Raw genomic sequence first — 144179 nt, 5'->3', positions numbered from 1 at the left:
TCTGTATTTAAATCCACTATTCAATTACTTTTTCTACTTCCTTCTCAATCTTCTACAAGGGCTTCTCTTAGCTCTGCCTCACTCCTTCCCTATTATTCTTGCCATATCTTTCATTTTCTTTGTATAGTCTTCAAGTGTTTTCGCGGTCTTGCTCCTCTTTATCTTGCTTGCAGTATCTCACCTTATTCTCGCTCATGCTCCCTCTGCTCCCAACACCTTCATCTTCGTACCACGATTTGCTTATGGTTCCAACCACACAATTGTGAAGGTGTCTCCCTTCCCCAAGCGTTTCGTAGGCTATCTTTCAATAGTGTCAATATTGTCTGAATTTCTACCAAGGGATATATCTTCCGTCCTCTGCGCGTCTCATAAATTGTGCCAAAGGCTCTCTTTCTCTTCCCCTTGTCTTCTTTTGACTTAGGTCAGAGTATCTCTCTCTCTTTGTTAGTTCCTCTTCTGTCTTTTGCCAAAGCATATTTTTTCGCCCAATGGTCTTATGTTCTAATTATATGGTTCACAAACCCCCTTCTCATCTTTGTAATATCTCTTACTTAAACCCTGTTAACTACCCTGCCAGGCGTCATCTTGCATGTATAACTCTTATCTTCTCAGTATTCGGGTCCCATAGCTGTTTCTCAGCATAATAATGTCTTTTAATCAGAAACGGTTAATTATCCTGCCAGGCCCCTCTTCACGTCTCTCTGGGGTCTTCTCTGACCCAATATGTCCTTATTTGATCTCTCTGCCTGATCCCACTGGGACCAGGAAGATGGTTCTGTACCTCCTCCCAACCACAGCCTCTGGGGTCTCCCCGTGCCTTCCGGTCCCCCTGGATTACCTCCCAACTTGGTCCATAACGGTTCCAGTCCTCTGCAAAACCAGGAAGCTTCTCCGACTTCCCCTGGGCTCTAGCAGTCTGTTCTCGTCTCTGTGCATCTCTGCCACGCTGGTCTCTCCCTGCACATCAGGTCTCACCAGGACCACTCGGATGGCTGTCCTCCTGCCTCCGGACATCAGGGTTACCAGCCTTTGGGTAAGTTTTGGCTTGAGGAGGAGGCCTCTCTTACTCAGACGTTCTCAGTCTATGCCTCCCATCTCCATGTGTTCGGATCTGCAGCACATCCACTCTGCGCAAGTTCACTCCCCAGCTCAATTATCCTCTGGGACAGGACTGACATGGAGGAGAGACCTTCATCAGTTTTTATGACATTTTGACTCTCGAGTCTCGGATAGTTAGCATGTTTATCTTGGTTTCCGCGTAGGGCTCTTCTTTGCCATGCTCTTCCTTGTGTCAGCACTTTTGGATTCATCCATACTCACTCTTCCCTCACTCTTCCTTGTCACAATATTGTCTACCTGACAGACTAGGCTGCTATGTATTAGCTAACTAGCAGAACAAAGAGGAGGGATGGAGGGTGGAGGTGCTTGGGCCATGTCTGTGATGTTGGGCGTGCAGTGTCTGGTGGCATATTGGTTAAGTTATCACCTCTCCCCTCCCATTGGATCCACCCACTGAGTAATGACTGAGAAAAGCAAGCAGTTACCAACTTGTAATCTGCACTTTAAATACACATGTGAAAATAAGGTTTTGTATTTGTGACATATTACAAATTACAAAAGGGTGCATTCCTTATATGCATTGATACTCATTCAATGTAGATACATGTTTGGATGCAAGTGTAATGCTACACAGGTGTAACATCCCCATAATTCCTTGTGCATGTGAAAATAAGTTAAGCTCCACAGCCCCTCTAGTAGAATATTTCTTTCTTTAAGGGAAATAGACAAGTACACCATGACAGTGGTTATGACATATGGGAGGCATACATGCATGCACCATTTACATAACAGTAATATAAAAGTCTTTCTATCCTCTCCTATAATTTGTGTCAAAGGGAGAGTGGAGATCCATATGGCCTTCAAGGTGACTATGTATATATGGGAACAGAGGTGACTATGGAAAACTTGTATTAAAAACTCTTTCACCTAACACAACGGAACACTTAAAATGTGAGTGTGGAGATAAATGCACAATTGTCGTTCATAATTCCTGAAAGGAAAAGGATAGAAGAATCAAGCTGTTTTTCATCAGTCCAATGAGAAAAGTTAAATTGTCTCTGTACTAAAGCATCCATAATTCCTTCACTGCTGTCAGTGACAAAGTGGCAACACCAGCAGACACCAAACGAAGAAAGAAGAACTGATCCTGGTGACAAGAACTATCCTTAAGTCTTCGGAACTACTGAAAAGTAGAACACTGGACTGTGGGTAAAGGTTTTAGGTTCGATCTGTGAATTGAGCAGCGGTAACAACTTATTACCTGATCCACACACATTTTATTATTTTGCAAAGTCAAAGTCAGACATGGTTTGTCTGGCCTGCCTCACTCAAATCAGGACCTGTAATATGCAAAAAGCTGTCTTGGACAATCCTGAAATAGCAGTGTGGATTAGACAAAAAGGCGGTTGCCGATGTCTACAAGCTGCATTGGGAGGAGACATGTTTGACAAAATAATACCTCATTGCAAAATGGTTCTGGATCCCAGCCAGGTCAGAGTTTCCTTTGATGGTAAACTAGTTTGCAAAAGTTGCTCCTTTAAGACAACCATTCTGACAAGACTTTCTACATACATCTTTTCAAGCACAAGAAATCAGATGCATGAGAGGTATGAGTGAATGTACGATCTGGAATTCCACGTCCGTCTCCATCATGGCCCTGACAAATACATTAATGATATAATACTTGAGGAGCTTCAATCTGACACATCCAATATATCCATGGTTATCCCAGAAACGTTGCCGTCATATTAGCTTGTGCTGGCAATGATAATAATGAAGATGAATCAGGATCTGGTTTAGAAAGCCACCAGCAGGATATTGAAACATCATTTCAGAGGAGAGAGTCATCTATACCTCATATTGATGCTTAGGATCCACTAGAAGATTCAGAAGATGTAATATTTGTAGACATAAATGACAATGTAGCTAATGTGTCCCACAATGTTGATAGTATTTCACTGTATTCCTTGAAAGCTAGAGGTGGTAATAACATTATTTTTTGGGAAACAAGGGGAAAGCGCAGCTTAGAAGAAGACAATTGTCTACGGGATGATGTTAACATAATTGATGATGTTTGAATAATGTGACAGAGCAGAGAGCAAAGCTCCTGTGGAATTACACAATATAATGTGAAGCAACCACAAGTGATACAAAACAGTGAATACATGAGAATGTGAGACTGCATGTGAGATTGTTGATACACACACACACACACATTAAGTGGAGACTAGGTGTAGATGGATACTTATTATTTGGATCACTCTTCCATTCTATGGCACCTCAAGGGGAGATACAGGGGGAAGAGAGAGTCATAAACTACCCCTATTACACCGTTTAGGCTGCGGTAGGTTTTCAAAAGGCAGGAAGCTAGATTGTAAATACTAGCTATCAAAAGTCACAAAAAATGGGAGAGGATAGAAATTATTGTTTATTCAGACATACATATAGAATATAGAATTCATAGTAAAGAATACATAGTTTGAAACGAAAGATCACGTGGAAGCCTCGTTTGGCGTGTAACAAGAGAACACAAAAAATGAAAATGAACCCATCAATGATCAATTCTAAGTCTATGAACAGAAGCAGCAGGTAATCAGGAATGAGAAATAAGAAGCAGAATAGAAATCCGACTTTCCCTGTCCAAACAAGAGAGAAAAACGGATTTAAACCATGGCAATGCTAAAATGACACTCGAAAATGGATGGATAAACAATGAATATGTCTAAAACTCTTGAAACAAAAACAATTCTTTACTGGAGCAACACTGGAAAGATACTAGCAATCACAAGCAATGTATTGAGCGAAAGCATACAATTCAAAATTGAATGGAAGATTGAAAACCGTTTATAACCAAAATGACACGTTGTAAAATTACACACTTTTGGAAATCCCTCCTGAATTTACCGAAACGATTTTTAATAAAAATGGGTGAAATATCTGGATGTGGTTTTTGGGTTGGGGGTAGCTATGGATCATAGGTAAATATGAAAGTGAAATGAGGTCTCTAGCTGTTAAATTGAGTGAGTTATGCCAGATAGAATGAGGCACATTTTTGGAAAAATTAAGACACGAAAAAGGAACAGAAATCAATTTTGACAAGGACAGTTTTTCTCTACACTAGGGCATTCAGGCTAGGTGACCAGATTGAGACACAGAAAGCTCCGGAATTGATCCGTGGTATCAACCCTAGCACCTCCATGCCCGCCCTGGCGGATCCAGTCCGATCACCCGAGGGAGGATTAAGGGTTTAGGATTTCAGAAGACAAAATTATTAAAGAAGTTAGCACTAGCACAAGGAATCAAAGGCAGGGTTTCAAGAATGATTGTGGCAATATTACATTCATCAGGATAAGGATTGGATGACTTACAGATTGGGATGGAACAAAGCAAGGCAAGGTTTCTATGTTTCTATGATTGCCATTGATACTCACAGTCCACTTTTAGTTTGGATTTTGGATAGTCATCGGTTCTGGTCACCACACGGCTCTGGTCTAACACAGGGCAGCTGGACAAACTCAGCGGGACAGAGTCAGTTGGGCAGAGACTGGATACCAAAGGATAGTTCTTCTGGACTGGCAGTTCTGGTTACTGGATCCTATAGGCTATCAGGATAGCAGGATATCAGTAAGTGGCAGCAATCCAGGTAAATTCAGGATGCTTCCCCAAAACACCACAGCGCTTCCCTTGGTTATGGGGATTGTTTTAGAATTGAGGGCTAGCTGAAGCAGGATCAGCAATTGCGTGGCCTTGTGGTTCGGATCTGGAGTTTAGATGGATAGATGCAAGATGAAGACAGGAACAGACAGGAACAGGACGCTGGCATAGGAATCAGGAATCAGTGTGTGTCCTGAGTGCTAGTCAGGGGCCTTATTTTTAATGCCAAATGACATAATTACTGTATATGACAGGGGCAGGATTCACTACCCACGCCCCTAACAATGAGATTGGGCAAGGGCAAAGTCTCTGCCTTGCTCACAATTGGTTGGATATCAGAAAAGTGATATCATGTTTATGAAGTTATTTTTACTGTATCTAGAAACTCCCACATTTCCTTTACTGAAAATCCGATTTTGCCAAAAACAGATATTTATGCAGTTGCCACCACTTAGTAAATCAGATACACAGGTCACATATTTTGTGCAGCACAGTTTAGTCCAAACCTCCAGTCTGTGCGACCTTGTTTCCTCTTTATGACTTTTGGTAATTTTACACATTAAAGATTTGGCCCACAATTCCCCAATTTTATACATAGATGCGAATAGTCCCCAGTGATGTATGTACAAAATTTGACATTTGCAACATGGATGCTTTTCTGGTAATACAACATATATCACCGTTTCTGTTCAGTGTGTGCCACAACATTTTACCAAGTTTTGAAACACAGCCCACAATTCCACTTTTATGCTGTGAAAATTCCACATTTTTACCAATTTTGACAGCTGAGATATAAGTCTTTTTAAAGTTCTTTATAAAATAGTCTTAAGACAAATGGAAGTCGTTTGTCATTTTTTTCTTCCCAGCTAACACCAACTGGCAGTTTCTTCCAAGCAGGATGGGGGGCTTCTCTCTTAATTGAAGGTTGTATTGCCCTTCACACTTGACAGCTGATTGCCCCAGGATTGCTATTGTCCCAGCCTGGAGCAAAGACAAATGTCTGATGAGCATGTGTACTGTCATTGTCCTATCACATTCAAAGTTTTTCAAGCTGGTACTTCGCACCTAAGTGTCCTGGATTTAGGGTTTATCTCCCTTCCTAGGAGTAGTTTCATAGCTGGCAACTGGAATTACAGGTTTCTGAGAGCTTGCAACTCATTACGACCCTGGCGTTAAGGGTTTAAAGGCGCCGTAAAAGGTGTCGGCGCCGTTAAACCCTTAACGCCTGATTACGAGTTCCCTTTGCGGGACCCGACCTTAACGCCTGCTTTTAGCAGGCGTTTAAGTGGGGTGCCGCAAAGGGACCTTGGTGCTAAGTACGGTGCCGCAATTTGCAGCACCGTACTTAGCGCCTTCCCCATTCCCATTGAGCCCATGGGGCAAAAATGGGAATGGGGAAGGGCCCATGGTGAATGGGGAATTACCACCCGGCCAACCTTGGAATGGGGCGGTAATTCCGCCATTCACCATGGCGGACCCCGGCATGGACCATGGTGCTGGGGTCGTAATGAGGCCCTATGTGTTTTAAGCTGTTTAAGTTCTTACTTTAATTCAGTTTGGATCTCCTCAGATTGCCACTGTCTTGGCAGCTGTAGTCATTTTCCTTGCAGCAGGACTCTTATCTAAAGTATAGATACAGTTCTCCTTGACCTGGCTCAGAGGGTAAAAAGTCTCTTTGAACTGCTGCACCTGGATACATTTTGTCAAGAAATACATGCGTGTTTCGCGTGCAAGTGAAAATAAAGATGCTTTTGATTTCTCTGAGAGTTGGTTTTAACTGGGCCTTTTTACTCACAGTGGTTTCAGAATGACAGATGAAATTGGCATCAAAGCAGCATTTTGAAAGGGTGAAGGTTTAATTTTGAAGGGGATTTTGGCTTTTGCAGCAATGGCAGGCTTTCCTTTTTACTTGATTCCATATATGTTTCAGAACACACTGGCCTATTTTCAGTGTGTCCCCTTGTTCCATTTTGCCCGAAGTGTGTGAGGCAAAATGATGCAGCCATTTTTCTGTTTTTGCTGCCAAAAGCAATTTTGAGGTCCTGGTGCGCAGAGGAGCCAGTGCAGCCAGGTTACTGTTTTTTGCACACAGGCAGCTCAGTGATGTGAGGCAATGCCATTGAGTGGGTTAATATGTCCTACACATCCCCCCACCGACTTCTCCTGGGCTTTCCAAGTCGAGGGGGATTCGGGCAAGTGGGATTTCTCCTTGGGTCACAGCAGGTTCAGGCAGGTGTGAGTCCCTATTCCATCAGAGAATGGTTCGTCCTGCTCCTCTTGTTGTCTGTGGTTGGAACGTGGAACTACACCTCCTTGCTTTCCCTGGGATCTTCCTTTCATAGTGTGGAGCGACACTTCCGGATCTCGTTTGGTTTCTCCCTTCCAGGTTGCTGGAGCAGTCCTCCTTGTTTGTTAGGTAGGCGCAACCAGTATGAATCTATAAAAGAGAACACAAACCAGTTACGACAATTTCCCACTAATTGTCCTCCAATCGGGATGACAGCAGTGGGATATGCATGCATTCAGTGACAATTGAAATATTCCTATGCTTCAGATGTATCCCCCACTGGGTTTTCTATGGACTCCTCTATTTGTTGCACAGTGTGCCTGTGGTGGCAACTCTTTAGCTGATTGATGTGGTCCCACTTCTCTTCTGTCAAGTCACCTTTGGGGATGCAGATTCAGTAGGCGACTGGTGAGATTTTGTCTACAATTCAAAAGGTCCCCTCCAGGTAGGCAAAAATGTGCGCTCTTTGGTCTGGTTCCTTTTAAAATTGTTCAAGTAGACCATGTCTTCTACTTGGTATTCCTTTTTAGTTGTCTTTAGATGAGTCTTCATGCTGTCTGCAGATCTTTCTAGATTCCGATGAGAGTACACAAAAGCATGTTGGAGGTGTTTTCTCAGATTCACAACATACTCATGAGTTGTGGATGCATTTATCAGTGTCTGCTCTTGTGTTCTATAGAGCAGATGCTGAGGTAGCACCATCCTTCGTCCAGTCATCAACTCAAATGGAGACATCTTAGTTGCAGAAGAAGCGGTAATTGTATGTCCCAACTTGGCCCAGAATCTGCCACAAACTTTTTTTAAATGCCCACAATGGTTTTCATGTATGTCTCAACTCCACCAATAGAGGACAAGCGGTATGCAATGTGAAGTTTCCTTTTTATCCCAAGTATATCCCACATCTTTGTCATCACCTCGCTGGTGAAGTGACTACCTCGGTCTGACTCAATCCTTTGGGGTAGGCCAAAATGCGAGAAGATGTGATTGAACATCAGGGCAGCTGCTGTTTCTGCTTTGCAACTTGGGGCCGGGCAACATTCCACCCATTTGGTAGACAAGCATGTTATGGTTAACATGTACTTTTTCCTCCTAGAGTAGCGAATCACGGGCCCAATGAAATCTACTTGTAAATTTGACCAAGGCAGTGTCATCCCCCTCTTCTGGAGGGGAGCTTTTTGTGTGAGTGAAGTTGGCTGAAATTGTGCACACACAAGACACCCCTTCAAGTATTGCTCGAGGTCCTGCCCCATGTGCGGCCAGTATTCAACCTCTTGCAAGATTTCTAAAGTAGTGTGAAACCCCCGATGACCGGCTGTGCCGCATCATGGGCGTGACTTAGCATCCGGCTTCGGAATGAGGTAGGGACCACCCACTGGTCACAGCCAGATATGGATCTCCTTACCAAGAAACCATCTTGGATTTGGAACATTTTTGGACATTTCATCGTGAGGTCGTCTTTCCCAATGTAATCAGTAACCGTCAGGGGAAAGTTCTCAGGGTCCTCAATGTGTTGATAAAACATACCAATAATCGGATCCCCTTTTTGTGCTGTGATTAAATCAGCATTTGGGGTCTCCTTAAACCATTGGGAAGTTGAGAGTTCAGTTGAGAGTTCATTTTGTGCATTTGTCTGGGACCTAGTGTTAGCAGTGGATTCCCCCAACATGGACTCAATCTCAAGGAGATCCCCCAGGAAAGCTCCTGTTTTGGCCAGCTGATCAGCTAGATCATTTCCAGTTTTGTCTGGTCCCTCTATTCGGGAATGACACTTGACCTTCTTCGAATAGATGGTCATCCCGCCAGAGGTGACCAGATCATCAATATTTTGTATTAGCTTGCCATTTTTGAGTGGTTTATTATTAGCACATAGCATGCCTCTGGTTTTCCAATTAACCAGGTGTTCCACGAACGAACCCGTTCGGGACATGGAGTTGGTGTTGGACAGCAGTGAGGATGGCTTGATGAACTGCCACCAGCTCTGACACCTGACTACTACGGGGACCGATTTTGTACCCAGCGGAGGGTTGGGGGGCATCATTCACCCAGGCATCCCCAACACCGGCCACCAGTTCCATTTCCCCGTTGTTGTCAACATGGTAGGAGCAGCTGTCCACATAAACAGTGGGCATTCCCTCGCACTTGTTTTCTTCGTAGACTTTGTGCACAGAATTCAGGTACGCCTCCATGTTGTCCTGGGTTTTAAGACTTTCATCCTTGAGACCGTTTTCTCTGGCACAATCATGCAAGTCAGCCAGACATTGCGCGAGGGGACTCTTCTTGTTTTGGCCATATCTGACGTCCACAGCAAAGACTTGCATTGACAGAATCCAGGAAGTAATTCTGCAATTACTCACATTTCCAGCCCGGATTATGTCACTTTGGAGATATTGCAAAGGCTGGTGTGGAGTCTCCACTATGATGTGTTCCCCCTGGATGAAGGGGCGTTAATTTTTCAATGCCCACACTCTTGCCAGGAGTGTCTTCTCGCAATCATTGAATTTTTCCTCCACAGAGGATAAAGTTTTAATTGCATAGGAGATGACTTTATTGACCTTGTCATACTTTTGATATAATACTGCTGTCAAGCATGCATTCGAGAACCCTGTCTCCAAGAAGAACTTCTTGTTTTTGACAGGGGAAGCTAGACAAGGCGCTTGTGTGGGGCTTCTTTTGAGTTGCTTTACTGCCTCGGCTTTTTCTGAACCCCACTCCCAACTGACCCCCCCTTCAAGAGATGGACCAGGGGTTTTGTGATCTCTGCGTAATCTTCAATGAATTTCCTACTGTAATTAGTCAGTCCATGGATGTTCCTTTGCTCCTTAGCTCACGGAGAGTTGTGAGGTCTTTCAGTTTTAGCAGTGCTTCCACTTTCTTTTCCTGGGGACAGAGAAGATCAGGGGTTATCTCATGCCCCAGGAAGTTGACATAGGGTCTACACCACTGTGTCTTTTGAAAGGAGAGTTTTTCTCCAACAACCCTCAACTGTGTCTATGTATTTCCACTATGTGTTCCTCCACAGTTGAGCTTTTGTTCAGGACATCATCTGCATAGGCCAGGTTACCCCTTTCACTCAAGTCGGACATGGCCTTATGCAAGAAGATGTTAAATTCATTGCCAGAGTTGAGTTATCCGAAGGGAGTCTGGGTCCATGTATACTGCTGCCCCCCGAAGGTAAAGGCCAGCTTGTATTGGTCCTCCCTACTGACAGGCACGGTCCAGTACCCATAAGTCAGGTCAATGGCAGTATCCACCTTTAACCGCTGGATCTAGGCCAGCTCCTGGTCAATGTAGGGGAGAGGCCATCGGGACATGTGGACCCATTTGTTCATCTCCCTCAGGTCAGCACAGAGTCTTCACTGGCCTTTCGGTTTTAAAATCCCCAGCACTGGATTATTAAAGGTGCTGTGTACTGGACTGGACAAATTATCCCACGGGACTCAAGGTTTTTGATTATTTCACCTACAATAAGACCTCCAATATCAGAACTAACCGTTCAAGAAACAGAATATACGGCCAGTCTACTAAATATTGGAGAAACAGAAGAGACACACACCATAGAAACAGTAGTGTCAGATTTGAACATAGACACTGGATTAACAGAAACAACACAATTTAAACTGAAATCAATGTTTACACCACAAACCACAATGGAGAATACAATAGATATCTTTGTATAAGCCGTACAAAAAGATCTAAGAAGAAACTATACACAGAATAAACACAAAACATTGGACCAATGTAACCTTAATGAGAAAGAAAGAAAGAAAGAAAGAAAGAAAGAAAGAAAGAAAGAAAGAAAGAAAGAAAGGAAGAAAGGAAGGAAGGAAGGAAGGAAGGAAGGAAGGAAGGAAGGAAGGAAGGAAGGAAGGAAGGAAAGAAAGAAAGAAAGAAAGAAAGAAAGAAAGAAAGAAAGAAAGAAAGAAAGAAAGAAAGAAAGAAAGAAAGAAAGAAAGAAAGAAAGAAAGAAAGAAAGAAAGAAAGAAAGAAATTTTTGAACTAAGCAAAAATGATAAAATCACAGTTAAAGAGGCGGACAAGGGAGGCAAGGTAGTTCTGTTGAACACCACAGACTATATACAAATGGCAGACAATCATTTAAATGACCAGACATGTTATAAGAAACTGAAGGATAATCCCCTAACTTCAATAATGGAAGAATGGAATACAATGAGTGCTGATTGGTATGAAAATGGTCTGCTCACGGAAGATGAATACGACTACATAAAGACAAAAAATCTGGTACTTGCCACAATCTACTTTTTACCAAAAATTCATAAAAGGTACATAACAATACCATCCAGCTGACCCCAATGCATATTTTGTGAAAAAGATCCTGCTAATGAAAATGAATTGTATGATTTAATTGACACAAATACATTTAATTTGGAGTGCATCAGTGGAGTTCTTGTCTTTCTTTCTAATCTATTTCTGTGAGGGCTCCATGGATGCGAGAGGCAAGTGTTATTGCTTCACAAACACTGGAGTCATACCAAGGTCTGTGGGAATTGTTGCTGTGTGGATTTTGGTGCAACCACAGTCATATGAGTCCACTGCAAAGAAATCTTGAAAATCTAAGAAAACTTGTTTCAACTTCAAGGTTCACTCTCTCTTCAACCATTTGCCTGAAACCTGGAAAGACTTCCGGTTTTGCTATCTCAGCGGCCTCCTCCAGCTCGGTGGAGAGGTCCCTGGTTTAAGTAGTGACATGGGCAGAGTGTTTCAGGCAGGGGAGGCAGTCCTTGTGGACCTGGAAGATCACTTCATCCCGCCCCATGTCACAGGTCACCTCTTCCTCACGGTAAGGGCTGGAAGAGTACACCAGGAAATTCTTCCCTTGCTGGGTGAAGATCCTGTCTGGTGTTATGTCGTTGTCGCCATCACTGCCTAAACAATCATTGGGGATTGGTCCTACCAGTTCTTTACCTAGAGCCATGGAAAAATGTTGGTCATCAACCGCCATTCCAATAATGGTGCCTGCTCTCAGAGTGATACTCCTAAGGACGCTGTTATCCATCAATATTGGAATGGTGTTGTGTTCTACATTGACTAATGGTGTTGGGTTTAACCGCAAACCTAGCTGTTGAAAATGGGCTTTGAGGTGTACATATGCATCAGGATTTTGCATTTTCTGTCTTCTTTAAATTTTTAATTCAAGTGGGAATAGTCGTGTCTATCCTGGGATGGTGACCGCCTCTCCAATTTGAACTTCAACTGTATATGGCAGCAATTGAGCTGACCAAAATACTTTCTCTGCATCATCAATGTCCATGGGATTGCCCCGTATTCGGGACCAGGCTTTGTAATTGATCAGGTCCAAATTAATGGCAAACCGATTGAGAATGTCACTGCCAAAATAAAATGCAGCAGGGACATCTCGCACGACCCAACAATTATGCACTATGCTTTTGTTTCTGATAGAGAGTTTGAGCATACACCTGCTAGACAGGAGATGTTTGGAATGGTAAGTTTCCAGGCCCATTTCCCACTTATTGATCAATTTAAATGTGGGAATGGCTAGATCTTTTGGGAGCTGTCGGAACATGGCTTCGCTGATGAATCTCTTACCATTGTTCAAGCACACTCGAGCGAGAACAAATTCCTTCCCCTTATTTGACTGAATAGGGATGAATAACTGTTCTCTAATTTTCTGAATGTCAGCTAAACTTTGAGCTGGTTTCTCATCACTCTTGACTATAGAATTGGGATTTTCACATTGTGAATTGGTATTTCCTTTCAGTGTGGAATGCCACTTGAAACTGGAAGGAAGGTTGATTGTCAGAAATGTAGTGGCATTCCCATCACCAGTTTGTTGTCCTACAGCAATTACTGTCACGTCAGGTACTTGGTTGTTCTGAAAATAGAACTCAATATGATCTGTTTTCTGTTCAACCATGTGCATGTGCCATTTAAACTAACATGGTTGACACTATGTTTTAATTTTATCGGTCTGTTTGTCTGGGTCCAGAGGACCTTGTTCACACAGTCTATTAGGGGGGACAACCTACGCAGGATATCATTCCCCAGTAGACAGGGTGTGCCGTCTGGAGTCACAACTATGACCGGGTGTTTCACCTTGTGTCGCCCAATTTTTATTTCGAAATCTGCAGGAATTTCATTCCCATCGAAGTTCTGAAGTTGTCCAGGAAGAGGGGTGAGAGGGATCTGGTATCTCTTCAGCCTTCCTGAATTCAGCTGACCAAAGGCCCTCTTTGACAGAAGAATAGCTTGGGATCCAGTGTCTACCAGTGCAGGAATTGCACATTGCCATTGTACTTGGACGGATGCGTAGAATCTACCTTCTTTCTCCTCCAAGGGGCAAAGGTAATGGGTATTCTGGGTAAGCTGGGTGGTCAATTTCCTTATTTCTGACTCCGACACAGGGATAGTTTGGGCATAATTCTGTGTTCGAGTTGGGTAATCTGACAGAAAATGTTGACACACCGCTATTTGGGGAGTTGTGGGCTCCCCTTTTTCTGATTCTGGGCTGCCCCCCCTTTTTGGATGCAGTCAACGGAAGTGGCTGTTGATGTTTGGGGTTCCTCTTGTGGTGGTTCTGGGCTGCCCCCCCCTTCTAGGAAGCAGTCCCCAGAACCGAGTTGGGTAGTTTGGGATTCTGGAAGGAAAATCTTGCACAAAGGGATTTGAGGAGTCTAGGGCTCCTCCTTTTCTGATTCTGGGCTGCCCCCCTTTTTGGAGACAGTCACCAAAATGGCTTTGGAGAGCTGGGTAATCCCCATTTTCTGATTCTCGGCCACCCCCCTCTTTTTTGAGGCAGTCCTCAGACTTGGTTTGGACAGTGTGGTTTCCTTGATGCTCATTCTGGGGTTCAATGATGGGCGATTCTGACTCAGTCCCCACATTTGCCCAGTCTTCATTTGGATCTCTTGCGACCCATTTTTATTTTGGAGGAGTTCCCCGTCCCTGAAGGAGAAGATTTTTTCCAAGAATCCTCTGAGGATTCCTCTCCTTCAAATTGGAGGACACTCACCTCCACAAAATGGGTCTTTTTGGGTTCTTTATTTCTCCTACCCGCCCTCTGTTCCTTGGGTGGCAGGTTTTTGGGGGCAGGAGATTTTGGTTCCGGTTCCTGGGTGTTCAGAGGTTTTTCACGGGTAAGGAAGGAAGCTTCCTCTAGCTCCTTTCCCCCTGTGCCTCCTCCTCTGGAAACGGTGAGTTGTCGGGGTGCTCGCCTGTCATTGTTCTGGAGTACCGACCCTTCGTTTGTGGAGTTCTGAGCCGCCCTGTTCATCTGAGGTCTGTTGAGCCCTCAACATGCGACACAGCTCCTGGGATAGGTTGTGACATCCGTTCCTGCTGGTACGGGGGTCTCTGGTCAACCCTAGGTGAGTCACGGGAAGGGTAACTATCCCTTCTCCCATAGTATCCTGGGTATGGAGATTTTTGGTAACCCTCCACCCTTGGCCTACCCTCGCCCGGATTGGGCAGTGTGGGCTCCTGAAAGCGGGGAAAGAAAGAAGGGTTGTCTTGCAGGTTAGGGTGTCACACTCCAAAGTCCGTGGCGTAAGTGGGTTCAATGGCGCTTAAGCGGCCATTGAATCACCCCGCCACGTTTTTTCTCTCACTGCTATGCAGCGCTCTAGTCTTGGCGGCCCCGCCACCAATCGCCTTTTTTCTTCGCTTCCACCGGAAGCCTGCGCGTTGCAACCCTTCGCGCTAGGCTTTCGGGTGAAACGCTCCTCAGTTTTTCCTCCATTCTGTTTCCCTCGAGCTTTCTCTGCTTAGTTTCTCTCTCCCCTGGCCCTGCCGGCCATATATCTGCTTACCTGTCTCGCTCGCTCGTCTCCCCCTCGGCTTGCCAGCTTTCTGGCTCTTTCCCTGGGATTCTTATCTGTATCTGTGGCTTTCCCCCTGTGCTTACCACGTCGCAAGGCTCTCCTCCAGGCGGCATCTCCAGGCTCTCCTCCAGGCGGCATCTCTGGCCCTCCTCCAGGCTGGATTTCCAAGGCGCCCACACACTTCACTCAGAGGGTTTTTTTTATGCCGGAAGGCTTTTTGCCCTGATAGTTTGTTCCGGTAGAGGGGCCCCCCTTGACCTCTTTGATTTAGGTCAGGGTGGCTTCCTACCGAGGCAGACCCTATCCTCCTCAGAAGAAAAAGGTCCTGTGGAAGAAAAGACTCCAACAACCCACGGACACTGAGATACCAGGTGAGGAGTGGGCGGAAGGGCTGGATCAGGAAGGAGGGTCAAATCCTACTAGCGCTGACATAGGGTTTTGTGGGTACCGAGGAAAGAAACTCATCCTGGCATTTGGGGGATTACTGCCCTCCTGGGGAAAGTTAGGAGGGAAGTTTCCTGGCGTGGGGCGGTGCCTACCTGGTTGGATCCCCCCTTGGGCTGGGGGAGTCCATACATACCCCAGGATTGGTCTGTTACCCTTGTATCGGGAGCTGATGTAATCAGGGGAGTTAGCGGTCCCATTTGTGGTATTACCTCCCTGACTACCACCTGTCTGGGATTGGCCCGAGGGCCTTCTGGGTCTTTGATTGGGTTGATTTGGTACAGGTATATTTTTGGACCCCCCATCTTCAGATCTAAAATGAGGGCAACCTTCACCTCTACCACCTTAGCAGCAGCAGGGGTGTTGGCTGGTTTGGGTGTTTTGTTTGGATTTTTGTTATCTGCATGTATTTGGACCTCATAAATGCGGGTCGCCTGCTCTATGACCCAGTTCAGCGATATTTTCTCATGAAAGTCCCTCACCAGCTGGGTCATTATATATTTTGGGAGGGCATGAAAGAAGGTGGTAATGAACTCCCTACTATCTGTGTGTACCCTCCTGGTGGTCTGTGCAAAACGGCGCGTTTGAGCTCTTGCAAAAATTCTTGGGGGGCCTGATCTTCCCCGCACTCCAGATTGTAGGCTACCTTGCGTGCCTCTTGGGGGTTTCTGTGAGCAGAATTCTTTTTTTAAGATGGCCGCCCTGTAGGTGAACCATCTGGAGTGGTTCTGGTCCTCCAGTCCCGCAAAGAAACTGGAGAATTTGGGGGAGAAGGTCCATTTGACATATTCTATGCAATTCTGGCTGTCCTTCATATGAAAAATATCCATCATTTGCTCATATAGTTCTACGTGTTCCCAAACAGGATGCTTCGCATTTTTATGATATGGAGTTATGACACTCCTAAAGGCCTTAATCTGTCTAATGGAATATTTGTTCATAGGTCTCTTAAGTTTGTTTGCTTTCTTTGTTTTAGTCACCCGAGTCCACTCACCCTCAGACTCAGAGGCGCTGCTACTGGAGGCCCGTTCTTGATCCTCTAGGCACTCTGGATTCTGTGAGCTTGAGAAGGGCTTGTAGAATGTGGGGGCCTAGTTGATCTACTCCTGTGGGGCTTAGAAGAGTCTTCTGACTCTCCCCTGCTCCCAGGGTTGGTAGAGTATCCCCCCACTGCCCTAACTGGGTAGAGGTCTTTAGAATGCTCTTTCTGGGCCTTATTTCATTTACTCCCCTTCAAATTTAACCAACTCATCCCTTGGAAGGTGGTATTTCAGTTGATCTGATTCCCTGACCCTCCCCTCATAGGAGTCTTCCTTGTCAGAGATATCAGCCCTAACATTTAGGTATCTGTGCAGGGATGCCCGTCCATCAATTTTTGGGGGGCGTGGATCTGTCAGTCCCATCTTACCAAACCAATTGAATTCTGCCAGCTCCTTGGCTCCCGGCTCATGTGAGCCAGTAGACATGAAGTTAGCAGTGTTCATGGTATTGAATGGGTTTGAGTCCCTGAGTACAGAGGACCTGATACTATGATCAGGGGTTGCCCTGTCCCTCTCTACCTGTTCAGGGTCCCTCCAGTTAGGATTTACTCTAGCACCCTCTTTCTCTAACCTTGCTAACATTTCTTTTCCAACCCCTTTTTCTTGGTAATAGCAAATATCTGAGCCTTTTGTACATCTATCAAGGCCTTACTAGTCTCAATGATTCGCTCTTGCGCTGCCATCATTCTTTTCATAGAGAGCCTCATTGTCTCTCTGTGCTTCCTGATTGGTGTGGGAATACTGGGACAATTTCTGCTGCAGGAGACTCGCCTTCTGGGTTTTAGCATCTTTGGTCTGGGTGTTCTCTTCCAGAGCATCCAATACCCGTCTAGCGTGCCCCAGTAGCTTCACATACTCTGTCTTTAATTCATTGAGCTCCTGGAGGGCCAACTTTCTTCCCACTAACTCGGTTTTTAATTGGCTTACTTCCTGGCCTAAAGTGTCCCTCTCCTGATTTAGGGTGCCCCTCTGTTCAGCCAGGTCGTCCCTTTGTTTTTTGATGGCATTGGATTTCTGGCGCTCCTCATCAAATTCTGTTTGAGAGTGTAAGTCTCTCATAATTAACTGGTTATTTTCCTCTTCCAATTTCTGTATCTGATCTTGTAGAGTAACTGTCTGCTCTGCGCAGACCCTATTATATTTTATCTGTTGATTTAACTTCTGGTGACTCTCTTCCAGAGAGTGAACGTTTTCCCTACACTCCTCTTTCAATGCCTCTACTTGGGTCTCTTGATCTGCATTATCCTGCTGTTGGCGAGCCAATTTCTCTTTTAATTTTGTGACATAATCTCTAGATTCTGCCTCCGATTCCTGGCTCTTCTGTAGCCTTTGTTCTGCTGAATCTAGATCATTCTGGATTTTTTCTAATAATTCAATTTGATTCTGTGCCAGAACTGTGTTTTCAGCATGCTTTTCCCATATCACTCCTATGTGGAGGTATAGGTAGGCCGCAATTCTGGCAATTATGCTTTGCTCCTCTTTAACTTTTTGGGCCATGTATAATTCACTAAGTGCTTGGTGTAATAGGCCATTGTCCTGCCATGCATCCATGTTCATGGCAGTGACCTTTTGTGTGATTTCCTGTAACCAGACATGTTCATCCTGTTCTGGCCACTCACCTCTGCTCCCTAGCCATACTGATTTCTACTGGAATAGCCATTTTGGAGCTGTTCTTTCTTTATTAATTATTGCGGGGTTGATTTAATTTTACTTTTACAGACAGGCCTGGTTTTGGAGTATTTGTTTTGGGAGGCACTTGTACAGTGTAGCACAGCATTTCAACCACACAAAGTATTACTACCTTGCAGGTTAGTCTGCTGTGTTAGACTGTCACGGGCGGTAACCAAACTCAATCCCCAGACTCGAGCCCCCAAATTTGTTAAGGATTTCAATCAGGAGACACACACCTTAGTCTCCGCCCAGAATGCACCGCACAATTGAAATACTTATGTTAGATTAGATTAAATATGGAGATGATACACCACTCATATCACACCCCCTTTTTAAATACCCTTGGTCACAATGGACCATGAACTAGTCTGTTTGATAAAATATAACATTTATTTATTTATTTATTTATTTGTTTATTTTTTATTTATATTAAAATTCAAAAGAAATCATAAAGTTATTAATATGGGGCAGCAATCACCAATGGGGTGATAAGAAACATATGAATGTAAGCAATGTACTTAGTTTAACCTTCTATTGACACAACTACAAAAACAAAAACAAAGAGGTGATGGCTGGAAGGTTTAGAATGAATCTTAACCACTGGCAATGCTCTGGGCAACCCTCCAGACCACCGTTTTTTGCCTGCCAAGCAGTTACAGAAGGGGAAAGACCAAATGCAAATCAGGCTTGGCCCCACCCCAAAAGGGGCAGTCCAGCCCGAACTGCTAGGCCACATCCCTTCTGCACGAGACCACAAGCATCCCCAAACATGTTTAGCCCTTGTTGGGGCTCATCAGTGAGGAGTAGCCTGGGTCTCTAGGCCCAGCAGGCACGGGACCCACGTCTGGGCATACCCGTCCCACTCGGGGTGACAAAGCAAAAACAAAGAGGTGATGGCTGGAAGGTTTAGAATGAATCTTAACCACTGGCAATGCTCTGGGCAACCCTCCAGAGCAATGTCAGTGGTTAAGATTCATTCTAAACCTTCCAGCCATCATCTCTTTGTTTTTACTTTGTCACTCCGAGTGGGAGGGGTATGCCCAGACGTGGGTCCCGTGCCTGCTGGGCCTAGAGACCCAAGCTACTCCTCACTGATGAGGCCCAACAAGGCCGAAACATGTTTGGGGATGCTTGTGGTCTCGTGCAGAAGGGATGCGACCTAGCAGTTCGGGCTGGACTGCCCCTTTTGGGGTGGGACCAAGCCTGATTTGCATATGGTCTTCCCCTTCTGTAATCACTTGGCAGGCAAAGAACGATGGTCTGGAGGGTGCCCAGGGCAATGCCAGTGGTTAAGATTCATTCTAAACCTTCCAGCCATCATCTCTTTGTTTTTACAACTACAAATGTTCCAGGGAATAGGAGCACTTTTGATTTTAGGTAAGATAGCACTGGAGTTAGAATTTCCCCCTGCAATGTTCCCTCAACCCACAAATAATCAATTCTAAGTGGATGAACAGAAGCAGCAAGTAATCAGGAATGAAAAATAAGAAGCAGAATAGAAATCCAACTTTCCCTGCCCAAACAAGAGCGAAAAATGGATTTAAACCCCGGCAATGCTAAAATGACACTCAAAAATGGATGGATAAAAAATGAATATGTCTAAAACTCTTGAAACAAAAACAATACTTTACTGGAGCAACACTGGAAAGATATTAGCAATCAAAAGCAATGTATTGAGCGAAAGCATACAATTCGAAATTGAATGGAAGATTGAAAACCGTTTATAACCAAAATGCCACATTGTAAAATTACACACTTTTGTTGCAAATCCTGCCTGAGTTTATCAAAATGTTTTTTTATAAAAACGGGTGAAATATTGGAAAGTGAAATGAGATCTCTAGCTGTTAAATTGAGTGAGTTATGCCAGATAGAATGAGGTGTATTGTTGGAAAAATAAAGGCGCGAAAAAGGAACAGAAATCAATTTTGACAAGGACAGTTTTACTCTACACTAGGGCATTTGGGCTAGGTGACCAGATTGAGACAGAGTAAGCTCCGGAATTGATCTGTGGTATCAGCCCTAGCACCTCCGTGCCCGCCCTGGAGAACCCAGTCCGATCACCCGACGGAGGATTAAGGGTTTAGGATTTCACAAGACAAAATTATTAAAGAAGTTAGCACTAGCACAAGGAATAAAAAGGCAGGGTTTCAAGAATGATTGTGATAATATTACAGTTATCAGGATAAGGATTGGATGACTTAGAGATTGGGATGGAACAAAGCAAGGCAAGGTTTACTATGTTTCTATGGTTCCTACTGATACTCACAGCCCACTTTTAGTTTGGGTTTTGGACAGTCAGCGGTTCTGGTTGCCACACGGGTCTGGTCTAACACAGGGCAGCCAGACAAACTCAGCGGGACAGAGTCATTTGGGAAGGGACTGGATACCAAAGGGTAGTTCTTCTGGACTGGCATTTCTGGTTACTGTATCCTATAGGGCAGCAGGATAGCAGGATTGCAGTGAGTGGCAGCAATCCAGGTAAATTCAGGATGCTTCCCCAAAACACCACAGAGCTTCCCTTTGTTATGGGGATTATTTTAAAATTGAGGTCTAGCTGAAGCAGGATCAGCAATTGCTTTGCCTTGTTGTTGGGATCTGGAGTTTAGATGGATAGATGCAAGACGAAGACAGGAACAGACAGGAACAGGACGCTGGCGTAGGAATCAGGAATCAGTGGGCCTCATTACGACCCTGGCGGTAAGGGGTTAGCGCCATCGTTAGCTGCGCCGACCCCTTACCGCCAATCACGAGTTCCCTTTCCGCCATGGCGGTTTTTACACCTGCTTTTAGCGGGTGTAAAAAACCATGGCGGTAAGGGAACTTGGTGTTAATTACGCCACCGTAATTTACGGTGGCGTAATTAACGCCTTCCCCACTCCCATTATGCCCTATGGGGCAAAAATGGGAATGGGGAAGGGTAAATGGGGATTGGGGATTTACCGCCCCGCCAAGGTCGGAATGGGGCGGTAAATCCCCTTACCGCCATGGCGTTAACGTAGTTAGCACCATGGCGGTAAAGTCACGGCCCTGGCGGTAACTTTCCGCCAGGGTCGTAATGAGGCCCAGTGTGTGTCCTGAAGGCTAGTCAGGGGCTCTTATTTACAATGCCAGATGACATTATTACAGTATATGAAAGGGGCAGGATTCACTACCCAACCCCCTAACAATAGGATTGGGCAAGGACATAGTCTATGCCTTGCACACAATTGGTTGGATATCAGAAAAGCGATATCATGTTTATGAGGTATTTTTTACTGTATCTAGAAACTCCCACATTTCCTTTACTGAAAATCCGATTTTGCCAAAAACAGATATTTATGTAGTTGTCACCTCTTAGTAAATCAGATACACAGGTTACATATTTTGTGCAGCACATATTAGTCCAAGCCTCCAGTCTGCGTGACCTTGTTTCTCTTTCTGACACATTTTGGTAATTTTACACATTAAAGATTTGGCCCACAATTCCCAATTTTACACACAGATGCGAATTGTCCCCAGTGATGTATACACAAAATTTGACATCGATGCTTTTCTGGTAATACAACATATATCACAGTTTTCTGTCCAGTGTGTGCCACAACATTCTACCAAGTTGTCAAACACAAGCCCACAATTCCACTTTTACGCTGTGAAAACGCTCCAAAAAATCCACATTTCATAGCTGAAAACTGGAATTACAGGTTTCTAAGAGCTTGCAACTCCACCCTATGTGTTTTAAACTGTTTAATTTCTTACTTTGCAGCTCCTCAGATTTCCACTGTGTTGGCAGCTGTAGTAATTTTCCTTGCAGCAGGACTCTTATCTAAGTATAGATAAAGTTCTCCTTGACCTAACTCACAGGATAAAAAGTTTCTTTTGTTTTGTTTGTTTGTTTGTTTGTTTATTTGATAATGCGCTCCAAGCCCTTGGGCAGCTGGGCGCAACAATACAAGTAGACTCGAAACTTACTTACAGTGCCTGACACAGGCTATTACAAAACAGAGGTAACTTACAACAAATGATACAAGTGATACAGTACATATAGGATCAAGATGGATAAGCGAAGAAGAATACTGTCTTAACATATGTATAGCATGATCAGCTAGATAAGGGTGAATATCGTTACATATCATTGTTGTGCAGCCATTTGAGAGAGTTACATCTAAATCTAGTGTAGGGTAATGGGCGTCTGAGGTCAGGTGGGAGTATGTTCCATGATTGTGCAGCTCTAACAGGGAAGCTAGATCCACCCGCTGTGGTAAATTTGAATCTCGGGACTTCAAGTAAGAAGGTGTTGGCAGATCTCGTCAGTCGGTTTGAGGGTCTCCAGTTGATTCCTTCAGCTAGGTAGGGGGGTGCTTGATTGTTGAGGCATTTGGATGTGAGAGAAATAGTTTTAAGGAGGATTCTGTCCTTTATCTTTAGCCAGTGGGCCTCAGTCCGGTATTTGGAGATATGCTCTCTACGTGGGATATTCAAAGCTGCTCTTAGGGCATTATTTTGTAATCTCTGGAGTTTGTCAATGACTGACTTATTTGCACCTGAGTATAGGGCGTTGCAACAGTCCAGTCTGGACATGACAAGGGCATTGGCCAAGGTGAGGCAGCTGGCACTGAACAGGAATGGTCTGGCAGCGCGGATGAGTTTACACGTGGCAAGGGAGTTCACTTGCTTTTTAAGGGTGAGAGCTGAGTCGAGGTAAAAACCTAGAGTTTTAACCTCTCGCATAACCTTAATAGTATTATTGTCGATGTTAAATGAGGCATAGTCCGGGGTGAGTTTAGTTAGGTTATGGTCTGATCCGAGGAGCAGGATTTCAGTTTTATCGTCGTTCAGGCAGAGGACATGGGTGGCCATCCATGCCTGAATGAGGATGTATATTTTATTCACCAAAGCCAGGTCCACTTCATAGTTGCCCAAAAGGGGTATGAGGATCTGGGTGTCATCTGCATAATTTGTGTAGGTGACATCCAGTCTGTCCAACTTGTCGGACAATGGCTTGGTGAAAATGTTGTACATAGTGGGTGAGACACAGGAGCCCTGTGGGACTCCACATGTAATTTGGATGGGATTAGCACAGGTAGAGGTGGAAAAGACTCTCATGGTCCGGTTGGCTAGAAAGGATTGGACCCATGCTATAGCGTCCCCTGTGAAATTGGCAGCGAGCTTGAGGTGGTTGCATAAAACTGCATGATCCACCAAATCAAAAGCTGCTGACAAGTCCAGTAGGAGTAGCAGCGCTGTTTTCCCACTATCCTTGAATTCCTTAATTTTAGTTTCAAGATCTACCAAGGCTGTTTCAGTGCCATGGAGAGGGCAGAAGCCTGATTAGCGCGAGCCTAGTAGATGGTTAGCTTCTAAGTAATCTTGAATTTGGAGATAGGCTACTCTATCGATGATTTTTAGTAGGAAAGGTACAGTGGTGATAGGCCTATAATTAGTTGGGATGGATGGATCAAGGGTATGTTTTTTAAGAAGGGGGAGGACCCAGGATTCTTTTAGGTTAGCTGGCACTCTGTTGGATTTGAAAGAGGAGTTAATGAGCTTCGAGATAAACATGGCTAAATCTCGGGCTGCGTCCTTTATTATTTGAGCTGGGCAACTGTCGCCCTTACAGTTGGAAGGCTTCAGTGAGAGGATAACCTTTTCAGTGTCGATGATGGAGATAGGTTTGAAGCTAAAAGGGGGGATAGTATTAGGTTCAGTCACTAGAGGTGCTTGTTGATCAGTAGGAGAGAGGGCGTCCTTTTTATTAGTTATTTTAAGCTGGAGGGTGGACATTTTATTTGATAGGGCGTTCTGTATTTTAGTGCACCATATCTTGTCCTTGGGGACCGTGTCAGTTGGTTGGATGGGGGATTCCATTTCCCAGAGGATGGCAAAAAGTTCCTTGGTGTTAGATTTGGCATTATTAATTCTGTCATTGAATACATTTTTTTTGTATTGATAATTTCTGTCTTGTAATATTTGGTGAATTGGGTTAAGTTAACTTTGTTGTCGTCAGTAGGCGAATTGTGCCAGATAGTTTGGAGTTTTCGTTTCTGCTTTCTAAGGTCCTTAAATTGGGGTGTGAACCAAGCATTAAGGTGGGCTTCTTGTTTAGATTTGCGTAGTTTGGGTGGTGCAATAGTATCTAGTGCATGAGACATAGCTTTATTAAAGGTGTCTTCTAGGGTGTCTGGGTCAGTATTGTTCTCCTGGCCATTGATAGTAGGCAGGAGCAGGGGGATGAGTTTTTCTGTAGTAATGTCTTTTTTACTTCTGGTGGGGAGTGGTGGTATCATTTTGATAAATTTAGGGGGCAGGAGGTCAAGTGTGGCAGTAAAATTTATTAGATAGTGGCCGGTCCATGGTTGAGGGATGATGTCAGTAATGACTATGTTGCAGTTACGTTCAGATACCCAGTCAAGGGTTCCACCTTTAACATGTGTGGGGGTGAGGACTTTTTGGGTAATGCTGTGGTCGTTTAGGATAGCTGTTATAGAGAGGGCATTTTTATTATCTGGCTCATTGAAACCAATGTTAAAGTCGCCCAGCAACAGCGTTTGTGAGTGATTTTGGGTATTGTTAGCTCAGAGGGTGGTAAGGTCATCTTCGAAGGTTCCCAAAGGACCTCGGGGGCCTATAGATCAAGTGAATAGTTAGCGTGCGGTTATTAGAGAGTTGCAATTTTTCTGAGAGTACTTCGCAGGAAGCACAGGGAGGTGAGGTGGTGAGTCTGATAGGCAAAGTAGTTTTAGCGATGATGGCTAGGATCTGGCGTTGATAAGGGATCCAGTAAGTGATAAAGTATTCTTAGGAATAGGATAGCTTGCAGATTTATCTGTGTGCTTGTTTCGACTCAGGTGTTTCTTTTTATGAAAATTGAGTGGGATTCGGGGTCGGAGTTGAGGGTTTTGTGGCTTGAATTTGCTTATCCAAGTGTGTCTGTATAGTTGGGGAACTAACAATATTGTTTGCGCTATTTCTTTTGGGTTCATAAATGCAAGGTAGTCTTGCCCTAAGTCTCAGGTTTCTGTCTGTGGGTGGGCTAGTGCTGTAGTTAGCAAAGGCCATGATTGTAGTTAGGAGGGTCAGGGAGGTCAGGTTTCTACACATGGTAGTTAGAGTAATTAAATGGTTCAAGTTGCTTCCCTTACTTCACTGGGATGTCTGGCTAAGGTGTCGCAATATAGATTGCGGGTTGCTAGTAATAGCCAGGGGTTCATCTAGTGATATGGATCATGATATTCAAGAATCACAATATGAACTAAAATGCATGACTTAGAGTAGTTAGCAACATGCAAGGCAGGCGACCCAATGGTCTTAAATAGGTAACAGGATGCAGTGGCAAGCTACCAAGGGGTCTCGGATAGGTCACAGGGTGCAATGGTAGGCGACCAAAAGGGTCTCGGATAGGTCACAGGGTGCCATGGTAGGCGACCAAAAGGGTCTCAAAGAGGTCACAGGGTACAGTTGTAGCAATGCGGCAGTCTAGGCAGTACTGGGTGAATGAGTGGGCACATTCATAGCAGAGGTACAAAAGGCTAAGCAGATACCAGGCTTGCAGCAAATGTGGGCCCGTATACTGCTATGCCTGGATACATTTTGTTAAGAAATAATATGCGTGTTTCCAGTGCAAGTGAAAATGAAGTTGCTTTTGATTTCTCTAAGAGTTGGTTTTAACCGGGCGTTTTACTCACAGTGGTTTCAGAATGACAGATGAAATTGGCATCAAAGCAGCATTTTGAAAGGGTGAAAACGGTTTCATTTTGAAGGGGATTTTGGCTTTTCAACCAATGGAAGGCTTTCCTTTTAACTTGATTCCATACATGTTTTAGAACACACTGGCCTATTTTTCAGTGTGTCCCCTTGTTCCATTTTGCCCGAAGTGTGTGAGGCAAAATGGTGCAGCCATCTTTCTGTTGTTGCTGCCAAAAGCAATGTTGAGGTCCTGGTGCTCCCTGAGCCAGCGCAGCCAGGTTACTGTTTCTTGCGCAGAGGCAGCTCAGTGATGTGAGGCAATGCCTTTGAGTAGGTCAATATATCCCACACAGTACACCATTTAAAAACATTTGAGCATTTTACAAGAGACACTAATAAAGGCTACCCTTCCAGTTGTTAATTCTTAATTCTTCATTCTTTTCTGCATGATCTGCCCTCTATTTAAAATAACTGTTTTTGGAAATAACATGAGGAAAAATCTCTTCCTTGCAAACTCTAAGGCAGTTGGCGGCACCATCAGAAGGGTATGCAATAATCTTTCCAAACTAACCGCCTCGTTACCTAATAATTCACCAGAAAACTTCATACAAATCATATCTAAAGAAGGGAAAAGTAATCAAATATGCTGTAGCGTTTTGCCTTACAAAGTGTGTCACGTCTATCTTGTCTTGCAATACAATTTATGACTGCTTTTACCTCATAAGTTTCCAGTAAATTCAATTTTACCACCATAACCAGGAACAGCATATTGACTTACTTGGATATTTTAGCAAAATTCCATTCATGGACCCATAGACTATAATGTCATACATAACATTCTAGTTTACCTTATACAATGACAATTGCCTTTTGTCAATCCAATCTTGTTCAAACAAACATATTTTGCCCGCCCCTAGGCTCTGTATTAACATATCTTCTGTGATGTTACCTCTAAACATAATATCCAGACTCCTCTGGGCTCAAGCCTGAATGGACACACAAGTCCCATGTCCCAACAAACATTGTAACTCAATAAACAATGAAGCACAAGGTGGGAAAAGACACCATCTATAGAGTTGTAGGGACCTCCAAACGACCCTAGCCTGAACAGACACAAGACCCAAAATGTGCCTAATTGCTACAATGGGAGTCCCATGAGGGAGACCTAAAATATTACACCACAATTTACCATCAAATGAGGCCAGGATTCCTTAATAGAAGCCACTTTAGCACCATGACGAACAGTAGGCATGATTTTTTGATGATAAAATCTCCAGGCTGGATGCAAGGAGTACCGACCATACTTCTTGTCAACTTGCTTCGATTGTATTATTAAGTTGGTCAACGCCACCCTACTAGACGCTACTTGCTGAGCAACTTTCATAGTACTACAAGCATTGGTACCAAGATACTTTAAGTATGAAACTTGTTTTAATATTTGATTCTTTGCTAGCCATGCAAATGTTTTCTTGCATTTTTTAAAAATGTATTTAAAACAAGCACCTTGGACTTGGCCACATTAACTTCGAACCCAATCGATTCAAAATAGTAGTTAGAGGCCGTTAACGCTCTTTGGAGTCCCACTTATGTATATTCCAATAAGACTAATAAAGCAAACAAAGAATAAGCAGGTCCCCAATGCACGGTGGAGAAATATTAACCCCTTTTAGAGTTTTCCCAAAGTCAGCTATATAAGCGTTAAAGAGGAGATGGGCCAAAACACAACCTTGAAGAAGGCCCCTTTCATGGCTTTTCGAGTCTGACATTGTTCCACATGTATGCAACCGGACCCAAAGTCTTGTCTGTGAATTCAAAGCTTCCAGCCTTGCCAGTAAGAAATTCGGACAACACTGAGGGTTTAATTTGGACAATAACACAGTCTGATTGACAAAGTGAAAAGCCTTCCCAATGTTAAGAAAGTTAAACAAATCTGTCTCTTAGAGACTTGTATTTGTGGCAGCGGTAACGAAAGAACAAGATCATTCAAGGAAGTATTTACTCCCTTCTTGAATCCTGACTGAAATATGTCAATATAGAGTGGGACCTCAGTGTGCTTTACCACATGTTTCAAAAAAAGGGTTGCAAATATTTTATAAAAAGCTGGTCAAAAGGGAGATGGGCTGGTAATTTGATGGATCAAGTCCGTTTACTGCCTTATGTATGAGTATAATCAATGCATTGCTCCATGATAAAGGAATTATCTTTTTTTTGTAATGTCTTCGAACAAAACCATCAAGATTTGTGCCCATAACTCCATATTGGACTTAAACATGAGGTTAGAAAGACCATTAGGCCATGGGGCCCTCAAGGATTCGGCATTGTTAATGGCCCAAACCACTTCATCAAATGAGGTATCAATCCCATTCCAGCTCCTCTCATCATTATCATCAATCGTCTTGTGGGGTACTAATTCCAACCATTGCTCACCATAGAGTGCAGTAAAACATTCTGCCCATATATCATTTGGTATTGCGTTAGCTTGTCCTGCAGTCTGAGCATGTTTTTCCTTAATTAATTACCAAAAAGAGGCATTATTATTGGAGGCTAAAGCAGATAGCATGGCTTCTGCATCATGTTGAGGTTTTAAATGCCTCCTGGCCTTGACACGGTTTGCATAGGATTGTATTCACTTTTTTTTCCAAAACAAATGCGTCTCCTCTCTGCTTCTGCAAAGCCTGTAATGGATGTTTAAAGTGATTCTTTTCACTGCATGCCTCCTTATCAAATACATGTGTGTGTCTCCTCGCTACACCCATAGTATTTAGCATACTAGGTACGATCATCCCTTTAAGGATATCTTGACCAAACCGCAAACGTTTGCAGTCAATCGACAATCCTTCAGTTTGTTGTTGAAATGTTTCACAAATTTCTCTCACTAACAGAGCTTAATGTTATTACCTATAATCTCCACAGCAATGTTATCATAGGATATCCTTGAGTGTATTGCCAAGCGCAAGGCAAGAACGAGGCACAGATGGTCACTACTGTCATTGTCTACCACCTCCAATCTTTCTGCCACATTAAAAAGGTCTTGGGAAAGCAGCTTTCGACCTGGTCGACCATAAGATACTCTGCAACCACCTCTCCTCTGCCGCCCACTTTTCCCCCTCTGCTGTCTCGTGGATACAGTCCTTCCTGGCCAATAGAACCATGAGAGTCTTCTCTCCGGTGGCAGCAGCAGACCCCATCCCTATCACTTGCGGTGTCCCACAAGGCTCATGTTTTTCACTGACCCTATACAATATCTTTACAAAGCCCCTCTTTGATAAACTCGACCATCTGGGTGACACCTACACAAACTACGCGAATGACACCCAGATACTCCTCACCATCTCGGGCAATTACAATACTGATGTAGCCAGGATCAATGAAATCTTCTCTGTCATTCAGGCATGGATCTGGCTGAATGACGAGAAGACTGAACTGCTCATTGTTGGCTCACCGAACAACCTACGAAAACTAAGTCCCAACTACTCCAACATCATAATTGATAGCAATACAATCCCGGTCGCCAAAAACGTGAAAACACTTGGTTTCTATCTCGATGCCAATATTAACCTCATTAAACAAGTCAACTTGACCACTTCAGCCACTGCCTATACAGGAACACTAATTAGAGCCTGTAGACCATTTCTTTCCTCTAACAGTTGCCTCACGCTAGCCAGAGCTCTTATACATTCTAAGTTAGACTACTGCAATAGCCTCTACCTAGGTGCCAACCAAGCGATAATTAGTAAACTCCAAGTCCTTCAAAATAATGCGCTACGGGCAGCGCTAAACATTCCCAGGCATGAGTACATCTCTGCCACCAGAACTACATGCAAATGGCTCACCATCCATCGTAAAATCGATCTAAAAACCCTTTGCCTTACTTACAAAGCTCTCAACCATCTAGCCCCCCCCTACCTTACTAACAAATTCACCATGAAATCTTCCATCAGAACCACGATATCTTCCAATACCTTATGTCTTACAGTACCCAGATTTACCTCTAAAAGAGCTGGAGGCTCGAGCTTCACTGTCCTCGCCTCCCAACTCTGGAACACCCTGCCTCTGAATATTAAGTCTTCCAAATCCTTCCAGTCGTTCAGGAAACTTGCCATTGGGTGGCTTCTGACAAAATGTCAACCCTTTAGTTAGACCTAGCTATAAACTGTACATATCGCATATGTCTCATTTTGTCATTATTGGTTGCTATCACCTCTATTGTCTGTATATTCTGTATATATCTGCTGCTCTACTATTACTGCTTATTACCATGTACTGTGCCTTGTAACTTGTACTAAGCGCCCTTATACTCTCGGGTCCGGTGCGCTATAGAAATAAAATAAACAAACAAACAAACAAAAATATAATACAAAGTCGATCTCACCTTGGTACCGAATATCATAAACTGGGAGCATATCACCCTGGATGTTACCATTTGCCCCACACAAATCCCATAATGCCACAAATTATTTTCATTGAGAACCTCTTTGTCTAGCCCTCACATCCAGCGATCTAACGCCATCATAATAAATGTCATCCAGGCATTCACTATTTAGATCCCCCAACGGCATGCAACTTATGGCCTCATCCAGGAACATAGCCATAATCTCTTGAATTGTGTCCTGATAGTGTAACAGCGCCTTCACCGCTGGGTTAAAAAACATGCTCAAAACAAGGCAGGAAAATGAAATACCATTCTCATGTGTTTTGGAAGTAAGCATCAGCGCCAAAATGAATTTATCTACCATTGGCAATTTTACCATTGACACCTCACAGTCATTACGCAGGGCGCAAGCCACCAAAGGGTCTGCCCCTAGCATTTTTCACCACTGGTTCAACACAAATAGTATAGCCCTCCGAAATTGGGGTCTCAAGTAACCAAGTTTCCTGAAGGGCAATCCAATGACAAGTCCCCCAGATAGTGCATGGATCAACCAGGTGCATAAAGCCCCTAAAATTCCAGGAGGCCACACGAAATGGGCTGCCGCACTTTCCCAATTGAGTACCCTCAGGTTTCGTGTTTAGAGTGTTCAGAATGTGGCACCCTACATACTCAGGCTCTCTTTTGGGTCACAAGGGGTCAATCACCATTCTTGATGAGTTATCGCTATTACTGAAGCATATGACTAAGGCCTCCCAAAATGAGCCCTCTTCCACATCTATTTCTATCGGCGAGAGGTCCATATTGACACGTCATAGTCCAATCTTGTAAACACAGCAGCTTCTTCCAAAATATCTTTATGAAAGAACTCAGATTTAAAACCCAATCTAACAAAATCATCTCTCTCTGGATGAGTAAATTGAACCTGAGCAATATCACCTGAGTTAATGGATCCCTACTTGTCAATTTCTTCAAACAAACCCAGGATGTATTGCCCATTAAGGGGCAAAAATGCATGCACGTCTAACGTTCTTTCATTATATAGGTAGCACAACTGCTCATACTGGTGTACCCTATTGGAAATCCCTCCAGGCACTTTACCACTCTGCTGAGTCTCCCCTCTTTTAGACAGCTTATATTATAGCTTGGGTATTTTAACAGTTTTAAATGTTGGCCCTTCAATATCTTTCAATATCTTTTTCTATGCTCCTCCAAAGACACAAAGGTAGAGCAGGGCCTTTCAACACCTCTGCATACTGCCAACTCTTCTGGCTTGGCAGATTTGAGAGGGTCACCATTATTTCCCACAGCAAAGTGCCCCTTTGGGACACGGTTAGAAATTTCGCCCTGGGACACACGCACCAGTTGTTGGTTGTTTTCAGCTTTATACATACTCTAAATTAATACCACGTTCACCTACAGCCCTCAAAAGTGGTTTATCAGAATTGATCACTACATCACAGCCATCAACATCCCCATCACTGACCACCACCACACCAGTAACGCCTTTACGGCAGCAACACCTGAGAAGGATATGGCATGGTTATAAGGCCGAGTACATCCTAAAATGAAACCTTCAAATAGGCACATTTTAGATGTTCAATCATTAACAGCCTTACTAATGTCATGCAATTCAAACTTAAGTCGTTCATGACCCCTGTCCACGGATGTAAGTAAACTGCTCAGTACTCGGAAAGAGAACATGTCCTCTTCTTTTGGGGAGGGTTCCATTTGGATTTTTTGATGCAAATTAAGTTCCCCCATTTGATCTAACTTTTGGATTTTTCCAGACAATAGGAAAGGGCATTGGAAATGTTCATGAGCCCCCTCACCACAAATTTAGGAAGAGGACTCCCTTTCCCTTAAAGTCATAGCACGTTGGTTAGGAGTTTTCGAATAGCAGACACTTTCTCTATTGTCCCGCACCGAGGCATACAATATCTCAGTGCCCAATGATAAACGCACTTGTTTCGCCAATTCATATGTGATTTTCAGGCCCAAAATAGAGACATCTGTTAATAGGTGCGCATGTGGACAGTTAGTTAAATCATCCAACTCAAGATGATCCAGGGAAAGAGCCAGATTAGCAGGAAGCGCTGCAGACAAAACCACATTTTCATGCCTCACATTAGTAGTTGCGTTTGGCAACTTGGGGGAGCTTGTCGGTGCAGCAAAAAATGAAGAGCACCGGGGTCCTTCAGGCATAGATCCTTCATTGTTTAATTCTTCCAAAGACATTGCCCCCCCCAAGGACTTCTCACAGGTTTTTATAGTGAGAAAGGTGATATCAAGATTAATCACCCCTTCCTCCATGTAAACCAACATAGTTCTGGATGCCACTACAGGGGGGGCAGTGCGCAGGCATAACAACTTCAGTGAGTAGGCCATATTAAAGCAGGTATATCTGTCACCAGAACCAAGTACAGAAAAGTAACTTACACAGACGACAGCACTTTTCAGTTCCCAGGTCCCAATCCACAGAGCCACCGGAACACCGAAACACTCGCTGCACTCCCGATATGCTTCTGCTTATGCTGCGGGTTATCTAAAAAGCAAAGCTCCTCCCGCCTTTAATGGCACAGAAAGAAAGACTGCTCTTCAGCACAAATCCAAGGCAAGTATAGTCACTGAAACACTTGCAGCACTCCTGCTACCTGATGACTATCTTGATGGCATGTAACTGAAGAAGCAGTCTAAAGGTCCTGTCATGCTGTGACAACCCCCAAAGCCCTCCATCTATTGACACAGAATGTTCTTGCTTGACTTAAGAGCAGGCATTCAATACGTTGCTGAGTAGTAGCCTTAGTTGAATTGAACATGCTCTAGCTTTTCATTCAGCTTTCACTATTGCTATAGTATTCCATTGCATGATAGAATTACATGTTTGGATTTGAATAGTCCGGCATTTCATCCTTATATTTCATACTTGCATAATAGCTTGCATCATTGCATTTTTGATTGGTACATTGCTGAAATAGAGTGTTGTATATAGCATTGGTTATCATTGTTCATACCTTTGGGTTTTCTACAAAGAAATAATGATTATTTAGCTGTTACTGCATTTGCATTAAAAGAATGCATTTCTCCATTGAGAGAAAGATGTATGGTTTTGGATTAATTCATCTTTGGATTTGGAGAAAATAGGAATTTGCAGATTTACCGGTGTTTGAATTTATAATGGTTGATCTTGGCATCTCAAAAAGAAATTGTGCTTTGCCGATTGTAGGCATCGTGAAAGGAGCAAGTATTGTGTGTTAACAGTTTGGAGTTTTATTTTCAGTTCATGCTCATAATAGAAATGTGAATATTGAATTATATGCTTTGAAGAGATTGATCAAGATTTGTTACATTGATTAAAGCAGTGAGCTGAGAGATTATTATGTTTATAATAAAATGTATTCATATATATGAGTGTTCATTGCATTAATTTGACTCCATATTCGTTTTGGAAAACGTTATGCCAATATGCTATGCCATTTCTATTCAATTTCTGCTTTGTTCTGCTCATAAAAAGCACAGTTGATGAGGTAACGCTTTAAGGATTCTGTCACACAATGACAGTTCCCACTTAGGGTTGTATGTGCTTAAAAGGTGGGAGAGGGAGGAATGCTTATTATGAGTTCCATGGGATAAACGTTAACAATCCACAAATCCACATTTATCTACATCTTCATACGTAACTGTTAAGATGGATTTCTAAACTCTAACCTGGTAGCCAGAGGTTTAGGAGGCCACGCTAGTTTAGAGAAACAGAGGAACCTTCTGGTTGAACTAGACCAATCTACGGTAGCTTGCCAGGTGGTCAAGACTAAGTCTTGGGGTGAGAGTGATCGGAAGCCCACAATGAGCACACAGAGTAAAACTCCACAGATTACTCTTAGACAGATGTATATCACAAATAGATTAGGACCACAAGCAAGCGATTCCCAAAGTCTTGAGTCTCAACTCAGGATGGCGGTGCTCCTGTGCGATACTCCAGGTTCAAGCTGGTCAGTTCACTGGATGGCCCAGGAACACTTCCAAAGAGAATCTTTGCGAGGGTAAGCAGGCGTGCCGAGAGTAGTTGGTCCCACTACTCCAAAGGGGCAAAGCACCCTTTCAGGCCTTCTAAGTACTATACAAAAGCAGGGGTCTGACTGAACAACAACGAGTTTAGGGTGCCAAACCTCCCTAGCATATATCTGGCGGTTCCACAAGTCTGCTCTTTCATTAAGGATACTTGGCTCCTTCTGTAGTTTGGTGTGAACCTCAGGTGATCGACCTAGAATGGATGCAGAGCCCCTTCTCTTATCCAAGATTTGTTTTGCGCCCAAATCTCAGGTAATAATAATAATAATAATAACAATTTAGCATTTATATAGCGCTACAAATCCCCAGGCATCTGAGCGCTGCTTATTATTACCCATGGTGTGTGGGTAATAATAAAAAAACAATGGACTATCTGCTCTCTTGAATGCACATCAGACATGGGCCAATCGTGGCCCACAGTACTTCCAGTCATTCAGGCCTACCAGACATATGGGTATCAGTAGTGTGTATTGGGACCAGACAGTTCCAACCTCCTACCTGGGCACTAGCACACGTGACATGCAGGAGCCGGTGAAAGATGCGGTTTTTGCGGAAGGATGCATGCCCAAATAAGGAATACCTGGATTTCTCGACCTGGGGGAAGCCAAAGGGACAAAATGGCAAACGGACAGAAAAAAGGCTTTTTGGAACAGCCATTTTTGGCACTGGCCACAGTCTTGGGCCAAATACATTAAACACAGTATGGTCCATAAAAACGAGGTAAAAATACTCTAAATGTAAACTGCTGCCACAAGTTCCTCCTAGGCACACTTGTACAAACACCCAAAAAATCCTCAGAGGGTGGCTAAGGCCATAAAATAAAAGAGCCCCTATGCACGGTACTGTAAGGTACTTGGAACATAGATAAAAAGTTACCAAGAAATGGCAGCATAGTCAAAGACTAAGGGAAAATAGTTTCCCACTACTGACAGCCTGAAGGATGTGTCAGTTTCCCCATAGTAAATGAGTGAAATCCCAGAGGAGTGTAGCTGAAGGCTGTGGTCCACTGGAAAAAGTCAGGTTAGGTAAGCCAAACAAAAGCAAACCGTTTGGGGGGTTCATAAATGGAGGGAAAATTGCACCTAAGGGAAATCTTTCCTAACAGTAACTTTGTTGTAGGCACAAAAAGGGTTGTACACTTAGACACAATCGAGACGTCTACCCAGTTTCTCAGTCACAGCCTGTGCAACTTGTCACATTTGAAGAGTGCTAGGGTCTTCTTGCACAAGCATGTGTTGAGTCTCTCCTGGTAAATCCCAGCAGTTTCTAGCTAGCCAGGTATTTTCAAGGGGAAACGCAACACCCAATAGAGGAATAACTGGGGGTATATTGGGACCCCTCGCAGTGAACTGTGGGTGGAGAGTGTTTGAAGCACTGTGCATGCCCATTTGTAATACACCCCAGGAGTGGAAAACACTATGCCTTTGTTAGTGAAGGAAATGGTTATGTTCAATTTGCTCATAATGTCTCGCCCAATATGTTGATTGGTGTATCTTTGGAGTACAACAGCGGTGCAGCTATTTCCTGAGTGCCACTGGTAAACCGTAGGGCTTTGGTGAAAGGAACCATTACAACAGCCCCAGAGAATCCCTGCATATCATTTATTGTGTCCGACAAAGGGAATCTTTCTTCTGTAATGCAAGAATTGGTAGCCTCCATGTCAGCCAAAAATTAGAATATCTTGTCACCTATGCTCACTGCCACCTTTGGGCATGTCAGAGCCTTTTGCCGGCTGTCTTATTGTGTGTTTATGTCTGTGGCTAGTGGTAGGAAAGGCTTCCCCCCAGAACCACTGTTCCTGTATAGTGTGGTACTGCACTCTGAGAAAACAAGTTGGCGTCCCATTTCTAAATGTCTGTCTGCGCTTCTGTCTGTACATGGATCTGTGCATGTGTTTGCACCTGGAGATAATCAGGTGATGGTTATTGCTGTGGTGTACTGCCATTGGGTGGGGCAAATGGTGACTCTAACTGGAATCTCACTGAGACCTCGAAATGCTGAGCTGGGTACAGTCCCAGCACAAGTCCAAAAAGTAGAAAAGGCAATACACAGAACTAAAAAAAGGAGTAAACCACTTGCATGAAATAAACACAAAGTGTATTCACACATCACAGCTGGGAAAAATAACTGAGCATAGCCAACCTCAACATGCACACCGTGGCCTGAACATTTTATAGCCATAAACAAAACATTATCATATGCAAAAAGGAATGTAATAGAAATATCATCCTAACATTATCATTGGCTGGCCATCACCAGTCCCCTAGATAACCCTATTCATTGCTTAAGAACTACTGGCAGTTGCCTTTTCGTCACAAAAAAGAACACTACCCACCAACCCCTTGATCAGAAAACATGCACCAATCCAATCTCAGGAAATAGTTTGATAAGCAGCTTTATTCTAATTGGACCATGCCAACTCAGACAACTGGGGCCGCAATGTCCCAACAAGATTGTGACCAATGAGCAACAAACCAACATGGCCCACACCTCCTGTATTAATTTCCCATTTAAACTGTCTGCACCTGCTCACTATGTAGCTCTCTATCTTGATACATGTTGCTAATCCTGGTACACAATTTTCTATTAACCTCCCTGAACTAAATGGCCTTCTAGAAAAGACATGACAGGTCCACTGCTGAACACCACTGCTGGAGCATAGTTTATGCTAATTTCTCCTTTTATTGAGCCCATTTCACCCTGTGGCTGCCTGAGAACTAATTCCACCCCTAACTGTGGCCTTCACAAACATTATGTATTCTTTCCCTATGTGACGAGGCAGCATTTGCTACCTTGGACTGAGCATACGTCTCTTGAGAAACACGTCTGTTGCAATAAGAAACTGGCAACCATCTCATACCCCTCCAAACATGCCCTTGAACGCTCCATCTGTCTGCAGGATAGGATGAAATTCAATCAAGGGCTGAAGTGTTCCCAACTAACAACTATGGCCTAAGACACTGTAATGCAGCTCAATATCTATAACTGAGGCCTACTTCAAAAATTACATAGTTCTTGCTCATGTTATCTAGTATCCCTAGAGTCATCGGACACAATAATACACTGCTGTGTGTTCCACATTAGGTGTTCTAAAAACTACCAAAAACAAAAAGGTGTGCATGGTTGCCATGAAAGAAAATATAATACAAAGTGGTGTGTGTGTGTGGGTGTGTGTGTTTGTGCCGTGCCAGATGCTGAACGTATTATTGTATGAGCTATCCACCTTCTATCCAGCTGCCATGTAACTAAAAATTGTGGTGCCCTGTGCTTGATTGTGGACAGGTGTGTTACACAAAGTGCTGTGTGTTTTCTGTGAAGTGCTATGCATGCGGGAATGCAGTGCCATGCGCCATGTGTTTCCTGCAATCATGTTGTGCATGCAAAGTCGAGAAAGTATGGTACTATAAAGTCAGTGTGCTGCATGTCGTTCACAGACGTGAGGCAATGTGCTACAGGAAAAATAATATACTGCGTCCTCACTGTGAGGTGCAGTGCATGCAAAGAATACAGTGTTATATGCTGCAATGCTGGCAAAACAGCAAAGCTACAAAGCAGAAATGGTCTCTGTTATATTGTGCCATATCGTAGCTCCTAACCTAAAATTATCAGCACTGATACTCTCCCCGTGGCAAGTGGCCATTACCTCACTGCCGGGGTCCTGATGCCTTGCTAGAAGATCTTCCTCAGACGATACTTGCCCTCACGTTGTGGGCAGTGCACCTGCATATGAACAGCTGCCTATTTGTTCTATGCAACTAGGGGTGACATTTTGTTTCTTTGGCGGGGGATCCTGCGCCATATTCCAATGATTTCCCTTACTTTTTCGTTGCTCCATACAATACCATTCACCATTCCCTTTACTTCCCATTTGTTTTTTAAAAAGGTAGATATTATCGAATTCCATTTTGTTGAGCGTGTATTCTAGAAATGTAATTAATTTGTTTCGTGAAATCTGCACAATGCTAGCTTATCGAGATTGGCATGAACGCTTTAAATATGCAATGAAATTATGTAATGCTGAAAAAAAGCATGATATGGGTGCCAGACAGAAATGGTCCAGTAGGTAAGTTGCTACTGCATTTCACTCAGCCGCTTCATCTTGATATCCAAGTGGATCAGATAAAAGGCCTGATTCATGGATTTTTTTGCGCGGTGCAGATTGACTTTGCGCTGCCAACAAACACCCTGATTCAGAGTGGTGAAAAGTGTATTTTTGCAGCGCAAAGTTACTTTTCACTACTAATGTATTCTTTGCACAGTTAATTAGGCCCATTGAGCGTGGTGCAAAGGATACTTTTGCAGGGCAAAGAGACTTTGCACTGCAAAAATACACTTTGCACCACTCTGTAAATCAGGATGTTTGTTTGCAGTGCAAAGTGACTTTGCACCAGTGCCAAGTCACTTTGCACTGCGCTAAAATTCCATGAATCAGGCCCAAAATCTCTTTTCAATAGTTCAGTTTTCAGGAATGTCTTTGAAAAGTAGGTAATTAGACTATACTCTCACGGACTGATTGTGTGCATTACATAGCCCACGAGGACAATACTCCAATCTACCTTTAGGTTTTTGCCAATTGAAGGCCTGCAAGTTGAATGTGTGTGCTGGCTAGAGGATGGTGGGGTTGAAAACACGTCCTCAACACCTAGGCCATCACGTCGCCCCTCGTGCCACATGACTCAATAAACGATGCCCGCCCCTCTGCTCCTTGCCACCCGGAACAGCTGTAACCCTCCTCTGTCCCTCTCTTTATCCTACCCCCTGCTGTGCATATGCTCTGTTATCACTGAAAAGCGCTCCGTTATGTATCTGTAATGCTGTACACTTCTGTAAATCTCTCCATTGTGTATCTGTATTGGTGTATACCTCTGTAAAGCGCTCTGTTGCTTCTCGAAGCTAGGTCTGTGCTCAATAAATACAATAATAATAATAATAATAATAAATCAGTTTGTATGTATGTTATAGAAAGCTGCGTTGTGCTGTTCAATTGGCTACAGATGGGTATCCTTTTTGTTAATACATCATAGAAAAATGACAGCTCTATTTTTAGAGCAATCATACTAGTGTTTTCTCCTCCCTTTTGAATCCATAAGGCATTATTTAAAGTGTAGGTAGCATTTTTCTTTCACATTATTATAGTCTAAAATGCCACATTATACCAAAAACCGGGCACCTGCCACCTTCAAAGAAACGTCAGAGGCTCAAGACTCACTGGCAAAAGCAGTGTGCACGTCCTGCTTGGCTATTCGCGCGCTTTAATTTCTTACCATAATGCCAGACGACATAAAATCTCTCGACAGTTTAATGAACTACAAGCAGGCAGTGTTTCCTCAGAGATAACTTGACCTTCCACGCAAGCCCTTTGTAAGAGCTATCACCAGTTGCTGGTTAGCAAAGGAACCTTCTGGAACTTTCACGAGCTTCCCATGTAAATGAGCCTGTTCTTTCTCATCTGTGCACAACGGCCTGGCCACTTGGGAAGTTCTTGCCTGAGTGATCCCGATGTATTGTATCCAGCATTACAGAAACAGCTCATTGCATATCTAGTTCCATCAATGTCAATACCTTGCCCTGGGCACAAAGCTCCGTCTGTTTGTATGGCGAATATTGCTCCTCTCTGATCTGCAGTTTTTCTTTCAGAGTTTTGGTGATGCTCTGCATGAGAAAGAACTATTGGGGGAGAAGGTGTTTGATTTCTGTTCTGGAATGTGTGGAAGGATTCATAGATGCACATAGTACCTATTGGCCGATTGTATAGAACAATAATCTATGTAGAGCGCTTTGGTGAAAGCGCTATAAAAATAACACACTTTTGTTATTATTGAAACAGCCCCTTTGTCTTGCAAAATAGCTGTCAAACTCGTAAGGAGCTATTTGCAGCCATTATGCTGGTATCATATCTCTTGCCACATAAGGTGATTTCAAACAGCTACATATGCCTGCTTAGTCAGGTGTCTGAAAGCTAATGGGTTAAATGTAGCAATTAAGCAGCTTCTCCTGTAATGAAACGTCAGCAACCAGTGGGCCTCCTGTCACTTGATTTCTAATGAATATAATAACCCAGCACACGCAGTGAATAAGCTCTATCATTGCCTTGATCTTTTTTTTATAGAAATGTTAAAGACTAGTAATGACTAATGGTGTGCAAGTGTGCAGGATGTTGCTAGTGCACGCTTTGTGAAATCAAGTGTAAAACGGTGCATGCTTCACAAAGTTTTAAGCTCACGGCATATGAAGGGGAACTGTGTGTTCTTCAGGATAAGTTTAATGTGGGTCAGCTGGTGGAAATTCTGCCTAATCGCCATTGCGTATGTTTAATAAAGAAGACGAAGATCCCGGGACTGTTGGAACACATTCTTCTTAAGACATGATGAGGATGTCAAGCCTCAGTCTGTAACCTCAAAGTGGCACAGAGCTCTAGTTCTTGTTCAGGTTACTTGGGTTTTAGTGATGCGGGCAAATATATAGCGTGCACATGTTAACACATTGACGTCAATAGCCAAAAGACAAGTCCGATTCAAGACTCTTATTGCAGGAGCCCACAATATCCCCAAAACCATAATGTGGTGCATTATTACAACAGGAAACTGACACAAATGTTGGCGCGTTTGGCCCATTCTTTAGTGAACACTGAAGGATTTCAGGAGTTTATAAATGATCTTTCTTGAAATAATGGATTACCCACTGTGCACATTTTTCCACATGTGCTGGACAACACTGTTATTGACAATTGGAAATGCACAAAAGGATGTTGTCGTGTAACATTCACAAACAACGGACATGTCGAACATTGGACAAGCAGCATAGTATATGTATATATATATACACACTAAAAAAACTTTGTTAAGGGGACGTTATGGTTAAGTTGCGCTACTAAAAACCTGTGGAATTCACTAAAATAACTTTATAAACGTGACATTATGGTTCGAAGTAAAACCGAAAAACCCCTGAAATTCGCCAGTTATGGTAGGCTAAGCAACCATAACTGGCTGCACCACTGTGCACTGCTACCACTAACACCAAGGACATCAAAGATGACATCACAAATGTCATTGATGACATCACTGATGACATCACACGTACATTTAGTTTTCATGCAGAGGCTCCACAAGGCATTGTATTTATATAATTGGCAGAAAAGTATCAGAGATGATTGAAGAACTAAGATATGCCACATAGATCATTAAACAATGCATTGCTGGAAAAAAACAATTCCATTACTCAGTTCTTTCAGTACATGAACAAACTCATGAAGACATGTAGGCATTGTATGCAGCATGCACTACAGAGGTGCAATATTTGCAATCTTCCCATGTTGCACACCACATTGATAAATGCTACCTTTACAAATATTTACATACTGTGAAACATAAGTATCTATGTATGCTTCCTTTACTGCATAATTGCACTATTGCTCACAAAAACATAGAGAGCACCATGCATACACATATAACCATATACAGGGAACATAAAGCATGCACCGAAAAGTGCAGTTTTAATAGAAAATGTTCATACCCAAACTAATTAACTTCATGACAGACAACATTCTTGTGTTTCTGAATTTCTTCTTCTATGCATATGTTATGATATGATGTAACCGTAACATAAGGAAAGTATTGTTAGAACAAATTAAAAGGGTAAGGACTAGAAATATAGAACTTTTACCTTCTTAAACTCCTGGCTGACAGTGAAGAAATCCACCTGGATTACATATGTCAGTGAACAAAAAAAAAAGAAGCTAGACATGTAATGTCATCTGTGCTGTCACCATAGTACCAGACATGTGATGTCATCAGTGATGTCATCAATGACATTTGTGATGTCATCTTTGATGTCCTGGGTATTTGTGTTAGCAGTGCACAGTGGTGCGGCTAGTTATGGTTGCTTAGCTTACCATAACTGGCAAATTTCAGGGGTTTTTCGATTTTACTTTGAACCATAATGTCACGTTTATAAAGTTTTTGTTAGTGAATTTCACAGGTTTTTAGTAGCACAACTTAACCATAACGTCCCCTTAACAAAGTTTTTTTTAGTGAATTTTATAGGTTTTCAGTAGGGCAACTTAACCATAACATCCCTTTAACAACGTTTCTTTTACTCAATTTCACAGGTTTTCAGTACAGCAACTTAACCATACCGCCCCTTTTGCAACCTTTTTTTGCTAAAGATGATTGGTTTATATTAGTGGCATGTAACCATAATGTAAAGCAACTTCTGACTTATTTACACACCTTGCAGAGAATACCACATGACAATATGCTGGTGTACGTGACCCAGAATGCGTAAACACTTAACAGTAAGATATTTGCCTCGTGGACAGTGTGGAAACAGATTTTATATTGATGTAGGAACATCCACCTGCAACATTTGCCTTGCACAGCGGCAACACGTATTGGTAGTCAGCCATTAACAATGTAGTACACAGTACATACTTTTAGCAAACATTCTAATTATCTGAAAATGACATCAGCTAAGGACATTCCTCCTCCCCAAGAAACAGCAGCACTGCTGTAATGAAGGAGAATGACAAACACTGCCCCAACCTTAGAAATAACAAACGCACAATATTTTTCAACCGGTAACCCAACCCCCCATATCACTTTTTGATGCCTCTTTCCTCATTTCCGTGCGCAAATGGCCTTATTAGCTGTCCTACCAAAAAAGAAAGCCATCCGTTAACAAAGTAAATGTTGCATTAAGAACCACCTTTCACAGTGTAAATATATTTTTTTAAAAATCGCATACACTCCATGTACTTTATATTTCTCAGTAAAGGACATAGACGCAATAAGATTTGTCAGTAATAGTATAGATGTGCAAAGCATTAAGTGTGGTACTGTAAAATAGGATTTCTGGTTATAATCCTTTTACAAGATGGCCACCATCGAAAGGAAAGGTGGTTATTCCATACATGGCCCCTCTTCGCTTTCCATGGCAGCCAGCAAAAAGCAAAAGTACGTGCCGAGACGCAGAACCTGTACATAAACATCCAGCGATTACAAAACAAAATCCTTTTTAAAGATGGCCACCATAGAAAGGGATGGCGGTTGTTCCATAGATTGCCCCTCTTCGCTTTCCATGACAGCCTCCAAAAAGCAAAAGTACGTTCCGTGACGCAGAACCTGTAAATAAACATACAGCGACGTACAACGTGGTACCTTATATTTTGAAATGATACACTGGATTTTAAAAGAAAACGTTAAAATTTTAGAATTTGTAAAGTAGTTTTATTTAACAAACAACTGTCAGAGACCATCGACTAATCCCATTTTCAATTAAATTGTAACAATGGTTCTAAGGGCGACATTGAAAATGTTCATGGTGAGACACACGCAGTCATTTTTACACACACAAAGTATGCGTTTCTGTTAAAGCACCCGCTTTGTTGCCACAGGTATTTCCAAGACGGCGCCATGACCGTTGCCCTACACCACCATAAATTATGTTATGTTACTCCTAATGGCTAGTTCGGCATAGGGACAGAGGGGGATTGGCCGGTCGTCCCACAACATTGTAATGGACAGGCAGCAGCCGGTCACGAGGAGTTGCATCTGGCATTGAAAGAAGCCGTCACTCTGCATCTGCAAACCATGGCACGCACAGTACGGCAAGATGTAGGTAGGCGGAAAACGTAAGAGAAAATCTGTGTCAATAACCAAACTTTAGGAAAAAATTCCCAAAAAGACACAAAGATTGTGGAAAGTAGTACACAAATGGAAGTGGACAAACATGACATTTTAAGAAAATATTAGCGTTGACCATGGGTACATATAGTGACAGCCTACAAACGCCGAGAATCAGCACTCGCCGTAAGGGTTAAAAAAAGGGCAACTACACAGTGAGATGGTAATTCAGTTATGAAGCCAACATGAATGGACAAGCAAGAAAAGAGTACATATCTTGATGTTACACAAGACCAAAGAACGTGCAAACTGATACACAAAGCTATGTGGGCAAGCATAACATTTCAAAGAAGAAGAAATAACGGTTAACAAGGGTGACTCTAGTCTTAACCTGCAAACGCGGACAATGTGCACTCTCAGTTATTGGAGGAAAATTACAACTTCGCAAAAAGATAATGCTTTAGTTACATTGTCACAATTAGTGTTTGGTAATATAAAATTAAAACGCGGGTCGGTGTAGAGTCGTCAAAATTAAACTTACATAATCTTGACAGCCTCCATTGTTTTTGGCAAAGTCAGACAGCAATGTGTTCGCATCAAAGAATCTTCGTGAACTGATATTTCATGTTCCTTACAAACGTTTTTAAAACATAACCTTATCAAATGGTATTTTTTCTAAGCTTTCATTCCTTGCATAGCTTTTGAAGTTTCTCTTTCGCTCAAGGTCAAAAAACAATAGCCCCTTATGGATTGACTTGGATGCGTGGGCCTACTGAGCTCACAACCAAAAAAGCAAATCAACTGACCTTCACTCACAAGGCAAATACATTCTCACTTTGCAACAACATATGAGAATCCAATTATGAGAACCGCTACTCCCATACACCTCCAGAACCACTGTTTCCATCAAACACTCCAGGTGGCAGCCTCAGATTTCAAAACGTAGGACGCCAGTCCGACTTCAATATTAATCTGAAAACATTGTAACACAGACGCAGGCATTTGTCGCCGTACATTGAGCACCAACTTCCACTTTACCGTATGAATTTGGTGGCAAGAAAACACCACTTTTTTGAGTTTGCGTTGCCACATTCCATCCCAACCTAATTAAAGCTCTCCTTCGGAAACAGTATTTCATAAGTATAACAAGTGCATTGGTGTCTTGTTTTGTATGTTTTTACTGGCAATGTCCGTGTACACCAAAACATGAACAAAAGATGGCGGAGGCAGCGATGAAATCTGACGCACTTCACGCTGTTCCACAACCAATCAGAGAAAGCGCCACATGTCCGCGGACGTGACGTTATGGCTTAGCCAATCGATTTCTTGTCCGCGGAGCAGACAGGGAAGTGTGACCGCGGAGCGGACATAGATATCACTAATTTTTTCAGACCTACATTTTGGTCGTTTTTAAGGAAACTACTGGATGGATTGTCACCAAATTTACAAAGCATGCTTTCGGGACCAAGCTCCTGCCCCTGCCACAAATTTGGTGAGAATCCGTCCAGCGGTTTGGCCTGTAGGCGTGCGCAAAGTTTTCCCCCCATTCAGTCTATGGGAAAAAAGATGTAGTGGGACCCCCCCTATAACATTCCCCCCCTGGACCAAACATCACCAAACTTTGCAAATGAATTCAGAGTGGACCATAAACATTTCTACCGTGGCTGTGTAATATATATATATATACATATTCAGTAAAAATAACTTTGTTAAAGGGACATTATGGTTAAGTTGCGCTACTAAAAACCTACGAAATTCAGTAAAAAAAACTTTGTTAAAGGGACGTTATGGTTCAAAGTAAAACCAAAAAACCCCTGAAATTGGCCAGTTATGGTAAGCTAAGCAACCATAACTCGCGCCACCGTGCACTGCTAACAGTAACACCCAGGACATCAAAGATGACATCACAAATGTCATTGATGACATCACTGATGACATCACATGTGCATTTACTTTTCATGAAAACTCTGTACAAGGGATTCTTATAATGTTGAGCAAAAAGTGTCAAGGATCATTGGAATAAATATCATGACCTAATTAGTGCACTAAGCAATGCATTGATATAAATAGCAATCTATTCTGGCTCACCCTTTTTTCCTTTACTGACATATCTAGGCCACATGGTTCTGTTCAGTAACAGTCAAGAACTAAAAAATGAAAATAAACTATATTTGTAGACTTATCCTTCAATTACGTTCTTACAATAATTCCCTTAGGTTCAAGTCACATCATATGAAACAAATACATAGCGGAAGACACAGGCTTGAAATAAAATAATCCTTTCTGTGCGTGAAGATACTCATTAGGATTATCAGCACTTTCTCATACAAAGTTTTTTTACTCAATTTCATAGGTTTTTATTAGTGTAACTTGACCATAACCTCCCTTCATCAAATTTTATTTTACTAAATATAAATATTCATAGTGTACATTTGATAGATGTTTACTAGGATTCCCTTACTTTATATACATGTAACATAGAACATACTGAACCCCTAGCTGGTGATTTTGATGTCCACAGACCGTGCGAATGTCTGCGGATGGACGCGGACAACACCAATACTACCCAAAAACTCAGGGGTATCTTAAATTGTTATATCATGCCATATGAACACTGTACAAGTTGAAAAACCAACACACAAACAGATTATATATAGTAATAAATAAGAATTAGAACTTATATATCTAACACATCAAACAACCATTTAAATACCATATATAGTAAAATGGAATATACCAAAACAAGAAAGGTATGCTTCTAACATAATTACCTCACAGAAACATCACAACTAGGAGCAGCAGCAGATCTACAAAACAGTGAGAAGACAATTTACCACAATCTAGTAAGTAAACTTTTTTTTCTTATATATTTCTAAAATGTCTATATTAAATACAATAAGAGTAATATATATATGTTTTTCCTCACAGAAATGTCAAATACTTTAGAATTGCTTGAGGAGAATTTCCCACATGGTGAAATGCCTGAAGATAGTGAAACTAATGGTAGGCACTTCTCTATATAACCAAATTAATAAGCATTACTTTATGTACACTTAACATATTTATATATATATATATATATATATATATATATATATTTTTTTTTTTTTTTTAACAGACCATGAAAACAATGAAAACAATACACAACAAGATACTTTAGAACAAACTCTCCAGCGCATGGAAGAAAAACTGAACAAGCTCATGACAAATTTCCACCTTTTGAAAGATTTTGTGGAGGACCATATAAAAGAAAAAATGAGATACCATTGTGCAACATGTACCTGTCCCCCTTCTCCATATCCCAGTCAATTATCCCCAAACCCTCACCACATAGAAAAATGTTTTGATGAAATTTCCATCCCTTCATGTCCTCCTATCCATCCTCTTGAAAACCCCAATTCTGATGTGTTTGTGTCTGTTTCTGCTACCACTTCTCTATCATAAATTGTACATATTTATAATATAATGAAAAATAAATGGTATGTGTGTGTTAATTTAGTCCTTTGTGTTGTTTTTTCAAAAAACAGTTTTGGTGTCCCTTTGTGTTTTTTGTTTTTTTAAAAGCCAGTTTTGCTGTCCGCGGACAACATGGGTGTCCTGAAATGTTCGTAAATAAATTAAATGGGGATGTCCTGAGGACGCTATACCTGTCCGCACTATTCGTAAGCAGGTTGAAACTGTCCTAAGAACACAAGTGGTGTCCTGAAATGTTCATAAATAAACAAAATGGGGGTGTCCTGAAGACGCTATGCCTGTCCGTATTGTCCGTAGGCAAGTTGAAACTGTTCTAAGAACACATCAAGTGTCCCGGGATGTTCGTAAATAAACAAAATAGGGGTGTCCTGAGGATGCTATGCCTGTCCGTATTGATCGCAGTCGAGTTTAAACTGTTCTCAGAACACACGTGGTGTCCTGAAAAGTTTGTAAATAAACAAAATGAGGGTGGCCTGAGGACGCTAGACCTGTCCGTACTGTTCGTAGGCAGGTTGAAACTGTTCTAAGAACACATCAAGTGTCCCGGGATGTTCGTAAATAAACAAAATAGGGGTGTCCTGATGATGCTATGCCTGTCCGTATTGTTCGCAGTCGAGTTTAAACTGTTCTCAGACCACACGTGGTGTCCTGAAAAGTTTGTAAATAAACAAAATGGGGTTGTCCTGAGGACGCTAGACCTGTCCATGCTGTTCGTAAGCAGGTTGAAACTGGTCTAAGAACACATCAAGTGTCCCGGGATGTTCACAAATAAACAAAATGGGGGTGTCCTCAGGACGCTATGGCTGTCCGTATTGTTCGCAAGCGAGTTGAAACTGTTCTAAGAACACAAGCAGTGTCCTGAAATGTTTGTAAATAAACAAAATGGGGGTGTCCTGAGAACGCTATGCCTGTCCGTATTGTTTGCAAGCGGATTGAAACTGTTCTAAGAACAAACGCCTGTCCGTAACTGTTTGTTTCACTTGTGTCACACTTTTAATTAGTTTCAGGACCCGAACAGTGTCCGTAGAACACCAACGCGCATGCGCAAAACAGTGTCAGTGCATTTGGTGTCCTGCGGACACCCGTTCCCTTCGCGGACATGTTCGCGAAGCCATCATGTGACCACGCCCACACTGAGCATGTGTTCTGACTGCGGACACTGTTTGTGTCCCCGAACAATTTTAAACTACCTTTTCAGGCAATCCACAATATTTTTGAATAATAAATCACCATAGCACAAGTCCCAGACAGTAATCCTGACTTTCTACATACTTTTGGGACTTTTTGAACCTTTTTTTGGTGTCCGATCTGTTCGCGGAAAGCGCGGGTGTCCGCGAAGCACGCACAAGCACCCCTATAAAAGGCCACACCCCAGAGCTCATCCTCATTGTGTTTCTGGCTATCTTACAGAACACAGTGCATTTTTGCTGCCAATTTTCCAGATTTATTTCTCAAACCTGATGGCATCCATGGCTGCACTACTGCCACCTGGTGCTACATCTACCTCAGCACCACCCCCACTCCCTCCACCACCACCACCTCCCCAAGGGCCTGAAGAGGGGAACAGGAGTGACGATGTAGAGGAGGATGAAGAGGATAATGAGAATGAGGTAGTGGAAGTCCTACTACCAGCACTCGCCGTGAGTCTTGGGTGTGGCGGTTATTTACCATTCATGGTAACGTACCTAAGACGTGTGCGAACAAAGTCACCTGCAACCAGTGCAAAATGGTACTGAGTCGCGGGAGGCCTGGTTCGTACAGCTTTGGTACGACTACTATAAAGCGACACCTAAGGTCGTTCCACGGTGGGGCCATTCGCAAGGTTGTACCTTGCGAGGAGCGTAGTAGGTTGTCCTCCTCTACTACATCCTCCGTTTCTGATCCTGTCACCACAAGGAACACTCCTGTGGGACAGCGTATTCCACCAGCTGCCTCACAGGCCATTCACAATGCTGATGACCCTTACCTTTCGAGGGTCACAGTTGTGTGTATGTACTGCGACGCAGTACTCTGCAGGGGGGAGAGACTTTGTAGTGCTTTCGAGACTACGGTCTCAGAGCACGAGAAGACCTGCCCACTACCTCAGTAAGTCCCACCATACATCTTCCTCTCTCCACCCGTCCTTTCTTATCCCCGTGGTTTGTGTCCCCTCCTTACCCTCCTTTTTTTCCTCCTCTCCTAGTGTGTCGTGTGTGAAAAACCCAAAAAAATATAAAACAACAAAAATAAAAAAAAGGCTCTTTTCAGAGCCGCCTTTCACAATTTAAAAAAAAGAAGTGGAAAATAAATGGAGCAGGACCTTGTGTATTTTTTAGAAGTCTGTGGACAGTTTGCGGACATCTAAAATTTGAGGGTGCTGCCCTATCATAACTATTGCACTTTTGTCTGGGAGGAAGTGGTAGCTCTGAAAAGAGCCTTTTGGTGGTGTTTGTTTGTGTTTGAAAAACTTGAAATGGTCAACACCTACTGTAAAATGGATGGCTGTAATTCCAAAAAGGATCGCAATGCATTTTGTACATTTCTCAGAAAAATCTGATTGCCAGCATAAGTAAGATGGACTCCATCTCTGCGAAAAATGTATGTGGTACGAAACATAATATTTTCATTGTGAAAAGAGGACATGCCAACATCTTTTAGAAAGGCACAAACAGCCTTATTGACATTGCGCCTCGCTTTCTGCATTTGTGGACCAAATGAAGAAGAACGCAGCCACATTTGCCAAGTCCTTCTTTCATTCCAAATTGCAAAGAAATTCCAGACACATGTCCTAAACTATTCCCTCCACAATGAATTACCATTATGTCTGGATGATGCTCTGTCTCCAAAGTAGCACAGAGAGGTATCAAGTCCAACCACTTCATTCCACGTACTCCATGCCAGTGCACTTCCACATGTGGGAATCCAAGATCTACAGCTACTCCACAGCTTTCTGCATGCACCTTCAACCAATGTATCCACGAGTCTCCCAAAATCCAAACAATCTGTTTTCTGAAACACACAGCCATAGCTATCTGTTCTTCTCTCAGGAAAAAGAGTATCTGAAAAACTCTCTCCTGTTACAACACACCCACTAAACTTTACAGACTAATCCCTTGCTCTGCTCATACTTATTTGCATGCCTCCCCACCCCAAAATCCCTGTATGTAACACGTGATGTCCGCAGACATATCGTAACATGGACAGCCCATTTCCACTTCACTCTCTGTGCCATTCCCTCATTGGATATAGCTAAGCAGTCACACGACCATCCACCAATCACATCCAAGACATCTACATTTAACTCCATCATCATAGATCAGCACTTCAAATGTACTGTTAATCACTCTGAGTACAAGTGTCATATCACTGGAAAGCACCTACTACAAGGAATACTGTACAAGTCTCCAAGATTTCTACTTGCAGCTGCATGCATATCCATATGCATGAACACAAACTACAGGTATGCATATTTTCTGTATAGTACATGTACAATTCTTATACATTCATATAAACAGATTAACTGACTTTTAACTTGGATAACCTGTAATATGTACTTATTGTCATTTTTCCCATCTGCTATAATCAACTGTCACTTCCAAACCTATCTTCTATTTAATTTCTTTTTACGCACACATTTGCAAAGCATGTTGAACTAACATATTTAAAGTAACATATAAAGACTGCACATAGTCAAACAAAATTGCATGCACACACTATGTTCAGATATCAAACAAGAATACTTGTACAAAAACATAAAAATCAATGTCTAAATTAACATCAGTGCTATAAACACACAAAATTACTCATTTGTTTCCTTTACAATTGCAGTGAAGACCACTCTCCTGAAAAGCAGCAGCAGAATTTGAAGTACAAACAATAACTCAGAAGAAACCTGCTCATTCCACAATAAAAAGTAAGTTAAATACCACCATAATATTTTTACTATTACTCAAACACACTGTGGGGTTCATTCATGCTATTTCTGCGCCTAAAAACAGAGATTGTGCACCATTCTGTCCACAAATCCCTATTTGTTAAACAGGGATTTACAGGCAGAATGGCGCACAAATCCCAATTTTTTTGGCGCACAAATGACATAACTCAGCCCCTAGTATTTTAAGATTATAGAACAAAGAACTGTTTTCATTCTATACCATTAGATTTACTATTTGTGCTTCTCCTAACCACTAGCTTACTTTCTACTGTCATCTGAACCCCAGTTTAGTAGCACATAAATTCACGATTACCCATCCCAACTAGTTGTAGTTGCCCAATGCACAATTACAGACCATCACATACATCTTTATCATCATACTCAGACACTCATGCACACAGCACACATGCATTGCAGAACACCCCAACAGACCCTAAAGAATGCCTAGCAAAAATCAAGTCTGTAGAAAGCAACGCAGAAGTAGAGCAAATCAAAATAGAAGTGTCCAAAATAAGCATCCATCTCTAGCAGAATTTGTACAAAAAGTCCAAACAAAACAGGTAATACAGTCATTTAGCGAAACAAAACAAACTTCAAGTACAGAAACTTTGCCTCCTCTATCAAAATGTAAAACGAAACAGAAAACGATCAACAAGAATTCAGCTAACACTACTTTTAAAACGGTTCCTATAAATCTTGATGTAGAACCAAGTAAGCATACCAAAAAAGTATTTTAGCAAAAATGTTCCGCCAAGAGTCCTTCAAAATCTTATAAAAACAGGAGAGAAATCATGCACAACCCTTAAAACCTACCGTAGGAAATTAATCTTAGAAGCTTTGATAGAGAGTGCAATCCTTCTCAAAATAAAGTTATTTATTTTAGTGTTAAACAAAATGAAACCACTAACAAAACTAATGACTAAATTATAAAAAAAGACTTCTCAATAAACAACATTTCAACAAAAATAACTTCTTTAATATCTGTGGAGGTGAGTGTAGTCACACCACAAGCACATAACCATATTTTAATGAAGAAGCATACAAACAAAAGCAAACAAATACAATTGCCATACATAGCACTGGACGAGGTTATGAAAAAGGTAATAATACCATAATGGAACAAGAAATACTGCTTACAAAAATATCACCAGAAAACTTAGAATTACCTTACAATTCAACTGAACCAGAACGTCTAGTATACAAATGGCCATGCACGTCAATGTGTAACATTCCCAAAAAAATCTTTCAAGTCTTTACGCCAATTCCTCAATCAGTATGTGAAAGACAAAGACAAAATCAAAATTAAACTACTGCAAAATATGGATACCTGTCCAGTGCGCAAGTACACAGGACTACAAGGACATTCATTGGCCTGCATTTCAGGACCTACTTGCAAAACTACCTTCCATCAAATCAAAATGATATCAACACATCATTCAACTATAAGAAATCTAGTCTATAAACGGTACTATGCTAAATGTCCTGCTTTAGCACTAGCCAATTTAAATAACATTCTTCTACATGGTACAGCAAAAGACCTAATTGAAGAAATCGACTATATCCAGAAAAAATATTTTGGAAGTGAAAGCCACTTACAGAATGCAATAGCTTTACAACAAATTAGCAACAATTCTACGCATAGCAACCTTCTACTACACACAAACAAAAAAGAAATACTTAAATTTAAAGGTACATCTGCTGAAGTACCAAACCATGTGTGTGTATGTTGCTGCAGAAATTTTTATAAAATAACCCAAAAACTGTAGACCTAATGTACAAAATAGAATACAATGAAGATTCTAAATGGTTTGAATTAGCTCTCTGCCTTATAGCAGAAAACAAATACGAAATAACGGACCCCTTAATACTTTGCAGTTACTGCACTACAAAACCTGACAACAACCAAACTCCTTCACGTGCTATCACAAATAATTTGGAATTATTCCCACTACCAAAACCCCTACAACAACTCAATTTATATGAGAGCATCATAATTCAAACAGTGCACCCCTTTCAAGCAATATTACGCCTTCAACCAAAAACAGCAAAATGACCTCCCTCTGAATTGGTGAAAGGCATTTGTGGCAAAGTAGTGTATTTACCATTAGATCTAAAACAAAATGTGCACACTCTGGGAGTGCAACGTCCAATGGAGCAATCTTTAATTATCTTAGTAAATGGTGTACCTACAAAAGACAAAAAAAATTGGCAACAACTCGTAGACTTACATAAAGTTAGACAAGCCGTGCAATATCTAAAAGACAATAATGAATACTACAAAGACATTAATATTGAAGAAAACTTGAAGGAAACCACTGAAATAATTCAAGAGTCTCCAGAAACTGGTCAATTTGAGCTTCTAGATCCTGCTACAGTATCCAATACTTTAGACCATTATACAATTCATTCATTGCACTCTAATGACACTGTAGAAGATGCACTAGAAAAGTACCAAATGCGACAAACAAAAGGATCACCAATCAGCATATGGGAAAAAGTATAGAAGCACGTGCTTTTCCTCTACTCTTTCCTACTGGCAAAGGAGGAAGGTATGATGATAGACCTATTCAAATAACAGCATCAGAGTACCGCTCGTTACGGATGTATTCTGAAGATCCCAGATTTAGACACAATGTGGAATACATATTCCACCTACTCTTTGAATGTGAACTAGCAACTCTATGTTACGGAGTTGCACACATTAAAATCAGGAAGCCACTTTCAAAATATGTCAGCTACACAATTATTACAAAGAGTGCAAGAAAAAGATGAGGTTTTACAATCAAGTATTACAAATCTATTAGCAAACATGCGTGGTACTAAAGAGCACTGGTTCCGACGTCATGGAGATGTACGTTGTATGATAAGAAACCTTGGCCCACCCACTTGATTTGTTACATTAAGTTGTGCAGAATATGCATTGGAAGATTTACATGATTTCCTATGCATATCAAACAAAAACAAAACAAACATAGATATACTAACACCTGGAGAACTTTGTTCTTTAGATCCTGTTAATGTTTCAAGATATTTTCATCATCGCTTCATTGCTATGCTACACTATATTTGTAATAAAACTGTTCCTCCCCTCGGAGAAGTGCAACACTTCTTTTGGAGAAAAGAATACCAAGCCAGAGGACCACCACATATCCACATGCTTTTATGGATTAAAGATGCTCCTATATTTGGTCAAGACAATGAAGCCACTGTGTTACAGTTTATCGAAAAATATGTCATTTGTGAAATTCCATCGGAAGCAACAAATAGTGATCTTCATGCACAAATTTTACAATTTCAAAGACACAAATGTGGCAAATATTGTCGTCGCAAATACAAAAACAAAGGGAAATACTACAAAAAATGCCACTTTGGTTTCCCTAAACCAGTTACAAAAACAGGTCAAGTGAACGACTTCATGTCTTCAGTTAGACATAGTGTTAAAGGTAAATTACCTAAAAATACATATTACATAAAAAGAACAGAAGAAGAAAAATATATCAAGTATTATAATGCAATCATTGCCCTCTTATGGAATGCAAACATAGATGTGCAGTACATTGCAGACAATTCCACTTCAGTTGCACGATATGTTACAGCATACTTAACCAAAGCAGAAAAACCAGAGCTTCAAGAACTCTGGAATGACCTGTCATCAGACAAAACACTGTCTCAGAAAATATACAGCTTGGGCATAAAAATGCTCTTCCTTAGAGAATGTGGCTCCTATGAAGCAGCAGATCATTTAACCGGTACTTCTTTGTATGGAAAATCTGAAAATATAGTATGGCTAAGTCTTGCACCTGCTAAATCTAGAAAAAGAGTTCTGAAATCATACGGCGACATAGAAACAATAGCCAAAAATGAACCCAACAGCGAAGACATTTTGAAAAACAATTTGCTGGACACATACTACCCAAAAAGAAGTACCATTTTGGAAACCATGTGTCTATACCACATAGCCCAAAACTTCACATACAAAAATAATATAAAACCCGATGAAAAAAAGGTAGATACAGAGTGACAAATTGTGAAGGCAGCTTAGTGAAACTCACAAAACCAAATTTAATTAATCATATCAAATTGTCATGAAAGACTCCTCAACATAAAGAACTATATTACATGTCCCTGCTACAACTCTTTGAACCATGGAGAAAAGAAGAAGAAATACTAGATAACCATGACTGTTACGAAGATGCTTTCAAAGCAAATGAAAGCACTATAACTGATGTAAACTTTACACACTACAAAACAATGTTGCACAATGAACAGCAACACGAAGAAGAACTCTAGGCCCAACTAGATAAGGACACTCCTGACAGTAGTCAACCTTGTGTAACAGGAAGCCAAGAACCACTTGGACAGCCACTAATAGCAAATGAGGCAGAATTAGCTATGACGGAAGTAGAAAACACCATGTGTCAGATAAAGAAGACTTGACTATACTACAATCAAAACTAAACAATGAGCAGCGTAGCATTTTTCAAGAAGTAACAAAAGAAATTGCACATGGTGTACAACATGAAAATAAAGAATGCACCTGCCAAAATTACAAACCTATACTACTGTACGTCAGTGGTGAAGCTGGTTCTGGCAAAACATTCTTAATCAAAATCATCAGCAAATTCCTTCAACAATTGACAAACAACAAACTGTCAGCTGTTGTCACTGCCCCCACAGGTTTAGCTGCCTACAACATAGGTGGTGTCACTTTACACCGATTACTACTCCTGCCGGTAGAACACCAAAACAAATTAGACTATTACAAACTTTCTGCAGAAGCTCCAATGGAACTACGCAGAGTATTGAAACAAATGAAAATGCTACTAATAGATGAAGTGAGCATGGTCTCCAACCTAATGTTGGCTTTGATTCACCTCAGTTTACAAGAAGTACTCAAATCAAACTACGAAGAGCTCTTTGGAGGAAAATACATTTTTGTTTTCGGAGATCTTCTTCAATTGACACCAGTGAAAGGTGAGCCTATTTTTAAAACCTTAGGACACAAACTCTGCCGTAAAACTGTTGGCAGCATAGGAAATGTCAACCTTTGGCAACATTTTCAATACAGAGAATTAACCGAAAACATACGTCAATCTGCAGATCTCACTTATGCCAACATCTTAAAAAGTATTAGAGTTTGTATACTATGTCAAGAAGCAAAAGCAATATTGAAAACCCGGCACATTCATGCACTTTATGGCGATAATGCATGTGCTACGGATGTTATGGAACAATTAGCGCACAAAAATGTCAATTGTATGGCCTTAATGCCAACTCTTGCAAGCTGTTTCAAATTCAATGAAACACTGTTGAAAAAAGAAATGCAACCAATAATTGAAATTAGCGCCAAAGACAAACAAGACGTACATGGTATGACACTACCCAAATGTGAGCAAGCCACAACAAGACTAAATAGTTTAGAAAATTCAATCTCCAACACAGCTGGGTTGGAAAAAATATTAAAATTATCCTTACATTGTAGAGTAATGTTTCAACGTAACCTTGACGTGGATCAAGGACTAGTTAATGGAGCACTGGGTACAGTTCTTGGCTTTCAAACATACCCACGTGACAACAACATTCAGTTTGTCAATATTCTCTTTGACAAACTTTCAGAAGTGAAAAGGATAGGATGCTCAACTGCTCGATTCCTTCTCTTCAAAGACATGTAAGTATGCAGAGAACAATTTCTCTAACTCTTGCATACGCAGTCACCATTCATAAATCCCAAGGTCTTACCCTAGACCAAGCATTGATAGACATTGGTAACACAGTCTTTAAAGAAGGCATGAGCTACGTAGCACTATCATGCTTACGTACACTTGACGGTCTATTTCTAATCAACTTTGATGCAAGTAAAGTAAACGCTGATATTCCTTGCATTTTAGAATACAATAGACTTCGTTCACTATACACCCCCATCTAAAAACATATCCTGTTCCACAAAAAGTAAAACGTAAAAGAAAACTAAATCAAACTGAAATGCAACAGGATGTCACTGCAAATCCTCCAAAGAGAGTAAAAGAAACTAATACTTCATCAAGTACCACAAGCAAAAAGGAACCTATTAGGGAAAGTAAACCAGGTACTTCTTCAAAGAAGGAAGACAAACTCCAAAAAAAGCACTCAGATACAGAACTACCTGGTCCATTTAAACTTTCAAATATAACTGGTGTAAGTTGCTACGCAAATGTAGCATGTGAATATTCTATTTCAATTACCACCAATTGTTGACAACATTTACTTACACAGTACAGACCAATTGTGTTTGCAAATGTTAGTACTTCATAGAAACGCAATAAACAATCCTGACAACACGTATAGTGTCATGGAATAAGACAACAATTGGACCACTGTGCTGGAATGGTGAAATTCACTATAAACATACAGGAAGATCCACAAGAATTTCTAATGTACCTACTACAAGTACTGGAAAACAAAAACATACCTATAAATGAAATCTGCCAGATTTCATACATGTGGAAACATGCATGCTCTCTCTGCAACAATGTGACACAGGAACAAATCCCCAATGAGCGCTTTGTGTATGTATCCATACCCAATTGGGAATTTGTTCCATTTCAGGAACTTGTACAAAATGCATACCATGGTAGATTATGTACTATCTGCAATTCGGATAATCGCTCCACCTTACTAAAACAAACACATAGTAAATATGTAATACTAATGCTTCAACGCTACAATGCAGATGGTACCAAACACAAGTGCAAGCTGACTGGATTCACACATGGTCAAGTATACCTTGGTAAGAAAACCATCACAACAATAGGTATAATCTACCACGCAGGAGCCACCACCAATGCAGGTCACTGTACTGCACATATAAAAAATAAATGTGGATGCTTCGAATGTAATGATAGTACCATTACTCTAAAGCAGAGATTACCAGCAAATCTTACAAACGCTTATTTAATCTTCTTAAAACCAACATTTATTAACTAATCTGTACTTAAACATTAACAAAACTTCTATTAAAAACTATAAACTATTGCAATATGCCAACAGCTATCTAACTGCCCCAATATTCTACAACAACAAAACAGATAAATGAATACCACTAAATTATATCAAACAATAAACAGTTAGAATATGCCAACTGGTATCTAACTGCCCGAAGATTTTCAATAACCAAACAGATAAATCAATACCACTACATTATAACAAAAAATAGACAGTTAGAATACGCCAACTGGTATCTAACTGCCCCAAGATTTTACAATATCCAAACAGATAAATCAATACCACTTCATTAGAACAAAAAATAGACAGTTAGAATATGCCAATAGGTATATAACTGCTCCAAAAATCTGCAAAAAGCCAACATATAGAACATTAGCCAGAAACAACAAGTGAACACCGAAAACAAACAAACAAATAGACTGTAGCATAACAAAAAAAGTTTTTTTTTAATCCGACAATGATTTTAGCAACAAACACAAAAACTGAGCAAATTGCACAGCACACTGGTTTGTAATCTACTAAATATGAGGGTAAAACATGTTTTTTGATTATTCAATGTTATAAGTCATTACAGAAATTAACAAGGAATATATGTACTCCAGTTACTAAACCAAACAGTAAGTATATTATAATAAGAACAACCATCGCAGCAAATCACACCCATAGTAGCTTATAACTTCAGTGCTTATAAATTTGGTCTTGGCCATGCACCGCAGCATATCACACCCATAAAGTCAAACATTTTAACTATGCCATATGGGCACTTTTAATGTCCGCGAACATTATGAGAGTTCTTAGAACATTTTCAACTTGCCTGCGAACAGCACGGACAGGTATAGCATCCTCAGGACACCACCATTTTGTTTATTTATGAACATTTCAGGACACCGCGTGTGTTCTTAGAACAATTTCAACTTACCTACGGACAATATGAACAGCGCCCTCAGGACACCCCCATTTCGTTCATTTACAAACATTTCAGGACACTGCGTGTGTTCTTAGAACAGTTTCAACTTGCCTGTGAACAATACAGACAGGCCTAGCGTCCTCAGGACACACCCATTTCATTTATTTACGAACATTTCAGGACACCGCGTGTGTTCTTAGAACAGTTTCAGATTGCTTGCGAACAATACGGACAGGTCTAGCGTCCTCAGAACACCCCCATTTTGTTTATTTACGAACATCCCAGGACACTTGATGTTTTCTTAGAACAATTTCAACTTGCCTACAAACAGTACGGACAGGTATAGTGTACTCAGGACACCCCCATTTTGTTTATTTACGAACATCCCAGGACAAATTGTTCTTAGAACAATTTCAACTTCCCTACGAACAATACGGACAGCGTCCTCAGGACACCCCCATTTTGTTTATATACAAACATTTCAGGACACCACTTGTGTTCTTAGGACAGTTTCAGCTTGCTTGAGAACAATACGGACAAGTCTGCCATCCTCAGAACACCCCCATTTCATTTATTTACGAACATCCTAGGACACTTGATGTGTTCTTAGAACAGTTTCAACTTACCTACGAACAGTACAAACAGGTATAGCGTCCTCAGGACACCCCCATTTAGTTTATTTACGAACATTTCAGGACACCTGTGTTGTCTGCGGTCAGAACGAACACAACAGGGGTGTCTGCCACCTAAATAAATACAACATTTAACCCATCTCTTACTCCCCCACAATCCCCAAACAGTCTTACACGCCAAGACACTTGACTAAATAGTATTTTTCCACCAAGGTTCACTGCGCTGTCCGCGAATACAAAATGGCGGGCGTGCCCAGGAAATCGGACGCACCACACGCTCTCAACCACCCAATCAGCGAACACGTCTAATGTCTGCGGACACGACGTGAATCGCCCAGCCAATAAGGTCCCTGCCCGCGGAGCAAACAGGAAAGTGTGTCCGTGGACCGAACATAGATATCACTAATTATTTGGGACCTACTTTTAGGTCATTTAAAAAAAAATAAAGGACGGATTTTCACCAAATTCGCAAAAGCACGCTTTTGGGACCAAGCCGCTGCTCCTGGTCCAAATTTGGTGAAAATCCATCCAGGGGTCTGGGCTGTAGGCGTGAGCAAAATGTTTCCCCATTCAGTCTATGGGAAAAAAAGAAATTTTGGGACCCCCCCTTATAACTTTGCCCCCCCTGGACCAAACCTCAAGACAAGATACCGATTGGCTAATGGGCTGGTGTTATGACCGCGGACACGCAACGTCTCTGTGGATTGTCTGCAGTGAGACGTGTTGTGCGTCAGATTGTTTGGCTGCGCCCGACATCTTGGATCTGCTGACAGCTATTTCGAAACCTAGTTTGCTGTGTCATAGTGCTTGGGGTGGTTCACACTGTGAGAGATAGGTGAAAAAATGTATTTGTTCAGCCAGTAGGTGTTAATATTGTATTCTCTATGCACGCCTTGTTCGGAATGTTTGTGTGTACACAAAATGAGGGTTTCAATAGGGGTATTATTTCAGTCCGTCCTGCGGACATGCACCTTCAAACTGTTCTAAGGACATGCGTGGTGTTAGCGAACATTGCAATTGAGTACATGTCGTTATTATATTATTTGTTCCTATGGGTGTGCTATTGATCAGTACGCCGCCAAAGGTGTGACATGCTGCGGTGGTTGTGGCCAGGGCCAAGAGTCTTGGATGCATGGCCGTAGGCCCTGGCCACAACCACCGCAGCATGTCACACCCATGAATACACCTGTAGTATTGATTATCGATTAGATGGTTGTGGGGAGTGTGTACCGTCTTGACTGCAAGGCAGCAGGCCATGCACCTAAGAACAAAGTTATAAGCACTGGAGGTATAAGCCTCTGCACACCCATAAATTGTACTATGTATGGATATACAGGTAGGAGTCTAGCCTCTGGCCAGAACCACTGAAGCATACTACAACTACCGCAGCATGTCACACCCATGGAAACACCTGTAGTATTGATTATCGATTACATGGTTGTGGGGAGTTTGTACCGTCTTGGCTGCAAGGCAGCAGGCCATGCACCTAAGAACAAAGTTATAAGCACTGGAGGTATAAGCCCCTGCACACCCATAAATTGTAATATGTATGGATATACAGGTAGGAGTCTAGCCTCTGGCCAGAACCACTATCGCTGCACCTCTACTACCGCACAACATGGATTTTACATAGTGCGGTAGTTGTGGCACGCCCGTTCAGTTTTGGGTGCATGGCTGCAGGCTGTACGCCATACACTGAAGAGTGTAGACAGTGTCCACAAGCAGTGCAGGATTTCACAGTCATACATCTCAGCAACACATTTGATTATGAATCTGGTAGGTGTGGGCAGGGCCTAGAGTCCTGGGTACAAATTGAGTACATGCTACAGTTATAATGTTTCATTGTATGGGTGTGTCACTCATGTGTAAGCGACCATGGGTGTAATATGCTGTGCTGATTGTGGCCAGGGTGTATAGTCTTGGATGCATGGCCGTAGGCCGTAGGCGGTAGGCCATACTTCCAAGACTCTAGGCCCTGGCCACAACCACTGCAGCATATTATAGAAATTCATGCAATTGTAGTGTTGCTTATGGGTCAAATGGTTGTGGAGAGTGTGTAAAGACTTGGCTGCATGGCTGACGTTTTGCTACAAGCCACAATGGCCATGATGTGGTGTGGTAGTTGTGGCGAGAACTTAGAGTGTTTGGTGCATGCCCAAAGGTGCAGTTGTAAGCCACTATGGATTTCATACACTACATACCCATACATTCAAAAATCTATGGCCTTACACCCAAGTCTGTAGCTTGTGACCACAACTACTGCAGTGTATAACAGGCATAGGTATACTCGTACTATGAAACATCAGTCAGGTGGTTGTGTGGAGGGTGTAGCATTTTGGGAGCATGGCCGAAGTCCATGCTCCCAAAACCAACTTAATAATTAGTGAAATTAGAAGGCACAATGGTTGAGATATGCTTTGCTGTTTCTGCCTAGGACCCAGAGTCTTGGGTGCATGGCCAAAAGCCATGCACCCAAGTCTGCAGTGATAGGGAGTGACGGTATAAGTGAACATGGCCGTGGTGTGGTGGTGTGGTTGTGTGCATTTTGTACTATCTTGGTTGTATGTCTGCAGAACACGCACGCAAAACTAACCTTAAAAGTAGTGAAATTAGAAGCACCATGGTTTTGGTATGTAGCAATGTGTGTGGGTAGGACCTATAGTGTGGGTTGCTTGCCTGTAGGGTGTAGGTGGTGGGTTATACATCAAAGATGCTAGGTCTAGCCTATAGTCACTGTACCATATTACTGCTATAGATTAGCCGTATTGATTCACATATGTATAAAATGCCTATAATTATACTTACTGTTTCATTCATGCAGAATCCACATATGTTTTACATGACTGGAGTATTTGGCACACGTAGCCTTTTTTAATTTCTGTGATAAAGAAAAAAAGCATGTTAGTGTTTGCATTTTATGAAGACTTCTTACATTGTATAATAGACAGTTTAGCTTTTGTTTTTACCCTCATACTTAGTTTACAAACCAGTGTACTGTGCATTGTGCTCAGTTTCTGTGTTTGTTTTTTAAAACCTTGGGTCTGGGAGAAAAAAATCCTTGTCGGATTAAAAAAAAACTTCATTTGCTATGGTACACACTATTTCTTTCCTTTCTTTGAGTGTTTCCTTGTTCTTTCTGATTTATGTTATGCTTGTAGCATTGTTGATATTTTTAACAGCAGTTAGATACCTGTTGGAGTATTCTAACTGTGCATTTGTTGTTATGCTTCTGTGGTATTTATTTATCTGTGTTCTTGTTACACACTCTTGGGCAGTTAGATACCTGTTGGCATATTCAAACTGTATGTAGGCTTTCACTTCATTTTTTGGTAATGTTGAAGTGCACATTAGTCATTACATTTTTCTGGAACAGGATATTGTTTCAGATGGGGGGTGTACAGTGACCGCAGTCTATTGTATTCCAAGATGCAAGGAATATCAGTGGTCACTTTATTTGCATCAAAGTTGATTAGAAATAGACCGTCAATTTTACGTAAGCGTGATAGTGCTACGTAGCTCATGCCTTCTTTAAAGACTGTGTTTCCTATATCTATTAATGCTTTGCTAGGGTAAGACCTTGGGATTTATGAATGGTGAGTGCATATGCAAGAGTTAGAGAAAATTGTTCTCTACGTACATACATGTCTTTGAACAGAAAGAATTGAGCAGTTGAGCGCCCTATTCTTTTCACTTCTGAAAGTTTATGAAAGCAAATATTGACAAACTGAATGTTGCTGTCACACCGGTATGATTGAAAGCCAACAACTGTACCCAGTACCCATTAACTAAGCCTTGCTCCACGTCAAGGTTACGTTTCAGCATTACTCTACAATTTAAGGATAATTTTAATATTTTTGCTAACCTAGCTGTGTTGGATATTGAATTGTCCAAACTACTTAGTGTTGTTGTGGCTTGCTCACACAATGGTAGTGTCATACCATGTACGCCTAGTTTGTCTGTGGCGCAAATTTCAATTATTGGTTGCATTTCTTTATTTAACATTGTTTCATTGAATTTGACACAGCTTGCAAGAGTTGGCATTAAGGCCATACAATTGACATTTTTGTGCGCTTATTGTTCAATAACATCAATAGCACATGCAGTATCTCCGTAAAGTGCATGAATATGCCGGTTTTTTAATATTGATTGTGCTTCCTGAGATAGTACACCAACTCTAATATTTTTCAGGATGTTGGCATAAGTGAGATCTGCAGATTGCTGCATGTTTTCTGTTAATTCTCTGTATTGGAAATGTTGCCAAAGGTTGACATTTCCTATGCTGCCAACAGTTTTACGGCAGAGTTTGTGTCCTACGGTTTTAAAAATAGGTTCCCCTTTCACTGGTGTCAATTGTAGAAGATCTCCGAAAACAATAATGTGTTTCCCTGCAAAGAGTTGTTCGTAGTTTGTTTTAAGTACTTCTTGCAATCGGAGGTGAATTAAAGCCAACATTAGTTTGGAGACCATGCTCACTTCATCTATTAGTAGCATTTTCATTTGTTTTAATGCTCTGTGTAGTTCCATTGCAGCTTCTGCAGAAAGTCTGTAGTAGTCTAATTTGTTTTGGTGTTCTACTGGAAGAAGTAGTAATCGGTGTAAAGTGACACCGCCTATGTTGTAGCAGCTAAACCTGTGGGGGCAATTACAATAGCTGATAGTTTGTTGTTTGTCAATTGCTGAAGGAACTTGCTGATGATTTTGATTAAGAATGTTTTTCCTGACCCAGCTTCACCACTGACATACAGTAGTATTGGATTGTAATTTTGGCAGGTACATTCTTTATTTTCGTGCTCTACACCATGTGCAATCTGTTTTGTTACGTCTTCAATAATGGTGCGCTGCTCTTTGTTAAGTTTTGTTTGTTGTACAGTTAAGTCTTCTATATTTTCTTGATAGGGACACATTGTGCTTTCCACTTCTGTCATTGCTAATTCTGCCTCATTTGCTATTAGTGTCTGTCATGAACCATGGACATAGCCCCTTCTGGTCTTCCTGGTCCTGGTCCAGACGGAGAGTGTGCTCCTTGATACTTCCAACATGGCCGTGCCCAGTGCCATGATCCGTACTAGCCTGTACGTCGGACACGGCACGTTCTATAAATGGGCCACGCCCCCGCGCCTCCGTGCGTCTCAATGCTATCTCTAGGTAGTGTCTCCATGTGTGTGTACTGCTCGGCATTACCCTTCCAAGTTCCTGGCCAACTCCCTTATTCTTTCTTCCCTTTTCCCCTGTTTCCAGTATCTCTTACCCTTCTTCGATCCTCTTCCTGGACGTCCTGGAACACGCAACTTCCTGGAACTTTGAACGCTCGCGCTGGAGTCAGACTCGACTCGCGCGCACTTATACAAGTCCCGGTCTGCCCGGGAGAAGGAGTCCTCCGCGGAACGCCACAAGAAGAGAACTCAGGTGAGCCGGGGGGGAAACCTTTGACAGATTGAGACGCCAAACGATCAACACTGATACCGCTATGGAGAAAGCGGTCCAGGACCGCATGCGCGGCATGCAGGAGCTAACAACCGAGGTACAGAACTTAAAGGCAGAGAACGCAGCCTTGAAACAATTAGTGCTGTCACATGACTCTGCCAATAAGGAAAGCGTGATACTGGGTGGAGTGGTAGACAAATACGATGGCTCGCCAAAATCCTTACGTGGATTTCTGGATTCCTGCTTGGTGCATTTTACATTCAAGCCCTATTATTTTTCAACTTCCAGGGCCAAGGTGGGCTTCATAATCTCCCACCTTACAGGGAATGTGTTATCTTGGGCCACTTCCCTAGTGAACTCTGGAGACGTCCTCCTGGACGATTATGATGTATTTATCCAAGCGCTCAAGTCTATGTTTGACCGCCCCGAACAAGTGTTCAGCGCCCAGGAACACCTACTTGATTTTCGGCAAGGATCCCAGGATAAGCTAACGTTCATTACCAGATTCAAACAGCTGCTAAAGGAGGCTGATTGAGGCCCTGAAGCGAGTTTCACCTTATTTCGCAGGGGTCTAAATGACGATATCAAGGATGAATTAGCCAGAGTGGCTCGCCCCAGTTCGTTTCAGGCTTTGGTAGATCTAGCCTTACAAATTGACTTTCGTATCCAGGAAAGAAGGGCTGAAAGGAAAAAGGCTAAGACTGCCTTTCAACGAACCCCTCCGGAGTCGTCTGTGAAATCCGATCCTGTCTCAACCCCTGATAACGACTCCGAACCAATGCAAATGGGCGCCTTTCGTGGGCCATTTACTCCACAAGAAAGGATGAGAAGAATTCACACCGGCCTTTGTATGTATTGTGCCTTAGACAACCATCTCGTTAGAGAATGTCCTTTAGCCCCTCCACGGCGTTCGGGAAACGCCAGCTCCCAGCCCTAGATGGAGCGAGGTTTCGGGAGAAAGATGTCTGCTCCACATCAATCACATCCTTGAACTGTCCTGGACAGAATAACCTGGTGGTGCTACAGGCCTTTCTATCGCCCTCCAAGCACAAGACCTATCCCATACTGGCCCTGGTGGACTGTTGAGCTACGGGAATTTTCATTGATCAAGACTGGGTTATCAGACATAAAATACCATATGAGTCATGGAACATTAAACAGCCGGTAGAAGCAATTGATGGGAGACCTCTCTCTTCAGGACCCATAACCCTACAGACAAAAGAGGTCCGTCTCTCCATAAACCACCACCAAGAGCATATTACATTCGACATCATCAAATCAGCCCATTACCCTATGTTTCTGGGTATGCCCTGGCTTCAAAGACATAATCCGTACATTAATTGGACAGCAGGGTCATTGTTTACGGGCTCTGAGTTTTGTATGTCCCACTGTTTATCCCTGGATCTCTCCTTAACACCAGCTATTGAACATTCAGGAGAGCAAACAACCTCACTCATGGTTTCCAACATTGTACAAGTCCAAGAGGTCTACCAAGGATATACTGATGTCTTTTCGACTGCCATAGTCCAGGCTTTACCCCCTCACAGCCCCAAATATTGTGCCATTGAGAAAGATCCCCAGCAGTAATTCCCTTTGGCAGAATGTCTATCCTTTCAGAACCTGAGAAAAAGGCCCTCTGAGAATACCTGGACATCAATTTGGAAAATGGCACCCTAAGACCCTCAAAATCTCCAGCGGGTGCCTCATTGTTCTTCGTTCCTAAGAAGGATTCCAAGGAACTCAGACCCTGCCTCGGCTACCGTGGTCTAAATCAATGCACCCTCAAAGATCGGTACCCTCTGCCTCTGATTTCAGATATCCTGGAAGCTGTCAGAGGCGCCGTAATATTCACGAAGTTGGACCTCAGGGGTGCCTATCACTTAATCCGTATCCGGGAAGGGGACGAATGGAAGACCGCCTTTAGAACACCCTTTGGTCACTTTGAATATCTAGTCATGCCCTTTGGATTAGCTAATGCCCCTGCAGTTTTTCAACGTTTCATGGATAGGGTGTTTTCTGACATGCTTTTTCTCGTTGTCATTGTCTATCTAGACGACATTTTGATTTGTTCCAAGGATCCCTTGAAACATGAAGAACATGTCATGGCCGTACTACAACGGCTCCGTGAAAACAAGCTCTTGGTCAAACCTGAGAAATGTCTTTTTCACATGACTTCAGTTCATTACCTTGGATTCATCCTCAGCCCAGAAGGAGTTGGAATGGACCCTTCAAAGGCAAAGGCCATACTGGCCAGGCCTGCTCCTACATCGGTGAAACAGGTTCAGTCTTTCTTGGGACTTGCTAACTTTTATCGAAAGTTCATTCCTACCTTTTCTGAGCTCGTCCAACCGATCGTTGCTCTGCTGAAGAAGGATGTTCCCTTCATCTGGTCTTCCTCGCATGAGAAGGCTTTTCAACGCTTGAAGACAAGATTCACGCAAGCCCCGACCTGGCTCAGCCTGACTTAGATCGCCCTTCCATAGTGGAAACGGATGCCTCCAACCATGCCATAGGAGCAGTCTTGAAACAGGTGCTTGAGGACAAGATGGACCACCCAGTGGCTTACCTCTCTAGAACCCTAACAACCAGCGAAACCCATTACTCCGTCCTGGAAAAGGAGCTGTTGGCAATCCGCCAAGCCTTCACAGAATGGCGGCATTTACTCCTGGGTGCTAGATATCCAGTCCAGGTCCGTACGGACCATCGAAATCTACAAATTCTCCAATCTATGGAGTGCAGGAACAGTCGTCAGGCGCGTTGGGCCTACTTCTTCGCCCAGTACCAATTCCAAATCACTCATGTTCCTGGATCACAAAACGTGATTGCAGACGCCTTGTCCCGACGTCCTGATTATTTAACCACTGAAGATAGGACCTATCCTACAATGTTTCCCAACACAATCTTTATAGCTCAAGCGATCAACCTCTTGGAAGAGATTCGAGCCAAAACCCAGTCCTCTGACCTCTGGAAGGACGTCTCTAGGAAGAATCCCTGGAACTTAAGAATCAAGGAAGGATACTTATTCAAGGACAATGCCTTGGTCATTCCCACACCGAAACTTCAACATAAAATAATAACTCTCTGCCATGATACTTTTCATTCTGGACATCGTGGTGTAACCAACACGCTCCGTTTTATACAAAGACAGTTTTGTTGGCCAGAAATGAAATGCAAGGTACAAGAGCACATCAAGACCTGTACTGTCTGCAGTCAGAATAAGCACGACAATAAGAGACCGACGGGCCTTCTATTGCAACCTACACTACCAACAAGACCATGGGAATGTATAGCTACAGACTTCATCGTGGATTTACCACCTTCCCGGGGTTACAGGACCAACATGGTAACCATAGAGTTGTTTACTCATATGGCACATTTCACGCCTCTCTATAAACTTCCTTCCTCTTCAGAGCTCGCAGGAATTTTCCTAGAACACATTTTCCGTCTTCATGGACTCCCTTCCAAGATCATATCGGACCGAGGACCGCAATATATTTCACAATTCTGGAAACATCTCTGTCGTGTTCTAGGGATTCAACGCGCTCTTTCATCTGGATATCACCCACAGACCAACGGGGCCACAGAACGTGTTAATCAAACCCTGGAGCAATATCTTCGTTGTTTCGCAACCAAGGTACAGGATGATTGGTCCCTCCTTATACCCTTGGCGGAATTTGCCTATAACAATTCAGATCACTCAGCGATCAACGTTAGCCCCTTCTATTGCAGTCATGGTTTTCCTCCCTCCGTGTTACCTTCAGTTCTACCACATCCAACTCCAGTACCTTCACTTGATTCCTGGATTGAAACTCTCCTCAACATCCACAAGGAAGCCAAGGAACAATTGGGAAAGGCCCAGATTCGCACTAAGCGATATGCTGATTCCAAAAGAAGACCAGCACCCTCCTATTCTATTGGTGACCAGGTCTGGTTGTCCTCAAAACTATTACCACGACATCTACGCCCTAACAAGTTAGCCCCCCGATATTATGGTCCATTTTCCATAAAAGAAATCATCAATCCTGTTTCTTATCGGCTCAAGCTACCAGACTCCTGGAAGAGAATACATCCAGTTTTTCACACTTCTCTACTCAAACCCTACATCCACTCCACCCGGAAAACCGGCAGACCCAGTCCTGTGATTGTGGACAATCAGCTGGAATATGAAGTATCCAGAATATGTGACTCCAGGTACAAACGGGGTTGGCTTCAATACCTGGTCGAGTGGAAAGGCTATCCTCCTAGCGAGAGAACATGGGAACCACTATCCAACCTAAACACCCCTCGATTGCTGAGAAGATTCCATCTCATACACCCTGGCAAGCCTGGTGGGACGGGGTTTCGGAGGAGGCATGCTGTCATGAACCATGGACATAGCCCCTTCTGGTCTTCCTGGTCCTGGTCCAGACGGAGAGTGTGCTCCTTCCAACATGGCCGTGCCCTGTGCTGTGTTCCGTACTAGCCTGTACGTCGGACACGGCATGTTCTATAAATGGGCCACACCACCGCGCCTCCACGCGTCTCAACGCTATCTCTAGGTAGTGTCTCGACGTGTGTGTGCTGCTCGGCGTTACCCTTCCAAGTTCCTGGCCAACTCCCTTATTCTTTCTTCCCTTTTCCCCTGTTTCCAGTATCTCTTACCCTTCTTCGATCCTCTTCCTGGACGTCCTGGAACACGCGACTTCCTCGATCTTTGAACGCTCGCGCTGGAGTCAGACTCGACTCGCGCGCACTTATACAAGTCCCGGTCCGGCCGGGAGAAGGAGTCCTCCGCGGAACGCCACAAGGAGAGAACTCAGGTGAGCCGGGGGGAAACCTTTGACAGTGTCTGTCCTAATGGTTCTTGACTTCCTATTACAGAAGGTTGACTACTGTCGGAAGAGTCCTTATCTAGCTGGGCCTGAATTTCTTCTTCGTGTTGCTGTTCGTTGTGCAACATTGTTTTTTGTACTGCGTGAAGTTCACAACGGTGATAGTACTTTCATTTGCTTTGAAAGCATCTTCATAGAAGTCATAGTTATCTAGTATCTCTTCCTCTTTTCTCCATGGTTTAAAAAGTTGTAGTAGAGACATGTAATACAGTTCTTTCTGTCGAGGAGTTTTTAATTACAATTTAACATGATTAATCAAGCTTTGTTTTGTAAGTTTCACTAAGCTGCCTTCACAATCTGTGACTGTATATCTGCCTTTGCTTTCATCGGGTTTTACATTATTTTTGTATCAAAAGTTTTTAGCTATATGGTATAGACACATGCTTTCCAAAGTGCTACTCCTGTTCGGATAGTATGTGTCCAGTAAATTGTTTTTTTAAAATGTCTTGGCTGTTGGGATCATTTCTGGCAATTGTTTCTATGTCCTCATATGATTTCAGAACTCTTTTTCTAGATTTAGCAGGACCAAGACTTAACCATACCATTTTGTCTGATTTTCCACAGAAAGCAGTACCAGTTAAACGATCTGCCGCTTCATAGGTACCACATTCTCTATGAGAGATCATTTTTATGCCTAGGCGGCACAATTTCTGAGATAGTGTTTTGTCTGATGATAAGTCATCCCAGAGGTCTTGAAGCTCTGTTTTTTCAGCTTTTGTTAAGTAGGCTGTAACATATCGTGCCACAGCAGTGGAATTGTCTGCAATGTACTGCACATCTATGTTTGCATTCCATAAGAGGGCAATGATTGCATTGTAATCATTGGTATATTTACATTCTTTGGTTCTTTTTATATAGTACATGTTTTTAGGTGATTTACCTTTCACGCTATGTCGAACTAAAGACATGAAGTTGTTCACTTCACCTGTTTCTGTAACTGGTCTAGGGAAACCAAACCGGCATTTGGTGTAGTATTTCCCTTTGTTTTTGTATTTGCGACGACAATATTTGCCACATTTGTGTCTTTGAAATTGTAAAATCTGCCCGTGCAGGTCACTATGTGTCCGTTGGGAAGGGATTTCAGAAGTCACATATTTTTGGATGAACTGCAAAACAGTGGCATCAGTGTCCTGACCAAATTTAGGTGCACATTTGATCCATAAAAGCATGTGAATATGTGGTGCTCTTCTTGCTTGGTATTCTTTTCTCCAAAAAAAGTGCTGCACTTCTCAGAGGGGAGGAACAGTTTTATTGCAAATAAAGTGTAGCATAGCAATGAAACGATGATGGAAATATCTTGACACATTAACTGGATCTAGACAGCAAAGTTCTCCAGGTGTTAATAAATGTATGTTGTTTTTGTTGTTGTTTTTCGATATGCGTAGGAACTCATGTAAATCTTCCCATGCATATTCTGCACAACTTAATGTAACAAACCAAGTCGGTGGTCCAAGGTTTCTGATCATACAACGTACTTCTCTGTGTCGTCGGAACCAGTATTCTTTTGTACCACGCATGTTTGCAAACAAATTTGTTATACTTCACTGTAAACCTTCATCTTTATCTTGTATTTTTTGTATTAATTGTGTAGCTTACATATTTTGAAAGTGGGTTTCACATTTCAAAATGTGTGCAACTCCGTAACATAGGGTTGTTAGTTCACTTTCAAAGAGTAGGTGGAATATGTATTCCACATTTTGTCTAAACCTGGGATCTTGGGAATACATTTGTAATGAGCGGTATTCTGATGCTGTAATCTGAGTGGGTCTATCATCAAACCTTCCACCTTTGCCAGTAGGAAATAGCAGTGGAAAAGCACATGCTTCCATACTTTTTTCCCATATGCTCATTGGTGAACCTTTGGTTTGTCACATTTGGTAAGTTTCTCGTGCATCATCTATGCTTTCATTGGAATGCAATGGATGAAATGTGTACTGGTCCAAAAGAGTGGGTACTGCAGCAGGATCCAGAAGTTCAAATTGTCCAGTTTCTGCTTCCTGTTCAATTATTTCAGGTGTTTCCCTTAAGCTTTCTTCAATATTTATTTCCTTGTAGTATTCGTTATTGTCTTTTAGATATTGCAAGGCTTGTCTAACTTTATGTATGTCCACCAGTTGTTTCCAAATTCTTTTGTCTTTGGTTGGTACACCATTTACCAACACAATTAAAGAATGTTCTATTGAACGTTGGAGTCCTAGAGTGTGCACATTTTCTGTAAGATCTAATGGCAAATAAAATACTCTGCCACAAATGCCTTTCACCAATTCAGAGGAGGGTAATTTGGCTGTTTTTGGGTGAAGGCGTATAATTGCTTGAAATGGATGAACTGTTTGACTTATGATGCTCTCGTACAAATTGAGTTGTTGCAAGGTTTTTGGTAGTGGGAACAATTCCAAATTATTTGTGATAGCACGTGAAAGACTTTGATTGTTGTCTAGTTTTGTAGTGCAGTAACTACAACATATTAGGGGTTCACTTATTTCATATTTGTTTTCGGCTAAAAGGTAGAGAGCTAATTCAAACCATTTGGAATCTTTATTGTCTTCTATTTTGTATGCTATGTCTACATTTTTTGTGTTCCTTTTGTAAAACGTTCTGCGGCAACACACACACACATGGTTTGGTATTTCAGCCGATGCACTTTTAAATTTTAGTATTTCTTTTTTGTATCTGTCTAATAGAAGGTTGCTGTGTGCAGAAATGTTGGTAGTCTGTTCTAAAGCTATTGCATTTTGTAAGTGACATTCACTTACAAAATATTTTCTCTGGCTACGGTCAATTTCTTCTTGTAGATACTTGGGTGTACCATGCAGAAGAGTCTTATTTAAATTGGCTAATTCTGAAGCTGGACTTTTAGCATAGTATATTTTATACACTGGGTTTCTTACATTTGAATGATGTATTGATATCTTTTTGATATCATGGAAGGTGCTTTTGCAAATAGGTCCAGAAATGCAGGCTAATGAATGTCCTTGTAGTCCTGTGTATTTGCGCACTGCACAGATATCCATATTTTGCAGCACTTTCATTTTAATTTTCTCTTTACCTTTCACTTACTGATTGAGGAACTGATGTAAAGATTTGAAAGATTTATTAGGAATGGCACTCATTGGCATGCACGGCCATTTGTATACTGGATGGTCTGATTCAGTTGAATCGAGAGGTAAATCTGAGTTTTGAGGGGATACTTTTCTGAGCAGTGTTTCTTGTTCCATGATGGTATTATTGATTTTTTCATATCCTCGTCCACTGCTATGGATGGAAATTGTGTTTTTTTTCATTTTGTTTGTATGCTTCTTCATTAAAATATGGTTCTGTGGTAGTTGTGTGACTCCATTCACCTCCACAAATATGTAAGAAGTTATTTTTGTTCACATTTCTTTTATTGATAAGTTTCTTTTGCAGCTTGGCACTTACTTTTGTTAGTGGTTTCATTCTATTTAACACCAATATAAACAACTTCCTTTTGAGAACGATTGCACTGTCCACGAGAGCTTGTAGGATTATTTTTCTACAGTAGGTTTTAAGGGGTGTGGATGATTTCGGTCCTCTTCTGATTAGATTCTGAAGGACTCTGTGGCGAAAGTTTTTTGCTAAAATATTTTTTTTACTATAGGTTCTTGTTACTATATCAGGATTAATAGGAGCATTGTTAGCGGTACTGGTAGCCATTTTTTTGTGAAGTGTTTTGTACTTTGTGGCACATTTTGTTGGAGGAGGTAAAGTTTTGGTAATTGAGGCTTGCTTTGTTTTTGGTAAAAAAATGTATTAGCTGTTTTGTTCCAACGTTCTCTATGAACTCTGCTACAGATGGATGCTTAGGTTGGAAATATATTTTTATTTGCTCTACATCTGAGTTCCTTTCTACGAACTTGCTTTTTGGTAGGCATTTTTTGGGGTCTGTTGAAGAAAAAAAGGCATGGTTTGGTCTGTTGTACAATGTATGTGTGCTGTGTGGTTGTGTGCATGAGTTTGCTGGGTAGGCACTTTGTGGTGGTGTGTGAATGTGTATTGGCCTCTTAAAATGATTTAGGAAGTCCAGTTTTCTGTTTACATACTACTACTCTTCTTTGACATTTGAACACAGTAGATGTGTGCGTTTCACTGCACTATGTGCTGACTTTCTATGTTACTTGCAGTATGGCAGTTGCACGTGCTTCAGAACTGCGTACACTTTTTAGGTTACGCAAAGGTCTTGTTTCTTTTAAGCTGTGTTATCTACGGCAGAGATGTTTGTAAGCGATAGGTTAGTTTTGTAAATGGGAAAAAAATCTGTACTTTCAGATTGTAAGTACGATTTCGAAAATCAGGAGACCCTCGAAGGGAGATTTCACCACAGCAATCGGGAGTGTTTACTTTTTCTCATACGATCGCATTGGAAGTAGCCTTTATGCTGACGGTACACAGTAAAAAAATGTGCCATTTTCTAATGGAAAATCGAGTTTCACACTAAAAAGGGAGGGTTCCAACGTATGTATAAGTTATGCGGAAGACAGTAAGAAATAGTGCAGTTTGTTAATGAAAAATCGGACATCTTGTACTTGAAGGACGAGCGTTGGTATGTATTGTCTATGCAGATTTAGTTGGAATAATTTGTTTAAATGAAATCATAAGGGTTGCACATGTTCTCTGAGTAAAATATGCATAAATGTAGTTTATACGCGTGCATATGCACATGGATGGAGCTGTATGTAGAAATCTGCGACACTTGCACAGTAGTTTTTGAAGTAGGTGCTTTGCAATGATATGCGACTTGCATTCACAGTGATCATTAGTACATTTGAAGTGCAAAATTTTGATGACGGAGTTAGATGTAGGGCTAGTTAATGTGATTGGTGGATGGTTGTGTGACTGCTTAACTGTGTCCAATGAGGAAATGGAATCACAAGTGATGTGGAAAGGGTAGAAGGACTGGCTAAGAGTTACGTGCCACACATAGACAACGCTTGTCCGCGGGTAGGGCGTGTCACATATGGGTATCTACAGCAAATGGAACATGGAAAAGGGACTGTGGCCATCATTGTGGCGAATGACGGTGCGTATACTGAAGATGGCAGAGGAGCAGAGGGTCAGGGTTTTGGTCCTTGGAGACATTTTTGTCCAAGGTTTACAGCTGTATGCCGAAAGTAGGCATGTGGCACATCATTTTGATGTAAGAGGAGTGGAGGTGGTTTGGAGTACTGAGACTGATCGCAATGTTGCGGCACTTCTCCAAGTTCGCACCGAGATGCAAACGATGACCAGTCCTCATGTGGTACTTTTGCACTACGGTGCTTGCCATTTGGGCTGCGAGAGTTCACATACTTTGTTGAAAGATTTGGACAGTTGGTTGAAGGAGTCATGAACATCTTTCCAACTGCGAAAATAATTTTTTCTGGGTTACTGCCTAGAGGAAACTGGGACAATAGTTCTGTTTTCTGTCCTGATCAATGTATTGGGAGGTGTAACATTAATCGCGGCATGTGTGCTTTTATGTTACGTGTTGGTATGTTTTTCTTCAGCCACGAGAACATTGTACCCAGTAATGCGGCTTACTTCAAAGCAGATGGTGTTGCGTAATCTTCTTTGGGAAATGCCATGTTCTTTTGGAATATGAGGCTTGCTTTGGAGAAGGTTCTGTAATGGTTATAGGAGTACAGTAAGAACAAAAGAACAAAAAATAGCACAAAAAAAAGAAAAATAACAGGTGTCTGTAAGACATCTGCCCAAAAAAAAAAAAACAATATTTAAATGTACAGTCGGCATGCTCTGGTGCTGTAAGTGTCCGCGAACATGGAGGTAGTTTGTAGGCGCCGCCTTTTACCAACGGGGATTTTGGGGTGGAGACGCATGTAAATGAGAATGTGCGAAGGTAAGGATTGGTCAGTGAAGGTCAGTGGGTGTGTTTTGTATGGAGATATTTAGTCAGAACGTCTTTTCCCTGACAGGAGACCAGACAGCCATGGTTCTGTGTGCTCGACAACCGATTATCTGGATTATGGGAGACTCGTGGATACATTGGCTGAAGGTGCATGTGGAAAGTTGCGGTATATCTGCAGATCTTGGATTTCCTCATGTGGAAGTGCACTGGCATGGCGGGCGCGGAATGAGGTGGGTACCTCTCTGCATTACTTTATCATTCATTGTGGCTGCAATAGTTTAGGCCATGTTTCTGGCATTTCTTTGCAATTTGCAATGAAGGAAGGACTTGCGCAAGTCATGGACATTTTTCCAAATTGTCATATACTTTTTTCCCGTATTGCTCAAAGACAAAAGTGGCTACGTTCATCTGCATTTGGCCCACAAATGGAGAAAGTGTGGCGCAATGTGAATAAGGCTGTTTGTGCATTTCTAAAAGATGTTGGCATGTCCTCATTCCACAATGAAAACATTTTGTTTCGCAGCTCTTTCATATTTCGCAGAGATGTAGTTCATCTCACATATGCTGGAAATCAAATTTTTCTTTGCAATGTACAACATGCATTGCAACTTTTTTGGAATTATAGTAACCTATATGGTAATCAATTTTTTACACCCTACAGTTCTTGAAGCATACTCAACACCACCGAAAGGCTCTTTTTAGAGCCACCAATTACTCCCAGCAAAAAGTACATTGGTTTTGCTTTGCTTGCACCCTCCATTTTTGTGTGTCCCATGACTGTCCGCGGACTTTTAAAAAAAAACGAGGGGGCCTACAACGGTCATTTCAAAGCTCTATTGTTGCACTGAGAAAGGTGGCTCTGAAAAGAGCCTTTTGTTAAATTTTGCTAACTTTTCAGTTCACTGCTTTTATGGACACGACACACTAGGAGAGGAGGGCAAGGGAGGGTAAGGAAGGGATACCAACCACGGGGATAAGAAGTGCCATGTGGAGAGACAAAGATATAGGGTGTCCTTCACTTAGGTAGGGCGCAGTTCTTCTCGTGCTCTGTGACTGTAGCCTCAAAAGCACTTCGAAGACTCTCCTCCCTGCAGAGAACTATGTCACTGTACTTACACAATATTGAGACCCTCGAAAGGTAAGGGTCAATAGCATCGCAAATGGCTTGTGACGCAGCTGGAGGAATGCGCTCCCCCACAGGAGTGTCTCTTGTGGTGAAAGGATCGGACACGGAGGATGCTTCACTTGACACCACCTTGCGAATGTCCGCACTGTGGAACGACGTTAGGTGTCACTTCATGGTTGTCGTACCAAAGCTGTACGCACCAGGTCTCCGGTGAGTCAGCACCAACTGCCACTGGTTGCACTTTGCCAGATTCGCACATGCTTTCGGTACGTTCCCATAAACGGAAAAAAACTGCCACACCCACGACTCCCGCCGAGTGTTTGTAGTACTGATCCTCATCAGTATATCCCTCTGCAGGTCCTTGAGAAGTTGGTGGCGGTGGAGAGTTTGGAGGTGGTGCTGAGGGTAATGCAGCAGTAGCAGCTATGGATGCCATAAGGATTTTTTGCCAAATGGTTGCTACAGCAGTAAAGGCAGCACAACTCTAACTGCTATAGCCAGAAGCACAATGGAGATGAGCTTGGGGGTGTGGCTATTTATAGGGATCGAAGGATGCGGCTCGTGACCACATTGCTCTCTGCAAAATGCTGCAAACATTGTAAACCACACAATCATGGGTGGAGCTATTGTATGGGGAAGTGTGAAATGGTGATGTTATATCGAAAAATAGTTTCCCATTTATGTGTCAGTTATTTTGCAGATTTGCGGAAGCAGACTAAGTGCGCAAATTAGTCCACATGATCAGCGTGGGTGTGGTCACATCTGCACAAATGATTATTTAGTCCTTAGGGTGTTTTGCGCTCTGCTAATAGACAGGCCTATTTACACAGTCAGCAAAAGAAGGATTTTCTATTGTGGTTTCTAGGCCGTTTTCAATAATAAGTTGAGCCAAAAAAGTTTTTTTGTTTGTCTTAGCCTTTGATTTATTCCAAAAAGGAAATGATTTGTTAAATTATAAACTGCATTCAAAAACTGTTACATCACAGAATTGGACTATTCCCAAAACTCCTATTAGGTTATATTGAAAGTTTCATGCACTTCAATACATATTCTGGTTGAATTATAAGTTACATTCACTTATGAGTTTCATTCACTTCAATGCGTGTTTTGATTGAAATATAAGTTGCATTCAATTAAGTACTGTTGCTTCACAGTCCAGTTCCATTCAGTTTAGTGCTATTTCTGCACAGATCCAATTTGTACTTGGTCTGTACCCTCTTAGTCTGTACCCGACACGTATTTCACCTCCTATCGTTGGGCGGTTCCTCAGGGGATTTTAGACTGAAAAAAAGTTTGCTAATTCACATTGGGTTTAGTTGTGCTGATGGTATTGTTGGCTATACAAGCATACCTAATGGGAATAAAAAGAAAGAAAAGGGAAATTACTTTTTTGAAAAGAAGGATACGGGTGTGGTCACATGATGACGTCTTGTACACATAGGCGAGGGAAAACCATGGCTGCACAACAGCAAATGCAGACTATGAACAATGGTCGGGTCCAGCAACTAATTAAAAGTGCACCACAAGTGAGATGGACAGTTAGGGACAGGAGGGATGTTCACAGTACTTATGGGTGTACTGCGCATGTGCGTACGTGATCTCATGGCTGTAAGGACAGGTCCTGTCTCCTTAGGACACCTCCATTTTGTTTGATAACGAACATGCTGGCCACCGTGCCTGTTCTACGGACGGTTCCATCTTTCTGCGGACGATACGGACAAATTTAGTGTCCTTAGAACACTTCTAACTTGTCTCATTTATATACATCCTGCCTATCTACTATGTTCTAGGAACATGTTTTAACTCGTTTGTGAGCCGTACAGAGAGGTATAATGTCCTTAGCAGGCCCCATTCTGTTTCTTTACACACAACTTGCACTGATGGTGCCTTCTAAGATCAGTTGCATCTGATCTTAGATGGTTGCCATTGGTATGGGTAGGTATATTGCCGTTAGAACATCCACATTGTATTGCTTACGGCTAGCTCAAACAGGCGCGCTGTTCGCGAGCATTTGAAGTCTTTTAAAAAGAAAAAATCTCTAACCCGTATTCAACAACAACTATACAAAGATTTTATAAAAAATGACACGCACTTTAATCAACAGAATCTCAGGGGGATGCAGACACTGACACAAATGTAGGGGAATTAGGGTTCAACACGGACTGATTGTGAGGAGATGATTTGTGTGGGGAAGAAGGGATGGATATTTCACCAAAACGTCTATTTTCTTCTTGAAGGTTTGGGGACGGTTCACTGGGGAATGGAGAAATGGGGCAGGTACAGGTGGGAAAGTGGAAATGTACTTTTCCTCTAACAAATTCTTCCACAAATTCCCTTAAACTATTAAAATTGTCATTCAGTGTCTCCATTTTACATTCTATCCTTTTCAGCCTGTCTTCATCTGTGTCCTTTGATGGCTTCTCTCCTTTTTTTTCAGGCTCTGCTACAAATAAATATATATATATTAAATGGCCATAAAACACTGCACATTATTTTGCTTATGCAGAGCACTGTGTACCATTACTGTCGCTATCTTCGGACATTTCCCCAAGCAGAAAATTCTCCTCCGCCACTCCAAAGTACTGCACATTTCTGTACGCAAAGAACAGAAAGACTTTATTTTTTCTGCACCTTATACCAAAAAAAGTGCACGCTCATATAAGAAAAATGAAGTCAACTTACTTTTTTGCTATAATTTGTCTTCCTTGAATGCGTGCGTCTACGGTCGGTCCTGCCTACAGAGTTTCTGTGAGGTACTTACGTTGGAGTCATCCTTTTTCTTTTTATGGTACAATCCATTTCATTCTACATGGTCATTAAATGCATAGTTTTTGTTTCAGACGTTTAGGTTTCTCTATTTATTTACTACTAATTGTAATATCTTTCTGTGTCCTTTCTCAAAGTTGCACATTTTTTGTGTGACACATTAGTACAATTTCCGATGGCCCCTGACTGTTTTGGTAGTGATGACCTTGTCCATGTCCATCTGGAGACAGGCGCTCAGTCCGTGCCTTCACAATATCGACAGCGAGGAGGTTCTGTATGATTTACGTTGTATGTTTAAGTAATCAAACTATACTACCTATCTGCAAGATCACATGCTGGTAGTGTATATTCAACATAAAAACGTAATTAACGCGCTGTTATGATTAGGTTCCCCTTCAGTAAATCTGTAAAAATCAGTTACAATAATAATTTTGTTAAAGGGACGTTATGATTAAGTTGCCCTACTAAAAAACCCATACAATTCACACAAAAAAACTGTGATGTCATCAATGACATTTGTGATGTCATCTTCGATGTCCTGGGTGTTAGTGTTAGCATTGCACAATGGTGCGCCCGAAATTCAGGGGTTTTTCGGTTTTACTTTGAACCATAATGGCACATTTGAATAGGTTTTATAGTGGAGGGCACAGGTTTTTGGTAGGGCAACTTAACCATAACATCCCCTTAACAAAGTTTTTTTTAGTGATATATATATTACATGGCCACAGTAGTGGCCATGTAGTTATGGTTAAGTTGCTGTTTCCATAGGAAGAGCATTTTTTGGGCTGCTTATAACTTCACTCTCCCTGGACGAATGCCCACCAAACTTTATAAAAAAATGTATTTGGGTCACTCTGAATTTTTTTGCAAAGTTTGGTGAGGGTTCGTCCAGGGGGGGCAAAGTTATAGGGGGGGTCCCAAAACTTTTTTTTCCCCCATAGACTGAATGGGAAAAAACTTTGCTCGCGCCTACAGCCCAAACCTCTGGACGGATTTACACCAAATTTGCGGCAGGAGCGGCGACATGGTCCCGAGAGCGTGCATTTGCGGCAGTAACGGCCGACATGGTCCCGAGAGCGTGCTTTGCTTTATTTGGTGTAAATCCGTCCAGTAGTTTTAAAAAAATTAGTGATATCTGTGTTCGCTTCGCGGACACACTTCCCTGTTCGCTCCGCGGACAGGACGGTGATTGGGCAAGCAGCTTGCGTGATGTCCGCGGACATCTGACGTGCTCTCTCATTGGATGCGTGAAAGCGTGCAGTGCGTCTGACTTCAGAGACGCCCGCCATCTTTGTTCCTCGCATGAGAGGCTTTGTATCCCGCCTGCACAGTAAGTCCCCCACACCCGCTCATGCCCATGTCTGTCTCCTGTTCCTTCCACCCCTCGCTCATGTCCGTGTGTCTTTCTCCCTCCCACCCACCCCCTGCTCATGTCCGTGTGTCTTTCTCCCTCCCGCCCACCCCCTGCTCATGCACTGCTCGTCTCTCCCACCCGCCCACCCCCCGCTCATGCCCCGTGTGTCTCTCCCACCCCTGTGTGTCTCTCCCACCCCCCGCTCATGTCCATGTGTCTCTCCCCACCCGCACCCACCCCCCGCTCATGTCCGTGTGTCTCTCCCCGCCCGCCACCCACCCCCCGCTCATGTCCGTGTGTCTCTCCCCACCCGCCACCCACGCCCCGCTCATGTCCTTGTGTCTCTCCCCCTCCCACCCACCCCCCGCTCATGCCCCATGTGTCTCTCTCCCCTTCCCCCCACACCCCGCTCATGCCCCGTGTGTTTCTCTCCCCCTCCTGCCCACCCCCCGCTCATGCCCCATGTGTCTCTCCCCCTCCCGCCCATGCCCCGTGTGTCTCTCTCCCTCACCCCCACCCCCGCTCATGCCCCGTGTGTCTCTCTCTCACCACTCGACCCCGCTCATGCCCCGTGTCTCTCTCCCCTTCCCCCCACCCCCTGCTCATGCCTCATGTGTCTCTCCCCTTCCCCCACCCCCCGCTCATGCCCCGTGTGTGTCTCTCCCCTTCCCCCCGATCCCGCTCATGCCCCGTGTGTCTCTCTCCCTCCCCCCACCCCCCTCTCATGCCCCGTGTGTCTCTCTCCCTCCCGCCCACCCCCCGCTCATGCCGCGTGTGTCTCTCTCCCTCCCGCCCACCCCCCGCTCATGCCCCGTGTGTCTCTCTCCCTCCCGCCCACCCCCCGCTCATGCCCTGTGTGTCGCTCTCCTTCCCGCCCGCCCCCCCGCCCATGCCCCTTGTGTCTCTCCCCTTCCCCCCACCCCCCGCTCATGCCCTGTGTCTGTCTTCTGTTCCCCCCGCTCATGCCCCGTGTCTGTCTCCTGTTCTCCCCAACCCCGCTCATGCCCCGTATCTGTAACCTGTTCCCCTCATGTGCCGTGTCTGTCTCCTGTTGCCCCCCATGCCCCCCGCTCATGCCCCGTGTCTGTCTAATGTTCTCCCCACCCCCGTTCATGCCCCTGTCTGTGTCCTGTTTCCCCCACCCCCTGCTCATGCCCTGTGTCTATCTCCTGTTGCCCCCCACCCTCCCGCTCATGCCCGTGTCTGTCTCCTGTTCCCCCCACCCGCTCATGTCCCGTGTCTCTCTCCTGTTGCCCCCCAGCCCCTGCTCATGCCCCATGTCTGTCTCCTGTACCCCCCACCCCCGCTCATGCCCTGTGTCTCTCTCCTGTTGCCCCCACTCCCCCGCTCTCTCTCCTGTTGCCCCCCCACTCACCCGCTCATGCACCGTGTCTGTCTTCTGTTCCCCCCACCCCCCGCTCATGCCCCATGTCTGTCTCCTGTTCTCCCCACCCCCTGCTCATGCCCCGTGTCTGTCTCCTGTTGCCCCCACCCATGCCCCGTGTCTGTCTCCTGTACCCCCCACTCCACGCTCATGCCCCGTGTCTGTCTCCTGTTCTCCCCACCCCCGCTCATGCCCCGTATCTGTCTCCTGTTCCCCCCATCCCCTGCTCATGCCCCGTGTCTGTCTCCTGTTCTCCCCACCCCCCCGCTCATGCCCCGTGTCTGTCTTCTGTTCTCCCCACCCCCGCTCATGCCCCGTGTCTCTCTCCTGTTGGCCTCACCCCCCGCTCATGCCCCATGTCTGTCTCCTGTTCTCCCCCCCTGCTCATGCCCCGTGTCTGTCTTCTGTTCTCCCCACCCCCGCTCATGCCCCGTGTCTCTCCCCTTCTCCGTACCCCCCGCTCATGCCCTGTGTCTGTCTTCTGTTGCCCCGCAGCCCCTGCTCATGCCCCGTGTCTGTCTCCTGTTGCCCCTCACTTCCCGCTCATGCCCCGTGTCTGTCTCCTGTACCCCTGTCTCCTGTACCCCCCACCCCCCGCTCATGCCCTGTGTCTTTCTCCTGTTCCCCCCACCCGCTCATGTCCGTGTCTCTCTCCTGTTGCCCCCCACCCCCCGCTCATTCCCCGTGTCTGTCTCCTGTACCCCCCTAACCCCCCGCTCATGCCCCGTGTCTCTCTCCTGTTGCCCCCACTACCTGCTCATGCCCTGTGTCTGTGTCCTGTTTCCCCCACCCCCTGCTCATGCCCTGTGTCTCTCTCCTGTTGCCCCCCACTTCCCCACTCTCTCTCTTGTTGCCCCCCACTCCCCCACTCATGCCCTGTGTCTGTCTTCTGTTCCCCCCACATCCCGCTCATGCCCTGTGTCTGTCTCCTGTTCGCCCCACCCCCCGCTCATGCCCCGTGTCTGTCTCCTGTACCCCCCACTCCATGCTCATGCCCTGTGTCTGTCTCCTGTTCTCCCCACCCCCGCTCATGCCCCGTATCTGTCTCCTGTTCCCCCATCCCCCGCTCATGCCCCGTGTCTGTCTCCTGTTCTCCCCACCCCCCGCTCATGCCCCATGTCTGTCTCCTGTTCTCCCCACCCCCCGCTCATGCCCCGTGTCTCTCTCCTGTTGGCCCCACCACCCGCTCATGCCCCGTGTCTGTCTCCTGTTGCCCCCCACACCCCGCTCGTGGCCTGTGTCTCCCTCGTGTTCCCCCAACCCCCGCTCATGCCCCGTTTTTCCCTCGTGTTACCCCCCACCCCACCGCTCATGAACCGTGTCTCCCTCGTGTTCCCCCTACCCCCGCTCATGCCCCTTGTCTCTCTCCTTTCCCCCCCACCCCCGCTCATGTCCCGTGTTTGCTCTGTACCCCCCGCTCATGCCCCGTGTCTCCCTTGTGTTCCTCCCCACCCCCCGCTCATACCCTGTGTCTCCCTCATGTTCCTCCCCACCCGCTGCTCATGCCCCGTGTCTCTCTCGTGTTCCCCCCACCACCGCTCATGCCCCGTGTTTCCTTCCTTTCTCCCCCACCCCCAGCTCATGCCCCATTTGTACCTTGTTCCCTCTCACCCCCCGCTCATGCCCATGTGTCTCCCCTGTTCCCCCCCACGCCCCGCTCATGCCCTGTTGTGTTCTTTATACACCCGCCTTCCCTTTCCATGGTGGCCATCTTGGTTGGTAAAAGATTTTCCTTCCTACACCGGGACGCCGCAGGCGTCCCGGTGTAGGAAGGAAAATGTTTTTGTTTTTTTTACCACCCGGCGTTCCCACTTTGAGGACATAAGTTGTTAGTGGTCTTCATCTATTGAAAAGGATGTTATGGTGACGTTGTACTAATAAAAACCTTTAAAATTTAGTAAAAGAAAAATGTTACAGTGACGTTATGGTTAAGTTGCACTAATAAAAACTTATGAAATTCAATGAAAAATCTTTGTTAAAGGGACTTTGTGGTTAAGTTGCGCTACTAAAATCCTATGAAATTCAGTGAAAAAACGTTGTTAAAGGGACGTTATGGTTAAGTTGCTCTACTAACAACCTATGAAATTCAGTGAAAAAACTTTGTCAAAGGGACGTTATGGTTCCAAGTAAAACCGAAAAACCCTTGAAATTCTCCAGTTATGGTAAGCTAAGCAACCATAACTTGCGCCACCACCGTGCACTGCTAAGACTAACACCCAGCACATCAAAGATGACATCACAAATTACTTTCAGATTGTAAGTACGATTTCGAAAATCAGGAGACCCTCGAAGGGAGATGTCACCACAGCAATCGGGAGTGTTTACTTTTTCTCATACGATCGCATTGGAAGTAGCCTTTATGTAGACGGTACACAGTAAAAAAATGTGCCATTTTCTAATGGAAAATCGAGTTTCCCACTAAAAAGGGAGGGTTCTAACGTATGTATAAGTTATGCGGAAGACAGTAAGAAGTAGTGCAGTTTGTTAATGAAAAATCAGACAACTTATACTTGAAGGACGAGCGTTGGTATGTATTGCCTATGCAGATTTAGTTGGAATAATTTGTTTAAATGAAATCATAAGGGTTGCACATGTTCTCTGAGTAAAATATGCATATATGTAGTTTATACGCGTGCATATGCGCATGGATGGAGCTGTATGTAGAAATCTGCGACTCTTGCACAGTAGTTTTTGAAGTAGGTGCTTTGCAATGATATGCGACTTGCATTCACAGTGATAATTAGTAAATTTGAAGTGCAAAATTTTGATGACGGAGTTAGATGTAGGGCTAGTTAATTTGATTGGTGGATGGTTGTGTGACTGCTTAGCTGTGTCCAATGAGGAAATGGAATCACGAGTGATGTGGAAAGGGTAGAAAGACTGGCTAAGAGTTACGTGCCACACATAGACACCGCTTGTCCGCGGGTAGGGCGTGTCACATATGGGTATCTACAGCAAATGGAACATGGAAAAGGGACTGTGGCCATCAGCCAATCAGATGTTCACATTGTTCCTTTGTGGCGAATGACGGTGCGTATACTGAAGATGGCAAGGGCGCAGAGGGTCAGGGTTTGGGTCCTTGGAGACATTTTTGTCCAAGGTTTACAGCTGTATGCCAAAAGTAGGCATGTGGCACATCATTTTGATGTAAGAGGAGTGGAGGTGGTTTTGGAGTACTTAGACTGATCGCAATGTTGCGGCACTTCTCCAAGTTCGCACTGAGATGCAAACGATGACCAGTCCTCATGTGGTACTTTTGCACTACGGTGCTTGCCATTTGGGCTGCGTGAGTTCACATACTTTGTTGAAAGATTTGGAACAGTTGGTTGAAGGAGTCATGAACATCTTTCCAACTGCGAAAATTATTTTTTCTGGGTTACTGCCTAGAGGAAACTGGGACAATAGTTCTGTTTTCGGTCCTGATCAACGTATTGGGAGGTGTAACATTAATCGCGGCATGTGTGCTTTTATGTTACGTGCTGGTATGTTTTTCTGCAGCCACGAGAACATTGTACCCATTAATGGGGCTTACTTCAAAGCAGATGGTGTTGCGTAATCTTCTTTGGGAAATGCCATGTTCTTTTGAAATATGAGGCTTGCTTTGGAGAAGGTTCTGTAATGGTTGTAGGAGTAAAGTAAGAACAAAAGAACAAAAAATAGCACAAAAAAAAGACAAATAACAGGTGTCTGTAAGACATTTGCCCAAAAAAAAAAAAACAATATTTAAATGTGCAGTCGGCACACTCTGGTGCTGTACGTGTCCGCAAACATGGAGGTAGTTTGCAGGCGCCGCCTTTTACCAACAGGGATTTTGGGATGGAGACGCATGCAAATCAGAATGTGCGAAGGTAAGGATTGGTCAGTGAAGGTCAGTGGGTGTGTTTTGTATGGAGATATTTAGTCAGAATGTCTTTTCCCTGACAGGAGACCAGACAGCCATGGTTCTGTGTGCTCGACAACCGGTTATCTGTATTATGGGAGACTCGTGGATACATTGGCTGAAGGTGCATGTGGAAAGTTGCGGTCTATCTGCAGATCTTGGATTTCCTCATGTGGAAGTGCACTGGCATGGCGTGCGCGGAATGAGGTGGTTGGACTTGGTACCTCGCTGCATTACTTTATCATTCATTGTGGCTGCAATAGTTTAGGCCATGTTTCTGGCATTTCCTTGCAATTTGCAATGAAGGAAGGACTTGCGCAAGTCATGGACATTTTTCCAAATTGTCATATACTTTTTTCCCGTATTGCTCAAAGACAAAAGTGGCTACGTTCATCTGCATTTGGCCCACAAATGGAGAAAGTGCGGCGCGATGTGAATAAGGCTGTTTGTGCATTTCTAAGAGATTTTGGCAGGTCCTCATTCCACAATGAAAACATTTTGTTTTGCAGCTCTTTCGTATTTCGCAGAGATGGAGTTCATCTCACATATGCTGGAAATCAAATTTTTCTTTACAGTACAACATGCATTGCAACTTTTTTGGGAATTATAGTAATCTATATGGTAAACAATTTTTTACACCCTACAGTTTTTGAAGCATACTCAACACCACCAAAAGGCTCTTTTTAGAGCCACCAATTACTCCCAGCGAAAAGAACATTGGTTTTGCTTTGCTTGCACCCTCCATTTTTGTGTGTCCCATGACTGTCCGCAGACTTTTAAAAAAAAACGAGGGGGCCTACAATGGTCATTTCAAAGCTCTATTGTTGCACTGAGAAAGGCGGCTCTGAAAAGAGCCTTTTGTTAAATTTTGCTAACTTTTCCGTTCACTGCTTTTATGGACACGACACACTAGGAGAGGAGGGCAAGGGAGGGTAAGGAAGGGATACCAACCACAGGGATAAGAAGTGCCATGTGGAGAGACAAAGATATAGGGTGTCCTTCACTTAGGTAGGGCGCAGTTCTTCTCTTGCTCGGTGACTGTAGCCTCAAAAGCACTTCGAAGACTCTCCCCCCTGCAGAGAACTATGTCACTGTACTTACACAATATTGTGACCCTCGAAAGGTAAGGGTCAATAGCATGGCAAATGGCTTGTGACGCAGCTGGAGGAATGCGCTCCCCCACAGGAGTGTCTCTTGTGGTGAGAGGATCGGACACAGAGGATGCTTCACATGACACCACCTTGCGAATGTCCGCACTGTGGAACGACGTTAGGTGTCGCTTCATGGTTGTCGTACCAAAGCTGTACGCACCAGGTCTCCGGTGACTCAGCACCAACTGGCACTGGTTGCACTTTTCCAGATTCGCACATGCTTTCGGTACGTTCCCATAAACGGAAAACAACCGCCACACCCACGACTCCCGCCGAGTGTTTGTAGTACTGATCCTCATCAGTATATCCCTCTGCAGGTCCTTGAGAAGTTGGTGGCGGTGGAGAGTTTGGAGGTGGTGCTGAGGGTAATGCAGCAGTAGCAGCTATGGATGCCATAAGGATTTTTTGCCAAATGGTTGCTACAGCAGTAAAAGCAGCACAACTCTAACTGCTATAGCCAGAAGCACAATGAAGATGAGCTTGGGGGTGTGGCTATTTATAGGGATCGAAGGATGCAGTTTGTGACCACATTGCTCTCTGCAAAACGCTGCAAACATTGTAAACCACACAATCATGGTTGTAGCTATTGTATGGGGAAGTGTCAAATGGTGATGTTATATCGAAAAATAGTTTCCCATTTATGTGTCAGTTATTTTGCAGATTTGCGGAAGCAGACAAAGTGTGCAAATCATTCCACACGCTCAGCGTGGGTGTGGTCACATCTGCACAAATGATTATTTAGACCTTAGGGTGTTTTGCGCTCTGCTAATAGACAGGCCTATTTACACAGTCAGCAAAAGAAGGATTTTCTATTGTGGTTTATAGGCCGTTTTCAATAATAAGTTGAGCCAAAAAAGTTTTTTTGTTTGTCTTAGCCTTTGTTTTATTCCAAACAGGAAATGATTTGTTAAATTATAAACTGCATTCAGAAACTGTTAGATCACAGAATTTGACTATTCCCAAAACTCCTATTAGGTTATATTGAAAGTTTCATGCACTTCAATACATATTCTGGTTGAATTATAAGTTACATTCACTTATGAGTTTCATTCACTTCAATGCGTGTTTTGATTGAAATATAAGTTGCATTCAATTAAGTACTGTTGCTTCACAGTCCAGTTCCATTCAGTTTAGTGCTATTTCTGCACAGATCCAATTTGTACTTGGTCTGTACCCTCTTAGTCTGTACCCAACACGTATTTCACCTCCTATCGTTTGGCGGTTCCTCAGGGGATTTTAGACTGAAAATAAGTTTGCTAATTCACATTGGGTTTAGTTGTGCTGATGGTATTGTTGGCTATACAAGCATACCTAATGGGAATCAAAAGAAAGAAAAGGGAAATTACATTTTTGAAAAGAAGGATACAGGTGTGGTCACATGATGACGTCCTGTACACATCCGCGAGGGAAAAGCATGGCTGCACAACAGCAAATGCAGACTACGAACAATGGTCGGGTCCTGCAACTAATTAAAAGTGCACCACAAGTGAGATGGACAGTTAGGGACAGGAGGGATGTTCACAGTACTTATGGGTGTACTGCGCATGTGCGTACGTGATCTCATGGCTGTAAGGACAGGTCCTGTCTCCTTAGGACAACCCCATTTTGTTTGATAACGAACATGCTGGCCACCGTGCCTGTTCTACGGACAGTTCCATCTTTCTGCGGACGATAGGGACAAATTTAGTGTCCTTAGAACACTTCTAACTTGCCTCATTTATATACATCCTGCCTATCTACTATGTTCTAGGAACATGTTTTAACTCGTTTGTGAGCCGTACGGAGAGGTATAATGTCCTTAGAAAAGCCCCATTCTGTTTCTTTACACACAACTTGCACAGATGGTGCCTTCTAAGATCAGTTGCATCAGATCTTAGAAGGTTGCCATTGGTATGGGTAGGTATATTGCCGTTAGAACATCCACATTGTATTGCTTACGGCTAGCTCAAACAGGCGCGCTGTTCCCGAGCATTTGAAGTCTTTTGTAAAAAAAAAATCTCTAACCCGTATTCAACAACAACTATACAAAGATTTTATAAAAAATGACACGCACTTTAATCAACAGAATCTCAGGGGGATGCAGACACTGACACGAATGTAGGGGAATTAGGGATCAACACGGGCTGATTGTGAGGAGATGATTTGTGAGGGGAAGAAGGGATGGATATTTCATCAAAACGTCTATTTTCTTCTTGAAGGTTTGGGGACAGTTCACTGGGGAATGGATAAAGGGGGCAGGTACAGGTGGGAAAGTGGAAACGTACTTTTCCTCTAACAAATTCTTCCACAAATTCCCTTAAACTATTAAAATTGTCATTCAGTGTCTCCATTTTAGGTTCTATCCTTTTCAGCCTGTCTTCATCTGTGTCCTTTGATGGCTTCTCTTCTTTTTTTTCAGGCTCTGCTACAAATAAATATATATATATGTTAAATGGCCATAAAACACTGCACATTATTTTGCTTATGCAGAGCACTGTGTACCATTACTGTCGCTATCTTCGGACATTTCCCCAAGCGGAAAATTCTCCTCCAGCCACTCCAAAGTACTGCACATTTCTGTACGCAAAGAACAGAAAGACTTTATTTTTTCTGCACCTTATACCAAAAAAAGTGCACGCTCATATAAGAAAAATGAAGTCAACTTACTTTTTTTCTATAATTTGTCTTCCTTGAGTGCGTGCGTCTACGGTCGGTCCTGCCTACAGAGTTTCTGTGAGGTACTTAGGTTGGAGTCATCCTTTTTCTTTTTATGGTACAATCCATTTCATTCTACATGGTCATTAAATGCATAGTTTTTGTTTCAGACGTTTAGGTTTCTCTATTTATTTACTACTAATTGTAATATCTTTCTGTGTCCTTTCTCAAAGTTGCACATTTTTTGTGTGACACATTAGTACAATTTCCGATGGCCCCTGACTGTTTTGGTAGTGATGACCTTGTCCATGTCCATCTGGAGACAGGCGCTCAGTACGTGCCTTCACAATATCGACAGCGAGGAGGTTCTGTATGGTTTACGTTGTATGTTTAAGTAATCAAACTATACTACATATCTGCAAGATCACATGCTGGTAGTGTATATTCAACATAAAAACTTAATTAACGCGCTGTTATGATTAGGTTCCCCTTCAGTAAATCTGTAAAAATCAGTTACAATAATAATTTTGTTAAAGGGACGTTATGATTAAGTTGCCCTACTAAAAACCCGTACAATTCACACAAAAAAAACTGTGATGTCATCAATGACATTTGTGATGTCATCTTCGATGTCCTGGGTGTTAGTGTTAGCAGTGCACAATGGTGCGCCCGAATTTCAGGGGTTTTTCGGTTTTACTTTGAACCATAATGGCACATTTGAGTAGGTTTTGTAGTGGAGGGCACAGGTTTTTGGTAGGGCAACTTAACCATAACGTCCCCTTAACAAAGTTTTTTTTAGTGATATATATATTACATGGCCACAGTAGTAGCCATTTAGTTATGGTTAAGTTGCTGTTTCCATAGGAAGAGCATTTTTTGGGCGGCTTATAACTTCGCTCTCCCTGGACGAATCCTCACCAAACTTTGCCTTCTCCGCGGACAGGACAGTGATTGGGCAAGCAGCTTGCGTGATGTCCGCGGACATCTGACGTGCTCTCTCATTGGATGCGTGAAAGCGTGCAGTGCGTCTGGCTTCAGAGACGCCCGCCATCTTTGTTCCTCGCATGAGAGGCTTTGCATCCCGCCTGCACAGTAAGTCCCCCACCACTGCTCATGCCCGTGTCTATCTCCTGTTCCTTCCACCCCTCGCTCATGTCCGTGTGTCTTTCTCCCTCCCGCCCACCCCGCTCATGTCCGTGTGTCTTTCTCCCTCCCGCCCACCCCCCGCTCATGCCCCGCTCATGCCCCGCTCGTCTCGACCACCCGCCCACCCCCCGCTCATGCCCCGTGTGTCTCTCCCACCCCCGTGTGTCTCTCCCACCCCCCGCTCATGTCCATTTGTCTCTCCCCACCCGCGCCCACCCCCCGCTCATGTCCGTGTGTCTCTCCCTGCCCGCTGCCCACCCCCGCTCATTTCCGTGTGTCTCTCCCCATCTGCGCCCACCCCCCGCTCATGTCCGTGTGTCTCTCCCCGCCCGCCGCCCACCCCCCGCTCATGTCCGTGTGTCTCTCCCCACCCGCCGCCCACTCCCCGCTCATGTCCGTGTGTCTCCCCCACCCGCCGTCCACCCCCCGCTCATGTCCCTGTGTCTCTCCCCACCCGCTGCCCACCCCCTGCTCATGTCCCGTGTGTCTCTCTCCCTCCCCCCACCCCCGCTCATGCCCCGTGTGTCTCTCCCCCTCCTGCCCACCCCCCGCTCATAACCTGTGTGTCTCTCCCCCTCCCGCCCATGCCCCGTGTGTCTCTCTCCCTCACCCCCACCACCGCTCATGCCCCGTGTGTCTCTCTCTCTCCCCTCCACCCCCGCTCATGCCTCGTGTGTCTCTCTCCCTACCACCCACCCCCGCTCTTGCCCCGTATGTCTGTCTCCCTCCCTCCCACCCCTGCTCTTGCCCCGTGTGTCTTTCCCCCTCCCGCCCACCCCCGCTCTTGCCCCTTGTCTCTTTCCCTCTCCCGCTCTTTCCCCCTCCCGCCCACCCCCACTCTTGCCCCGTGTCTCTTTCCCCTTCCCCCCCACCCCCGCTCTTGACCCGTGTCTCTTTCCCCCTCCCGCCCACCCCCGCTCTTGCCCCATGTCTCTTGGACCCTCCCGCTCACCCCCGCTCTTGCCCCGTGTCTTTCCCCCTCCCGCCCACCCCTGCTCATGCCCCTTGTGTCTCTCCCCCTCCCGCTCACCCCCCGCTCATGTCCCGTGTGTCTCTCCCCCTCCCGCTCATGCCCCGTGTGTCTCTCTCCCCCCACCCCCTGCTCATGCCCTGTGTGTCTCTCTCCCTCTCCCCCAACCCCGCTCATGCCCTGTGTGTCTCTCTCCCTCCCCCCCACCCCCGCTCATGCCCCGTGTGTCTCTCCCCTTCCTCCACCCCCCGCTCATGCCCCGTGTGTGTCTCTCCCCTTCCCCCCACGCCCCCTCATGCCCCGTGTGTCTCTCTCCCTCCCCCCATCCCCCGCTCATGCCCTGTGTGTCTCTCTCCCTCCCGCCCACCACCCGCTCATGCCCCGTGTGTCTCTCTCCCTCCCGCCCACCTCCCGCTCATGCCCCGTGTGTCTCTCTCCCTCCCGCCCACCCCCCGCTCATGCCCCGTGTGTCTCTCTCCCTCCCGCCCACCCCCTGCTCATGCCCCGTGTGTCTCTCTCCCTCCCGCCCACTCCCCGATCATGCCCCATGTGTGACTCTCCCTTCCGCCCACCCCCCGCTCATGCCCAGTGTGTCTCTCTCCCTCCCCCCGCCCCCACTCTTGCCCCGTGTGTCTTTCTCCCGCCCCCCACCCCCGCTCATGCCCTGTGTCTGTCTTCTGTTCCCCCCGCTCATGCCCCGTGTCTGTCTCCTGTTCTCCCCACCCCCCGCTCATGCCCCGTATCTGTCTCCTGTTCCCCTCATGTGCCGCTGTCTCTGTCTCCTGTTGCCCCCCATGCCCCCGCTCATGCCCCGTGTCTGTCTCCTGTTCTCCCCACCCCCCGCTCATGCCCCGTGTCTGTGTCCTGTTACCCCCACCCCCCGCTCATGCCCCGTGTCTATCTCCTGTTGCCCCCACCCCTCATGCCCGTGTCTGTCTCCTGTTCCCCCAACCCGCTCATGCCCCATGTCTTTCTCCTGTTGCCCCCCCGCTCATGCCCGTGCTGTCTCCTGTTCCCCCACCCGCTCATGTCCCGTGTCTCTCTCCTGTTGCTCCCCACCCCCCGCTCATGCCCTGTGTCTGTCTCCTGTAACCCCCCACCCCCCGCTCATGTCCCGTGTCTCTCTCCTGTTGCCCCCCACCCCCTGCTCATGCCCTGTGTCTGTCTCCTGTACCCCCCAACCCCCGCTCATGCCCTGTGTCTGTCTCCTGTTCCCCCCACCCCCTGCTCATGCCCCGTGTCTGTCTCCTGTTGCCCCCACCTATGCCCCGTGTCTGTCTCCTGTACCCCCCACTCCACGCTTATGCCCCGTGTCTCTCTCCTGTTGCCCCCCACCCCCCTGCTCATGCCCCGTGTCTGTCTCCTGTTGCCCCCACCCCCCCGCTCATGCCCCGTGTCTGTCTCCTGTTCTCCCCACCCACGCTCATGCCCTGTATCTGTCTCCTGTTCCCCCCATCCCCCGCTCATGCCCCGTGTCTGTCTCCTGTTCTCCTCACCCCCCCGCTCATGCCCCGTGTCTGTCTCCTGTTCTCCCCACCCCCGCTCATGCCTGTGTCTCTCTCCTGTTGCCCCCCACCCCCTGCTCATGCCCTGTGTCTCCCTCGTGTTCCCCCCACCACCCGCTCATGCCCCGTGTTTCCCTCGTGTTACCCCCCACCCCCCCGCTCATGCCCCGTGTCTCCCTTGTGTTCCCCCCACCCTCCGCTCATGCCCCTGGTCTCTCTCCTTTCCCCCCACCCCCGCTCAAGTCCCGTGTGTGCCCTGTACCCCCCGCTCATGCCCCGTGTCTCCCTCATGTTCCTCCCCAGCCCCCGCTCATACCCCGTGTCTCCCTCATGTTCCTCCCCACCCGCTGCTCATGCCCTGTGTCTCTCTCGTGTTCCCCCACCACTGCTCATGCCCCGTGTCTGTCTCCTGTTCCTCCCACCCCCCGCTCATGCCCCGTGTCTGTCTCCTTTTGCCTCCCACCCCCGCTCATGCCCCGTGTCTGTTCCCCCCACCCCCCGCTCATGCCCCGTGTCTGTTCTCCCCACCCCCCGCTCATTCCCCGTGTCTGGTCTCCCCACCCCCCGCTCATGCCCCGTGTCTGTCTCCTGTTCCCACCACCCCCGCTCATGCCCCGTGTCTGTCTCCTGTTCCCCCCACCCCAGCTCATGCCCCGTGTCTGTCTCTTGTTGCCCCCCAGCCCCCGCTCATGCCCCGTGTCTGTCTCCTGTTCTCCCCACCCCCCGCTCATGCTTCGTGTCTGTCTCCTGTTCCCCCCACCCCCCACTCATGCCCCGTGTCTGTCTCCTGTACCCCCCACCCCCTGCTCATGCCCCGTGTTTGTCTCCTGTTGCCCCCACCCGCCGCTCACGCCTCGTGTCTGTCTCCTGTTGCCCCCCACCCCCTGCTCATGCCCCGTGTCTGTCTCCTGTTCCCCCAACCCGCTCATGCCCCATGTCTTTCTCCTGTTGCCCCCCCGCTCATGCCCCGTGCTGTCTCCTGTTCCCCCCACCGCTCATGTCCCATGTCTCTCTCCTGTTGCTCCCCACCCCCCGCTCATGCCCTGTGTCTGTCTCCTGTACCCCCCACCCCCCGCTCATGTCCCGTGTCTCTCTCCTGTTGCCCCCCACCCCCTGCTCATGCCCTGTGTCTGTCTCCTGTACCCCCAACCCCCGCTCATGCCCTGTGTCTGTATCCTGTTCCCCCACCCCCTGCTCATGCCCCGTGTCTGTCTCCTGTTGCCCCCACCTATGCCCCGTGTCTGTCTCCTGTACCCCCCACTCCACGCTTATGCCCCGTGTCTCTCTCCTGTTGCCCCCCACCCCCCTGCTCATGCCCCGTGTCTGTCTCCTGTTGCCCCCACCCCCCCGCTCATGCCCCGTGTCTGTCTCCTGTTCTCCCCACCCACGCTCATGCCCTGTATCTGTCTCCTGTTCCCCCCATCCCCCGCTCATGCCCCGTGTCTGTCTCCTGTTCTCCCCACCCCCCGCTCATGCCCCGTGTCTGTCTCCTGTTCTCCCCACCCCCGCTCATGCCTGTGTCTCTCTCCTGTTGCCCCCCACCCCCCGCTCATGCCCTGTGTCTCCCTCGTGTTCCCCCCACCACCTGCTCATGCCCCGTGTTTCCCTCGTGTTACCCCCCACCCCCCCGCTCATGCCCCGTGTCTCCCTTGTGTTCCCTCCACCCTCCGCTCATGCCCCTGGTCTCTCTCCTTTCCCCCCACCCCCGCTCAAGTCCCGTGTGTGCCCTGTACCCCCCGCTCATGCCCCGTGTCTCCCTCATGTTCCTCCCCAGCCCCCGCTCATACCCCGTGTCTCCCTCATGTTCCTCCCCACCGCTGCTCATGCCCCGTGTCTCTCTCGTGTTCCCCCCACCACTGCTCATGCCCCGTGTCTGTCTCCTGTTCCTCCCACCCCCTGCTCATGCCCCGTGTCTGTCTCCTTTTTCCCCCCACCCCCCGCTCATGCCCCGTGTCTGTTCCCCCCACCCCCCGCTCATGCCCCGTGTCTGTTCTCCCCACCCCCCGCTCATTCCCCGTGTCTGGTCTCCCCACCCCCCGCTCATGCCCCGTGTCTGTCTCCTGTTCCCCCCCACCCCTGCTCATGCCCCGTGTCTGTCTCTTGTTGCCCCCCAGCCCCCGCTCATGCCCCGTGTCTGTCTCCTGTTCTCCCCACCCCCCGCTCATGCTTCGTGTCTGTCTCCTGTTCCCCCCACCCCCCACTCATGCCCCGTGTCTGTCTCCTGTACCCCCCACCCCCTGCTCATGCCCCGTGTTTGTCTCCTGTTGCCCCCACCCGCCGCTCACGCCTCGTGTCTGTCTCCTGTTGCCCCCCACCCCCTGCTCATGCCCCGTGTCTGTCTCCTGTTGCCCCCCACCCCCCGCTCATGCCCCGTGTCTGTCTGTTGTTCCCCCCACCCCCCGCTCATGCCCCATGTCTGTCTCATGTTCCCCCCACCCCCCGCTCATGCCCTGTGTCTGTCTCCTGTTGCCCCCCACCCCCTGCTCATGCCCCGTGTCTGTCTCCTGTTGCCCCCCACCCCCGCTCAAGCCCCGTGTCTGTCTCTATTGTTCCCCCAGCCCCTGCTCATGCCCCGTGTCGGTCTCCTGTTCCCCCCACTCTGCGCTCATGCCCCGTGACTCTCTCCTGTTGCCCCCCGCTCATGCCCCGTGTCTGTCTCCTGTTGCCCCCCACCCCCGCTCATGCCCCGTGTCTGTCTCCTGTTCTCCCCACCCCCTGCTCATGCTCCGTGTCTGTCACCTGTTCCCCCAACCCGCCACTCATGCCCCGTGTCTGTCTCTTGTACCCCCCACCCCGTGCTCATGCCCCATGTCTGTCTCCTGTTGCCCCCACCCCCTGCTCATGCCCCATGTCTGTCTCCTGTTGCCTCCCACCCCCCGCTCATGCCCCGTGTCAGTCTCCTGTTCCCCCACCCCCGCTCATGCCCCGTGTCTCTCTCCTGTTGCGCCTCACTTCCCGCTCATGCCCCGTGTCTGTGTCCTGTACCCCTGTCTCCTGTACCCTCCCACCCCCCGCTCATGCCCTGTGTCTGTCTCCTTTACCCCCCACCCCCCGCTCATGCCCCATGTCTGTCTCCTGTTGCCCCCCCGCTCATGCCCCGTGTCTTTCTCCTGTTCCCCCCACTCGCTCATGTCCGTGTCTCTCTCCTGTTGCCCCCACCCCTCGCTCATGCCCTGTGTCTGTCTCCTGTACCCCCCAACCCCCCGCTCATGCCCCGTGTCTCTCTCCTGTTGCCCCCACTACCTGCTCATGCCCTGTGTCTTTCTCCTGTACCCCCCACCCCCCGCTCATGCCCCGTGTCTCTCTCCTGTTGCCCCCCACTCCCCCACTCTCTCTCCTGTTGCCCCCCACTCCCCCGCTCATGCCCCGTGTCTGTCTTCTGTTCCCCCCACCCCCCGCTCATGCCCCGTGTCTGTCTCCTGTTCCCCCCACCCCCCGCTCATGCCCCGTGTCTGTCTCCTGTTGTCCCCACCCATGCCCCGTGTCTGTCTCCTGTACCCCCCACTCTGTGCTCATGCCCCGTGTCTCTCTCCTGTTGCCCCCCACCCACCCGCTCATGCCCCGTGTCTGTCTCCTGTTGCCCCCACCCCCCGCTCATGCCCCGTGTCTGTCTCCTATTCTCCCCACCCCCGCTCATGCCCCGTATCTGTCTCCTGTTCCCCCATCCCCCGCTCATGCCCCGTGTCTGTCTCCTGCTCTCCCCACCCCCCGCTCATGTCCCGTGTCTGTCTCCTGTTCTCCCCACCCCCCGCTCATGCCCCGTGTCTCTCTCCTGTTGGCCCCACCACCCGCTCATGCCCTGTGTCTGTTTCCTGTTGCCCCCCACCCCCTGCTCATGGTCATGGCCTGTGTCTCCCTCGTTTTCCCCCAACCCCCGCTCATGCCCCGTGTTTCCCTCGTGTTACCCCCCACCCCACCGCTCATGAACCGTGTCTCCCTCATGTTCCCCTACCCCCCGCTCATGCCCCTTGTCTCTCTCCTTTCCCCCCCACCCTCGCTCATGTCCCGTGTGTGCTCTGTACCCCCCGCTCATGCACCGTGTCTCCCTCTTGTTCCTCCCCACCCCCTGCTCATACCCCGTGTCTCCCTCATGTTCCTCCCCACCCGCTGCTCATGCCCCGTTTCTCTCTCGTGTTCCCCCCACCACCGCTCATGCCCTGTGTTTCCTTCCTTTCTCCCCCACCCCCAGCTCATGCCCCATTTGTTCCTTGTTCCCTCTCACCCCCGCTCATGCCCATGTGTCTCCCCTGTTCCCCCCCACCCCCCGCTCATGCCCTGTTGTGTTCTTTATACACCCGCCTTCCCTTTCCATGGTGGCCATCTTGGTAAAAGATTTTCCTTCCTACACCGGGACGCCACAGGCGTCCCGGTGTAGGAAGGAAAATCTTTTTGTTTTTTTTACCACTCGGCGTTCCCACTTTGAGGACATAAGTTGTTAGTGGTCTTCATCTATTGAAAAGGATGTTATGGTTAAGTTGCACTAATAAAAACCTATGAAATTCAATGAAAAAACTTTGTTAAAGGGACGTTATGGTTAAGTTGTGCTACTAAAATCCTATGAAATTCAGTGAAAAAACTTTGTTAAAGGGACGTTATGGTTAAGTTGCGCTACTAACAACCTATGAAATTCAGTGAAAAAACTTTGTCAAAGGGTCGTTATGGTTCCAATTAAAACCGAAAAACCCTTGGAATTCGCAGGTATTGTAAGCTAAGCAACCATAACTTGCGCCACCACCGTGCAATGCTAAGACTAACACCCAGCACATCAAAGATGACATCACAAATGTATATATATATATATCACAGGGCCTGCGGTACCGGCCCCGTAGTTATGGTTAAGTTGCTCAACTCATAGGAAGAGCACTTTTTGGGCGGCTTATAACTTTGCTGCCCCTAGACGAATCCTTACCAAACTTTGCACAAAAAAAAGAATATGGCCCCCCTCCCAATTTTCTTAACAAGTTTGGTGAGGTTTCCTCAAGGGGGGGGCACAGTTATAGGGAGGGTCCCAATTTATTTTTTCATAGTCGCAATGGAAAAAATGATTTGCTCACTTCTACAGACCAAACTGCTGGAAGGATTTTCACCAAATTTGCGGCAGGCGTGGTGGCTTGGTCCTGAAAGTGTGCTTTTGTACATTTGGTGTAAATCCGTCCAATATTTTTAAAAAAATGTAGTGATATCTAGGTTCGGTCTGTAGACTCACTTCCCTGTTCGGTCCGTGGACAGGCGTCTGATTGGCCTAGAGGGTGAGGTCCACAGACATAAGACACACGTGCTGATTGGATGATGAAAAGCGTGAAATGCTTCCGATTTTTGGAAACACCTGCCATGTTGGATTTGCGGACATCTACCGGTGTCCCAGGACATCACGGTAAAAACCTATTAAAAAACACAACATTGCACTTGTCAAACTCATCAAACAATCTCTGGTGAGGTGGGGGTGATGAGGATGGGATGGAATATTGTCGTAATGAGCCCAAAACCAGGTGTTTTTAACCCCCGTAGACTGCGAACAGTCCTGATATTCGGGTACAGGCCTGTGATGTTCGCAAACACTTCAGATGTTGAGGGACATTCATGCCTATTTCTGGATTACGGGGGTTGGTGAAAAACAGTTTTTGGATGGCTTATAACTTTGGCGCCACTCAATGAAACTGCATGAGATTTAGGAATTTTATTCCGGACCTGATTCTGAATGGTTTTGGAAAGTGTGGAGCTGTTTTGTCAATAGGGAACAAAATTAGAGGGGGGATCCCAAAATATTGTAAAGGCTTATAAATGTGGTGCTGTTTGACGAATCTGCACAAAAGTTCACATAACGATTTTAGATCCATATAGACATGTATTTTTAATGTTTTGTGGGATTTTGTCAAGAGGGGGCTAAATTGGAGCCATCAACATTTTTAGATGGCTTATAACTTTGTCGTTATTTGACAAATGTGGACAAAAGTTTTCAGAAAGATTATAGACACAACCTTGAATGTTTGTGTAAAGTCTGAGTGGATTTTGTCAAGTGGCGGCTAAGTTATATGACTATTGTATGTACATACATTTTGACACTTTTGAAAAAATAATACATTGGCGGATTTCCAACAAACTCGTGCAAGGAGCATTGGCAAGGACCTTAAAGCATGGTTTTGCAAATGTGCCTGTGTTTTATTTTTTTGACAAGTGTCATAATGTAGGTACAAAAAATAGTGAAATACCTTTGGTAACTGAGGTATAGACTGTGGCCATGGGCAGTGGCCAGATTGTCTGGGTCATGACCTTATGTCATGACCCAGACAATCTGGCTACTGGTCATGATCACAAGGGACGAAAAATGGGGTTACAGTGGCCATGTCCACCTGGGACCAGCTATGTGGTAAAGTTATCGCCATAGGGTTCTCTCTTCGCTTTCTGCAGGCTGCCATGGGCAGGGAGGAGGGGCTTTGTACGGAGTCCCACCTTCCCTTTCCATGGTGACCATCTTGGAAAAGGATTTTCCTTCCTACAGCGAGACACTGCAGGCATCCCAGTGTAGGAAGAAAAATCCTTTTTTTTAGCACCCCTGCTACCCGCCTTGGGAACCCGGGGTGCTAATGGTTTTTATCCCCCATTTCAGGGGCTGGAATGGGGGATAATGGTCCGCAGTCCTCCTTATCCGCCATAGCTTCGTTTGGACCGATAACTTGGGCTGCCGGCCCGTTATACCCTGTTCCAATGCCTGGAACGGGGGATGAAAGCCACATTATTCCCATTAGCATAACACAAAATGCCAATGGAAATGTTGGAAAATCTTATTGAGTCTATGTACTTTACTGAGAAATGTAAAGTGGATGGAGTATATAAGATTTTTTTAGTTCTATTTTTTAACTGTGAAAGGTGGTTCCTAAAGGAACCTTTCTTTTGTTGTTTTTTGATATTTTTTTTTTTTTTGCAGAAGAGGTTAGACGTAAGGTGGGGAAGGAAATGAGGGAAGAGGCACCAAGCACTAATATAGAGGGGCAGGCAGACAGGGGAAGATGTTGCGTGTTTGTTACTTCTAAGGTAAGGGGCAGTATTTCTCAAGTTCCTTGATTACAGCTTCAAAAGCTACAGTAATGTTAAACATTTTATAACTATCTAACAATTCAAGACTTACAACACTTGTGCTAGTACAAACAATATATATGAAGAACCACATACAGGGAAACTAAAGTAAGAAAGAAAGAAACAGCACCTTCAGAAAATGTTAATAACATTAAAGTTTATCTTCATGTTACAAATGAATTGTGTGTTTGAGGCCTGCACATTTCCCCATGCATGTGCACCATGAGCTGAGACCAAACCCTAAGGAAAGTACTTTAAGAACATATGACAAGGTAAACGTCTAGATATATAGCACCTTTTCGATTTTAATATTTGATATTAATTTTTAATATTCTGACTGTCAGTGAACAAGACCACTTGGTCTTTATATGTCACTGAACAAAAACAAGTGGCCCAGATATGTGATGTCATCAGTGATGTCATCAATGACATTTGTGATGTCATCTGTGAGGTCCTGGGTATTAGTCTTGGCAGTACACAGTGGTGGCATGAGTTTTGGTTGCTTTGCGTACCATAACTGGCGAATTTCTGGGGTTTTTCGGTTTTACTTGTAACCATAACGTCCCTTTAACAAAGTCTTTTCATCATTGAATTTCATAGGTTTATATTAGTGCAACTTAACCATAACGTCCATTTAACAAAGTGTTTTCATCGAATATATATATATATATACATTATCCAGTTTTGTGCTTGAATTCAAGGAAGTGCCCAACCAGACCGGCTTCTTATGGAATTTTACAGAGTTATGCCAGATTCCGTATTTGGCCTTATGCACGACATGGACAAAGCTTCAATGACTGCTGGGGTTTACCCGTCATGCATCTATCTCATTGATAATGAAGAAGGACAGAGATCAAATGTTACCTTCCAACTATCCACCTATTAGTTTACTAAAAACAGATAATATAATTCTTGCCAAAACAATGGCAAGAAGACTGGAAATATTGCTTACGAAGTTGATTAAGTCTAACAAGACTGGTTTCGTAAAAGTGTGTTACGCAGCTAGCAATGTTAGAAGACCGCACCAGACAATATTACATATAAATGGTTGTAGTGATGACAGCACCATTTTTTCATTAGTCCTGAGAAAGCATTTGACGGGGTTAACTGTGATTATTTATATAATGTATTAGGAAGGATGTGTCTTGGAGAGTCTTTTATCGATTGTGTAAGGTTGTTATACTCAAACCTGACTGCTGACGTGGGAACAAACGGTGTAAGGTTTGAATCTTTTGGGTTAGAACGTGACACCAGACAAGGGTACCCTTTGTCTCAACTATTGTTTTCAATTGCTATTGAGCCTCTAGCCGCTGCAATCAGACCAAAGGAAAGAATACAAGGAGTGAACTACGGCAGACTTAGTCAAAAGTTATGGTTACATGCTTACGACATATTGGTGGTATTGAGAGATCTAGATGTTTCCCTCCCAAGGTTGAAGGAGCTGATGGCAGACTTTAACATTGTCACTGGATACAAGATTATTTGAACGTAGTCAGAGGCTATGCCACTAAGGGCCAATAAAAAGAGAAACTAAATCACAAGCTTTGGGTTCAAATGGTGTCTGGAGTGGTTGAAATACTTAGGTATATGGTTAACGAGTAATTTAGAGGAAATCATACCAGAGAATTTGAAAGTTTTATGTGTGGGCCTTAAAAAGGATTTGGAAAGGTGGACATTACTGAAGCTTTCAAATTAGGGGAAGGTCAACGCTTTAAAAAATGGTCTCAATGCCAAAAAGTATATATGTGTTAAACATGCTTCCATTGCATATAGGAAAGAAGATATGGAGAGATTTTGATGTTCTGCTACAAGGCTTTCTGAGGGATCATAAACCACCTAGGATGAACCTTTGAAAATTACACCTACCCCTGGGAGAAGGAGTCCTGGGAGTGTTTGTGGCCAGATATTTTGCACCCCTATTGGAATCTGAACTGAATGAAAGAGGTAAGGTGGAGGATTGCCTGTTGGGCCTGCTTGCCTGAAAGGCGATATTGTCAACTAAATCAAGGGGGGCTTATATGGTGAATGTTTAAGGAATTCATGGAAGGATATGTTGTCACTGCTGGTGGAAAATGCATCCAGCTGGTAAAACCCGGCAAAAAAAGGATTTTTATTTTTTATTTTGGCTGCATTGGATTTTTTGGTGGAGTCCAGTGGATAGGAGACCTCAGAAGGAGTAATGGATGGTTCACAATAGATTAATTACATACCCCTCCTTATTGCCCCTTTCCTGAAACTTAATACCAGTTTCCTGCTCCCAGAAGACTTCAGTCTTTGCTTGGCCGACCCAACCGATCACTTAGCCTCCACACTCATCTCAACCCTTCAAGAGGTGAACTTCATGCAAGGCATCCAAGCCACCACTCACACAAAAGACTGCACTCTCAACTGGATCCTATCCCTCAACACCCCTACCAAAATCCTAGCCTTCAGCCCCATGCCCTGGACAGACCAATCCCTGATCCTATCCGCCATTGGCCTTAACGTCACCACTGAAAAATCGACACCCACCCACCAACCAATCACAGCCAGGCACACAAAAAAGCACACTAACTCTTAGAACCTACCATCCTGTCTGCCCTCGAAACATGCCTGACAAAAACAACCCTGAGGCCATCCTCTCAGCATACAAGACCGCCTTGAGCCACACTCTGGATCTCCATGCCCCCCTCCAAACTACCACCCCGAAAGAAGATCACTGCCACAACTGGTTCACTGAAGACCTAGCCAATCTCTGCAAAACCAAGCATGCAAAAGAACACATCTGGTGGAAAAAATACTCCCCCACTAACAAAGATACCTTCAGCATCTGTGCCGCCTACTACAAACTGCCCATCATTGACACCAAAGCCAGCATCTACAATACCCGCATCACTGAAGCCAGCTCCAACACCAAAGAGTTATTCAAAATGTTCAATGTGACCTCTGTCCCACACACATCATCAAACTCTGCGTGTTGTCCCTGGCCCCCACCATCACTAAATTTATCAATGCCTCCTTCAGCACTTGAACTATACCCAACTGGGTCATACCCTTGCTGAAAAAACCCTACATCAATCCCACCCTACCCACCAACTACACCCCCATCACCACCATCCCATTCCTTCTGAAAATCCTCAACCGCAACGCCTATCTACAACTGCAAACTTAACTTGAGACCCACTCCCTACTCAGCCTATGCCAATATGGCTTTAGACCCAGACATAGCATGGAATCCGTCCTCCTCGACTTCAAGATACAACTTGATCACATTCGTGACAAAAGAGACCTCGCCATTCTGTTGCTACTTGACCTTTCAGCGGCTTTCGATCTCGTAGACCACGATATCCTCTGCCACTGCCTCACCACCTCCTTCAACTTCTCCCAAGAAGTGGCCAAATGGGTCAAATCCTTCCTGAGCGACCGAACCTCCATTGTCTTTGCTGGCTTGGAAGCAGCGGATCCTATCCCAGTACCCTATGGTGTCCCACAGGGCTCTTGCGTCTTGTAATTCTTATTGTTATGTCATTGCAGTCATATGTCAATTTTCACGCTGGCTTGAGGTGGGTCAAAGCGCTCACAATGATGCCAAATTTGCAGGCAAATGTTTAGTGCGCAATGTATTCCGGAGATCAGGAGCATTTGAAGAATCAAGATCCGATAATAGAGCACACTTCACCAATGACCTGTTTAGAGAAATAACATCTTTATAGGGCACCAAACACAAGTTGTGTTCTGCATACCACCCTCAGGCCAACAGTGTTATAGAGCTCTTAAATGGCCTGATTATGGAGCATGTTGTAAAACTTTGTGACACGCTTCACAAAAGCTGGCTTCATTGTTTTCCTCTCGCTTTATTAGCATTAGGTAACACGACTGGCTCTGGCCACCATCTCACCCTGCATGAAATAGTTACAGTTAGAAGAATGCATGCACCTGTCACTCCTGCATGTACTATTTATGATGTGCACATTGCTGTGCAGGTTCTGGGGGATGAGTTTCAAGGTAATCTTAAACAGCTTACTAACTTCCAGAAATATAGTTCACACCAGCTACAGCCTCATCAAAACCAGCCAGCCACCTCCTCAGGAGAAGTACCATCCCCACATGAGGAAGAGGACACACAGCCTCCCCTCTATCCAGGCAGCCATATTTTTATTAAGTACTTCATGAGGAAGTGGTCTAACCTCAGAGTTCAAGGTCCCTACACCAGCTGTACCCCATCCGCTGTAAAGGTCGAGGGCAGAAAAGCACAGATCCATTTATCTGACGTCCACAAAGACAAGAGCAGCAGCCCCCTCCTAGGAGAAGAAGGGAGGGGCAAGTGAAGGGGTCCTCTTTTCACCTGTTTGAGAGACCTAATATGTCTTTTGCAGCAAAACAGCCTGGAAGACTAGCATCAGTATAGAATAGATATAGCATTGTATGTTGGTTAGGAAGTATAGTGATTTTTCTGTTTTGTGGTTTTGCGTTCTTTTCTTGAAAGCAAAATGGAGGTTTTTTACCGTCTTTGAGTGTAACGGTAGTGCAACAGAAAATGACAATATATCAGTAATCTGAACAAAGAGGGAAGCATTTAATCCAGGCTTGTTTGTAGACAGTGTGGGGAAGGAGCGTTCACCTGATAACGTTTGGTATAACCACATGAAGACGGTGGGCCGAAAGAGGGCAAATGACAGATGTTATGTGTGCTCTCTCATCCCACATGCCAGAGGGATACCAATGTTTTACCTCCCACAGAAAATACCAGTAAAAAAAATGGCACATTGTCTTATTCACCTGGCCTTTTTGCAATGTGCAAGGGTTGTTTTACAGACTCAGGGTACAACCAAACGGGTGGAGGAGGTAGACCTGATCTATCATGACAATTATATAAAGATTGAAAAGATGATGGAGGCAGACAAAAGAAACATATTTTCCTAGAATACCAAACAGAAGGCCAGAGAAGGGTGGAGCAGCTATTAACCACACAGCATACTCTCTCATGTGAGAATGATACAGGACACCCGTTACCATGTTGCAGGATGCGGCACCAGATGCATGTAGAGGGTTCAAGTGTTCAACAATGATCAGTGGATGGAAAGGCTAATAGGGTGTAGGGCAGAGGGAGTGGTGGGTTTTGCTGAAGAATTAACAGTGATGATGAATGATACATTTGTCTCACTATTTGGAATGATCACATACGGGCCCTCACCTGGATAGATGATAGACAATAAAAATTACACATCATGGAACTCACACAATATTCTTTCTGTTTCAGATATAGAGTAACCAGAGGTTTGATCAAATTGGGGGGCAAACTAGCCTGCCATGGGACACTTGAGCTGCGAATATATGGGTCGGAACCATAGTAGTTATAGACTATTTCTGGGCCTGTGGGTCCCAACCATATGCACAATTACCACCAACCTGGAGAGGTCAGTGCTCCCTGTTCACCCTACACTAAACAGCTCTTGTAGTGCCCCATTCCGACATTGTGCCAATGAACATTTGCTCCTTCAGAAAGGGGGCATCACCTGTTTTAAAAGATCTATACACACTCCAAATTCTGAAGAGATTAATTCAAGCATCACTGCAAATATTGAATAAGAAAGGCCTTCACGTGTCAGCTGGTCGATGAATTGCAGAGGAGGAAAAGAAACAATAATTACTGGTGCCTGTACAGACTGACTGGACACTATCCTGGTGGAATTTAGGCTATTTAGTAAGACAGTTATATTTCTTTACCTCGTTGCTCACCCCTAGTGTCCAGACTGCAATCAGTGCCAAATGGCTGCAAATAACAAGGTACAGGCTGTTAAAATGGGACAAAGAAAGGGCTGAAGGCATTACAAGAGGAATTAAGGGCATTAAGGTTGGTCACTCTTTAGAAAAGGTATGTAATGGATTTGTTAACTGCCATGGAGGGTAGTGTTTTTACCAAAATAGATTGCAGTTGCTGCTTGTATATGCCCACAAACAACGCCACAAACGGCACACTGTCAGACACAATCGTTGCCTTGCACACCCTCCACGTGACTATGGTTCACAAAATGAGCAGAGTGATCAAACAAGAATGGTTTGAGAGAATGTTCGCTTGGGTACTGTGAGGGGTCAGTAATGCGAGGCAGAAAACGGCTTGTAAATTTCTCAAAATATGCCATTTTATTAAGAAAATTTTATAAAGAAAATAACTTGCTTGCCCTACTCTATAGAGAAATTCCCTGCCTAGTCTAAAAACTAAGGGATAATTCTCTAACATGGAATAACTGGCCCTCAAACTAAAACACAAACACATATACAGGAAATATATATAGCGATGCAATAAAGTAAAGAATATGAACACATGGTCTAAATGGCCTTCTCCTGTCCTGGCTAAGGTGCTTTTCCCAGGATTCAAAATCAACTCACAATGTTCAACAAAGTAAAACAAAAGGCTTTGGATTAGCTCTTGATAATTCCAAGTCAAAGAAAAATGTTCATCAAACAAATATCGACTGGTAACAAATCTTTGTTCCTGGATGAAGGAACCCCTTCCAACTTCCTGAAAAGAAATAGCATCAATGATAATCCTGGTTATGATAAATTGTCTCTTCTTTCAGATAGTTTGCCACTGTTCAAAAGAAGGTATAATATTCCCTGCTCTCAACAACACCCAGTTCTTAATCACAGTTAGGCCTTCGTTATTTACAACTTTATGTTGGTGTATTTGTCAGGATGTTCTCGTTGTGCTGCTATTCCTACATCAATAACCATAATTCTATTGCTGGTACCGTGAGAGCCATCTCCTTTGTCCCAAATTACCTTATTGGTTCATACCACTTCAAGGTTACATCTGCTGACAACTTATTATACCGCTGCGGTTTAAGTACTACTACCACAGCTCAGTACTTTGAATTGTTAGGCAAGTTTTGACAGAACTCTTCAACCTCTTCAGTTAAGTAAGGCAGTCTTCATGTTAACCACTTCATCAAAGGGGCAGGATCTCTGCCTCTCCTGTCCGTCTGCCGTAATAACCTGTTTCTGCCCACAAGACTCGCTTCTTTCTGGCTCCATAGTCTTTGGCACCACAGGGAATGTCTGCTTTGGCAATATTCTTCACACAACTATTTCCCTTTCGCTGATTTACTCACACCTTTCTGTTAGTTACCATCCCCAAGTAATTACCCAAAATCCTCAGTGCCACTCTCTCAGCTTTAGGTAATACTAATAGACTTTTATTTTTTAGACCACGTCAGTGTTAACAACTTCCAAGCGTAGTTGGATGCCTTTTTAAGTCTCTGAAATGTATTTTTTTTTTCTTGCTCCTGCCATCCACGTCTTTTAATAACAATACCTTCTGGGACACGGCCCCACTCAGGTGTCCACCCCCTGAAATGATGATTTTACTGTACAAATGGGTTGCCTCTTGGCTTGGGTAATGCTTGCTCTTCTCATCAATAGTTTAAATTCTTTACTTCATAGAAATACATAGAAGGTCACTTCTGGATACAACATAAGATTCAGGCGCTTAGTTGAAAACACAATTAGGCACACACAACCTCTCTTTAATTTGTGGCTTTCGAGATTTGAAGATGAAGAGAGAATTGTATTCCAGTGAATTGGCAAAGGATTAAGTTCTGACTTCCTTTGTAAATCACAATTATGTACACAGGTCCTTCTTTTAAAAATGATTTCAAACTTTATACCTTGTAACTCGGGTATTGTTAAGATTAGGTATTGGGTAATGGTCTAGAGACCCTTCCTGCTTCTTAATTAAGGACACGCGACCACTCTGTTTAATCAGCAACAGTCTTTAAGTAGATCAACAATGGATTTCAATTACTTTAGCTCTCACGCGAATGTTAGGTCTTTCATATTATATGTGAGTTATACATTCTCATTGTGAACAGTACTTTGAATAGCACAAACAGCTTCTGCTTGCATAAAGTCATTTGCGACTCAATTATGAGTTGGAAACATTTACCTGCAAGACTTGCTCAAAATGTTAAAATGCTGTGCTACACTCACCGGCTTCTTGGTCTCTTGTTTTGTGGGTCTTACTGCTTTCCCGACTTCCACCACTACTTCTATTGCTTCTGGCTCAGTGGGGAGGGAGCCACAACCTTCTCCTTCACTGTTGAGGTCTGTCTGGCCACTCAAATTGGGAGTTCCTTTTGCTCCTGAGACACTTGGCTTGCCTCTTGTTTCTAGCCTCTTTCTCTGGCATGTTCACAGCTCTGTAATCATGGTTTTAAGGCTCATATGGGCAATACCTAGTGTACTGCATGTCTTCCGCTGCAAAGCCCCTCGACTTCAGGTTTTGGAAGAAACGGACTTGCCGGTGAAATCTACTGTCTCCACGTTCCGGCATCCTTCTTGTGCTCCTACATTTTCGTGATTTGCGAGCCTCATGATTCTTCTCGACTTCTACTGCTAAACCTTGCCTTCCAGCTCCTGTTCCAACTCCTTCAATTCCCCCTTTTCTGGGGGGTCCCTTTTATGTCTCCCAAGTTAAGTAACAACTTTAAGGTGTACGCTATTAAGCTCAATTGCCTGCCTACTACAATAGCAACTAGGCTTAATTGTCTGACTGCAGCATCTGCATGCCTCTTCATCCCTCCTCTTCATCTGAGTACTGGAATTCTGGGACTTTGTAGTCCCCTTCAATAAAGTTTGGTTTTTTGACATTTGAGTTCTTTTTACGGGTAGATTTAATTTCCCTGAACTCTTTAAGAGAAGGACTGTTAGAATTAGTTGTGATAGAAGAAGGTAATTTATTAAAGACATTTCGAGATTCCTGTACAATTTATCCTTCGGAGTAAGGAGGGTGTTGGATTTGGGATACCCAAATAGATATTTCCTTTGGCAAGGCTTGTTGTGTTTTTATAAGACTTGGTCCACATTTCTAGTTTTAATACAGAAGTCAGGGATATTACAACAACAATAAACCACTACCTCTTTAGGTACGTTGGGAATCCCTAACAGAGTAGAAATACTGCGCCTTATCCCATAGAATCTCCTCACCACCCTGGACCTTGTCTCCTCCCAGGTGATCCTTCTGCAGTACACTAACCCCAGGGTGGGAATCAGGAATAGTCTTCTTTCCCCAGGGCACCTGCAAGGATACTTTAGGCAGGGTTTCAGTGAGGGATCCGTAGGATTCTTCACAGTAAGCACATGGTTATCAGTGCTCATGAAAATAGCAGTTCTGATTCTCGTATTGGCTCTCTGTGCCTTTTGTGCATGTCAGTTGGGATTGAGGTGGTGCTGAGAGGGCGGGAAAAGGGGAAATATATGATGACAATGAGAATGTCCAAAATTGGGAAGTAATACCACAACTAGACCTTTTCAAACACAAATGATTCACAAAAGTGATATGGTACAGGGGTGTTGTGGCCCCAGGGGACATTTCCCATGCCACCTTCTGATTTGGAAATGTTATACCACCCACTTGGTCAATTGTTATGGAGTTGGAGGGTGCTGCTTTTTAGGATGCACAGCGCAAGAATATGTTGCTGCAGGAGGGAGCTTGCAAGGGGTGTCTGGAGTTTGGATACCACAAGAGAAGTTGGGCCAGAAGGACAAAGTAGTATTGATCAAAACATTGATCAAAGGGGAGAATGTGAATATGTAGATCCAGTGCTCATGAGGGGGCGCAAGTACAAGCTGAAGAATTAACGCAGCAACACCAAAAGTATGCCAAAGTAACGTGAAGCATGACGTCACTTCACACGACACACGTATATCACACCTAAATTACACCTAGTGCGCCACATATTAGGGAGTATGGCGCTGCTCAGGGAAGTATATGTATGAAAACACAGAACCTATATGTATTTTTAACTAGCAGATAACTAGGGATAAGTAAGCAGAGCTGCCTCAATGAAATGTACATGTACAGCAATGGTAATATTTGTATATCTTTTTTATACGTAACTTAGAAGTATAATGAGTGTAAGGGGTTGGTATATTACTGAATAACACTATAACAATTTGGCCATAGATAAATAGGCTCAAGGCAGGCTAGACAGAAGTCATTTTTAAGTTGTGCGAAAGGTCACAGCTCACAGTAGAATTGAAGTTCTGCAGACACTTTCAGAAACGATAGATCAACTCACCAAGAGTGAGATACCAAGAAGCCCACTGTATCTAATTAATTGTTACAGATGGAAATGTTTCTCAGGGAAAAGAAAACTTCAGCCGATTGCCAAGTGTAGTCCCACATGACAATTTGGAGGACATTGGCTGGGTGCCAAGGTCCCTGGTAGCGAGTACAGTAGTAAAAGAAAATTACATAAATAAGAGAAATTCAGTTTCACCAACTGTGTCCTGTACAGTTTTTTTCTACCTAGAGCTGTCACGAGGCAGGTGTGGAGACCTGGAGCGAACAGGTGGAGGTGTGCACGTGAAGAGCGGAACTAATCAGAGGACTGAGATATGGTGTTTCACAGGCTTTAACAATGCCCCTGACCATGTTGCTGTTTACTCATAATTCAATTGTATAGATTCTGTGGGATTCTGGTGGTCGCACTGTCTCCAAAGAAGGGGTCTAATCCACATTACCGGATTTATCAACTTGTACATTAGCGGATGCCAACCAATGACAGGCCACAGTTTTTGCAGGTCAGCAGATAATGATTTATTTGAGGGGAGGGACAATTGAGGGTCCTGACGTCATGAACTGGTGTTAAGGGCAGTGTTCAAGGAAATCAGGAAACGTTTTATTTAATTAGGACATGCAATGTATACGAACATATAGGGGGTCTCGTAACGACCCATCAATGATTTATTAGCACATCCCCAAAATTGTACCAATTGACAAATTATGCTAATCTGTGATTTCCTGTATAAACATTGTAGCCAGTCTGGGTGAAGAAAGCATTACTGTTCAGGTCCATGGAGCTGTTTGTTCTCCCAGTCGACTATTTGATACAGCTGGGTTTTTTCTTGCACGACGTACACTTATTTTGAATTACTTTTTTCTTTGCTGGCCCCAGAAAACCACTGGTCTAAACCTCTATGTAGGTAAAAGTACTATTTGATTTCTTGTTCTGGCAGGCAGGTTGGTAAGGCAATGTGGCGAGATAAATCTAGAATATCACGTGTCTCATACAATGGCTCCCCTCCTATGCATATCCAGTGTTGTTATCGTGTGCTTGTGAGTTTTTAGAAAATTGGGGATAGACATGCTTTAGAGGCACTCAAAATTCAGAACCATTGCCAATATCCGAGTACACGTCTTTGAAATTAAACAAAATAGTTCGGCCCTAATGATGACTCAAACATCTTATCTACTCCACCTTTAGGTGTGGTTTCCTTGCTGTCCTTGAGGTGCTATCAAAGCAACTCTAGGTGAATAAGTCTGTAGGGAATCTTGCGAAGACCCCTATTTTCCTCTCAAAGAATACAACTTACCCATGAATCTTGGAATAATTCTCTTTACTGGACCCTTCCATTTCAAAGGATTTTGTTCCTCACAGACAAAATGAAGGGAAAAGCAGGCCGAGGCATATGAAGAAAATGATGAGGTTTGTGTGTTGGTCTTTGAAACGGTCATACACGAAATCCACCATATCATACATAAAAGGCAATGCTTTTAACAAAGCTTCTTTCTCTATGAATATTCTAGTTGCTTCCTATGGAGGGACCTGGACATTTGATGACACAGATGTCATGGGTGAGGACATGAAGAAAAATAATCCCTCCTTTTACAGACTTTCTTCTATGTTTAGGAACGCTCCTGTTGCTCTGCCTGAGGAGGCCTTTCCAGTCGATGACACAGAGGTCAGGGGTCAGGCACAAGGAACATGAAGAAGAATCCCTCCTTCCACTATCTTTCTTGTTTTTACCACCTTCTAGTTCCTTCATAGTTTTAATTACAATGGCTCCGATTCTGTGCTCTGAGCTAGTTAAAGGAGGCTGTCCCTTTGAGCTCCTATATTTGTGGCAATGAGGGGATGGACAGAAATATGGGGATGAAGAGGATTCCCTTGACAAATTCCACCTCCTTGCATATCTTTTCCCTTGCTTTGAGGACCCGTGTAAATGTACAAGTGTGGCCAAGCAACCTGGGTTTCACAGCCCATAACACTATGCTTGATGATGCCAGACTACCCCATTGGCTATCTGCCTATAACATGTTTCCATGTGGCAGACCATTCCAAGAACAGCCCTGCCGCTGTGACATGTCATCTCTGTCACTGCGTCCCTTATGCTCAGCTGGAAGATAGAAGAATTTGGGATTGAGAATTAATCCCTCAACCAACATGATATTAGGGCAAACTGCTTGCAGTGCTTAACCTGGGATTCCATTGTGACCTTCACACCATGTAAGGCAAACACTCTGGACTTGTAAGGCCGGGGTAACCGATGTTTTTCAGCAGCTTCAGAGGATGCTTGCAGTAGGCGCTATGTAACCACCTGCTAATACCGAATGCATGCTGTACGTCAATAGATCGGTCCAAAATACATGCCCACATGGGATGGCACAGAACATATTTCTGCACTACAGAAACAGCTGACCTCTTCCCGAAGGCAGGGTCCATCAAACTACACACAACTCTGCCTCAGTGGATCAATTTACTGTACGGGAGAATGTCCAATATCATGCATGTGCCTCCACATCTAAATGTCATACGATCACCACAAATAACAACTCGTGATGAGGATCTGATCCCTGTCCCAGCTTTTTGCTGCACATCACACATTCGTATAGGCTTCCACTGGAAGGGCAACACAAAGCAATACTTGAACTATATGAGTTTAGGCCTAATAAACAAAAGAAAAGTAAAGGACTGAAATACGTTTTAAATGGAATGAAGAAAACACATTGTTGAAGTCATGCAGTAGCCAAGAGTGACACACATAGATGGATGCCATGGTAGCCCACAACCTACACTGGTTTTAACCTTCATAAGAGGACAGTCCACACCTTCTTCAATTGTGACCACCTCAAGATGCACGCAGATGGACAAAGTGCAGGACGCGTAAGGCTCGTACTTGCTCCCGTGGAAGCAGCAAGCATGTGCCCCAAAAAACAGGTAGCACCAATTGGACAGTTTGTGGTATATGCTGCACCATCTGCCCTAGGCCCCAGGTGGGTAATGTGGTTTAAAAGTCTAACCATGTGCTTTGTTTCTGGACTAGAAACAGATAATGGGGCCAAGCAATCTCTGAGGTTGTACACTACGAGTGAAGATGTCTACCAAACATTTAAGAAGCTGCCAGAGTGGAACAATTCTTACTTTGCTCTCACTTCGCGGCTAACATAATATTTTAGGCAACTTGAGAATGCTCCCTATGAGAGATCTCAAATATGTCATGCCCACCAAAGTGCACACGAGCCAATCGATGCATACCAAGCAAGTTTGCATCACTTGATTCACTCATAATGCCAAACAATGACCATGTACCCAAGGGATACAAATGAATGAATAGAAGGTTCCATGACGGTGTCAGGGAACACGTGCCACATGGATATTTAATCTACAAAACAGAAAATTCTCCGGAACATCAACCTAGTTGTATAATTAATACATCGCACTTCCATGTACACATGTGGATGTTGTGTGTACCCGCATGTATTTTCCAAAGTATGTGAGACAGGGGACACACCCAAAGACCCACTCAAAGGGACAACAACCTAATGTGTAGACCGCATTACCTAATGAAAGATAACATTGTTTAAATTGCAAAGTTATGAAAGTGTATCATATAATTGAACACATACTTTTTAGAATGACTGTTAATGCAAAAACTTGGAACACTAACATATGACATTACATATATCTAATGTAAACAACCGTACCAATAATGTGTGCAAGAAAACAAGGGCCACATGTAAACAATATAATGACAATTTACGTTAATGTTTGTTTGTAAAAATCACCTGAGATCTAGGGTCCACATGGAAAGTACTGTGAACTCAAGTCGGCAGGCCATTTCCAGAGCTTGCCTATAAACTGTGCTCCACTGCCATATTATGGACACATGGTGCGGCCCACAGGAGGGTTTATGCCTTCACAACCGATGCCCGCCAATGTGCCTTTTAATGAATATGTGCCGACGGAGGATACATGGATTGACGTAGGCTCCCCTACTGTCCAAAGACATATGTGCCCCAGTGGAATTAATGGGTTAAAACTGGCACCCCACGGTGCCTATCAATAAAAAATGGGCCCTGTGAGTGTTAATGTATGTGTATAGAACCCCCAGGGTGCCAATTCACATGTGCCTGAGATGTAGCCACGTGTTAACTAGGATGCCTATGGGGCCCCGATGGGGTCTACCAATACATATGTGCGCTGGGGTATTAACGTGTGCACATAGGGACAGCTAGTGTGTCAATGCTTACTTTCCGCATGATGAACATGTGAACCCTTACAGTGCCTATCAATGAAGACATGCCACTAGGGTGCCAATTGAGGAAAATAGGCCCCAGGGACATGAATGCATTTACATGTGCTGCCCTTATGCCCATTTAATATGTGTCCTACTGCAAGGTTTCAAAATGTGCATTCGCCACTAGCCATTGGCTGGTGCAAATTGGCTAGTGTGCGCTCTCTGTATGTGGAGAACTGAGGGGGCGCTAGTTTCTTTTTATGACTGGGTAGTAGCTGGCAACTTTACATTTTTACTGCTGCCAGGGGCATTATGTATGTACACTGGCTCAGCAAAGGTACCACTGGCATAAGTACCCCCATAGTATTGCAGAATATACACAGGTGCCCCGAGTGAACCACAACATATTTGCCCAAGGGGTACATATTGATTATTAAAAGCACCCAGAAGGTGCCAATTAATACATATGCTCATTTGGGTTGTGAACAAGGGACATGGGTCAAATGGATATTACTGTATCAAGGGATGCGTGCCCCCGGGGTATTCTTGGATTAACATATTAACCAGCATGTTGTCAATCAATTAATGTGTGACAGAATAAATGCATTTGCATATGGTGCCCCCAGGATGCCATCAATGAATATGTGACACAGGTGTATTCGTAGATTAACACAGGCACGTCAAGAGTGCCCATACATTAATATATGTAGCATAGGGTGCCATGTCACAAGTGCCCTAGCTGTGTTAAAAAAATGAACCTATGTACCACAAAGTACGAAGGGATAGGGAGCCAGGGGTAGAAATGGATTATCAAATACAACCGCAGGGTGCCAGTTGATGTTTGTGTTCATCTGAGATATTAATAAATACCCAGTGTACAAAGGGATATGTGTCCCAACTGTATTGGCATAGGCACCCCTAGGGTGCCAGACAATTAATATGAAATTCTCAGAATAGCATGTGCAACCCCAGGTGGACTGTCAATGAATATGCATCCCAAGAGTATTAATGGATTACCATAGGCACCCCAGGGTGCCAATGCATGTGTGCCCCAGTAGTATCAGAAGATCAGCACTGGTACCCCCAGGGTGCCATGCCATCAATCACTATGTGCTGAAGGAATATTAATGCATTTCGATATTGTGCCCTAGGTGCCTATCAGTGACTGTGCCCCCCACGGCTATTAATTGATCAACATCTGGTGCACCCAGTGTGCCGGTGAATATATGCCCGAGAATTATCAATGCATTCATGTATCCCCACTGCACAGGTAGATACGTGCTCCAGGGATGTTAGTGGATGAACATGTGGCTCCCCAGAGAACGAATATGTGCTGATGATTATGAGCCCGAGGGATATTAACGTCTGAACATGTGTCCACAGATGCAGAGCAGCCCATACGCACCTTATATTCTCCGATGAAATTAACCTTACATGATCTGCTACGAACAGGGCCAAATCTGGCCTCCTTGCTGGGTAGTACTGAAGTTGCACTGCGGGAAAATGAAAAGGTAATCTCTGGTCAAAAGCCACCATGACTTAACTGGGTGACCAGGGTACCCCTCGAGCCCATCACACGCCACACACCACATTAGCTACCCTTTTCTCCTATACACTGCTTCACAGAGACAAACACGCAAAACACGCTTAGAGCATTCCATCCTTTCACCACAGGCACACCAGCTATACAAAACACATTTACTTTTACTCATCTTAATCACCCCATCCTTATAACTCTGGCCTTTCACTTGTTTTCCTGTCCTCTTTTCTTCTCCCTACACCTTTTCCTCTGCAACCCAACGTCAGGGTAACCCAGGAGGGGGCACAATATGCCAACCTCTAGACAGGCTAGGTGCAGTGAGACCACTGCAGTGCTGATTTGCACAGTATAAAAGCTGTGTAGCATAACACATGTTTCCTAGGCAGCATGGATATGTGTTTTACAGGGCCAAGCTGGCATGCAACGGCGCCTCAGACTCGATGAATGTTCCTTATAGTAGCATGACGGCACCTATTGCGGGTACCACCAGGAAATTCTTCTTTACGGACATATATTTGAGTACAAGCAGCAACAAAAAGAGTTTTACGGCCGAGTGCTCATATATAAATTGTGCACCGAGCCATCATACACTTGCAATTGACAGTGGTAGTGCTGGCATATATTGTGAGTGCAGGCGGCATGGACTAATTTTTTCAGGGCAATGTTGACAAATAGTATGGGCACTGGCATTGTTGAAATGGTCTTTACCGTGGCAGTAATTGTGGAGCATTTTGTGGGCACCATCATAAAAGTGTTTTACAGTAGCAGTATATAGTGGTTTCCCAGACCTCTTTATGCAAATTGTGGGTACTTTGGGTTCTCACCCTAAGTTACCAGGGCAATCCAGACGTGGAACCCTTGCTCACTGTGCTTAGAGAGGCACAGCTCCACCTCACTGATGAGGCCTGACTAGGCCGAAACATGTGTCTGGGGTTGCTGTTGGTACTCTTGTTCAGAGGAGAATCGCCTACCATTTCGGTGCAGGACTACTATGTGTATGGAAATGTCTCTTCTGTGGAAAGCATAGTGAGCTAAAGTGTGGTTGAGACCCTCCAGGGGGCCACCCACCCAAGAACAGGCCAAAGGGCCATGTTAGTACCGGTAGAGGGTTTCCCAGACCTCGTTATGCAGTATATAGTGAGCCCAGACATTATCAAACGATTGTAAAGTCTTCCTTTGTAGTGTTGATGACCTGACATCCATTTATTGGATTTGTTCATGTGTTAACACAAACAACTGCTTATAAATGGTATGACTTTTTAATCTATCTTTTTTAAATAATACTTTGCTGTAAAGTGCACCATGACAACGTACAATTTAAATACATTCCTGAATTCTTCAGGGGGCGGGGATCCTCCTAAATCCACCATCTTGGTTTTTGCTCCCTTGCCTATGCTTAGACGCTTGATCTAAATTTAGGCAAATAGCTAGACCACGCTCATGAAGAAACATATTACCAGACACCACTGAAATGAAGGTGACCCCTCAGGCTATTGTGCCCCCCTCATGAAACTCGAAAAACTGCTTCTACCACTACCATCCCTGTCTCATTCATAATGAGTGATGCAACAGGAGGCCCAGTATTGTGGGAAAAGGCATCCTCCATCCCTTGTACCCCTTTTATCCCAGCCATTTCGCCCACACCTGGTCAGCAAAAGATATGCAATATTGGGCGCATCTATGCCGTGTTCGGCCTGACGTGAACTCCTCTTGCCACTTTCCACTAACTCTACACTGACCCGAGTTGTATCCCCATGTGCAGGGCTGGCTCTAGGCATGGGCAGCTTGTCATAGCCCAAAAGCCAGCTCTCGTTGGGTCTCCTCGGGCAATGGCTGCCACGTGTGCACCGATAGTGATTCCCCAAGAATGTATGAGGAGAGGTTCCTGGCCTGGAGAGTTTGATTTTCCTGGTTCAGGCCTTTTCCTGATTTTGGTCAAATTTGAAGTCCACCGAAATTGAATTTACTGCTAAAAAGGCTCTGCTTTGATGGCATCTTAAGGCAGTTCTGCAGTAAAGGAACATCGTCCTGCCTGTTCCATGTCGAATCAATGCCCCGATTTCCTTTGAACCTCTGGTCACTTCAGGAGACATTCATTAGGAATAGAGCCCGCCTTATGTTTTAAAAATGTTAAAAAAAACAACTTTACATGGAGATTCAATTATTTTAACCATCAACATAATCCTTATCTGTAGCTCCTGAATAACAAGTATCGTCCTAGTTTTGGTAATGCAGTAAAATATATACATAAAAATATAAGCAATTATGAAACGGTCACAAAACGACAGTTACCTTTAGTCAGTAAAACAGCACCACCATTTTGTTCAATACTTTTCAAAGTCAGGTTGTGTGTTCAAACCAAAGTTGAAAACGACGTTTTGCAAACAATATTTATTCTAAATAAAGCTGGCAGATATGTGTTCAAATGCTTGACTTGCAGACTGCTCTAAAACACCAGCGTTGTCAGTTAAACGAAGTATTTGCTTCTGGATACATTTTTGCTAACTCACTCCACCTCATCTGCCAAAATTATTGGTCCCTAGAAGTGATTTAGGACACACAGTTCAGTAATGAAAAAAAACCTTGCTCATGGCATTGATACATGTCTAATAATTGTGAACATTCAATTAATGGCCGTCACAAATGTTGTCTCTTGACTTACTCCTGGCTACTTCTTTTAATGTAACATAACATGATGCCCGCTAGAATCAAAGACTCATATGCAATATAATTGTCTGTGAAGTTGGGGGGCCGGCCCTGGCAATGTGCCTAGCATCAACTGTGCCACTGCACGCTACCGTTGATACGAGAACATGCTTCAAATGCCCTTGGGGAACCAACACAAACCACACCCAGCCTCACCCCCTTCTTGGGCCTAAATCAGACTCCTGTTTCCCCCATCTTGAGCCCCCCGCCCTCATTTGAACACCCATGTGACCCATTGTACCACCAACTGTGCCACTTCATGCTACCCCTGGAACAGGAACATGCTTACAGTGTCACCAAAGTGCCAAAAACAAACTTCCCCACAGTCCTTATTGAGAATAAGGGCCCGATTCATAGAGTTTTTTGCACGGTTCAAAGTGACTTTGCACTGCTCAAAAGTGACGGCACGAACCCTGATTCATGGAATTGTGCAAAGTGTATTTTTACAGTGCAAAGTCAGTGCAAAGTCATTTTGTACTGCAAAAATGACTTTGTACTGAACTTGCACTGACTTTGCACTGCAAAAATACACTTTGCACAGTTCCATGAATCAGAGTTTGTGTCGGCAGTGCACCGTCACTTTTCAGCAGTGCAAAGTCACTATGAACCATGCAAATAATTCCATGAATCGGGATCTCAATTGTTCCCCTATTAACCCATCACCCATTTGCGCCTTTGTTTGCCCCAGCCCCTCATGCCTTCAGCAAGTAGTTTAAAAAATACTAGAACAATGACTCAGTAAGGCTTAGGTGATGCTCTGATGGGGTGTGATTACCTCAAGCTAAATGGGAAGCACCCATGTGTCCTGTCCTGGAAAGTTCACAGTTAACAGAGCCTCGGAGCTCCATCACATGAAACTCACAAACCAATTAGAATGCGCGAGGCACAAGCATGCACAGTAGGGATACTGCGAAGGGGTCCGTTTTCTGAATAGAAGAATAAAGGAAGTTTAAGTTGCCAGAGGCTGCTGTCATTATTGTAGGCCTGGAGCTGCCCGCGTGTATGTGTGGCTGAATTCTCCCTGCACACCTCCACTCAATGAGGGATATTTGCAAAAGAACCATGGAAGACTGGATAATGGCTACGAGGATGGGATTTCCTCTCTGAAAAAGATGGCCCTCGCAGTGACGCATGCTGCAAACGAGGTTACGAAGTGCCGACAAAGTATTCCGATCGCCTAAATGTCAGATGGTGAAGATGCATGTAGTGCAGCAGCCTTTCAACGGCCTGGACCGTTTGACATGGGTGACCAACAAGCCCTGGGGCCACAATGGGAAAGATGGATCAGGAGGTTTGAAAACTATTTGTATGCTCCTTATGAAACCACTCCCGACATGTTCGCTAGGCAGCTGCTGGTCAATCTAGTGGGAGATGAAGTGGAGGATCTCATATCTACTTTCCCACCATAAGGCGTCAAGGCATATAAAGGCCTCAAAGAAGCGCTGAGCAAAAACTTTGACCCGCAGCGCAACAATGATAACCAGAGGCACACATTCAATGCGGCATGCCAGATGGCGGGTGGATCCATGGACACCTTTGCCACTTCGCCAAACTGGTGGCACACTGTGATATGCACAAATTCACAAATGAGCCGGCCATTAGAATGAGGATCATAGGTGGATGCCTGTCGTCATAATTCAGAAAGAAAATACTCTGCGAGCCACTGCTTCTGGCCACCATACTACAAATGGCAGAGTCTCGAGCAGATACGCCACCCTCATGAATTGAAACCACCAAGACCCCCAGAAGAGAACAACAATATCAGGTCTCAACAGCAACTCGAGGTAGGCATACATGCAATGTATCCAAGGGGTCCTCTTCATCAGGGAGATGCTATAGATGTGGCCCACCATTCCCTCATCAGGAAGGTGTGAAATATCCTGCCTTTTGACAAGCCTGTGCTAAGTGTGGCATAGAGTACCAATTATGCAGTCGTCTGCAACTTTCCACCTGGACGGTCACAGGGGTACAACTATACGCCCTATAAACTGGAGTCCAGCATGTGCAGCACTGGCCCAAGGAGAGATGAAGGCACAAGGTGGGACCTTGTAAGACATGTCAGGCAAGTGACAAGAAGATATCTGTCGCCCTCGCCTTCTACGGGGCTATGTCTATATGATGAACGGAGTGACCACGGCATTAGTGGGAGACCTCACCCTGCTGGTGGGCGATCACCAGGCCAAGTTCCTCATTGACACAGGTGCAATCCTAAACATCATGTGTACATCAGAATATTGGCCATCTGACCTAAAATTCTTTCAGTGGGCAGCGAGAAGGCCAGTGCAGAATCATGGGAACCACTTCACAACAATCTGCAACAAGGAAAAATGTGCAGAAGCCAAATTCCACATACTGCAAAGGGAAGTCACTGGGAACAACCTGCTATACCGCCCCACTACCTTTGAGATGGAGATTGCAGCTGTGACCTACATCATGCAGCATGGACTGTCAGTCAGATAAACCTTCCCAACTCAGTTAGAGTGCATCGGATGCCTTAGAGGAGACCCTGTAACACTTCACATAGTTGAATCCATAACACCCGTGGCTCAGCACCCAAGGAGAATACCGATTCATCTGCAACGACTTGTGGAAAAAGAGATACAGTGCTTGCTGAAGGATGGCATAATAGAACCGGCTGACGGTCCAACCCCCTGGGTTTCCCCCATAGTGGCTGTACCCAAGAAGGGATCCCCAGACAAGATGTGCATATGCGTGAACATGCTGCAATCAGATAAGGCTATCAGGTGTGAAAGAAATCCTGGAATGCACCTGGATGACATGATCAACATGCTAAATGGGGCAAAAGTATTCTTGAAGTTGATTTTAACAAAGGCTATCATCAGATCATGATAGACTAGCAGTCCCGATAAATCGGTATTTTTGCCGCACCAATTGTCCTCTTCAGATACGAGAGACTCAGCTTCGGCATCTGCTCAGCAGCTGAAATATTCCAAGAGAGCATGCAGAGAGTCATTTATCATGTGAGTAACTGTTTCAACTACAGTGATGATATCCTGGTGTTCGGAGCCACCACCGCTCAGCATGATCAAGCTCTTCAACAGGTCTGCACGGTGCTCATGGAGGCCAGCCAGCCATTGAACAGGGAAACGTGTGCCATTCAAAAATCTCGCCTTAAGTTCTATGGCCACCCACTTCTCACACAAACGCATGAGCCCTGACCCAAGCAAAGTGGCCGCCATTTCTGAGATTTCAGCTCTGCAGGATGTCAGCGAGATCAGGTCCTTCCTAGGGATGGCCAGTTATTGCAGCCGATATCTCCAGGATCTTGCGACTACAAGTGCCTCTCTCAGAGAACTCGCCAAGCAGGTTAGGGTATTCCAATGGTCACACCAATATGAAGAGGCATTCGCACACTTATGAGAAAGATCGCCTTGGCTGAAAGCATGGCCTACTTCGACCCAAATATGTGCACAGAAGTAAAAGTCAACGATAGACCAGGTGGCCTGGGGGCGATTTTGGCACAGCATCGACCAGGGCGAGAATCCCCCAGAACAGTAATTGCCTACACCAGCAAGAGCCTTTTGGAAGTAGAGACAAGATATTCGCCACTTGAAACAGAGGTACTGGCTATTGTATGGCTTGCAAGCACTTTCAGATGTTTCTCTTTGGCAAGCCATTCACAATTGTGCTGGATCACAATGCCCTGGTGACCATCTACGGCAGCTCTCAATGCAAGATGCAACCACGGATAGAGAGATGGGGCCTGCGATTGCAGGACTTCAAATTCACAACTGTTCACAAACTGGGAAAGGAATACAACCCAGCAGACTTCATGTCTCAGCAGCACCCACTACTGGACACGTCCACCAATAACTTAATGGCAGAGGAGTACATAAACTTCCTCACCCATCATGAGCCCCACAACAACAATGATCTCGGAACACACAGAACAGGATGTCATACTGAAGCGGGTGCAGGACCTGATCAGGTCCGGAAGGTGGAGAGACACAGACTTCAAAAACAAGCAAGATGGAGACTGTGTCACAATAGAACTTCAAGACTTTGGGAATATAAGGGAGGAGCTGTCAATATCAACACAAGTGCTCATCATGTGAGGACACAGAATAGTGATTCCAACAGATCTTTTGGCAACAGGTCATAGATCTAGCCCATGAAGGAGACTGTGGGGTGTTGGCCACGAAGAGACAAGTGAGAGACACCATGTGGTTCCCAGGACTAGATCAGATGGTGGAATGCATGATTGGTGCTTATCACCTTTGCCAGTGCACATCCAGTTCTAATAACCCTGAACCCTTAAAGATATCTGACATGCAGAGCTCCCTTGGGCCCACCTGGCGATTGACTTCTTCGGCCCCTTTGGGGAGAGCAAGTACTGGCTAGTCATCACAGATAAATATTCACGATTTCCTCTAGTACACATGATAACATCCACGGCTGCCAGCACCGTCATACCAGTACTAGATATCATCATCTCTGCATACGGCATTTCGGAAGTCCTCAAGTCAGACAACGGTCTGCCATTCATCAGCCTGGAATTCACAAAATGCATGCAATTGTAGAGGAGCAGCTGCATGCCTCTTCAGGAAACCCCGCCCTTGTACCTCCCATATGTTGGAAACCTGAGATTGTGTCGTGCTTGACATCAGCAGTTGTGGCAATACTGCAACATACATCTGAAAGAAGATATCCATTGAGATAACCCTATTGAATGTATTCCCAAATGGGAGACAATTTTATGCAGGAACTCCCTGACGGAATATGTTATGTTATGTTACTTTGCATTTATATATCGCCTTATGTACCATTGGTATGATCGCAAGGTGCTGGTAGGTTGAACGCCCTCGGGAACCATAGTTCAAGTCAGTAGAGAGAGAGAGAGAGTCATAAGGTGCATGTGTGCACTGGATATGTGTGCAGCAGGTGTGGCACTCATATGATAGCTTCTCTTAGTGGTAGGTGTGGTAGTTGGGAGATCAGGAGTATGTGTTCGTTCTGGCAGGGTGATACCAGACTGATTCTGGCTGCTTTAGGCCTGAGGAGAACGCCTAGGCTGACGGGGTGTGCAGCCAGCTGTGTTTAGTTAGGATGATGGGAAGTATGTGCCAGGTGTTGGTATGAGAACAGCTATACTGATTGTGTCATAGTATCACTGTGTTCTAGTTGAGTGGTGGTGTATAGAAGAGAGTAAGCATGGTGATGTGATATGGTGGTTTTCATAAGGTGTTTCAGATCAAGCTCCTTCATGCTCCATGCATTCCATGCACTCCAACAATTCAATGCACTCTAACCGTTCCATGCTCTTCAACAGTTCCATGCACTACAACCGTTCCATGCACTGCACCATTCTGTGCACTCAACCGTTCTGTGCACTCCAACCGTTCTATGAAATCCAACCGTTCCATGCACTCCAACCGTTCCATGCACTCCAACCGTTCCTTGCACTCCAACCATTCCATGCACTCCAACCGTTCCATGCACTCTGACCATTCCATGCACTGCAACCGTTCCATGTACTCCAACCATTCCATGCACTCCAACCGTTCCATGCACTCCAACCGTTCCATGCGCTCCAACTGTTCCTTGCACTCCAGCCGTTCCATGCACTCCAACTGTTCCTTGCACTCCAACTGTTCCATGCACTCCAACCGTTCCATGCACTCTGACCGTTCCATGCACTTCAACTGTTCCATGTACTCCAACCATTCCATGACCTCGAACCGTTCCATGCACTCCAACCATTCCATGCACTCAACCATTCCATGCACTCCAACCGTTCCATGCACTCCAACCGTTCCATGCGCTCCAACTGTTCCTTGCACTCCAACTGTTCCATGTACTCCAACTATTCCATGCACTCCAACCGTTCCATGCACTCCAGCCGTTCCATGCACTCCAACCGTTCCTTGCACTCCAACCATTCCATGCACTCCAACCATTCCATGCACTCTGACCGTTCCATGCACTCCAACCGTTCCTTGCACTCCAACAGTTCCATGCACTCCAACCATTCCATGCACTCTGACCATTCCATGCACTGCAACCGTTCCATGTACTCCAACCATTCCATGTATTCCAATCGTTCCATTCACTCCAACCGTTCCATGCACTCCAACTGTTCCTTGCACTCCAACCGTTCCATGCACTCCACCCGTTCCATGAACTCTGACCATTCCATGCACTCCAACCGTTCCATGAACTCCAACTGTTCCATGCGCTCCAACTGTTCCATCCATTCCTTCTGAACCATGTACTTCGTCCGATCCATGTATTCCATCCATTCCACCCACTTCTTCCGTTACACCCACTTCTTCCGCTACACCCACTTCATCCGTTACATCCCCTTCATCCGTTCCACCCACTACATCCATTCCACCCACTATGTCTGTTATATCGGCTTCCTTCTTCTATATACTTCATCCGTTCACACACTTCATCCGATCACTCACTTCATCCTTTCCACCCACTTCATCTTTTTCGCACACTTCATCCTTTCCGCAAACTTCATCCTTTGCGCACACTTCATCCTTTCTGCCCACTTCATCTTTTTCACACACTTCATCCGCTCTGCACACTTCATCCGCTCCGCACTCTTCATCCGCTTCACACTCTTTATCAGCTCCACACTCTTCAGCAGCTCCACATTCTTCATCCGCTCTACACACTTCATCCGCACCACACTCTTCATCCGTACCATCCACTTCATCCATTCCACCCACATTCATCCATTCCACCCACTAATGCGCCTAAGAGTTTTAAGGTGGTAGTGGCAGGACTTGAAGACGTTGTTGACTTGGATCGAGAGGGTTAGGTCTGAGTCTAGGGTGCATCCAAGGTTTTTTTACTGAATTTGAGGATGTCTGGGAAATACCGATGGCAGATGGCCAGGGTAGTCACATAACATGATTTCAGTTTTGGAGGTGTTTAGCAAGAGATGGTTAGTGGTCATCCAGAGATCTATGTCGAGGAGGCAGGAAGCGAGGTCAGGTAGGCAGCTGGGTTTTGAATTCAGGAGTTTTAGGATTAGTTGTGTGTCATCAGCATAGTTGTAGCACAGGCTATTGTGCGAGCGGATTATTCGTGGGAGGGTGGACATATAGAGGTAAAACAGGAGTGCTGATAGGCATGCTCCTGAGGAAATCCAGTGTTGACTGGTCGGGCGTGGGATGCGTAGGTGGAGAGTAGGGATATTTGATTCCTATTGTTTTGGAAGGATGCTATCCATTTGAGAGCGTTTCCACAGATTCCTAGGGAGTGTAGGCGGTCAAGGAGGATTGAGTGGTTGATTGTGTTGAAGGAGGCGGATAGGTCAAGAAAGATTATTGCAGCGCATCCCATGAAATCAGCAGTGTTTTTAAGGTCATCCCAGATTGAGGTTAGGGTGGTTTTGGTTCCGTGTCGGGCTCTGAAACCTGATTGAGCGGGGTCTAGGAGATTGTTGGCTTCGACAAAGGGATTTAGTTGGGAGTAGGCAGTTCGGTCAATGAGTTTGGCAACGAACCTGGTGTTTGAGATGGGGCGGTAGTTTTTGGGCTCTAGAGGGTTGAGGGAAGGTATTTTTTAGAAGAGGCTTGACATGAACAGTTTTGAACACGTCAGGAAAAATTCCTGATGAGAGGGAGTTGTTTATGATGGTTCTTGCATGTTCTCCTGCTCGGGTAGATGCAAACATTTCTTTGAGGGTTGTGAATGGGCAGGGGTCCAGCGGGGAGCCAGATGGTTTGCGGGAAGAGAGAAGTTTGAGAAATTGGTCAGTTGATATTGGATTAAAGGAGTCGAAAGTCGATTGGCTAGCAGTCGCAGGCGGCAGGTTGGCAGGTAGGGTGGGTGGATTGCGTGGTGGGTGCAAGAGAGCTAGTTTGTTGGTTAGAGAGTTTGTTCTTTTGAGAGCTGCGGTGTAGAGAGAATGAGTCGCACAGAGATTGTGAGGGAGTGGGAAGGGCGGTGGTACATGATGGTTTGGTGAATTTGGCGATGATTTTGTGAAGTTCTTTGCTGGGGTTTTTACAGTTTAGGATTCAGGAGTTGTAATGGGCTTTTTTGGCTTTCCGGGTTTCGGCCTTGTAGTGGCGATGGTGCCGGGCCAAGGTGGATCTGCTCAGGGCTGTTTTGCCTTTCCGCCATTTGCGTTCTAGGGATTTAAATAGCTGTTTAGTGGTCTTCAGTTCTGGTGTGAACCATCTAGGAAAAAGGCCATGGCGAGCTGATGGTTTGCAAGAGGGGGTGAGAGGGACTAGTGAGGTGTTGAGCCATGAGTCAAAGGCGTCAGAGGTTAGGAGTTCATTGGGTAGGTGGGTAGGGGGAGGAGCTTGAAGGAGTGCATCAGCTAGGTTGGGAAGGATTTTTAGTTTCTTCCAGCATTTGCATAGATTTGGAGGTTCTGGTTCAGGTAAAGGGAGTAGGATGTGTGAGCGAATGGCAAAAGAAACTATGAAGTGATCGGACCAGATGATAGGGGTGGGAGGGTTTAGATGTTTTAGGTTGTTGGAGCTGAAGATGGCATCAAGTGTGTGTCCTTTATAGAGAGTCGGCCCGTTTATGTGGCTATGGAGGTTAATTGCATCTAGGCCATCAACCAGAGAGTGGGTCATAGGGTTGGTGGGGATGTCAAGCCATATGTTGAAGTCTCCTAGAAGGGTGAGGGTGGGATGGTTTAGTTGGAGGGTGGCAAAAGAGTCACAGAGGTTGTTTGAGAATTGTCTATCATAGCCAGGGGGCCTGTAGATGAGTAGGAAGCTATGGGAGAACAACGGGGGGAGGGATAATTTTACGAGGAGTGATTTGCATGAAGGAATGGATATCTTGTTGTCGATGACTGAGGCATAGAAGTGAGACTTGAAGGCGATTGCTATTCCTCCTCCTCTAGAAGGACGGTCAGTGGGATGAGAGAGTAGTCTGGGGGGAAGGCTTCATTGGCGATAGGGGGGAAGTCATCGGATAACCAGGTTTCCGTGATAAAGACCACATCCAGTTTGTCAGAGGCGAAGAGGTCAAAGATGCGTTGTCTTTTTTTTGCTACAGATCAGGCATTAAATAGGATGCAATTTACTTCGGTACAGGAGGATGATGAGGGAGTTGCAGAGGTGGGCTGTGGGAGGGAGAGGGTGGAAAATGGGGAGGGAGAGCGGCGGGGTGGTTGGTGGTCGATGAGAAGAGTAGGCGGGCAGTTGAGTTGGTGGGTTTGGGTGAGGAGGGGTTGGACTGGTGTGACAGGTTGATTGGATTTGGGTTGGAGGATTTGAAGGTGGGGTGTGGGGGGTTAGGAGTTTCAGTTGTGGTTGGTTAGAATTCGAGGGAGAGGGATTTCAGGTAGGGTGAGGCAGGGGGGGAGGGTGGTGATGATCGAGATTGGGAGGATGAGGAAGTGGGTCGATACAAGAGTGGCGATCAGTACTGAGAGATTGAGGGAGACCAAATACGTTTTCTCTTCAGTGTTTTTGTTGGGGTTGGTGACTGAGAGAGAGTAGGGGGATCGGATGGAGAAAGGGAAGTGGCTAGTGTTCTTTCCAGGGCGAGGCATGCAATTTGTAAGCAGCGGAAGGAGTGGGGTCGGGGGGATGATGGTGGGAGTTGATGAGGGCGGTGGGGGGTGGATGGTAGTGTGGCTGGGTGTGCTTGGGAGGCTAGACAGGCCTTTAGTCGGGGAAGCAGGTATGATGATAGTAGGCGGGTGTGTGGGTGGGCGGGTGGGTGGAAGGGATGGGAGGAGCAGTGGTCTTAGGTTGGTTGGCTCGCCATTGTGCTCCTCTGGCTTGGTGTTTCGATAGGGGATGGGTAGAGGATGTGGTGGAGGGCGGGATGGTTTGGGGAAGGGGGGATGGGAGGTAGGCAGGGCGGGAAGGGAGGCGGGCACGGGGGGGGTCATTTTTGGCAGACCTTGGTGGGTTGGGAGGAGTCATGGTTTGGATAAGTTTGAGCTGAGTTGTAGTTGGTGTTGGATGATTTCCTTCACACCTTCCCACTTCAACTATACCACCAGAAGTTAATTGTTCACACTTTCTATGATTAGCTGTACTACAGTTGTACCACATCGATTATTCACACTTTCTAAATTGAATTACACCACAGGTTGATATTGTTTAGACTTTCTAAGGTCAACCATACCACATGATGGGATTATTCACCATTTCTAAATCCAGTTATACCACAGGGTGAGAAAATTCACACTTTCTAAATTTGACTATGCCACCGGTGAGATTATTCACCCTTTCTAAATTCAACTATATCACAGGGTGGGATTATTCACACTTTCTAAATTCAATTACACCACAGGGTGAGATCATTCACACTTTCTAAATTCAACTATACCGCCGGGTGAGATTATTCACAGTTTCTAAATTCAATTAAACCACAGGGTGACGTGATTCATACTTTAAATTAACTTTAAATTAAACTATACCACTGGGTTAGATTATTCACAGTTTCTAAATTCAACTATACCACAGGGTGATCTTAATCACAGTTTCTAAATTCAACTATACCATAGGTTGAGATTATTCACAGTTTCTAAATTCAGTTAAACCACAGGGTGTTGTGATTCACACTTTAAATTAAACTATACCACTGGGTTAGATTATTCACAGTTTCTAAATTCAACTACACCACAGGGTGATCTTAATCACAGTTTATAAATTCAACTATACCATAGGGTGATATTATTCACAGTTTCTAAATTCAACTAATCCACAGGGTGATTTGTTTCACACTTTCCAAATTCAACCATACCATCGGGTTAGATTATTCATAGTTTCTAAATTCAACTATAACATAGGGTGAGATTAAATACAGTTTATATGTTCAATTATAACACAGGGTGAGATTGTTCAAGTTTCTAAATTCAGCTATACCACAGGGTGAGATTATTCACCATTTCTAAATTCAGCTATACCACGGGTGAGATTATTAACAGTTTCATAGTTCAACGATTCCACAGGGTGAGATTAATCACAGTTTCTAAATTCAACTATACCACAGGGTGAGATTATTCAAGTTTCTTAATTCAGCTATACCACAGGGTGAGATTATTCACTGTTTCTAAATTCAGCTATACAATGGGTGAGATTATTCAGAGTTTCAAAGTTCAGCTATACTACAGGGTGAGATTAATCACAGTTTCTAAATTCAACTATACCACAGGTTGAGATTATTCACAGTTTCTAAATTCAGCTATACCACAGGTGAGATTATTCACAGTTTCAAAGGTCAACTATACCACAGAGTGAGATTAATCACAGTTTCTAAATTCAACTATACCACAGGTTGAGATTATTCAGTTTCTAAATTCAGCTAAAACACAGCGTGATGTGATTTGCACTTTCTAAATTCAACTATACCACAGGGAGAGATTAATTACCTTTTCTAAATTCAACTATAGCACAATGTGAGATTATTCATAGTTTCTACATTCAAACTATACCACAGTGTTAGATTATTCACAGTTTCAAAGTTCAACTATACCACACAGTGAGATTATTCATAGTTTCTAAATTCAAACTATATCACAGTGTGAGTTTATTCACAGTTTTCAAGTTCAACTATACCAGAGGATGAGATTGTTCACAGTTTCTAAATTCAACTATTTTACAGTATTAATTTAGAATTTCTAGATGCAACTAGACCACAGATATGCTATTAGGCAAACTTTCTAAATGCAACTAGACCACAGATCTGCTATTGGGCGGACTTTCTGAATACAACTAGACCACAGATATGCTAGTAGGCAGACTTTCTACATGCACCTAGACCACAGATATGCTATTAGGCACACTTTCTAGATGCAACTAGATCACAGATATTCTATTAGGCACACTTTCTAAATGCAACTAGACCACAGATCTGCTATTGGGCAGACTTTCTGAATGCAACTAGACCACAGATATGCTATTAGGCGGACTTTCTACATGCACCTAGACCACAGATCTGCTATTGGGCAGACTTTCTGAATGCAACTAGACCACAGATATGCTATTAGGCGGACTTTCTACATGCACCTAGACCACAGATATGCTATTAGGCAGACTTTCTGAAAGCAACTAGACCACATATATGCTATTAGGCAGATTTTCTGAATGCAACTAGACCACAGATATGCTATTAGGCACACTTGCTAAATGCAACCAGACCACCATATATGTTATTAGGCACACTTTCTGAATGCAACTAGACCACAGATATGCTATTAGGTGGATTTTCTGAATGCAACTAAACCACAGATATGCTATTAGGCACACTTGCTAAATTCAACTAGACCACAGATATGCTATTAGGCAGAATTTCTGAAAGCAACTATACCACCAGATATGTTATTAGGCACACTTTCTGAATGCAACTAGACCACAGATATGTTATTAGGCGGACTTTCTACATGCAACTAGACCACAGATATGCTATTAGGCACACTTTCTACATGCAACTAGACCACCAGATATGTTATTAGGCGCACTTTCTGAATGCAACTAGACCACAGATGGAAGAGTTTAAAACTGTTTCACTTTTAGGTTGAGTGGTCACTGCGGATGAAAGGCACACTCACCCGGGGGCAGCAGCAGCGCAAAGGGGGCCTCGACTGTTGTGGCGGGGACCAAGGCCTAAGGCTCTCACTTCAATGGCCAATCAGGGCTCGGGTGTATCAGGAAGCGGGGCTGGCGAGGGAGAAAAGAGCTGAGAAATAAGCCTGTGACATCATAAGAGAGTATGAACGACGTCTCAGAATACTGGCTGAAGAGGATGTATGGATCTTACAGAAACTAATGACGAAGTAAAGGAATCAAGAGAACTTTTAAAATATGAAAATGAATATTACACTTGCATAAAGTGCTGCAGAGAAGCAATCGTTCAATAATTGTACAGACACTGAAACGTAAGGTAGACTTAGTTATCAGAAAAGCTGAATATATGTAATGAATATAATGCAGGCGAAGCTGCCATTGAATAGGGGCTGGACATCAGTATCATACATTTTAGTAAACTAAGACCCATGAAGAGGAAAGGAAAATTTGTGTTGCACCAAGAATAAGCTGAATCGTGGAGGTGCATGGCGAGGTTGTTTGGCCTGGAGTCAAGACGGAAGCAGCCAAGGTCGTCTATCTATTCTGGAAAGGAGCGGAAGTGCAAGGATGAATCATCTCTTGTTAAGGTGCAAAGAAAGAACACCAAGAGTGGCAAGTTTAATTCATTTAAGAAAGGTAAAACCTGCAAAATGGACAAAATCGTGGTCTCCTGTCATGTGAGCCAAGGATGAAGATAGAGTTCGTATATGGAGTCTAGAACATGATAGTTAGTGCTCGTACTGCCATGTATTCTCAGAGACAAGGATACTTTGCAAGGCCAAGTTCAAAGACAATCTTCATGGCAGAATGCTTGGGTGATGAGAGGTGCTGGGCTAAGTGGGTGGGGAGGTAGAGTCAGGCCCATCTCCTTGCACCTGAGTCTGGGCTTACATGCAGTGAACCGAATGTTCCAGACATAGCACAAACTTGCCAACCAACTGTAGTGGTCCATATAACGAAGGACATTATAGTTTGAAAACCAATAAGAAACTGCATACCTTATGTTTCTGAAGATGACATGTTTTAGAGGTAGGCATATGTTGTCCACCTGACAGTGGACAGCCAATTGCAATCCTAGTTCCTATAGATCATATACTTAGATGTTCCCCTTAAGCCAATCCCGACCCTTAGTAGGTTTTTCATTATTTGCCATGTAGTATGACGTCACCTCTGATGTATCTTTGGTATACAACCATGTTTTTATGAAAAGATCGTTGAGAGAAATCGAGCGTACATCTGTTGATGTTCGTTGTAACTCCCTGTTTTAAATAATTGTTAATAAAACAGTACTTTGCCATCTTCCTGAGTTGGTTTGATTATTTGAACTCAGAGTTATTCTGTGTGAACCGATCCATTGCATGCACATTCCTAAATGGCCCAAAGCTCACGTGGTAGCGATTTGGATGGTTCACAAATATCCAAACTAGTTTGTCCTCAGATTTTAGGACAATCAGGCATCCTCTGCCATTAGGTGGAAGAACGCAGACTTTCCTGTGGCGAGCAGCCAATAGAAATTAACTTGCAAGAAGAACCGAGACTGTGGGCAAGTCCCCTTTTAATGAAATCCCTGCCCGGTTTCCACAGGCTCTCTGCAGATGGAAAGCAAAGTGGTCAGATCAGAGGAGGAGTCGATACCGAAGGCCTCAAGTCGATTAACAAATGTTGAGTAGACTAAGGAGAATGGCAAATAAAGGGATGGGATTGTAATCATTTTGAGTAACAGGAAATAATTGTAAAGATAACGCATACCGCCTAGAAGTTCCTAATTCAAGGGAGTTGGAAGGAGACATCTCAAATCACAATGGGGTGGAGTGAAGTATAAAACACGTAGTCAGGAATACGTAAGGAGATGTCTCAAACCCAGGCAAGGGTAGAGGTGATAACAGTGTTCATAATGTGTAATGTCAGACTAGTTTAAAAATATTGTTTGTTGAATAAAATATCGAAAAGAGATAGAGGTTGTCAAGAATTGAAAAAGTAACAGTGAGTAAAAATAAAGTGTAGTAAAACAATTGGCTCCAATAAAAGGATAGATAAGGCATTGAAGCAAGAGGATTGAGTAGTGATTGATGGTGCTTGTTCATATTTGTTGTTTTGAAATGTTCAAAAGTGGTGATTTAAGCCAACGTAAAAGGTTTATTTAACGGTCTGGTAAGTTTCGACAGTCAATTAAACTTGTCATTATGGGAGATACTCCTCTCATGCACCTATGCAAGACACTGCCGAAACATATGCACAAGCTCAAACTATACAGTGCAGAATGGGTAAAGGGCACAGCAGATAAAATGTTCATGCCATGGCCACCAGGAGGATCATTGTCATGTGTGGTATTACAACACATGACCACATACTTGCACACTGATTACACAGGGAAGAAATTAGAGAAAATATTAGCGATTTTAGAGCTCTGGAAGATGTATCAAGAGGAAAGAGAAGACCTGCCACCTGAGGAGTGGATGCTTAATCAGCATATGGGGGAAGGCGTTAAGCCCTCAGCTCCCCTTACCTTGCCTGAATTAAAGGGTGTTGCTATGGAAGAGATAGGAGTGTATCTTTTAAAGGAATGAAGAGCTGCAATGGGGTACAGTAATCCAATATATGAACCCCCGCTTACAGTAGTGACGATAGACCGGAAGAGAGTAAAACAAAGGAAGCTATTTTTAAACTCATACAAGACAAGGAAGAAAGACAGGGAAATCAAGAGATGAAAACTCGAAAAAGATGAAGCTGACGAGGAAGGACTCATACAAAACAAATGGATGGGAGGACATATATTACTTAAAATAGATGGAAGTTAGGCAAAGAGACGATATCAACAAACAAGAAAGAAAGGATGAGGAACGAGAGGAAGAGATGAATAGGGGATGAACAGAAAAGAAAACGCAGGGTGTGACGACAACAGACATATCAAGAAGAGCAAGTGAAAATCGAGGAACATGCAGAAGAACAAAGAAAGTACGATAATAGACAAACAGCAGTAGAAGAAAGAGACAGAAAGGAAAGCAAGAGAGAGGAGGGGGAAGCACAAATACTAAGGGACAAAATATTACAGCAACAAAGGGAAGAAAAGGAAATAAGGGAAGGAGTAACAAGAGGAGAAGAACAAAGGCAAGAGGAAGAACGAATTAGAAGGGAAGTGAGAAGGCAAAGGGAGGTAGATGACGAAATAGAATGGTAAAGGAGCAGCAAGGTCTTAATGCCAGTCTCATTCATAAGGAACAAATGAGGCCGAGTACAGACATATGATGGGACAGGGTAGACGAGGTTCTTCCGATAAAGGAAGTGACACCAGCAGTATCTAGAGTAGTGCTAGAAGAGAAAAGATTTGATGCAGAAAGCATTGGAGAAAGGATCAATAAGGTCAAATTAACAGTTAAGGTGAGGTTGCGAGTATGGAACTCGAGGGAATGGTGAACGATCCCCAGTACCTAAATCACAAAGTGAGGAGGGAAACCTGTTCAGTGATAAACATTGGGCATTGTCCTTGAGTAGACTGAATTTAGACAAGGTTGAGGGGGATGATAGTTATAGTAGTTGGGGACTAGACATGTCAGATGAGGAAAGAGAGTCTGGTCTTGGGGCTGAAGGAGGGAACGTGTGCGCCCCTGAAGGAAGTCTGCAAATGGATGCGGACCTGAGATGTTCAGATCTGGAACAGCCTAGAGATAGAACGCCAGATCCCATAAAATATCCTGAGCATCCCGAGGATGATCACATAGATGATCACATAGTGAGAAGGGAGAGTCTCCACCATATGTAAACAGGTTAAGGTCATTACCGACAAGAAGACAGACAGGGACAGTTATCCATGCCATGGATAGACCAATAGTGGGAGACCAATAGTGGGATCCTATTATGGGATGGGGTTTACACAGTTTCCCTTATGAGACAAAGGGGGTGCAAGAATGCAATACAGTCAATGGCCACAGATGGACAAGGATAATTTAAAATCCAAGCTCCCTAGTTTGACTTTGGACGCTGGCAAATGGATATACGAATTAGAAAAAATGACAGGAGGAAATACGCTGGGCTTAGGGGACATAAATGGTCTCCTAGAAGCCATTGTTGGAGAGAAAGCTGATGACATATGAAGGAGAGTGGGATATTCAAGTGTGACTGCACAAAACACAGTGCATTATGGAGCACCATCTATTAATTGTAGAGCAGACATTTGACAGGCTCTCAGGGTGCAATATCCTGACACACCTGATATGGGTGCAATTATGACATGTAAAATGAAGGAAGACAAAGATCCTATTGCTTACATTTGGGATATTCAGGAGAAATGGCAACTTGAAACTCGTGAGCCGAGGGAAAAGACAGTGGTATTATTTTACCACATTCGATGTCAGGGATTGCCTAAGCCAGTACAGAGGCAGATGAAGAAAAATGTGGGGATTGAAGTGAAGCCATAGGCTGAGATATAGGTTCACCATTGTCAGTTATTACAAGAGAAAAACAAAAAGAAATACGAGAATAGGAAGATCGAGTAAGCCAAGCTAGTTAAAAAAAGTTGTCAAAATTAGCCATAAAAGGGGCGGTAGTGACAAGCATTGACAGATTGGGAATGCAGGAAGCAATGGGTGCATCACAGGCAAATAATTCACGTCCGATGGGCCAAGCTGTTTATGGGTTTATGCCACAAGGTAGAGGTATGGGTTATAGTGGAAGTGTAAGCGGATTTCAGAATAACAAAGGTGGGTTTCAAAATAGACAAAATGAGAACCAGAGTGCTCAGGGAGGATATAATCAAGGAGGGATTAACAGAAGAGTTCCTCCAGTATGTTGAATTTGTGGAATGACATGAGATATTGTGCGGATATGTGGGAGCCAATGGAATGTACCAAACGGCCAGTTTTCCAGAAGGGTGACAGCTTATCCTCCACCATACAGCACACAGACGAGAGAAGGCTTTGCCGAAGATCACACTCCTTATCAGAGACAAGCACCACAAATACAACAAGTACAACAGCAGGGACAAGTGCAAATGAATCAGCCACAAGAGCAGTCGCAACAGGACCTTATGCAGACACAACAATATGCAAAGACAGGACACGTATTGACACCCAGAAAAGGAGGTGTCACTGTGGTAGGAGGAAATCCTTTCACAGGGACGGAGATGAGCTTGTATCCACAATAGGACAGTTCACTGGGTGACTTGATGTGTTCAGTTCTATCTGTGACACCAGACCCCCAAGAGGAACCAAGGGTCGATGTGACGATAGGAGGCAAATCCTTTTCTTTTCTAGGAGACACTTGAGCAACTTGTTTTTGTATACGGTAGGGAAAATATCCAATATCAGGTATTGCCATGAATGCTCAAGGATTCTCTAGAGCTACGAGTCGGGTTCCTTTTACTGATAAATTACCAGTCTCCATAGGAGAATGTGACATGTCTGTCCCTTGTTATATTCACGACAGACACCGGTTAATATTTTAGGAAGAGATTTAATGATGAAACTTAACATGACAATTTCATTTACTGATCAAGGAATAGTGTGCTCCACTCCGGGAATACACTATTTTAACATGGGAGAGTTTATATCACAGGGCAAGTGGCTCAGCATTCCAATAGATCCAGAGAATTTTGTATATGGGGTAAGCATTTTACTGACGTGGCAACCTGGCTTGGTGGGAAAGATTGTGAGGATACCTGAAATGTGTTTGTTCAGGCCACGAATACCTATGGATGAGGAGGGTGGACAGACTATTCCTATAGAGTTCAAAGCAGCTATAGTGCAAAAGGAAATGGCAATGCTCGAAGGGGTATATGATGAGGGAAGACTATAGAGAACAGTGATAGCTCTTGAGGAAGGGTGTAGATTGACTGACATAACTAATCGACAACATATTTGGGAAGGACCAAACAGATGATGAAGTGGTGTTTTTCATGAGCATTACATACTGGATAAGGATAGAGAAAAGGAAAGTCCCACAGTGAATGGTGACAATGCAGCAATTACCAGCTTTCTTTCAGGAGCATCTTGAAAAGGTGCCAAGTGCTCTATGGACCACAGGCCGTTATGACATAGGTTTATTAAAGCGGATAGGGGAGGTTTAAATAAAGCTTAATTCAGGAGCCAAACAGTACCCCATGTCTCGAGAAGCTGATGAATGTATATTTCAGACTATTTCAGCACTGATGAGGGGATCCTGGTGCCATCAGAATAATTGTGTAATACTGCGGTGTATCGATTAAAACAACTAAAGGGGGGCCATGGAGATTGATCCCAGATATGAGGCCTTTTAACCAGATTGTAGATGCAGAGTTTCCATTAGTTCCTAATCCAGTGACAATATTACACAGTATCCTGGTGGAGGCTCGATATTTCACAGTGATCAATTTGAAAAATGTGTTTTTCTCGATTTCGTTGCACAAGAACTCAGAAGACTTGACTTTATTTATGTTTCGCCAAAAAAGACTGAAACATACTAGGCTGCCTCAAGGGTACTGTGAGTCCCCATCGATCTTCAGCAGAGTCCTACAGATGGATCTAGGCAATATTGATCTCAAAATAGTGGTGCTACAGGAAGTAGATGACATATTGATTTGCAGCACCACAGAAGATGAGTGCAGACAGGACTCTGTCCGATTAATGACTATTCTAGCAGACAAAGGATATAAAGGGGAAATAAAGTAGTCAAGGAAAAGTTACAATACTGTCAAGAAGAGGTGTCATACACGGGTCAGTTGATTTCACATGAAAGAAAGAAAGTGACACCTAATAGAGCTGAGGCATTATGAAAACCTCAAACCAGACAGAGTGAGACAGATGGAGCAATGTATGGGTTTTTGCAACTGTTAGAGCTTGGGTATTTGATTATAGTACATACACAAGGCTACTTCTGCAAGCATTAAAGAAAGCCCAAGTTGGTAAAACAAAGCTAGAATGGACTGAAGAAATGGAGGAAGGATTTGAGAAGTTGAAAAAAGCTACTTTTTTTTTCAAATGCTCAAGTGCATTTGCCAAGTGTTTTTGCTCTGACTGTCTCGCTGAATCTGCTCACTGTCTCCAGAGCACAAGAGGACGACTTCAGAGCCAAGGAATCTGCCTCTCCGACGCGAGGAGAGACCACGTGACCATGCAATCATATCAAGGACTTGGATTGGAAAGATCCTGCCTCCTTACCCAGAACACACATATATCCATTGTGCACACGCATCCGCGCTTGCGCATCTGCTCAAGTGCATTTGCCAAGTGTGTTTGCCCTGACAGTCTCACTGACTCTGCTTGCTGTCTCCAGAGCACAAGCGGACTTCAGAGCCAAGAAATCTGCCTCTCCGACGCGAAGAGAGACCACGTGACCACGCAATCATATCAAGGAATTGGATTGGTACGGGACCTATGCATTTTTTGCCACTCGCCCATTAAGCCGTAGACTGCCCCATAGACTGCTGCAACGAACGTTGGCCCATAGACTGCCTGATAGTCACTAACCCATTTTGTGGGTGTGTTCACCAAGTGATTACTTTCATTTTGCTTTGCAGGAAAGATTCTGCCTCCTTACCCAGGAGACACATATATTCATTGTGCACGCGCGTGCGAGCGTGCATCTGCTCAAGTGCATTTGCCAAGTGTTTTTGCCGTGACTGTCTCGCTGACTCTGCTTGCTCTCTCCAGAGCACAAGAGGACTTCTTCTTTTTTAATGTTGTTTTTGATGAAATATCTTTACAACACAAGAAGACATTTCAGGAAAAGAGTTACAAATGTACCATTTTTTTTTAACCATATAAAACCATACCTAAATAAAAAACATACATTGCCACTAATAATAAATAGTCTTCTACAACATTTACATGAACATTTACATTACATAACTCTACATGATTATAATCCCCTTTTACAACTTTTGTATTTCATTACCCTTTTACAATCCCTATCTTAAACAGCAAGCAAATAAAGGTCTAGGGGAAGACAGTTCATAAGCCAGAGATAAACCAAAAATAAGGCCATTGCCTAAATCCTATAAGCCTATGACTGTGCTAAAGCCATTTTATTATCAATAATTAACAGAAAATGAACCAGCGCGATTACCATTGAAATCCTGAACCCCCACATACATTGAGCCCAAAAATATTCTAGGGCAATACTATTAACACTTTTCACATATTATCCAAGATCTTTCTGTCTATAATTTTCAAATAATACACAGTACAATACCAGATCTTTCAAGGTTTCACTCACATTAAACATGCAGAATCTACACTTCTCATCATATGGATCGCTACTGTTGTTTTTCCAGCTTTTCATCCGATCTTTGGCTGCTAACAGGTTAAATTTGAATCTCATATACACTGATCTTACCGTATGACTAGGCTCCTGCCTAATATACAAAAGACATGGTTTCTGCGTATGGCGGAATTTAGCGTATTTTTTATGAGTTTTATACTGCCCAATTAGATCAGATCTGTTTGCCCAATCATGTATGTACAGTTTCTTTTTTACATTTTGCTGACAGGTTGCCAAGTCATCTGTACTCTGTGCAATTAAGTCCAAGTTCTGTTGTAACACTTTATGAACTGTATGCACAGATTTTGGATTACCCTTCATTATCATTGCTGCCATATCTTCATGCAGAGAGTTTTTCATTGGCTGTAAGATTTTTGCATAATTAGAAAATCTTCGCCATAGTAATTTTGATGCTAGGGATGGCAATCCTAGTTCATGAATAATTATAGGGTTTGGCATCGAACTTGGTAGATGTAAAACCTTTTTCCATATCATGCCCTGAGTGGTATTCAAAACAGCTCCAATAGAGAGAGTGCATAAGTCCAGCCCATATAGAATAATTGCTTCTACCTTAAGAAGGTAGAATTCAATTAGAGGAATTAGCGAAAAACTACAGACCCTCTGATGTATGATCTTCATCTGAGCGACCAAGGGCATTGTTTTGATGGTAATTGCAGCTTGCCATTTCGCCACCGAGTCAGTGTTAGTGAGATGGTATCCTAAATAAATCATACCTAGGGGACGTGGGATCAAGTTCCTGTTAATTTGCCAACTGAATGAAGATATTTTTTTTGTATTAGTAAAGACCAGTATATTCGATTTCCTTGGATTTAATGATAGATTGTGGTTCTCACAAAAGATAGAAAATAGGTGCAACTTATTTTGTAACCCAAAAGGCGTTTGGTCAAAAAGGATCACATCATCGGCAAATGCCAGCCAATTAATACGCAGATCCCGTAATTTGTCCGGAAATGAATCAGAGATCATCCACAGTTTGTCTATATCAGCTAGATACAAATTAAATAAAATAGCCGCGAGGTTACACTCTTGTTTTACACCTACAAATGGACCTATTGGGTCTGTAAGCCGCCCAGTTTGGTCAATTCTTACCCTATAATTAGTATTGTTATGAAGTAGGGCAATCATGGCTATGATATGTGCTGGAATCTGAAAATCTCGCATTTTATCCCAGAGAATTTCCATGATGACGCTGTCAAACGCTGATGAAAGATCTGCCAATGCAATGTAAATTGGAAAATTTGCTTCCTTTCGTGACAATACGTGCGCGAGAATTGTAGCATTCAGTTGAGTTCCCATCCCCTTCCTAAAACCGGTCTGAAAGCGCGATAGAGTATGTCTAGATGAGATGAAGACATTCCGCTCCCTGAGTATTAAAGCGGCAAAAACCTTTGCTGACACATCTATCAGGGCAATTGGTCTAAAATTTGCCGGGTCATCGGTGGCTCCCTTTTTATGCAGAGGGATGCCTATTGCTGACGACCAAGAAATTGGTAAACATTTTATTTGAAAAAAGAATAGTCATAGCGACGTTTCAAACATGCAGCCCATAATTCTGGTCATCTTTTAAGAGACACGGCGGAAGTACATTGAGCCCTGCGGCTTTCGATGATTTGAGATTCCTGATCACCAGCTCAATTTCTTCCACCCCCCAAGGACATATGTCTGGCAGCTCTACCACCAAGGAATGAGACTTGTTCAACATACATTTCTTTGGCAAAGCATACTTCTTGCGATAGAACTCAATCCATACCTCCCCACTCACAGTAGAGCATATTTCAGCCGGTGCCCTTGCCAATGGATCTCTTGGAATCCCCCAGATTTCACGTGTTTTTCTACTGATTAAAAAATGTATCATTTTTTGATTCTTTTTTAGATAGAGGTTTAATTTCAAGATTTTTATGTCATTTTTATATTTTACCAAAATGGCCTTTTTTATCGATTACTAAATCTGATGCAATATTCAAGTTCCTTGTTAAGGCACACATTTCAAAAAATGTCTTTCTTTTCCTTCTTGCTATGTCAAAATTGAAAGTGCCTGCTGTGTCAGTGATATGTGCAGGCTTCTTTACATTTGATAGGTAGATAAGATGGTTATGAATCATAAGGTCGTTCCTAAGGTCTATGGCCCTACACTCCTCAGTAGACAACAAATTAGAATTGAATTATATAATGTCACAGCTAACTAGGCTGTTTAGTTGCCTGCATATTATTGGATTACACCCTATAGAGATTGTTTGCCTATCTATTTCAGGTAGAGAGAAAAGTTTGCATAGGTTATATTCTAGAAATGTACAATCAAACACACACTCCAGACAATAATGGTCACTCAGGGTCACATCATCTATTATGCAGGGCAAGGCTGTGCTAGCTAGCCTACTCAACATTACAATGTAATCAATTGTAGACGAGTACGTGCCTCGTGTCCAAGTCACTATATGCTCATTGAAAATAAATGGAATAATTTGAATGTACCATTCTTCAAAGAATTTTACCCACAATTGTCCTCTCTCATTGGAGGAAATGGCATACTGGTGAATATGCACATCATTCTGAATGTAGTTTGACAGTAAGGTAGAATTGAAATCACCACCCAGAATTATTTCTACATTGGGCATTTCATCCACACCTTCCATCAGCAAGGCGTTCAGTCTGTCAATTATACTGTCAATGAAAAGTGTGTTCGAATTCCAGTATAGCGATATAACTAACAGCGGAGCGATACATGGTAATATAACAATAGCCAGCATCTCATCAGTTGAATATATCTGCCTTATTTCCAAGGCGTACAACACCATTGACACAAAAATAGCAAGACCACCTTGTAGTCGCCCTAGTAAAGCCTTTTGAGCATGATTGAAGAATGCAGAATACCCATCCAAGAGAATGTCTGAAGTTGCCATGGTTTCTTGTAAAATGATAATTGCCGGCCGTTTATTACACAGTAAATTCCCAAACCAAGCAATTAGATTGATCAAACCACAGCAGTTCCATGAGTTCACTACAATGGCATTATTTTATGATTTTTCATTCAAGGGTTTCTCTTTGAGGATGGTTTTCATCAAGGGTTGCAGCCAGGCAAGACCATTTAGAATCTGTGCCACAGATTCTGCTTGTTGAATCACTTTTTTCATTCAGCATTGCCAGCTGGACATCCCTTGAGTCATTATTTGGCTTCTGCTGTGCTTCTGGTGCTTTATATTGAATAAAACTGGTCGCCTCCTCCATCGAATGGCATGAAAATAGTTTGTATCCTAGAAACTCGAGATCTTTATAATGATTCCATATTAGGGAAGCAATTATAGGCGTTTGTAATTTGAAAATCATGCGATGATTACGAAAGTGAGGAAGTTTGATCCAATCGATACCAGATTGCGTAAGGCCGGTATTTGGTGAAAAATGTTCATCACAGCAGCTCGTTTTAAACTGGGTTTATCAATCTTCGTTGGAGCTGCCCACCACCCCATCACGGATTTCATTTCTGGGGGGGATTTCCTTAAAGGGCACAGCATTTGCCAGGGTGCCTGCAGCCTCTTCTGGATTGTCACTTGTAGCTAATATTGAGTTTGGAGGTTCTGAGGTTCCAGACAGGAGTGGAAAATGTATCACCACTGCAGGCAGGAGACCATCTTCGTTTTTGTCTTTTTCCACACCCATCCCAATCAATGCTGTATTGTCCTTGATCATCCCTGCATTGCTGCTGGAATTATTTGTAGACTGCATAGACATAGATGTGATCTTCTTGTCCATTTTCTCAAAAAATCTTTGCAGTTGGGTTTGGATTAGTAATGGTGAATTTTGAGAAGACCCCCCCCTTGTCGTTCTCTTCTGCCTCCTCTATAATATCTTGTGTTTTTTCATGTGAGTAAGCGAGTACAGGTGGGTTGTCATTTGGCTGGCTATTATTCACCTATAAGAATGATTGACTCTCCTTATTCAGTTGATTTAAGTCAAAGCCCATATCGTCAGATGACCTTAGCGCAGAATTTTTAGTAGATACACTAGGGCCGCAGGCTTTTATATTTTTTAGGTTTATTTTTTGTTTTCTCAAAAATATCAGTAGAGGCAGTTTGAGCGGTAGCCAGCCCCTGTCTTTTCTGAGCTCTTGCATAAAGTTTTCTTACCTTCTGCGACATGAAAAACGTGGATTTTTG

Source organism: Ambystoma mexicanum, chromosome 6p (genome assembly GCF_040938575.1).
Source record: "Ambystoma mexicanum isolate Mex_15411 chromosome 6p, UKY_AmexF1_1, whole genome shotgun sequence".
NCBI lineage: Eukaryota > Metazoa > Chordata > Amphibia > Caudata > Ambystomatidae > Ambystoma > Ambystoma mexicanum.
Note: the sequence above shows the minus strand (reverse complement) of the source record.